The sequence below is a fragment of the Asterias amurensis genome, chromosome 15 (genome assembly GCF_032118995.1).
Source record: "Asterias amurensis chromosome 15, ASM3211899v1".
Classification (NCBI taxonomy): Eukaryota; Metazoa; Echinodermata; class Asteroidea; order Forcipulatida; family Asteriidae; genus Asterias; species Asterias amurensis.
The window spans coordinates 14,264,909-14,383,533 of NC_092662.1; the positions used below are offsets into that span (position 1 = coordinate 14,264,909).

Below are 118,625 nucleotides of genomic sequence, written 5' to 3' on the forward strand. Positions count from 1 at the left end.
AATTGTCCGGCCTATTTTTTTCAATGACCCCCTTATTGTCGGTTGGAACCCTGACTGCGCCGTGTCTTTGTATACGCTGTATACACGCACAGTGTACGTCAATTTCTAGTGGGTGCCTGCTCGCGCCGTCGCATCTGGCCCCACCTTAAAAATCGTCAGAGCTTTAAGTTTGGTACGAGAGGAAAGCCCTTGAACATGGCAATCCTGTGGTGGTAAAATTTTGAAGATTGAGCAGGATACTGGGATCGAAATTACCCGTTGTACATTTTGTTTTTCTCTCCGACAGCTCTGTGCGCAAAACTCCCATAGTGGAGGCTGTTGAAATCGTTTCTGAGCAACCCCGCCTACTTGAGGTTTTTCCTATCAAGAAGTGTGCAAGTCGCCCTAAACCTTTAAGAAATGGACGCAGGAATATGCCAGCATGACTAAGGTACAAACTGCATCTCCCTAGCATTTTTGGTGGAAAGAGTTATTCCAGAGCGTAGCTGAAAGTTTTTAATTGTCCGGCCTATTTTTTTCAATGACCCCCTTATTGTCGGTTGGAACCCTGACTGCCTCGTGTCTTGTATACGCTGTATACACGCACAGTGTACGTCAATTTCTAGTGGGTGCCTGCTCGCGCCGTCGCATCTGGCCCCACCTTAAAAATCGTCAGAGCTTTAAGTTTGGTACGAGAGGAAAGCCCTTGAACATGGCAATCCTGTGGTGGTAAAATTTTGAAGATTGAGCAGGATACTGGGATCGAAATTACCCGTTGTACATTTTGTTTTTCTCTCCGACAGCTCTGTGCGCAAAACTCCCATAGTGGAGGCTGTTGAAATCGTTTCTGAGCAACCCCGCCTACTTGAGGTTTTTCCTATCAAGAAGTGTGCAAGTCGCCCTAAACCTTTAAGAAATGGACGCAGGAATATGCCAGCATGACTAAGGTACAAACTGCATCTCCCTAGCATTTTTGGTTGCAGAGTTATTCCAGAGCGTAGCTGAAAGTTTTTAATTGTCCGGCCTATTTTTTTCAATGACCCCCTTATTGTCGGTTGGAACCCTGACTGCGCCGTGTCTTTGTATACGCTGTATACACGCACAGTGTACGTCAATTTCTAGTGGGTGCCTGCTCGCGCCGTCGCATCTGGCCCCACCTTAAAAATCGTCAGAGCTTTAAGTTTGGTACGAGAGGAAAGCCCTTGAACATGGCAATCCTGTGGTGGTAAAATTTTGAAGATTGAGCAGGATACTGGGATCGAAATTACCCGTTGTACATTTTGTTTTTCTCTCCGACAGCTCTGTGCGCAAAACTCCCATAGTGGAGGCTGTTGAAATCGTTTCTGAGCAACCCCGCCTACTTGAGGTTTTTCCTATCAAGAAGTGTGCAAGTCGCCCTCAACCTTTAAGAAATGGACGCAGGAATATGCCAGCATGACTAAGGTACAAACTGCATCTCCCTAGCATTTTTGGTTGCAGAGTTATTCCAGAGCGTAGCTGAAAGTTTTTAATTGTCCGGCCTATTATTTTCAATGACCCCCTTATTGTCGGTTAGAACCCTGACTGCGCCGTGTCATTGTAAACCCTGTATACACGCACAGTGTACGTCAATTTCTAGTGGGTGCCTGCTCGCGCCGTCGCATCTGGCCCCACCTTAAAAATCGTTAGAGCTTTAAGTTTGGTACGAGAGGAAAGCCCTTGAACATGGAAATCCTGTGGTGGTAAAATTTTGAAGATTGAGCAGGATACTGGGATCGAAATTACCCGTTGTACATTTTGTTTTTCTCTCCGACAGCTCTGTGCGCAAAACTCCCATAGTGGAGGCTGTTGAAATCGTTTCTGAGCAACCCCGCCTACTTGAGGTTTTTCCTATCAAGAAGTGTGCAAGTCGCCCTAAACCTTTAAGAAATGGACGCAGGAATATGCCAGCATGACTAAGGTACAAACTGCATCTCCCTAGCATTTTTGGTGGAAAGAGTTATTCCAGAGCGTAGCTGAAAGTTTTTAATTGTCCGGCCTATTTTTTTCAATGACCCCCTTATTGTCGGTTGGAACCCTGACTGCCTCGTGTCTTGTATACGCTGTATACACGCACAGTGTACGTCAATTTCTAGTGGGTGCCTGCTCGCGCCGTCGCATCTGGCCCCACCTTAAAAATCGTCAGAGCTTTAAGTTTGGTACGAGAGGAAAGCCCTTGAACATGGCAATCCTGTGGTGGTAAAATTTTGAAGATTGAGCAGGATACTGGGATCGAAATTACCCGTTGTACATTTTGTTTTTCTCTCCGACAGCTCTGTGCGCAAAACTCCCATAGTGGAGGCTGTTGAAATCGTTTCTGAGCAACCCCGCCTACTTGAGGTTTTTCCTATCAAGAAGTGTGCAAGTCGCCCTAAACCTTTAAGAAATGGACGCAGGAATATGCCAGCATGACTAAGGTACAAACTGCATCTCCCTAGCATTTTTGGTTGCAGAGTTATTCCAGAGCGTAGCTGAAAAGTTTTAATTGTCCGGCCTATTTTTTTCAATGACCCCCTTATTGTCGGTTGGAACCCTGACTGCGCCGTGTCTTTGTATACGCTGTATACACGCACAGTGTACGTCAATTTCTAGTGGGTGCCTGCTCGCGCCGTCGCATCTGGCCCCACCTTAAAAATCGTCAGAGCTTTAAGTTTGGTACGAGAGGAAATCCCTTGAACATGGCAATCCTGTGGTGGTAAAATTTTGAAGATTGAGCAGGATACTGGGATCGAAATTACCCGTTGTACATTTTGTTTTTCTCTCCGACAGCTCTGTGCGCAAAACTCCCATAGTGGAGGCTGTTGAAATCGTTTCTGAGCAACCCCGCCTACTTGAGGTTTTTCCTATCAAGAAGTGTGCAAGTCGCCCTAAACCTTTAAGAAATGGACGCAGGAATATGCCAGCATTACTAAGGTACAAACTGCATCTCCCTAGCATTTTTGGTTGCAGAGTTATTCCAGAGCGTAGCTGAAAGTTTTTAATTGTCCGGCCTATTTTTTTCAATGACCCCCTTATTGTCGGTTGGAACCCTGACTGCGCCGTGTCTTTGTATACGCTGTATACACGCACAGTGTACGTCAATTTCTAGTGGGTGCCTGCTCGCGCCGTCGCATCTGGCCCCACCTTAAAAATCGTCAGAGCTTTAAGTTTGGTACGAGAGGAAAGCCCTTGAACATGTCAATTCTGTGGTGGTAAAATTTTGAAGGTTGAGCAGGATACTGGGATCGAAATTACCCGTTGTACATTTTGTTTTTCTCTCCGACAGCTCTGTGCGCAAAACTCCCATAGTGGAGGCTGTTGAAATCGTTTCTGAGCAACCCCGCCTACTTGAGGTTTTTCCTATCAAGAAGTGTGCAAGTCGCCCTAAACCTTTAAGAAATGGACGCAGGAATATGCCAGCATGACTAAGGTACAAACTGCATCTCCCTAGCATTTTTGGTTGCAGAGTTATTCCAGAGCGTAGCTGAAAGTTTTTAATTGTCCGGCCTATTTTTTTCAATGACCCCCTTATTGTCGGTTGGAACCCTGACTGCGCCGTGTCTTTGTATACGCTGTATACACGCACAGTGTACGTCAATTTCTAGTGGGTGCCTGCTCGCGCCGTCGCATCTGGCCCCACCTTAAAAATCGTCAGAGCTGTAAGTTTGGTACGAGAGGAAAGCCCTTGAACATGGCAATCCTGTGGTGGTAAAATTATGAAGATTGAGCAAGATTCTGGGATCGAAATTACCCGTTGTACATTTTGTTTTTCTCTCCGACAGCTCTGTGCGGAAAACTCCCATAGTGGAGGCTGTTGAAATCGTTTCTGAGCAACCCCGCCTACTTGAGGTTTTTCCTATCAAGAAGTGTGCAAGTCGCCCTAAACCTTTAAGAAATGGACGCAGGAATATGCCAGCATGACTAAGGTACAAACTGCATCTCCCTAGCATTTTTGGTTGCAGAGTTATTCCAGAGCGTAGCTGAAAGTTTTTAATTGTCCGGCCTATTTTTTTCAATGACCCCCTTATTGTCGGTTGGAACCCTGACTGCGCCGTGTCTTTGTATACGCTGTATACACGCACAGTGTACGTCAATTTCTAGTGGGTGCCTGCTCGCGCCGTCGCATCTGGCCCCACCTTAAAAATCGTCAGAGCTTTAAGTTTGGTACGAGAGGAAAGCCCTTGAACATGGCAATTCTGTGGTGGTAAAATTTTGAAGGTTGAGCAGGATACTGGGATCGAAATTACCCGTTGTACATTTTGTTTTTCTCTCCGACAGCTCTGTGCGCAAAACTCCCATAGTGGAGGCTGTTGAAATCGTTTCTGAGCAACCCCGCCTACTTGAAGTTTTTCCTATCAAGAAGTGTGCAAGTCGCCCTAAACCTTTAAGAAATGGAAGCAGGAATATGCCAGCATGACTAAGGTACAAACTGCATCTCCCTAGCATTTTTGGTTGCAGAGTTATTCCAGAGCGTAGCTGAAATTTTTTAATTGTCCGGCCTATTTTTTTCAATGACCCCCTTATTGTCGGTTGGAACCCTGACTGCGCCGTGTCTTTGTATACGCTGTATACACGCACAGTGTACGTCAATTTCTAGTGGGTGCCTGCTCGCGCCGTCGCATCTGGCCCCACCTTAAAAATCGTTAGAGCTTTAAGTTTGGTACGAGAGGAAAGCCCTTGAACATGGCAATCCTGTGGTGGTAAAATTTTGAAGATTGAGCAGGATACTGGGATCGAAATTACCCGTTGTACATTTTGTTTTTCTCTCCGACAGCTCTGTGCGCAAAACTCCCATAGTGGAGGCTGTTGAAATCGTTTCTGAGCAACCCCGCCTACTTGAGGTTTTTCCTATCAAGAAGTGTGCAAGTCGCCCTAAACCTTTAAGAAATGGACGCAGGAATATGCCAGCATGACTAAGGTACAAACTGCATCTCCCTAGCATTTTTGGTTGCAGAGTTATTCCAGAGCGTAGCTGAAAGTTTTTAATTGTCCGGCCTATTTTTTTCAATGACCCCCTTATTGTCGGTTGGAACCCTGACTGCCTCGTGTCTTTGTATACGCTGTATACACGCACAGTGTACGTCAATTTCTAGTGGGTGCCTGCTCGCGCCGTCGCATCTGGCCCCACCTTAAAAATCGTCAGAGCTTTAAGCGTGGTACAAGAGGAAAGCCCTTGAACATGGCAATCCTGTGGTGGTAAAATTTTGAAGATTGAGCAGGATACTGGGATCGAAATTACCCGTTGTACATTTTGTTTTTCTCTCCGACAGCTCTGTGCGCAAAACTCCCATAGTGGAGGCTGTTGAAATCGTTTCTGAGCAACCCCGCCTACTTGAGGTTTTTCCTATCAAGAAGTGTGCAAGTCGCCCTAAACCTTTAAAAAAATGGACGCAGGAATATGCCAGCATGACTAAGGTACAAACTGCATCTCCCTAGCATTTTTGGTTGCAGAGTTATTCCAGAGCGTAGCTGAAAGTTTTTAATTGTCCGGCCTATTTTTTCAATGACCCCCTTATTGTCGTTTGGAACCCTGACTGCGCCGTGTCTTTGTATACGCTGTATACACGCACAGTGTACGTCAATTTCTAGTGGGTGCCTGCTCGCGCCGTCGCATCTGGCCCCACCTTAAAAATCGTCAGAGCTTTAAGTTTGGTACGAGAGGAAAGCCCTTGAACATGGCAATTCTGTGGTGGTAAAATTTTGAAGGTTGAGCAGGATACTGTGATCGAAATTACCCGTTGTACATTTTGTTTTTCTCTCCGACAGCTCTGTGCGCAAAACTCCCATAGTGGAGGCTGTTGAAATCGTTTCTGAGCAACCCCGCCTACTTGAAGTTTTTCCTATCAAGAAGTGTGCAAGTCGCCCTAAACCTTTAAGAAATGGAAGCAGGAATATGCCAGCATGACTAAGGTACAAACTGCATCTCCCTAGCATTTTTGGTTGCAGAGTTATTCCAGAGCGTAGCTGAAATTTTTTAATTGTCCGGCCTATTTTTTTCAATGACCCCCTTATTGTCGGTTGGAACCCTGACTGCGCCGTGTCTTTGTATACGCTGTATACACGCACAGTGTACGTCAATTTCTAGTGGGTGCCTGCTCGCGCCGTCGCATCTGGCCCCACCTTAAAAATCGTCAGAGCTTTAAGTTTGGTACGAGAGGAAAGCCCTTGAACATGGCAATCCTGTGGTGGTAAAATTGTGAAGATTGAGCAGGATACTGGGATCGAAATTACCCGTTGTCATTTTGTTTTTCTCTCCGACAGCTCTGTGCGCAAAACTCCCATAGTGGAGGCTGTTGAAATCGTTTCTGAGCAACCCCGCCTACTTGAGGTTTTTCCTATCAAGAAGTGTGCAAGTCGCCCTAAACCTTTAAGAAATGGACGCAGGAATATGCCAGCGTGACTAAGGTACAAAGTGCATCTCCCTAGCATTTTTGGTTGCAGAGTTATTCCAGAGCGTAGCTGAAAGTTTTTAATTGTAGGGCCTATTTTTTTCAATGACCCCCTTATTGTCGGTTGGAACCCTGACTGCGCCGTGTCTTTGTATACGCTGTATACACGCGCAGTGTACGTCAATTTCTAGTGGGTGCCTGCTCGCGCCGTCGCATCTGGCCCCACCTTAAAAATCGTCAGAGCTTTAAGTTTGGTACGAGAGGAAAGCCCTTGAACATGGCAATCCTGTGGTGGTAAAATTTTGAAGGTTGAGCAGCATACTGGGATCGAAATTACCCGTTGTACATTTTGTTTTTCTCTCCGACAGCTCTGTGCGCAAAACTCCCATAGTGGAGGCTGTTGAAATCGTTTCTGAGCAACCCCGCCTACTTGAAGTTTTTCCTATCAAGAAGTGTGCAAGTCGCCCTAAACCTTTAAGAAATGGACGCAGGAATATGCCAGCATGACTAAGGTACAAACTGCATCTCCCTAGCATTTTTGGTTGCAGAGTTATTCCAGAGCGTAGCTGAAATTTTTTAATTGTCCGGCCTATTTTTTTCAATGACCCCCTTATTGTCGGTTGGAACCCTGACTGCGCCGTGTCTTTGTATACGCTGTATACACGCACAGTGTACGTCAATTTCTAGTGGGTGCCTGCTCGCGCCGTCGCATCTGGCCCCACTTTAAAAATCGTCAGAGCTGTAAGTTTGGTACGAGAGGAAAGCCCTTGAACATGGCAATCCTGTGGTGGTAAAATTATGAAGATTGAGCAAGATTCTGGGATCGAAATTACCCGTTGTACATTTTGTTTTTCTCTCCGACAGCTCTGTGCGCAAAACTCCCATAGTGGAGGCTGTTGAAATCGTTTCTGAGCAACCCCGCCTACTTGAGGTTTTTCCTATCAAGAAGTGTGCAAGTCGCCCTAAACCTTTAAGAAATGGACGCAGGAATATGCCAGCATGACTAAGGTACAAACTGCATCTCCCTAGCATTTTTGGTTGCAGAGTTATTCCAGAGCGTAGCTGAAAGTTTTTAATTGTCCGGCCTATTTTTTTCAATGACCCCCTTATTGTCGGTTGGAACCCTGACTGCCTCGTGTCTTTGTACACGCTGTATACACGCACAGTGTACGTCAATTTCTAGTGGGTGCCTGCTCGCGCCGTCGCATCTGGCCCCACCTTAAAAATCGTCAGAGCTTTAAGCGTGGTACAAGAGGAAAGCCCTTGAACATGGCAATCCTGTGGTGGTAAAATTTTGAAGATTGAGCAGGATACTGGGATCGAAATTACCCGTTGTACATTTTGTTTTTCTCTCCGACAGCTCTGTGCGCAAAACTCCCATAGTGGAGGCTGTTGAAATCGTTTCTGAGCAACCCCGCCTACTTGAGGTTTTTCCTATCAAGAAGTGTGCAAGTCGCCCTAAACCTTTAAAAAAATGGACGCAGGAATATGCCAGCATGACTAAGGTACAAACTGCATCTCCCTAGCATTTTTGGTTGCAGAGTTATTCCAGAGCGTAGCTGAAAGTTTTTAATTGTCCGGCCTATTTTTTCAATGACCCCCTTATTGTCGGTTGGAACCCTGACTGCGCCGTGTCTTTGTATACGCTGTATACACGCACAGTGTACGTCAATTTCTAGTGGGTGCCTGCTCGCGCCGTCGCATCTGGCCCCACCTTAAAAATCGTCAGAGCTTTAAGTTTGGTACGAGAGGAAAGCCCTTGAACATGGCAATTCTGTGGTGGTAAAATTTTGAAGGTTGAGCAGGATACTGTGATCGAAATTACCCGTTGTACATTTTGTTTTTCTCTCCGACAGCTCTGTGCGCAAAACTCCCATAGTGGAGGCTGTTGAAATCGTTTCTGAGCAACCCCGCCTACTTGAAGTTTTTCCTATCAAGAAGTGTGCAAGTCGCCCTAAACCTTTAAGAAATGGAAGCAGGAATATGCCAGCATGACTAAGGTACAAACTGCATCTCCCTAGCATTTTTGGTTGCAGAGTTATTCCAGAGCGTAGCTGAAATTTTTTAATTGTCCGGCCTATTTTTTTCAATGACCCCCTTATTGTCGGTTGGAACCCTGACTGCGCCGTGTCTTTGTATACGCTGTATACACGCACAGTGTACGTCAATTTCTAGTGGGTGCCTGCTCGCGCCGTCGCATCTGGCCCCACCTTAAAAATCGTCAGAGCTTTAAGTTTGGTACGAGAGGAAAGCCCTTGAACATGGCAATCCTGTGGTGGTAAAATTGTGAAGATTGAGCAGGATACTGGGATCGAAATTACCCGTTGTCATTTTGTTTTTCTCTCCGACAGCTCTGTGCGGAAAACTCCCATAGTGGAGGCTGTTGAAATCGTTTCTGAGCAACCCCGCCTACTTGAGGTTTTTCCTATCAAGAAGTGTGCAAGTCGCCCTAAACCTTTAAGAAATGGACGCAGGAATATGCCAGCGTGACTAAGGTACAAACTGCATCTCCCTAGCATTTTTGGTTGCAGAGTTATTCCAGAGCGTAGCTGAAAGTTTTTAATTGTAGGGCCTATTTTTTTCAATGACCCCCTTATTGTCGGTTGGAACCCTGACTGCGCCGTGTCTTTGTATACGCTGTATACACGCGCAGTGTACGTCAATTTCTAGTGGGTGCCTGCTCGCGCCGTCGCATCTGGCCCCACCTTAAAAATCGTCAGAGCTTTAAGTTTGGTACGAGAGGAAAGCCCTTGAACATGGCAATCCTGTGGTGGTAAAATTTTGAAGGTTGAGCAGCATACTGGGATCGAAATTACCCGTTGTACATTTTGTTTTTCTCTCCGACAGCTCTGTGCGCAAAACTCCCATAGTGGAGGCTGTTGAAATCGTTTCTGAGCAACCCCGCCTACTTGAAGTTTTTCCTATCAAGAAGTGTGCAAGTCGCCCTAAACCTTTAAGAAATGGACGCAGGAATATGCCAGCATGACTAAGGTACAAACTGCATCTCCCTAGCATTTTTGGTTTCAGAGTTATTCCAGAGCGTAGCTGAAAGTTTTTAATTGTCCGGCCTATTTTTTTCAATGACCCCCTTATTGTCGGTTGGAACCCTGACTGCGCCGTGTCTTTGTATACGCTGTATACACGCACAGTGTACGTCAATTTCTAGTGGGTGCCTGCTCGCGCCGTCGCATCTGGCCCCACCTTAAAAATCGTCAGAGCTTTAAGTTTGGTACGAGAGGAAAGCCCTTGAACATGGCAATCCTGTGGTGGTAAAATTTTGAAGATTGAGCAGGATACTGGGATCGAAATTACCCGCTGTACATTTTGTTTTTCTCTCCGACAGCTCTGTGCGCAAAACTCCCATAGTGGAGGCTGTTGAAATCGTTTCTGAGCAACCCCGCCTACTTGAGGTTTTTCCTATCAAGAAGTGTGCAAGTCGCCCTAAACCTTTAAGAAATGGACGGAGGAATATGCCAGCATGACTAAGGTACAAACTGCATCTCCCTAGCATTTTTGGTTGCAGAGTTATTCCAGAGCGTAGCTGAAAGTTTTTAATTGTCCGGCCTATTTTTTTCAATGACCCCCTTATTGTCGGTTGGAACCCTGACTGCGCCGTGTCTTTGTATACGCTGTATACACGCGCAGTGTACGTCAATTTCTAGTGGGTGCCTGCTCGCGCCGTCGCATCTGGCCCCACCTTAAAAATCGTCAGAGCTTTAAGTTTGGTACGAGAGGAAAGCCCTTGAACATGGCAATCCTGTGGTGGTAAAATTTTGAAGGTTGAGCAGCATACTGGGATCGAAATTACCCGTTGTACATTTTGTTTTTCTCTCCGACAGCTCTGTGCGCAAAACTCCCATAGTGGAGGCTGTTGAAATCGTTTCTGAGCAACCCCGCCTACTTGAAGTTTTTCCTATCAAGAAGTGTGCAAGTCGCCCTAAACCTTTAAGAAATGGACGCAGGAATATGCCAGCATGACTAAGGTACAAACTGCATCTCCCTAGCATTTTTGGTTTCAGAGTTATTCCAGAGCGTAGCTGAAAGTTTTTAATTGTCCGGCCTATTTTTTTCAATGACCCCCTTATTGTGGGTTGGAACCCTGACTGCGCCGTGTCTTTGTATACGCTGTATACACGCACAGTGTACGTCAATTTCTAGTGGGTGCCTGCTCGCGCCGTCGCATCTGGCCCCACCTTAAAAATCGTCAGAGCTTTAAGTTTGGTACGAGAGGAAAGCCCTTGAACATGGCAATCCTGTGGTGGTAAAATTTTGAAGATTGAGCAGGATACTGGGATCGAAATTACCCGCTGTACATTTTGTTTTTCTCTCCGACAGCTCTGTGCGCAAAACTCCCATAGTGGAGGCTGTTGAAATCGTTTCTGAGCAACCCCGCCTACTTGAGGTTTTTCCTATCAAGAAGTGTGCAAGTCGCCCTAAACCTTTAAGAAATGGACGGAGGAATATGCCAGCATGACTAAGGTACAAACTGCATCTCCCTAGCATTTTTGGTTGCAGAGTTATTCCAGAGCGTAGCTGAAAGTTTTTAATTGTCCGGCCTATTTTTTTCAATGACCCCCTTATTGTCGGTTGGAACCCTGACTGCCTCGTGTCTTTGTATACGCTGTATACACGCACAGTGTACGTCAATTTCTAGTGGGTGCCTGCTCGCGCCGTCGCATCTGGCCCCACCTTAAAAATCGTCAGAGCTTTAAGCTTGGTACAAGAGGAAAGCCCTTGAACATGGCAATCCTGTGGTGGTAAAATTTTGAAGATTGGGCAGGATACTGGGATCGAAATTACCCGTTGTACATTTTGTTTTTCTCTCCGACAGCTCTGTGCGCAAAACTACCATAGTGGAGGCTGTTGAAATCGTTTCTGAGCAACCCCGCCTACTTGAGGTTTTTCCTATCAAGAAGTGTGCAAGTCGCCCTAAACCTTTAAGAAATGGACGCAGGAATATGCCAGCATGACTAAGGTACAAACTGCATCTCCCTAGCATTTTTGGTTGCAGAGTTATTCCAGAGCGTAGCTGAAAGTTTTTAATTGTCCGGCCTATTTTTTTCAATGACCCCCTTATTGTCGGTTGGAACCCTGACTGCGCCGTGTCATTGTATACGCTGTATACACGCACAGTGTACGTCAATTTCTAGTGGGTGCCTGCTCGCGCCGTCGCATCTGGCCCCACCTTAAAAATCATCAGAGCTTTAAGTTTGGTACGAGAGGAAAGCCCTTGAACATGGCAATCCTGTGGTGGTAAAATTTTGAAGATTGAGCAGGATACTGGGATCGAAATTACCCGTTGTACATTTTGTTTTTCTCTCCGACAGCTCTGTGCGCAAAACTCACATAGTGGAGGCTGTTGAAATCGTTTCTGAGCAACCCCGCCTACTTGAGGTTTTTCCTATCAAGAAGTGTGCAAGTCGCCCTAAACCTTTAAGAAATGGACGCAGGAATATGCCAGCATGACTAAGGTACAAACTGCATCTCCCTAGCATTTTTGGTTGCAGAGTTATTCCAGAGCGTAGCTGAAAGTTTTTAATTGTCCGGCCTATTTTTTTCAATGACCCCCTTATTGTCGGTTGGAACCCTGACTGCGCCGTGTCTTTGTATACGCTGTATACACGCGCAGTGTACGTCAATTTCTAGTGGGTGCCTGCTCGCGCCGTCGCATCTGGCCCCACCTTAAAAATCGTTAGAGCTTTAAGTTTGGTACGAGAGGAAAGCCCTTGAACATGGCAATCCTGTGGTGGTAAAATTTTGAAGATTGAGCAGGATACTGGGATCGAAATTACCCGTTGTACATTTTGTTTTTCTCTCCGACAGCTCTGTGCGCAAAACTCCCATAGTGGAGGCTGTTGAAATCGTTTCTGAGCAACCCCGCCTACTTGAGGTTTTTCCTATCAAGAAGTGTGCAAGTCGCCCTAAACCTTTAAGAAATGGACGCAGGAATATGCCAGCATGACTAAGGTACAAACTGCATCTCCCTAGCATTTTTGGTTGCAGAGTTATTCAAGAGCGTAGCTGAAAGTTTTTAATTGTCCGGCCTATTTTTTTCAATGACCCCCTTAATGTCGGTTGGAACCCTGACTGCGCCGTGTCTTTGTATACGCTGTATACACGCACAGTGTACGTCAATTTCTAGTGGGTGCCTGCTCGCGCCGTCGCATCTGGCCCCACCTTAAAAATCGTCCGAGCTTTAAGTTTGGTACGAGAGGAAAGCCCTTGAACATGGCAATCCTGTGGTGGTAAAATTTTGAAGGTTGAGCAGGATACTGGGATCGAAATTACCCGTTGTACATTTTGTTTTTCTCTCCGACAGCTCTGTGCGCAAAACTCCCATAGTGGAGGCTGTTGAAATCGTTTCTGAGCAACCCCGCCTACTTGAGGTTTTTCCTATCAAGAAGTGTGCAAGTCGCCCTAAACCTTTAAGAAATGGACGCAGGAATATGCCAGCGTGACTAAGGTACAAAGTGCATCTCCCTAGCATTTTTGGTTGCAGAGTTATTCCAGAGCGTAGCTGAAAGTTTTTAATTGTAGGGCCTATTTTTTTCAATGACCCCCTTACTGTCGGTTGGAACCCTGACTGCGCCGTGTCTTTGTATACGCTGTATACACGCGCAGTGTACGTCAATTTCTAGTGGGTGCCTGCTCGCGCCGTCGCATCTGGCCCCACCTTAAAAATCGTCAGAGCTTTAAGTTTGGTACGAGAGGAAAGCCCTTGAACATGGCAATCCTGTGGTGGTAAAATTTTGAAGGTTGAGCAGCATACTGGGATCGAAATTACCCGTTGTACATTTTGTTTTTCTCTCCGACAGCTCTGTGCGCAAAACTCCCATAGTGGAGGCTGTTGAAATCGTTTCTGAGCAACCCCGCCTACTTGAAGTTTTTCCTATCAAGAAGTTAGCAAGTCGCCCTAAACCTTTAAGAAATGGACGCAGGAATATGCCAGCATGACTAAGGTACAAACTGCATCTCCCTAGCATTTTTGGTTGCAGAGTTATTCCAGAGCGTAGCTGAAATTTTTTAATTGTCCGGCCTATTTTTTTCAATGACCCCCTTATTGTCGGTTGGAACCCTGACTGCGCCGTGTCTTTGTATACGCTGTATACACGCACAGTGTACGTCAATTTCTAGTGTGTGCCTGCTCGCGCCGTCGCATCTGGCGCCAACTTAAAAATCGTCCGAGCTTTAAGTTTGGTACGAGAGAAAAGCCCTTGAACATGGCAATCCTGTGGTGGTAAAATTCTGAAGATTGAGCAGGATACTGGGATCGAAATTACCCGTTGTACATTTTGTTTTTCTCTCCGACAGCTCTGTGCGGAAAACTCCCATAGTGGAGGCTGTTGAAATCGTTTCTGAGCAACCCCGCCTACTTGAGGTTTTTCCTATCAAGAAGTGTGCAAGTCGCCCTGAACCCTTAAGAAATGGACGCACGAATATGCCAGCATGACTAAGGTACAAACTGCATCTCCCTAGCATTTTTGGTTTCAGAGTTATTCCAGAGCGTAGCTGAAAGTTTTTAATTGTCCGGCCTATTTTTTTCAATGACCCCCTTATTGTGGGTTGGAACCCTGACTGCGCCGTGTCTTTGTATACGCTGTATACACGCACAGTGTACGTCAATTTCTAGTGGGTGCCTGCTCGCGCCGTCGCATCTGGCCCCACCTTAAAAATCGTCAGAGCTTTAAGTTTGGTACGAGAGGAAAGCCCTTGAACATAGCAATCCTGTGGTGGTAAAATTTTGAAGATTGAGCAGGATACTGGGATCGAAATTACCCGCTGTACATTTTGTTTTTCTCTCCGACAGCTCTGTGCGCAAAACTCCCATAGTGGAGGCTGTTGAAATCGTTTCTGAGCAACCCCGCCTACTTGAGGTTTTTCCTATCAAGAAATGTGCAAATCGCCCTAAACCTTTAAGAAATGGACGGAGGAATATGCCAGCATGACTAAGGTACAAACTGCATCTCCCTAGCATTTTTGGTTGCAGAGTTATTCCAGAGCGTAGCTGAAAGTTTTTAATTGTCCGGCCTATTTTTTTCAATGACCCCCTTATTGTCGGTTGGAACCCTGACTGCGCCGTGTCTTTGTATACGCTGTATACACGCACAGTGTACGTCAATTTCTAGTGGGTGCCTGCTCGCGCCGTCTCATCTGGCCCCACCTTAAAAATCGTCAGAGCTTTAAGTTTGGTACGAGAGGAAAGCCCTTGAACATGGCAATCCTGTGGTGGTAAAATTGTGAAGATTGAGCATGATACTGGGATCAAAATTACCCGTTGTACATTTTGTTTTTCTCTCCGACAGCTCTGTGCGCAAAACTCCCATAGTGGACCTCTATGCTCGCTTTGAAAATCACCATAGCACTAAGTTTTGTACGAGAGGAAAGCCCTTGAAATTTTCATTCCAGTGGTGCTAAACTTGTTAAGAGTGAGTAATGATTTGGGGTCAAATTTATCCGTCGAACATTTGATTTTCTTTGTGCAGAAAAATCCCGTAGTGAAGCTTTTTGACTTCGCTTCGGAGCACAGCTGCCTACTTGTCATTTTCGGTATCAAGAACTGTGGGAACCGCCCTGAAACTTTGAACTTCGTATGCAGGGATATTCCAGGATGATTTAGGTACAAATTCTGTTTCTCTAGCATTTTTAGTTCCAGAACGAATCAAAAGTATAGCTGAAAGTTTTTATATGTCCGGGCTTTTTTACAGTGAATATATTTTTTTCTCCAATGTTCACCACGTGCCGTGTGTATCATGCATTAAATGCCTTACATATCGGGGGTGTGTCGGTTCCACTCCCTGACCTCTAGCCTCGCTTTGAAAATAACCATGGCACTAAGTTTAGTACGAGAGGAACGCCCTTGAAATTGTCATTCCAGTGGTGCATTAAATGCCTTACCTCACGGGGTGTGTCGGTTCCACTCCCTGACCTCTAGTCTCGCTTTGAAAATCACCATAGCACTATGTTTAGTACGAGAGAAAAGCCCTTGAAATTGTCATTCCAGTGGTGCTAAACTTGTTAAGATTGAGTAATGATTTGGGGTCAAAATTATCCGTCGAACTTTTGATTTTCTTTGTGCATAAAAATCCCGTAGTAAGGCTGGTTGAGTTCGTTTCGGAGCACAGCTGCCTACTTGTCATTTTCGGTATCAAGAACTCTGGAAGCCGCCCTAAAACTTTGAAATTCGTATGGAGGGACATGCCAGGATGATTTCGGTACAAATTCTGTTTCTCTAGCATTCTTAGTTCCAGGATGAATCAAAAGTATAGCTGAAGGTTTTTATAAGTCCGGGCTTTTTTTCAATGAATCTATTTTTTTCTCCAATGTTCACCACGTGCCGTGTGTATCATGCATTAAATGCCTTACATCTCGGGGGTGCGTCGGTTCCACTTCCTGACATCTAGTCTCGTTTTGAAAATCACCATAGCACCATGTTTAGTACGAGAGAAAAGCCCTTGAAATTGTCATTCCAGTGGTGCTAAACTTGTTAAGATTGAGTAATGATTTGGGGTCAAATTCATCCGTCGAACTTTTGAAAAAATTTTGTGCACAAAAATCCCGTAGTGAGGCTTTTTGAGTTCGTTTCGGAGCATAGCTGCCTACTTGACATTTTCGGTATCAAGAACTCTGGAAGCCGCCCTAAGACTTTGAAATTCGTATGCTGAGATATGCCAGGATGATTTAGGTACAAATTCTGTTTCTCGAGCATTTTTAGTTCTAGAATGAAACAAAAGAATAGCTGAAGGTTTTTATAAGTCCGCGCTTTTTTTCAATGAATATATCTTTTTTCTCCAATGTTCACCACGTGCCGTGTGTATCACGCATTAAATGCCTTACATCTCGGGGGTGTCTCGGTTCCACTCCCTGACCTCTAGCCTCGCTGTGAACATCACCATAGCGCTAAGCTTAGTACGAGAGGAAAGCCTTTAAAATTGTCATTCCAGTAGTGCTAAACTTGTTAAGATTGAGTAATGATTTGGGGTCAAATTTATCCGTCGAACTTTTGATTTTCTTTGTGCACAAAAATCCCATAGTGAGGCTTTTTAAGTTCGCTTCGAAGCACCGTTGCCTACTTGTCATTTTCGGTATCAAGAACTCTGGAAGCCGCCCTAAAACTTTGAAATTCGTATGCAGGGATATGCCAGGATGATTCAGGTACAAATTCTGTTTCTCTAGCATTTTTAGTTCCAGAATGAATCAAAAGTATAGCTGAAGGTTTTTATAAGTCCGGGCTTTTTTTCAATGAATAATGTTTTTGTTTTTTTCCAATGTTCCCCAAGTGCCGTGTGTATCATGCATTAAGTGCCTTACATTTATTGCTGAAAATTGTTAATTGCGCCGTGTGTTTGTATACATTGTATACACGCACAGTGAATGTCAATTTCTAATGGGTGCCTGCTCACGCCGTCGCATCTAGCCCCGCCTTAATAAATCGTCAGAGCATTAAGTTTTGTACGAGAGGAAAGCCATTGAACGTGGCTATTCTGTGGTGGTAAAATTTTGAAGATTGACCATGATACTGGATTCGAAATTACCCGTTGTACATTTTGTTTTTCTTCCCGACAGCTCTGTGCACTAAACTCCCATAGTGGAGGATGTTGAAATCGTTTCTGAGAAACCCCGCTTACTTGAGCTTTTTCCTATCAAGAAGTGTGCAAGTCGCCCTAAACCTTTAAAAAATGGATGCAGGGACATGCCAGGATAACTAAGGTACAAACTTCAACTTTCTAGCATTTTTAGTTCCAGAGTTATTCCAGAGCATTGCTAATAGTTTGTAATTGTCCGGGGCTATTTTTTAAATGACCATTATTTTTTGGTTGGGTTCCTGACTGCGCCGTGTGTTTGTATACATTGTATACACGCACAGTGTACGTCAATTTCTAATGGGTGCCTGCTCACGCCGTCGCATCTAGCCCCGTCTTAAAAAATCGTCAGAGCATTAAGTGTTGTACGAGAGGAAAGCCCTTGAACATGGCAATCCTGTGGTGGTAAAATTTTGAAAATTGAGCATGATACGAGTGGACACTCGGATCGAAATTACCCGTTGTACATTTTGTTTTTCTCTCCGACAGCTCTGTGCACAAAACTCCCATAGTGGAGGTTGTTGAAATCGTTTCTGAGCAACCCCGCCTACTTGAGCTTTTTTTCTATTCTTGACTGCGCCGTGTGTTTGTATACACCGTATGCACGCAGTGTACGCCAATTTTTAAGGGGATGGGTGTCCACTCCCTTTGCTTCTGGTCCCGCCTTAAAAAACCCCCATGAAAGAGTCAAACATAATACTGTCAATACTCGGATGAAATCGTTTTATTAATACTATCGAACTGTCAGGCCCATTTGAGAAGATCTCAAGCAAAAACGCCCTGCCTAAAGCAAGCTGAAATGGGTGGATATCTTCACATTCGCTCGGACCCAGCGGCAAGTCTATCCAGGACCGCTGGGATGGGCTAATCGCTTGCACAGATTCGTGTTCAGGAAGTACGTCACGTACGCAGTGTATAGAATTATGGTGCAGTGTGAGTGTGATGCATGATGGGACTGCGCATTATTAAACCAATGAGCGTTGCATGATGCGTTTGCCCATCCCAGCGCCTTTAGTTCAAGCAAGGTACTGAGGACGAGCGAAATCTTCACAGAGTATAAAGGCCGTGTCCGAAACGACGACTTCGGCTACAGCTACGTCTAGATCAGCGCGTCTACCAGTGTTGAAGAATAGCAGACGCGCGCGATCTAGCCGTAGCTGTAGCCGAAGTCTTCGTTTCGGACACGGCCTATCTGCCACACGCACGTTGATTCATCAGAGGGTGCGTTCGATAAGCTTCCCCGGGTCGACCCCTGTGTGTGGCGTTTTCTTTTTCCAGGGCGAACGTGTGCAGATAATTACCCACGTTCGTCCTGGGAAAAAAAAAGCCACACACCGGGGTCGACCCAGGGAAGCTAAACGAACGCACCCAGAGTAACTCATCGCTTGGTAACAAGTTTTGTGGGAATAGCCCCAGCCCTATAGTGATGATATATTAAAACTTGTTTTTGAAAAACACCAGAAATATTAGCAAAATAAAAGTTGGTTTGTATTAAAAAATAATCTGTTTGTAAAACCAGAGATCTTTGTAAAACCAGAGCTTGACATACATGTGCATGGAGTCATAACAACAAATGTTTCCGTAACAAGAAAAAAAACATACAGTTTTATTTATTTTGAGAAAAAAAGCCATAAGAGATAAATTTAATAATTAAGAATCAGCAAAAAACAAAAACGATCACTAGTCTCACTGGATTTGTAGATTAGTAAAATATCGGTGCACCAGGAGTAAAAAAAACCAGAAAGGCAATGGACACTGTTGGTAATTACTCAAAATAGTTATTAGCATAAAACCTTACTTGGGAACGAGTAATGGGGAGAGGTTGATAGTATAAAACATTGTGAGAAACAGCTCCCTCTGAAGTAGGCCTAATGTAGTTTTCGACAAATTCGAGACCTCAGAATTAGATTTTGAGGTCTCGAAGTCAAGCATCTGAAAGCACACAACTTCGTGTTTTTTTTTCCATTATTATCTCGCAACTTGAGCTTAACTTTTCACAGGTTTGTTATTTTATGCGTCTGTTGAGATACACCAAGTGAGAACACTAGTCTTCGACAACTTTAAATAGCCAGCGTCTTTAAGAATTACAGACTAATGGAATATTAAAACAAAATGATATCGTATATGGGTATTTTGATTGCAACATAATGCCATGTTCTATTTCTGGCAGACCAATATTAGACGAACACATGGAGTTATATACTTAGCTCTAGGAGTAAAAAAAAAACTTGTTTGAACAAAAGGTCATACCATAAACTAGCTATTTAAACTACAATTAACCCAAAAGGGGCAGCATTACAAAGATATACACCATATGCAACCCCAATACAATTGATAGCTAAGATTGTGTTATGGTTTTCATAGACACAAAGAAATGCACTAAGTTCCTCTTTTTATTAAAGGCAGTGGACACTATTGGTAACTACTCAAAATAATTATTAGCATAAAACCTTTCTTGGTTGTGAGTAATGGGGATAGGTTGATAGTATAAAACATTGTGAGAAACGGCTCCCTCTGAAGTGACGTAGTTTTCGAGAAAGACGTAATTTTCCACGAATTTGATTTCAAGACCTCAGATTTAGAGTTTGAGGTCTCGAAATCAAGCATCTGATAGCACACAACTTCGTGTGGCAAATTGTTTTTTCTTCCATTATTATCTCGCAACTTCGACGACCAATAAATTGAGCTCAAATTTTCACAGGTTTGTTATTTTGTGCATATGTTGAGATACACCAAGTGAGAAGACTGGTTTTTGCCAATTACCAAGCGTGTCAGTGCCTTTAAAGGCACAATAAATTGAAATTTTAACTCAACAAAAGTTTATCTGTAACGTCCAAGTACAGTCAAATTTCAAATAATCAAAGCATTGAACACTGCTTAATGCTTTATACAATTTATATGGAATTGGCATAAGTACAGCAACTTGCCAAGCAAATGGACATGTGGCTAAGCAGAATTACTCATTACCTACTAGAGTTCTACATCTTTGTTAAATTAATAGCTGTGTAAATAGTGTCAGTTTAAAACATCTTTTGCAATGATTCAAAGAAGGTGAAGAGTTTGTTCGTTTATTCGTTCTGATTGTTTACAGTTGTCTGTTTGTTGTTTGTGATTACTTCTACTCAACCCCACCATGTGTCGTCGTCTTCGGAAGCCTGGCTGTCATCCTTGTCGTCTTCTGAAGAAGACTGAATGTCAACCAGGTTGTTATCAAGGCCTTGCAGACTGTTGATAAAAGACAAAACACTGATTGAGACTGAACATAATAGGGGGCCTATAATAATAACAGTGGCTTCTTATACATTTATATATTCATAAATACCCCAGACATTTTCTCCATTTTGATTGGTTGAGAGGACATCACGTGGGGTGTTTAAAAGGATGATGTAACCACAGCAAGAAGTGTTTAAACCTGGGCGTGACACGCGAGCTTGCACCTGTGCTCATAAAGCCCACGTCACACGTGGCAATTTTCTGGCCATCTCGAATCAACGAAAGTTGCTAGCCACAAGGGGTTGCTCACAGATTGCCGTGTGTGACATGTCGTGCTCGAAAGCAGTTAATTGGCAACCCAGAGGCAACGTGTATTTCGAGTAGAATGTGTTTCTAACTTTGTGGCAACTTTTGCGGGCAACCGCCAATCAGATTGCGCATACATGATGACGTAATTTTGTTCACTCCTGAAAAGTTTTCACCGGTAGCCATCTTTTCTGTTGCCAAGTGGTAATTTTTTGCAACAAAATGACCGGTTTTAACCAAAATAGTATTGTCATTCGACAAAGACATACTTCTTTACAAAGCAGCATGTATTTGGTTTACAAAGTGCTGTGGCGTAATATGCAGCCAATCCAACCAGGAACACGTATGTTTTGGCCTATACAATAACAATGGTTAGGGTCCCTTTATAAAAATACTTGTCAACAGCCTTTTTTTTTTTTCTTTTTTTTTTTTGAGGGGCGTAAATTAGAGTTAATTAGTTGTAAATTAGAGATGCAGTCTATACACCTGCAGCCCATTAATTTCCAAGAGGGAGCCTAAAATTACTTCCTACCTTGGTGCGGCGGTACACATTGCTTGTGAGATCCAAATTTCATAGCGATGGGGTTGTGGTCTCCATGGTGCATCGTAAGCTGGAAAAAAAATAATAACATATTTTTTTATGGCACAACTTTTTCCTGTACCCTCCTATCCTCTGTATAGAAAAAAACGAATCGTAAAATGCAATCCTGGATGATGGTGTGTAACTATCTCATGTTATCTATCTGCTATCTGTTGATGTTTAGATAATCTGATGAAAAGTTTTCTACACAAAGTTTTAAAGGCAGTGGACACTATTGGTAATTGTCAAAGACTAGCCTTCACAGTTGGTAAATCTCAACATATGCATAAAATAACTAACCTGTGAAAATTTGAGCTCAATCGGTCATCAAAGTTATGAGATAATAATGAAAGAAGAAAACACCCTTGTCACACGAATGTTGTTTGCGTTTAGATGGTTGATTTCGAGACCTCAAGTTCTAAATCTGATGTCTCGAAATCAAATTCGTGGAAAATTACTTCTTTCTCGAAAACTATGGCACTTCAGAGGGAGCGGTTTCTCACAATGTTTTATACCATCAACCTCTCCCTATTACTCATCCCCAAGAAAGGTTTTATGCTAATAATTATTTTGAGTAAATACCAAGTGTCCACTGCCTTTTAAAAAAAACTCGGCCAACAAAACAACACATAACCTACTTGCAATGAAGAATTCATCAGTGCTGTAACAGAGTCCCTGTTTATCCAGTTCAGTGCGAAGCTCCTCCTCCTTAGCATCAGTATTTGTCGAGTTGGTAAATGTGATGACATAGGTTTCCTTGGATTCATGTCTTTGAAATTCAATACCATCCTACAGTAAAGCATTGTAAAAAATAAGATTAAAAAAAAGCATTCTTAAAAAAATCAGCTGGCAGGTCCATATTTTTATTTTATTTTTAATCGTTATCATTTGTCTTTTTGTAGTGTGTTTTTGGTATTTTTTGCTTGTTTTTTTTTCTGAGTTGCCTGGCTTGGCTGGATGCTGGTGGATAATACGTATCCCTCTTGTGAAGGGTGTGTTTGATCTTGTTATTCAATATTGTCGCTATTGACTTTCAATACAATATACAATACAATACAATACAATAATCTTTATAAGATCCCAAAAAGTGTAATTCAAATGCTGGCATACAGTAAAAACATTGACACATTAAAAATATTACAAAACAGAGAATGGCTATAATATACAATTACAAGAAAAAACACTAAAAGGCGATAAGAAAAATACTGGAGACTGGGCCATAATTAATCGCTGCCAGGGTTCTTGTCTTTTGTTTTGTTTCAAGTGTTGTTTGATACCATCCCAACCGGTATGGAGGTTGTTTCCTACAGTACCTGTATCTGCCCGCGGCCAGGGCAGGTTATGCTTTATGTCTTTGCATATTTTTTATTTTTCGTAAAATTATTGTATTGCTTGTAAATCTTTGATGTGCAATTTGTTAATGTGATTTTCATGCTTGCTGAAATGAATGAATGTTTTTGCATATTTTGTATTTTTCGTAAAATTGTTGTATTGCTTGTAAATCTTTGATGTGCAATTTGTTAATGTGATTTTTCATGTTTGCTGAATTGAATTGAGTGGTTATTTTTTGTGGTTTTTTTTTTACCTGGATAGGTTCTGGGGGGTCATCATGTTGGTCAGGTGGCAGGTAGAACATGAGATTGTAGGTGAAGTCACACCCAGTTGGAGGGTTCTCTGTTGATTTGTGGACCAAGATAACCGGTGTGGTTCGGGTCATATGTTCTTGCTTGCTGTTCTGTCCTAAAGTGGCAAGAAGGTTTTTACGGTTCAAAAAAAGGTATTATTATGTCATGCCTTTAAAGACAGTGGACACTATTGGTAGTAACTCAAATTAATTATCAAAAAACCTCACTTGGTAACGAGTAATGGGGAGAGGTTGATACTATAAAACATTGTGAGAAACGGCTCCCTCTGAAGTGACGTAGTTTTCGAGAAAGAAGTAATTTTCCACGAATTTGATTTCGAGACCTCAAGTTTAGAATTTGAGGTCTCGAAATCAAGCATCTGAAAGCACACAATTTCGTTTGACAGGGTTTTTTCTTCTTTCATTATTATCTCGCAACTTCGACGACCGATTGAGCTCAAATTTTCACAGGTTTGTTATTGTATGCATTTGTTGAGATACACTAAGTGAGAACACTGGGCTTTGACAATTACCAATAGTGTCCAGTGTTTTTAACACAGTTTGTTTTCTCAATCAATAATTTAAGTTGGTGCAACATTTTTTTTTTTATCGTTCGTTATTCTCTTGCAACTTCGACGACCAATTGAGTCCAAATTTCCACAGGTTTGTTATTTTATGCATATTGTTGGGGTACACCAAGTGAGAAGAATGGTCTTTGAAAATTCGATGTCCAGCAGCAGTCGATTTCACGAAACGCTCTGTGATTAATCATTTCTCGAGTTAGGACGAGTAACTTTCCTAACTTAGGATGGGTTCAATGCGTCGTCACGCCTATTGTACGAAACTTAACTCGTCCTAAGTCCTAAGCTTAAACCTAAACGTTTTGTGAAATCGACGGCAGTGCCTATAACATTTATTTTTACCGTAGAAGTAACGATGAAGCGGCAGATACGCATCACCGTATGCATCGTCCATGATGCAGGTGTGTGTCCTCTTCATCACATAAAGACTTCCAGCCAAGTGGCGGTGCTCAATGTTGCCATTGAATGTCTCCATGATTCGATAACTAGGACAGTGTTTTCCTAAAAAAGTAAACAAGCAAGGACAATTTATATTTTTGATTTATTCAGTAATACAAATATTAGGTTCTTATAGCATAACATACGAAGCGTTCAGTATTTTGTCCTTTAAGCTAGGTAGGAGGTGCTATACGTTTTGAAGTACGAGACCTATTCATTTAAACCACCATGTAATGGTGCCGTAGCGCAATATGCTCCTAATCAAGCCAGGAACACCTCACTTGATAACGAGTAATGGGGAGAGGTTGGTAGTATAAAACATTGTGAGAAACGGCTCCCTCTGAAGTGCCGTAGTTTTCGAGAAAGAAGTCATTTTCCACGAATTTGATTTTGAGACCTCAAGTTTAGAATTTGAGGTCTCGAAATCAAGCATCTGAAAGCACACAATTGCGTGTGACAGGTTTGTTTTCTTCTTTCATTATTATCTCGCAACTTCGACGACCAATTGAGCTCAAATTTTCACAGGTTTGTTATTGTATGCATTTGTTGAGATACACTAAGTGAAAACACTGGGCTTTGACAATTACCAATAGTGTCCAGTGTCTTTAACACAGTTTGTTTTCTCAATCAATAATTTAAGTTTGTGCAACAGTGTTGTTTTGTCGTTCGTTATTCTCTTGGGGCGAACCCCTTCTTATTGCGATAATTAAAGGGACACGTTGCATGCCTTGGATCGGACGCGAGTTGGTCTATATAAATAGCGTCTGTAAAACCGTTAGTTAAAAATGCATATGGGTAGATATGATGTAAAAGTAGAATACAATGATCCACACAAACATGCCACGAAATTGCACGGTTTGCCATTTACATCTTCGACTAACTCGGTCGGCCATTTATGGGAGTCAAATTTTTAACCCCAATAAATGGCCGCGGAGCAACAGTAGAGAACGGAACAAACGTAGGGAAAGTTTACCTCTGTGGAAGCATGGTGGAATGGAATCTTTGATGCATTTGGGCTGCTTATCTCTTGTGCCCATGCGCACCAGTACTTCGCTGGAGTGATACAGTCTAAAGTAGGATTTCCTTGAGAGAAAAAAATAAATTCAAACATAATTTAAACCTTTGGGAATTTGTTAATGGGATAAGCAATCTGTTTTTATTTGAACGTTACATATGAAGTGTAAATTTGAGGGGGAAAAGTCTACATAATGTAGAGACTTCGACCACAAAGTGTTATTTACAGTGTTGGAGTATTTTATTTCCCTTTAGTGAACAGATCAAATCATTGCTGTTGTTCGTTGGGGTGTTGGGGTATGTGTAACTTTAATCAAATTCTCGATTGGTGTGAATTGAATAAATAATAAATTTGCAGTGACTTTATCACAAGAAAGATTATGCAATAGTAATTAAAAACGAATCAAGATTTCCAGATGCCATCTCAACTTGTAAAATCTGTATCATGTAATGAGTATTTAGGATCATCACAAACTAGCACAACAATATACAAAAAATAATATGCCAGGGCATACCAAATAAAAGCAGTTTGATAGTTTTAGGCTATCCTGATGAGCAAAGTATAGAAACATACAAATAAACCAAACAAACAAATAAACAAACAAACAAATATACCTAACAAACAATCAAAAGGCGAAAAGATTAGATCAATAAGCTATCCAAATTCCTTCAGTCAACTTACGAATTGTAAAACCCAAAAGCGACAGGATCTGAGATTGCGTAATCTTCCCCTTCTTCATCCAAATAACTCCTGAGCTTCTGAACTCGTTCAATGTTGTAGGGGTCAAAGCTGAAACTCCTGAAACTCATAGCAAAGATAGTGGAGTCTGGCTCATCAACAAGAACCACCTGTAATTAGATATGAGATTTATTTGAGGCGAGACAAATAACTCTAACAAAAAAGATCAACATTAAAAATTGTGGTTTATAAAAAATATGTGTGCTTTTGGTGTCTATAACCTCAATCCATTTCAAAAACATATATTTTGCGTCAAGATAACCAAGTACTTTAGTTATCTGTGTTTTAACCAAATGGAAAAACGAGCAACACATTAATTCACAAATTAATGTAGTTTTGTGACAGTCCTTTTTGTTTTCAAAATGCCAGTTTCTCAAAATTGCTTTCAGAACACCCATTGTTTCGAAAAATGTGCGCTCGATCGATCGATAAGGTGTAATAATGATCGAGGATCTCATTTGGGACCTTGTGTTATTTGGGTTTTGAAATTTTCTCCCTGCCTTCTGGTTTTTATTGCGTTTTATGAATGTGATTTTTGCAAGGTTTTAATTGGATTCGCTTTTGTTTTAATGTTTACTGTTGTGTGATTTTAATAGCGTTTGGGTGCAATCTTATTTTTACAATTTTGTGTTTTCATTGGCATGGGTTTTGTTTGAACATATCTTAAGATGATAGTTGTTATACTTTTATATAACATTGACAGCCCCATTCCAGCTTGTAACCATTGCGTATATTAAACCAATACAAGACACTGTCCAGTGGTTAGACTGCAGGACTTGCAATCACAAGGTGGTAGCTCCGAATCCTTCCAAGTTAACCTCTGATTTCACAATGACGATAGAATAAGTATTGTCGTCTATATAGTTACTGAATCACAATTTATCTATTATTTTCAATAGCTGGCAAACCAACAGATTGCATCACAGCGTTGTAGGCACTGTTAGAGTGCATTGATGCATTGAGAATAAAGGAAGTATTCAACGAGCACGCCATTGATCGAGTTCAACACGCAACTGACTGACGTCTTGCCTTCCGCTTCTTCAATGATTATAACGGACGTTTGTAGTGCACCATATCTGTCAGAAAAGAACTCTGCTGAAACGTCTACAGGTAACGTACATTTTCATTCACAGTGATTATGGATTCATGGGATGGCCCAAAACTTAATTTACAAAAGATATCAAAACCCTTTAAAGACACTGGACACTGTCTTCACAGTTGGTGTATCTCAACATATGCATAAAATAACAAACCTGTGAAAGCTTGAGCTCAATTGGTCATCGAAGTTGCGAGAAATTAATGAAAGAAACAAACACCCTTGTCGCACGAAGTTGTGTGCTTCCAGATGCTTGATTTCGAGACCTCAAACTTTAAATCTGAGGTCTCGAAATCAAATTCGTGGAAAATTCTCTCTTTCTCGAAAACTACGTCACTTCAGAGGGAGTTGTTTCTCACAATGTTTTATACTATCAATCTCTCCCCATTACTCGCAATCAAGAACGGTTTTATGCTAATCATTATTTTGAGTAATTACCAATAGTGTTCACTGGCTTTAACTTACTTCGAGGAAAGAGCCTCAAAGAAATTTACATTACCCCGTGATGATAAACTTACATTATTGTCCAAAGGCTGAGGGATGGGGTGGGCTGGATCGAAGGGTACAAAGTACGAGAAGGTGTAGTCCTGGGAGCTTCCAGGGACGGGGGCTGAGGTCGGCCATGCCATGGTCAAACGGACCGGCTCGGTCTTGGGAATCAAAGCACCTGCAAAAGTCACAAATTTATTCACCAGTTAGGTTCATTTGTTGCCATTTTAGAATGACTTAATTTTTTAACAGGAATTTTAAAAAATACAGAGACTTCATCATAGTTCAAGTTTTTACGGGGAACCGGCATGTAAATTTGGAGGCCACAGGTCTACATGTATTTCTAAAGGATTACAAAATCTTTGTAGATCCTTAAAAAGCTGAAGAGTTTGTAAGACTTTTAAGAAAAATTTGAACAAGATTGAACAAGAAAATCACTCTTGATGCAGGTATAAAGTAATCCTCACAAAATGGACAAATTAATTACTTTTTTTTTTTTTTTTTTTTTTTTTTTTTTCATTTTATGATAGTTGTTTTTAAGTGTATAAGAACTCAATAACTGATAATTTACAATTAACAGTTGGACCTTTATGGATAACAAGAAATTATATACCATAACTGTTGTATCTGTCGAAGTAATTATCCAGCAAAGGCAGAGCCGTTAATTCTGCCAGTTGAGGTGACAGTGCGTTGACGGTTGTTGAGACCCACACTGCCCTGAAATACATCCTCGCCTCATAGTCATCGTCGTCCTCGCATAGTTGTACATACTGGGGCTCCTCCTCGTCCAGTAGCTTGAGGTCAGAGAGTGTCACCTTGCAAGTTGGTTCCACAACAGAAGGTTTCATCTGCAGCATGACCTCAGTGGGACGGTTGGAACTCCTTTATTTTTTTAAGTGAAAAAAATGAATAATTTTGAGCCCTTAAAATATTAATGATCACCAGAAATGGAAATAAAAAATTATCACCAGTACGTAGCACCAGTATCATTAAATCCACACTTGTTGTATCTCAAAATGCATCAAACAACAAAATGTTAAAATTTTGACTCAATTGGTCATTGAAGTTGCAAGAGACTATATAGTGAAAGAAAAACACCCCTGCAAGTTGGTTCAACAACAGAAGGTTTTCTAAGAAGCATAACCTCATTGGAGAGAAGCTTCAGCCCTATAATTACTTATTTAAAGGCATGTTTTGTATTATTGCCAAAGACCAGTAGGCCTATCCCCACTTTATCCCAACACAAGCACAAAATAACAAATCTGTGAAACATTTGGGCTCATTTGGTCATTGATGCTGCAAGAAAATAATGAAAGAAGAAACACCCTTGCTGCACAAATTTGTGTGCTTTCAGATGTCTAAAAACAACTTCAGGTCTAAAGTCTGAAGTCTATATATGACCATAAGTTACAGTATAATTACTGTAATTATTTGATCACATAAAGAATTACGCTTACTATGGCAATTAAAGTAAACAGCAAAATTACTTGATCACAGCTATTCATAGTGACAACTATTAAAGTCACCTGGAAATAGAATTTTTTTCTTTCAAACATAAGAGTATATGCTTACGAACAATAAAACAGTTTTTTTAGTAATTTTTTGTCACGATTTATATGTTTAAAATATATATAAAGTTGTATGGGGGATGACTCCGCCTACCCCTTTTGTGAAGCCAACGAGGCAGACTTTGCCTGCAATGCGTATAGTAAACACGTGCCAAGTACATGTACGTCCAAGTCGTGAGTTGGTACATTTCAAAAAGTGTTTTTCTGCATTCAGCAGCAATACACCTGGTCGGCATTGCCGGGAAAAAAAAACATTTTTTTTTTTTTTTTTAAACGTACAAACACACGACTTGGTCCGTACATGTACTTCGCAATTGTGTTTACTCTACGCATTACAGGCAAAGTCTGCCTTGATTGACGTCACGAACAGCGCCCTCTCGGGTCGGGGTCTACTTTGTAAATAACATAAGAACTGATTGTTTAAAACCTTAGTTAACTGTTTATTCACATGCCACTCATCAAAACACATATATTAGTGACAAAAGCTTTATTTTGAAAAAATACCACTTCCAGGTGACTTTAACGTTGGCGAAATCAGGAAATTAGGTTTTCTTAAATCAGAGATAACAAAATTGCTCTTGTAAACACGCCTTAATTGTTCGCACTATACTTTGTTTGCCTTTGCAAAATTCCAACTTACGGATCATAGACATTGATGAAGAACTGATCGCCAACAAACTGCTCCCTGCGTTGGTTCAGCAGGGTCTCCAGCATAGACAACTCTTGCGAATTAGAGGAGGAAATGTGGCTCGAAAACGTCTTTACGAAGTATCTTGTGGCTGGCTCTCTCTGTAAAACCACCTGTGAAACAACAAAACATAAGACAAAACAGTTGAATACAAAAACACGATTGTCCCAGGCTACCATGCTAAACATGGTACACTGGAAAAAACTGGGGTGTGTAAGATTAACACCCGGAGGCACATGGTGTTAACATACCAACAATGTAATTGCAGCGTAGTGTTTTGCACCCAAAACATTTTGTCTTTGGTAATATTTTAGACGGGGCGGGGGGGGGGCTAAACAAACAACTTCGTAGTGTAATTAGGAATTAAATCGTTGATCTTGGCCAGTTGGGTGTTGTTGTTTTTCGTTTATTATACACAATCATTGGGACATTTAGAATAGTAAATGTTTAAACATGGCAACAATAAAGAACAAGGTAATGCCTCAAACCACGAGGGGGTTTATCTCCATGCTAAAACGAACCAGATATTAATGTTTGTCTCAAATATCACTTGTTTTCAATTGTTGTAGTTTCAACAGGAGTTAAAATATTGATCATGGCTGCGTATTTTCTCCTCTTCTTTTGTGATTAATATAATACATGTTACTTTTTTTTTACTGGGTTCTTTTTATCGGTTATCTCTTTTGACCCAGTTATCTCTTTTGAAAGGAACCCCCAAGAAACCCCCAAGTTATACGGTTATACTCACCTCTCCGTCAACGGGCTGGGGAGGGTTGTCATGCCATTCACGGGGCAAATATAGAGAATAATTAGAGACTGTACTCTCATCATCAGACCGAGGGCGTGTCATTCGGAGGGGTGTGGTCATGCTGATGTTCAAATCTTCAATGAAAAAACAATAACAGTAATAACGAACTGCAGTAGATTTTGCTATGATTTTTTCTTTAACCCCGATGCAAATTTAACATCTATTATTTAGTTGCGGTACCCGCTGCCAAAACATAGGATTCGAACTGCCTCTAGCTACCGGGCAACCTCGGTAGCCTAGTTGGTAAGACACTGCTCTAGAGTTGCAAGGGCCGTGGGTTCGAATCCCACCCGAGTAAACAGGCCTGTGATATTTTTGTCACAGGACTCGGGAAAGTACTGAGTATACAGTGTTTACACACATCGGTGTATGGGTAAACAAAAATATTAGTTTTTTTTTTCAGGGCTGTGATTATATTAAGTTTACCAGGTAAACTCGTAAGAAGAAAAAAATAACTGGGCTGTCAAAAGTTGTTAATAAAGTTATTCCAAAACACTTTAAAAAATTGAAGTTACTTTCTGATACTTTTAAAAGTGTTTTGCTTCAGTTTTGTAGAACGAAGTAAAATACGGCCAATGAAATGAAGCCAATCATCCCTTTTTTTTCACAGAGTGTAGAACAAATACAACCATGGGTGAGGGAAAGAATTAAACTTTGAGAAAGAAAAAAACAACGCATACTTTGGTCATTTCTCCCATTGAAGTATTCTTGCAGTTTAGTCGTGGCATACGAGACTGCATCTTCACCATGCAACACATTTTTTACAGTCACCCATATAGAGTCATTATAACTCCTGGCTTCATACCCAAAGGGTATTTCAGCAGTGCATAGATCCTTGTAGAGTGGGGTGGGTACTTCTGCATCTCTGTGTGAATTCAAAAAAAAAAATTAATATTAAAGAAGATTAAGACCTCACTGTGTTTCTTCAACTAAAACAAGTATTAGCACAAATAGTTACCTGTAAAAAACAAATGCATGTTAAAATGTGTGTCAGGAAGTTGTTTGCTATGCTGACTCTGGTCTCTTAAAAAGAGTTCTGGTCCAGTTACCGTTTTGAGCTACAAGTCCTCTTACAATCATGTATTTCAAAAACAAAGCTGGCAACAGTCAATATTTCTTATAAAAACATTGGTTTAACGTATTTGGTTAATGAAATGCACAAATCAACAAACTTGTGATTCAGTAACGTTGGACGGCAATGTTCTGTTCATTGTGAAATCAGCGGTTACCATGGATGGATTTGAACCCACAACCTTGTGATTGCAAGTCCTTCATTCTAACCACTTTATTACTACTCAGCAGATTAAAGGATGTCTAAAAGTCAACACGAACAATTTCTTGTTGGGGACTGAAAGCATTTTTCACTCGAGTAGGTTTCTTGAAACCAACAAACAAAATTGGAGTCACTTATAATTTGCACAAATCTATAAACAGAAAGTCATACTCCTACACTGTTCCACAACTGGCTTTGGAAGCGAAAACAAAAAGCTTTAACTTACCCATGTATTAACCCATTGACTCTATCTCGGATGCTGGCATAAGCTTCCCCAAACCATTCTTTCACCTTACTCAAAGCCTCCTGCAGAATTTGTGTGTAAATAAAAAGAATATTCGGTAATGTTTTCCTGGTTTCGAGGTGCTCTCTAACAGTGGCACTCTGTGGGTTGTTTATTCCTTTATTTATTTTGTTCATTTATTTTATTTTTATTTTAGTTTTTACAATAAAACAAAAATGCATTTTACTGACCAATGCTTCGGTGTAAGATGACCAGCCACCATCAACTGTCTCAGTGGATTGAACTGTAGTTGTTACATATCTATCCGTTGTAGTAGTCCCTGAACTTGTCTCACTTGGAATGGCGGTTGCATGAGCAAGATGGCCGCATAGGGCAAGAACAATCAGGAAACGAAACTACAAGAAAACAAACACTTTGGGTTGGCGCTATATACACACTTTGCCCTGGAATTGCCAAGATTCGTCAAAATAAGTAAGTGTACATTTCCTCATTTCCCACTTCAAACCACTTTATTTTACTTTCAAAAAGTACATGAAAATATCATAACACCAGAAACAGGTAAAGAGGTACAGGATCACATTTAACTGCATTTTTGAACATTTGTTTATTTTTCAAATTTACCACTTTAAATTTATCGCACGACGGTCGTGTTTGAGTTTCAAGGGATAAACAAACCTATCCCCTCCTCCTTTTCAGTTGGTTTCGAGCAGCAAAGGATACAAAAATTATTAGTCTATACCCTTCCACTTTTCAGCTTGATTTGAGCATCAACGGATAAACAAATCCATCCCTCTTTTTGGCTAAGTGTGTGCACCCGATATTTACTTTGTTCTCTCAAAAATATTTAATGGAGAAAAAAAACCAGCATAATTTCAATATTTTGAAAGCATCTTTAAGAAAAGTTGCTAGGCCTGTATTACCAAAAACAGGGGGAAGAACTTGTTTTGTGTACTTGTTATTGCTTTAACAAGTAGTAGGTGTTCATCATAATGTTCACATAAAGGCTGTGAAGCACAATAGGTTGCTAAGCACAGTTGCTAAGCAGAAACCCAACCAATAGTCAGGTCTAATACTTCACGGAGGTAATGAAGGCAATTGCCTCCATGCCCCCGGTCATTGCCTTGCTGCCCTTGAAATGCTCTAGTAAAAAATTACATTTCCTCATAGGGTGCCCTTTAGCAAGGAGAAAATGCCTTTGTGCCCTTGCCCTTTAAAAACGATGCTACAGGCCTGTGAAGTTGGCAACTGTACAAGTTGACCAAAGTTGGCATCAACGACGCTACAGATTTACGAACGATAAAAAGAAGAAGACCCAACTAACCCCTTGTCCACAACTTTACTCGGTCGCAAAAAGACAAAACAAAGTGAGTTTTACATTTTTTTAACAACAAATGCTCCTGCCTCACATATGAAAGTGAAAGTGCTGGTTGGCATGTACGGCCGAATGTTGGCAAACATTCAATCGAGTTAAAGTTCACCACTTTCAGGAAACTTTCAATTAAAGACACTGAACACTATTGGTAATTGTGTAAGACCAGTCTGCACAGTTGGTGTACCTCAACATATGCATACAATAACAGACCTGTAGATATTAATGAAAGAAAAAACACCCTTGTCGCACCATGGTCACACAAAGTTGTGTGCTTTCAGATGCATGATTTCGAGACCCTCAAATTCTAAATCTGGGGTATCGAAATCAAATTCATGGGAAATTACTTCTTTCTCGAAAACTACGTCAGTTCAGAGGGAGCCGTTTCTCAGAATGTTTTACACCTTAACCTCTCCCCATTACTAGTTATCAAGAACGATTTTATGAAAATGTTTATTAAAATTTGAGTAATTACCAATAGTGTCCACTGCCTTTAAAAGAAAATACAAACCATGATTGTTTGTATCGTTTCCAACAAACTAGAAACTATTTTTGAATTTTAGTGTGTCATTGTTACAAGCTGTGGCTATCTATTTTTGCTTTACTTTTTGGCTCACAATCATGGTTTTTCAACCTTGGTTGGCAAAACCTCAGGCTAATATAGACATGTATACAAAGGATAACACTCACCATGTTGCACCTCTGTCGGGTAGCACTCTGTTAATGCACGACGCAATAACCACACTGTGCCAACCTTCTTCGATTTATATGCTGCGAGGGGCAGGGTACAAACTGTCAGCTGATTTCTGCACAGCCAATCAGGTTACACATTAATCGCCGACTCCGTTAAAGTTGGCAAAGTTCGGTTTAGACCACGCCCCCAATCCGGATCTATGAAACCACGTGGTAAGCATTAACATACAATGTGCGACGGCTCACGGGAATAAGTGCATAGAACAACATTAAAGCATTAAAATAACACAGTTCGTTGTTGCCAACAAAACAGTTTCTGGCAGTTTAAGCACTATATGAAAACCACCATACATAAACTGAAAAACATGTAGAAGTTTGAGATCGATCGGCCATCTGGGTCACATAAAAAATATGTTGTGAACTGCATGACATCAATTTAAAAAAAAAAATGAATAAAGCGTTCACTGATTGATTAAAGGAACACATTGCCTTAGATCGGTCGAGTTGGTCTTTGAAAAGCGTGTGTTATCAAATGCATATGGGTAGACAGATTAAAGGAACACGTTGCCTTGGATCGGTCGAGTTGTCTTTGAAAAGCGTTTGTAACCGTTTTTTATAAAATGCATATGGGTAGAAAGATGTTGTAAAAGTAGAATACAATGATCCACACAAACTTGCCTCGAAATTGCGTGGTTTTCCTTTTACCTCGTCGACTAACACGTCGGCCATTTATGGGGGTCAAAATTTTGACTCCCATAAATGGCCGACCATGTTAGTTCGCACAGTAGAAGGAAAACCACGCAATTTCGAGGCAAACTTGTGTGGATCATTGTATTCTACTTTTAAAACATCTTTCCAACTCGTCCGATCCAAGGCAACGTGTTCCTTTAAGTAGAATACAATGATCCACACAAACATGCCTCGAAATTGCACGGTTTTCCTTTTACCTCGTCGACTAACACGGGAGTCAAATGTTTGACTCCCATAAATGGCCGACCGTGTTAGTTTGCAGAGTAAAAGGAAAATCACGCAATTTCGAGGCAAACTTGTGTGGATCGTTGTATTCTACTTTTTAAACATCTTTCCAACCATATGCAGTTTATAAAAAACGGTTGCAAACGCTTTTTTATAGACCGAGTCGTCCAATCCAAGGCAGCGTGTTCCTTTATAACTCCAAACAAGTTTATTTATTTCTCATCAAATATGACATTTCAGAGAGAAATTTGTCGAGGGATGTTTGTTTTTCTTACCAATTCTGAAATGTTCCTTTAAACACTGACACCATGACACTACCCCCCGTACGGGTTGTTTTCGCAGGAGTCTGGGATCAAGTGTCACCAGATTTTAAGGGGAAACCTGGGTCACACACCTTGGGGATCATTTGGGAAAAGTCCCTTGGGGCATGGAGGCAGGAACCTTGGTCGGTGTTTAAAAAACAAAACCTGAAATTCAATTTTAAAGGCAAACTGTACCTTTGTTTTTTCGGAACTGTTCGATTGTTTTAAAGGCAGTGGACACTATTAGTAATTACTCAAAAATAACTATTAGCATAAAACTTTTCTTGGTGACGAGTAATGTGGACAGGTTGATGGTATAAAACATTGTGAGAAACGGCTCCCTCTGAAGTGCCATAGTTTCCGAGAAAGAAGTAATTTTCCACGAATTTGATTTCGAGACTTCATCGAGAAATCAACCATCTAAACGCACACAACTTCGTGTGTATGTGAAAAGTTTTTTGTTTTTTTTGTTTCATTATTATCTCGCAAGTTCGATGACCGATTGAGCTCAAATTTTCACATGTTTGTTATTTTATGCATTATGTTGAGATACACCAACTGTGAAGACTAGTCTTTGACAATTACCAATAGTGTCCAGTGTCTTTAATCGTTTATAAATGTAGATGTATACAAACAAAACTAGCATGTTAAAATTTCGTTTCAAAGGTCGTAGCGCTTTTTAGATATCGCCGAAAATCCAAAGCGAATAATGTCCACACAGGGAGAATAAGCAGATAATAGGAACACATCATCTGAGAAACGAAACTGTCATTGACAGTAACGCTTCTCATTTTCAAATTGTGGGGCGTAATAAGTTCAGTATACGATGTGACATGTGACATCACAAGTTTACAAAAGAGCCACAGAGCCTGGACTTCCTACAGGCACGATTTGTAGGCACGATTTGTACACAGCTTAATGGAAGAAATCATCAAATCTTACATTTTATGGAGACTGCACTGTCTAATTCCTATCAACTTTTGATATGATGAAAGGGGGCACATCTCAAAACTTGTCTAGCTTGTACTTTCATAATTCTTGGGTTTATGTGGACATTATGACACAAAATGTCGACTTTCCCCATAAATGACCTGTGCAGTATTGTGCCTGCCAGAATACTCAAAGAAAGTACACGGTCACACTTATTGTAAAGACCCATTCAACTTTGACTCGTGTTCTTTCCTTCGGGTGCGCCACGTAAACGGTGCTTTACTTTTTTTTATTCAAGTGTTTCGAAATTGAGTTGTGTTTGAAAAATAAAACAGTTGTATGTGGCTACTTTCAGGAAGAAACTTGAAAGTCAAAATGTGTTATATTGTTTTGAGTTTCGATCCCTTGAGCGGGAAGGCTGAAACGGCCAGCCTGTGCCCAATTTCATAGCGCTGCTTAACGGTAAGCAAATTTGTGTGCTTACTGTAGCAGAAAAATCTGCTTAAAAAGCCTTCGCGTATTTCACAGGTTAGCAGAAGAATTGGGCGGCCATATTGCGTGTTTACCGTGGATTTGCATTGTGACGTCATTTATTTTCGTGCGCTATCCAGAGCTGCTGCTATAGACTTCCAACTACAATTGTATTATTGTCATTAACTCTTTGAGGAATGGTTTTCGCAGGAATCCGGGATCAAGTGTCACAAGGATCTAAGGAGAATACAAGGTCAAAAACCTTTGAAACAGCTGTGGTCCGGATTTGGAAGATTTGGGGTAAGTCCCTTTCATTTAAAGGCACTGTAAACTATTTGCAATTACTAAAAAACAATTGCTAGCATAAAAACTTACTTGGTAACGAGCAATGGAGAGCTGTTAATAGTAAAAAATATTGGGAGAAATGGCTCCCTCTGAAGTAACAGTTTACAAAAACAAAAAAACACATTAAAAGACTTCAGGCCTGAAGCCCTTTATTAAACATCTGAAAGCACACAACTTTGTTCAACAAGGCAGATTTTCTCTTTCATTATTCTCTTGCAACTTCGATGACCAATTGAGTAAATGTTCACAGATTTGTTTATTCTATGCTTACACTGTATGTTCGGATACACTAAGAACATTTGTCTTTGACATTTACCTAGGTCCATGCCTTTATCTTTAAAGGCTTAAGTGTCAAAACAATTATTGTTGTATGATATATGATCGAGATCATACAATTTAAAAATAGTGCACTGCACTTATCTCAAACAAATGCCTCTATTTTATGAAAATAGATAACTTTTATTGCAAATATGAATGGGTTAGACTACAAAAACACTGACAACAGTACACCTGATACTTTGTGAGAAACTTAAAGGCAGTGGACACTATTGGTTATTACTCAAAATAATTATTGGCATAAAACCTTTCTTGGTAAGAGTAATGGGGAGAGTTGATGGTATAAAACATTGTAAGAAACAGCTCCCTCTGAAGTGACGAAGTTTTCGAGAAAGAAGTAATTTTACACGAATTTGATTTCGAGACCTCAGATTTAGAATTTGAGGTCGCGAAATCAACCATCTAAACGCACACAACTTCGTGTGACAAGGTTTTGGGTTTTTTTTGTTCATTATTATCTCGCAATTTCGACGACCAAATTTTCACAGGTTTGTTATTGTATGCATATGTTTAGATACACCAAGTGAGAACATTGGTCTTTGACAATTACCAATAGTGTCCAGTGTCTTTAAAGAGCTAAATTGTCAAAACAATTGTTGTGTGATATATGATCGAGATCATACAATTTCAAAAATAGTGCATTGCACTTATCTCAAACAAACTTTTATTGCAAATATGAATGGGTTAGACGACAAAAACACTGACAACAGTACACCTGAAACTTTGTGAGAAACTTAAATACACTTTTATTTAATTACGGCCGTTTTTAAACATTTGAAGTAGGCACAATGTTCGAACACATACAAAAAGGTCTGGCATGTGTTGTAAATTCTGAACCAACATTTGACAGCTGGCTGCTTCTGCAAAAGACATTTATACTCATTAACTTCAAAAATATGATAGTATACTGAAGTACTATTAAAGGCAGTGGACACTATTGGTAATTGTCAAAGACTAGCCTTTACAGTTGGTGTATCTCAACATATGCATAAAATAACAAACCTGTGAAAATTTGAGCTCAATCGGTTGTCAAAGCTGCGAGATACTAATGAAAGAAAAAACACCCTTGTCACACGAAGTTGTGTGCGTTTAGATGGTTGATTTCGAGACATCAAGTTCTAAACCTGAGGTCTCGAAATCAAATTCGTGGGAAATTACTTCTTTCTCGAAAACTATGTCACTTCAGAGGGAGCCGTTTCTCACAATGTTTTATACTATCAACCTCTCCCAATTACTCGTCACCAAGAAAGGTTTTATGCTAATAAATATTTTGAGTAATTACCAAGAGTGTCCACTGCCTTAAACAATAGGTTGCTCTTTTAAAACAACACAACAAATTCGCTGACATAACCTCAAACTCAAAGTGAAATTTCCACCAACTCTAACACCCTCCAGTAAATTTTTCAAAAGTACAAAACATCATAGCTGTAGATGCAATAGCACCTTGTAAAGCATTACATGGTGCTATCAGAATTAGTTCTCATAATTCAAACGTAGTCCCACATCTGGCAGAAAATACTGTATGTTACAGCACCAGGATCGCACTGGGTGACAGACATGTACATGTACGCTATATAAGAAGCCACAATTATTAATACTATTATTATTAATTCAACATCCAAAATGTTACACTTGGTCTTGTTTCTTAGACGCTTGTGTCCTACTAGGGGAGAAAAATGTAGATAGAGGGCGCTATCATCTCGTTAACTACTACCACACCATGATCTGACGCAGATTTTGTTTTTGTTTTTCGAGATTAACAAGACTATGTTGGAATCTGATTATGGCAGTATGTCTGCACCCATGAGAACATGATCAGTTTACTTGTGTAGAACTTAGTCCAACAGAGCCAAACAAAACATGCTGCTGGATTTCAAAGAGCTGGGGTCGGTTAGGGTTAATGCATGGGTTTACTATGGTAAACAGGCAGGGTACCACCAAATGGGTACAAAAACACAGTACACAAACATCATAGAGTTATATATAAGAACTAGAGGGCGACTGGCCTTTATACGCGACCCGGCATGCGCGCAGCAGCCATTTTCTAAGTTGACAAAACAAGCATCGCACAGCGTGTGTTTGTGCGGCCATTTTGTTAGTTGACAAAAGAGCATCGCATAGCGTTCAATAAACACAAACTCAAATGTGTACTTCAACTTCAATGCGCGTACAGAATGGCGCGCGCGCGTCTCCCTGCGGTTCCTTTGTGCGAGAAGCATCACCAGTGCGCCCTCTAGTTCTTATATATAACTCTATGACAGACATGCAGCTAATGTTATAATTGCAAAAAAGGAAACGGCTGAACACATAGGTACCGTTTTGTACCGTGTCTATGGCACTGTTTTGAAAAGGAACAGGAAAAGGAAGAATCAGCTCATCAGCTGAAAAGTTGCATGCCAAGTACAGCTTTATTCATGTTTGCAAACTGCATGGTGAAGTATTTATCAAAGATCCTGCATTGATGTAGCATCATCACCATGCACTTAGACACTACTTGTGCCTGTTTTTTTTTAACACAATTGTTCCCACCCAGGAAAAACAGAATAAAACAGAGATTTTATTTTATTTATGTGTACTACATTGACATGGAAAACGTTAAGCATTGACGCTTTTACGACCTTCACACTTTCTTTGTTGAGTGGAACATAGGTCAAATCTTGCAGCCATTTGTGGCTGCTGTAGGCATATTGGTATAAGCTAGCTGTTTGCGGCCGCAGTTGTCGGTTGGGAATACATGGCGGCTGAAAGAAGAGAGTAGGTTTAAGTTCCTCACTTTGCAGCCTCCACTTTTTTCTTTTCGTCTTTCTCCTTGGATAGGGCTATTGCCTTCTCCTTTGCCTGAAAGAAATCACAAGATATCACATAAGTGGTTAAATGGACAAGTTGCCTTGGATCCAGTGAGTTGGTCTGAAAAGCGTTTGTAACCGTTTGTTATAAAATGCACATGGTTGGAAAGATGATTTGAGCGCTACATAAGAAGCCATCATTATTATAACTTTTATTATAAACCCCTGCAGATATGATTTGAACACAGCCAGATGAAACCAGACTCTAATAACTCATCCAGCACGACTTCTTGTTGATATTCTAGACCAATTGGCCATGGTAAGTCTTCTTTTTGTACGCAAGTCACCAGATACACAAGGCCAGAAGGCCACTTCAAGGTGTGGGCTAAAATTGATTTTTTTTTTCGGGGGCCATTGCCACCTACTCCTTTTCTGAAACAGGGTTGCCCCTTTTACAGTCCATACGGATGTATGCTTGGTTATCATCCATCAGATTATGTCTAAGAGCTATTAGAGCTTTTCTTCGGTTGAAGCCCTGTTCATACTTCCTGAGAATGCGAATGCACGTGAATTTGAGGTCACACCCTCCTTTCGCAGCGATATTCGCAAGTGAGTTGCCCAGAGTTGAACTGCTGCAAATTATTTGTTGCGAATTTGTGACGTTAACGTTCGCATTCGCAGGAACTATGAACCGGGCTTAAGTCATACCTGTTGTACAAGGGGTAGTAGTTCTCCTTTACTGGCTAGAACCTTCAATAACTCCATAATCATCGGCAGGTAGTTGTGCTTCCTTCTGATGTTTTCAACCTTTAACAAATTGATAGATTAAAAACACTCATGGTCATTGAATAAGTTGTTTTACATAACACTCGAGCAGATCCTCGCCATTTGACTGGAGGATTGTCCGTCACCTGATAGCAGATAAACGTTACGTCATTCACCGTGTATTTTTCTTTCCGATCAAAACAGGAATTTTTGTTACATTGGGAGCTAGCTGCATTATTTCACAAAAATGACGGATTTGTGAGGAATATATGACGACCAAAACCCACCGAAGAAAAATGTATGCTGCCATGGAATGTGAATCCGTTGAATTTAGTGGTAGCTTCTTGCAGGTAAGATTTCAGTTATGAAGCTATGAACATTTTCCACCCTAGAAACAGGCCCTAATATTTAGGACTCTGTATCTGTGTACGGCTATGCCTCCCCGTGCCTGTGATAATGCAGCAGTTACAGTGATATGAAAGTCTGAGATTCAGACCAAGCAACAAAGTAGAAACCACTAAGCCTTCATAAGTGACTTAAAGACACTGGACACTATTGGTAATTGTCAAAGACCAGTCTCCTCACTTGGTGTATCTCAACATATGCATAAAATAACAAACCTGTGGAAATTTGAGCTCAATTGGTCGACGAAGTTGTGAGATATTAATGAAAGAAAAAATGCCATTGTCACACGAAATGGTGTACTTTCAGATGGTTGATATCGAAACCTCAAATTATAAATCTGAGGTCTCGAAATAAAATTCAAGGAAAATTACTTCTTTCTCGAAAACTACATTACTTCAGAGGGAGCCGTTTCTCACATTGTTTTATACTATCAACGTCTCCCCATTACTCGTTACTAAAGTAAGATTTTATGCTAATAATTATTTTGAGTAATTACCAATAGTGTCCACTGCCTTTAATATGAACGATAAAATTAAGGGTTACAGATTTGAGGAAATTGTACCTTGAATTTGTTGACTTTCTGGTTCTCCTCCTCAAGAAGCATGGTCAATCTACTCAGCTCCGATTGGATGCTGGTGGCTGACAGACCGGCTGATTGGTCAGTCTCCATCAACTCACCCTGATAACCAACCAAAACAAAATGTAGCACTCACTGTCAGGTTTAGTACGACATATTTATTCTCTTTTTTAAACTTACACCGATGTGTAAATAAACTTCCAAATCACATCAGGAACATAACATCGTTCAATATGTTCAAGTCACTTCTGAAAGCCCACTTGTTTCAGGAGGCCTACCATCAATGACTTATTTATTTCTCCTGTGCCTCAGCGCCTTTGAGCGAACATTTTATTTAGGCGCTTTATAAATTGATCATGATTGATTGATTGATTGTGTTAAAGCATTGTATACTCAGTACTTTCCTGGGTTTGTAATAACAAAAAGCCAGGCAGATCACTATGGTGGGATTCAAACCACAATGGACAACAATGAAAGGTCAGACAGAAGGAGGGTTACAGACATTAAAGAAAATACTAGAATGACAAAAATGTAGCTCATATGGTAATTTTTTATGCAAAAAGAACATATCAAACCAAACAAAAGCCTGAACAGTTATACCTGTGATTCTAATGTCTCTAACTGTGCCTTTAACTTGTCGTACTTTTTCTGATATATCATTCTTCGATCGGTGATTATTGCCATCAGATTGAAATGGATCTCACCGGCACTGTACCTGTAAATAATAAAAATGTAAAACTTGACAATGAACCCTCTTACAATCTTAAATCCTGATATGTTCAAATGCAAAGGTGATAAAATTTTGGCTAGTACATTGTACACACAAACAATTTGGTGTTACAGTTGGTAAGACACTGCTCTAGAATTGCAAGGGTCTTGGGTTCGAATCCCACCCGAGTAACATGCCTTTGATATTTTTTCACAGGACTCGGGGAAAATACTGAGTATACAGTGCTAACACACATCGGTGTATGGGTAAAAAAAACCAAAATTAATATTCTTTATCCCCGATGCAAATTTAACATCTATTAAATTTGGTGTTACTTGGGCCTTCAGTCCTCAATCCTCTGGTTTTGGAAGAATAAAAGCTGGTATCTTTTTCCATACGATCTTACTTAGAAGTGAAATGATTCTCAAAAAGTTTTTATACTATCAAAAGCTGCTCTACTACTAACAAAGAAAGGTTTTATTGCGAATAATTTAATAGTGATTACCAAATGTATACCTTCCCTTTAAAGGCAGTGGACACCTTTGGTAATTACTCAAAACTAATGAGAACTAATTCTGATAGCACCATGTAATGCTTTACAAGGTGCTGTTGCATGTACAGCTATGATGTTTTGTACTTTTTAAAAATTTACTGGAGGGTGTTAGAGTTGGTGGAAATTTCACTTTGAGTTTGAGGTTATGTCAGCGAATGCGTTGTGTTGTTTTAAAGGCAGTGGACACTATTGGTAATTACTCAAAATAGTTATTAGCATAAAACCTCACTTGGTAACAGGTAATGGGGAGAGGTTGATAGTATAAAACATTGTGAGAAACGGCTCCCTCTGATGTAACATAGTTGTTGAGAAAGAAGTAATTTTCCACGAATTTGATTTTGAGACCTCAGAATTGGAATTTGACGTCTCGAAATCAAGCATCTGAAAGGACACAACTTTGTGTGACAAGGGTGTTTTTTCTTTCATTATCATCTTGCAACTTCGATGAATAATTGAGCTCAAATTTTCACAGGATTGTTATTTTATGCATATGTTGAGATACACCAAGTACGAAGACTGGTCTTTGACAATAATTACCAATGGTGTCCAGTGTCTTTGACCACTTTCAAACTTCAATTTACTTACTTCTTAATTCTTTGTTCAATAGCTGGTTTGACCGTCTTCAGCCAATCACCTGGATCGCATTTACCTGAAGAAAGAACCAGATAATTCTATCCAATATTACACTTTGAAGAGAAAAAAAGGTAAAAACAAAAGCTTTTCGGTTTTTAACTAAACTTGACGCAATCACTGGGTCTGATTGAATTTTTAATTGAATTTATAAATCACATCGGGCAACTAATTCTTCTAACTCACTTGAGACGAAAGCATTCTTCCAGTTCTATTGAAAATCTTTATTCTTCCATCCAAAAACTAATTTGCATGCAACTGACTATTTCCAAGAAGGCATGAAAACGTGTTATTGCTAGAACGAGAGGATCTGACAAAATTTCCTCACGGTCTCTTCCAACAATCCATTTGCTGACATATTTGTCAACCGGTTTTTCTGGTCCTCTTTATGTTTGTCAACTTCCCCTGTCGACCTGACAAAACAACAAACGTAATACCAAAATGTAGACCCTACCCATAAAACTTGTAAACATCACTTTAAATCACTGTAAATCTCAAGTCAACAGTGTTGGAGTGTGACTGAATTGGACAGCACCATCATTTTTCAAACAACATTTTGTTGAAATTTTGTTACTATAAAACTATTTATTCACCTACCTAGATCTACTGGTCCTTCTTTCAATCCATCCAGTTCGTACAATCTGCCGTTGATCGGGATGTAGCCCACAAAATGGTACGCATCTTCGTCTTTATTGGCCAAGGACGAGTCAAATTCAAACATCTGTTGCCTTGAAAATACATACATTTATGATAAGGGAGATTTATATCAAGTACTTTACACTTTGGAACAAGCTCGGACAGGTGAGTCAAATAGACTTAAAGCCATTGGACCCTTTCGGTAAACAGTGTTGTCCAAGGCCCACACTTTGTGTACCACAACTTCTATATCAAATAAGAAAACCTGTGAAAATTTAGGCTCGAACGGTCATCGGAGTCGGGAGAAAACAACAGAAAAGCCCACCCTTGTTTCCGCGCGTTTCGCCGTGTCATGACATGTGCTAAAAATAAATCCGTAATTCTCGTTAACGAGAATTTATATTGTTTTGCTGTTTTCTCAAAAAGTAAAGCATTTCATGGACTAATATTTCAAGAGAAGTCTTTCACCATTGCCTTCTGTAAACCCTGTAAGTTATTTGTAAATCTGTGAACTTTTATTTTTTTTTCTGAACCGAAAGGGTCCAATGGCTTTAACCATAGTCAATCTTGATGTTAGCCAAACATCAAGAATGAGAGCCCAACTTGGGCATTTGACTACATTTCAATTTTGACAGAGTCCACTCTTGATAGAGTTGCAAACTGCCACCGAGCTGAGTGGTGAAGATTGTTAGTCACTAACTTGACTGGTGCTGAATGCTGAAAATGCTCCACAAGGGGACACTCTCATAAGTGGCCATGTCTTGCATGGTCCTTCAACTGCCATACAAACAAAACTTTCAATAATTTCTTAGCCACAAAAAGATGTTCAGCAAAATTTGTTTAACTTCGGCCCATGATTAATCTGTTGACAACATTTCACCAGCCTTAACTTTTTTTTAGGTATCCTGTGAACAGATAGACAACAAGACAGACAAACACACAAACTAACTAGGACATTACATAATGTCCATGGTGGATGTACATGTACCTATTCGCCCCTTGCATAGTCAGCCATTAATATATTAAACATAAAAGTTAGATTTAATTTAATCGTTTATTGCTTACCTTGCAAAACTGTTGTGAACTTGTCTGATTACTTCAGAATTACTGATGCTTAGTCCCTTCATCTTCAAACACAAAAACAAATCAGAAAAACAACAAGTAACAGATGCTCAAATCAATGACACCCCGTTTGAAGTTTAATAATAAAAAGTGTGGTAAGACAGTAGGAAGAAGAAATAATCTCACCGTTGGATCAAAGCTGCTTGTGAAATCCTTAAACTCGCTGAGTTTCTTGCCGAGGTCAATGTCCTCATGTTGACAATTTAGTAGAACGCTTAGAATAGCCTGTGTAGCACAGGCATTCGTAATGACCTGTAATTTAACAATACCACAACTGATAAGCACAAAACTGACAGCATAAGCACAAAGCACAAATAGATTTTGCAACCCACCCTCTCCAGGAGAGTATAACAACTCAAGACTCAAGACTCAAGACTCAAACAACGCATGAGGATTATACATAAGAATAACAATACTGGGTTCTTATTATAGTGCTTTATCACACTATGGGCATATCAAAGTGATCAGTATTGTTTTCCTACAGGATATGTTGAGCTACATTTTGAAGTATGAGACATATTCATTTATAGCACCATGTAACGGTTTACAAGGTGCAGTGGTGCAATATGCTGCTGATCAGACCAATAACAGTGGGATGAACCCCTTCTTTTTATGATCAGTGCATTGGGTTCTTTAACACAACCCACTGGACCAATCGCTTTACACCCCATTCAAAGGACACACCAATAAGGGTTACTTATGCTGCAGTGTCCAAAAGAATAACAAATAAAGTTTTCTGACATCAAACAGCAAATCATGATCATGACTCACTCATCAACGAATTCAGATCATGATTTGCTATTTTAAAACTATTTTTTAACTATCACAATTTATTACAATGTATCAAGTCAAACTACAACCGCTAGCATGATGCCTGTTACCTGTTTTGCAAAGAATATTTTATCCATACGGCTGTCTTGGACCACAGCCCCTGAAGGTTCTTCACCGGCTTGCCATTTGAACAGGAAGATCAACCCATGAACAGGTCTGAAGAAGGAAGAAGAAACAATCTGATACATTTAAAGCTTTAACCCATTCTTATAAATTATTTGTACTTTTGTATTTATATGTTAAATTGCCAAATAAATAACAATAGTTAAAGATATATTTTGTAACACGTAAGTTGTGGAAATGCTGAATTGACATTAACAAATTTCAAGCAAATTTGTTGTTTTGGTGTATAATAATAATCATAATGCAGAGCTTCTATGCCCCAAAATAAACAATGAAAATGAAAAAATTTGTTAGAAAACTGTAGGGCAAACAAGCGAGTCTTTACAAGTCCCTTTTGAAAATCAAAACTTTTAGCTTGGCAAATAAGAACTGGTCAGTCATTCATTCCATAATGAAGGTGCAATGAATTTGTAGGCTCTTCAACCATAAATATATTTTTCTTTCTGGGGATAGTAAGTAAGTCTATGAAGAGCTCAACAGTTACAGGCTGTTGGAACTTATGGTAGCCCACCGACTTACTTTTAGTGGTGACGCCTTTAAATGCTTTGGCCATTTTACTGCTGAAATGCAATGAGGGAAAAATTAAAGCCAACATAAATTCTAAATGTTTGCAATTATATTAGCTTATTTGCCCTTCTCAGGAAGGTTTGCTAATCGCTTACTTCAATCTGCCAAGACCTGTTTCATCATCTAGGGTCCATATTTCTTCTACTTGAACACCTGTCACACCTACAAAGAACATAAAGAAAGAAACCGATGTGTCAAACCCATTGTGTACCACTTATTATAGGGTGTCGAAGGCCGAGCGGATAAGAAGAGAAGAGCACCGAACTCAAGGCTTCAAGCTCTGGTATTTCTGTTCAGCAGAGTGTGGGTTCGAATCCCAGTCGTGACACTTGTGTCCTTGAGCATTTGAGCAAGACACTTAACCATAAGCTTCTCTAGAAGACTAGCGCACAACTTCCAAGTCACTGACTCAACAAACATGACAAAATAACAAAGTGAGTAACGACTGAGCAGAACAACAGTTCAGCATGTTCAGTCCCAGTGAGTAACAAAGTAAAAAGGTAAATGTTGTCAATGTCAGCAGTACAGCGGTAACACTGAACAGTAAAGCCACATTCCGAAATTGGCTCAGATAATGGGGCTAATGGAATTAAACGAAATAATGTAGAATATTTACCAAAGCCTCTGATAAGTTCTGTAAAAACTGCAGGATCACTTTCGATCAGACACCAATTTCCAGCTGAACCACCCGCCATGATTTTTAGACTGGTACTAGAGACCACACTGTGCACGTGGTCCGAACAAAAAGAGAGGGTACCATGCGTCAGTTCTTCGTAGTCTCTTTTTCAAGTGGTGGGAAATGATATTGGGTCGGCTGGACGAGGTTGATTCAAAAGAGGGCGCTATCAGAAGAAGTTAGTGTTGAAAGAGGTCCATTATTTTATTTCTATAGCCTCCCAGCTGGTGCGCCGCGACCCCAGTACCAGTATTAAAACCCAAAATATATTAGATCATTGGTTTTAAATGAAATGAGGGGGGGGGGGGGGGGGGGGTGGTAATGTTGTGACCAAAGCGAAATCGTTTGCAGTGTGCAAAATTATTGGTTGGGGTTGGACTTTCGAATGGTGGACCATATTTTGGCCATTTGGCACAGGTGCAAATATGTTTTAGTTTCATGTATTTTCTTTCTAACAGGCAGAATACTTTCACTTTCAAGAAAGAAACAGTGTCCCTGCTGCAAGTTTAATTTCATGATATAAAAAGTTGATAGAAACTCAGTAGCAACTCAATAATATTATTGTTCTGTGTGCAAATTGTGCCTGGGTCCAGCTAGTCTTGGCCCAAGACGTAAGTGCTCGACATTGGGCGAAGATTAGGGTCAAGCAGGCTCTCTTTTTTTGTCAACATACATGTACATGTATGTCACGTTACATTGTCTATAAATAAAATAAACGGATTAAATGTTGCCTCGATCCAAGCTCTTTATCAAAAAAAAAAAAAAAAAAATACAGCAGTACAATGAGTACGTGCCTTTTGTCGCGTAAAATCGACCTCGTTCCCTTAATAAACTACCCAATGAAATTCTATGACTGTAACGTGGGGTCGAGAGCTACGCAGCTCTATTAACAACACCCAAACAAGGTTGTTACATGAATATTCATATCGAACGTACGTCGTGCGCAGCGTGCATCGTATTATGTCATTATTGAGCAAGGGCTTGGTTTGGTAGCGAAGTGGAAATATTCTGTTGCTGTTGTTTACAGTTTCACGTCTACAAAAAAACCTCCAAAATGGTGTTTTTCGAAGTATGCGGCCCCAACGAGGCTATGGTTGTGTCGGGTAAGAGTATACATTACATATGTTGAGTTTTAAACTGAAAATTGTGTGCGTAAGTAGCAGTTTGGATTGAAAATTTACTGTGGAAAATACCAGTACAGCGTTCTTGTGTGACTCATCGTCACAAAAGTGCCTTAACCAGTTACGATATGGACACACACAATACAAAAAAGCAAGATATAGGCAGCATACATAAACACTCAATTGTAAATTGTAAAAAGCATATCATTGAATCCCCAGCCAGGCTTTTTGAGTTTTGTCAAAAAGAACATTGTAAAGGCCTTTTGGAATATATTTGCTAAAATATCTTTTGGGGGAGTTTTACATTCACTTCAGAATCAGAGTCAGACTCAAGAGTTTTTCAGTCAGATTTATTTGTTTACTTTTTTTGCTAGCTAGGTTAGGTAGGCCTATTTATGGATAACTTTCCAGATGGCGCCACCACTTTTTCACTCATTTTTACAAAAAGGAATTTATCAATCAGGTAAATAAGTTCCTATATTATTTTATATCGAATGAAAAAGTGATGGCGCCATACGGAAACTTTTCCCTATTTATTATTATTATTAATTAAGTAATTAATTTGAATTTAATTTTGATAATGGGGATTAATGGATCTTTCCGTATGGCGCCACCACTTTTTCACTCATTTTTACAAAAAGGGATATCTCACTGAGGTAAACTGGATGCTTTAATAATAATATTTCGTATCAAATTAAAAAGTGGTGGCGCCATACGGAAACTTTTCAGAGGAATCAAAAAATTTTTGGGGGAATGAAAACAAAATTTACCAAGCCAAGGTAAAAACCAAAAAACCACACCACCACAGCCACAGGTTTCGTCTATCGCCAGAACTACATGTAGGAAGGTAGTTGTGATAATAAGATGTGGTGAGATATTGTTGTGCAATTACACAAGACCGTAGAACTTAGCCAGTAATCTTGACTGGCCCGATGCTACAAACACTGGCCTTGGCGAGGATGAGATTGTTCAGACTTTTGGCTGAATTCAGACTTTTTATGTCGGCCTGGTGAAGAAATTCAGACAATATTTTTTTTCTCAAATAAAGAAATCCTGTTCATTGGTCTACTTCTTTAGTGCTTTGGATACTGTTTCCACACACTCCTTGGAATCTATAAACCCAGGTAGAAATGGCATCATTTCAATAAATTTGTATCCAAGTTTCAGTTCCAAGACTCTCACCCCTGCCTTGGGCCTCAGCTGGGCCCAATAACATTTGCTTAGCATGACCTTTTTGCCTTGATAAAAACAGGATTACCAACCAAATTTCCCTGTGATTTTTAGGATATAAGCAAACAACAGCTGAATACCACCAGCAACAAGCAATATGCAACAAACATGACAAATGGAAACTTGGTTGGTACCTGGTTGGTATAAATCCTGTTTGTATCAATGAAGAAATTTCATGCTAAGCAAATTGTTGTTCTTAGCAGCTTTGTGAAATTGAGCCCTGATGCAGTGTTAATTTCTGAAATTTCCCAACATAACATGAATCCATGGCAGGCTCGATTTCATGGAGGCAATGAAGCCAATCGCTTCCATGCTATCTGGTCATTGCCTTGATGCCCTTCTTAGGGTCGCATTTACCAAGGAGAAAATGCCTTGGTGCCCCTTGTCCATTCAAAAAATGAATCATACAGGCCTGCCATGTAATCAGAAGTGAAATTAAATTCAAAGATTCTGGGAGAAATTGTACATTAATTAAAATTTGTTCTTGTGTTTTTGTGTTTTTTTGAACAGGATGCTGTCATTCCAAACCCCTGCTCGTCTCCGGTGGCCGTACATTTGTCTGGCCAGTCATCCAGCAGATTCAAACCCTTTCCCTTAACACCATGACATTACAGATCAACACCGATAATGTCTACACCCGCCTTGGTGTTCCGATATCCGTCACTGGGATTGCACAGGTAATTTTGGAGAGAGAGTCAAGTAAAAAACTGGCCTTGGTAAAGGGCATCCTACATGAGGAAATTGTACATTTCTACTGGAGAATTTCAAGGGCATTTAAGGCAATGACCAGGGGGCACAGAGGCAATCGCCTTTGTTGCCTCTATGAGGTATTCAGCCTGCAATATGTAACACAAAATGAGTGCCCATAGGCATTTCCTGAAGTTGCAAGAAGTTTTAAAGGAAAGTTGTAAGCTTGGTAGTAAACTCTTCAAATCTCTTCAAATTAATGGAAATAAAACCTATTGGGTAGAAGCCTTTAACAGCAGCTTTCGATACTATAGCATTTTGAGATACTTTTATTTTTGTGGAAGTAATGTTTTTTAAAATGTAAAAAAAAATACAATTTTTCATGCATCAAAATTAGAATTTGAGATCAGATTGTGTATTCCTTTTATTTTTAGGGATTATTATTCTTGCATGAACATTATTCTCTCTGGATTTTCGCGACCACTTTTGGAAATGAATAAACATCTACATTTAAAGAAGATTAAAACAGTTCCAAAAACCAATTGTTTAATGCAAAATTGTGTCCCAATATGAAGAGACGGTTCAGGGATTGTTTTGTTTGCCAGAGTACATTATTTCCAAATCTCTTTGACACTCGTCTTAAAACTGAACTCCACTTTTCTTCCAGGTCAAGATCCAAGGTCAGAACAAAGACATGCTCCTGGAGGCCTGCCAACAGTTTCTTGGCAAAACGGAACGCGAGGTTGAAATGGTTGCCATGGAGACACTTGAGGGTCACCAGAGAGCCATCATGGGAACAATGACTGTTGAGGTACTGTCACATGACTTATATTTGAATTCATTTCATAAATAAATTGAAAGCATCGACTAGACCTTAAATGCACGTGATGTCATATAAGTGTGGCGCCCTCGCCTAGAGGTAAAAAAGCGACCAGTCATTTGCCAAAACTTTTTCGCTGCGCGCACATTACGGGTCATTGATTCAAGTCCCGCTCCTGTCAATTTTTGCTTTGTTCAAACTTAGATTATTTAAAATTTACCCAGTCAGTTTCCCTTGTGGATTATAGCTTGATATAAAAACCATTGAGATATGTACAGTGAAAATTCAGCTTTTTTGTTTCAATGACAACCCAACACATATGAACAGGTTTATGATTTATAAGTGTTTGTAAGTGTTTGATAAATACATGAAAAGAGAAGCAGAAAGCACACAGAATAGGCAAGGGCGTAAACAATGTATAGGGAGCCAAATGGGTGGGGGGGAGGGGGGTGGGTTGACTGAAGGAGCTGGTTTGACCACAAAAAAATGGAAACGATAAGATGGGAAGAGAGAGAATGAGTAAATCAAATGATAAAATTGTCGACCAGCTTGTTTTACTTTTGACTACCAAAGCACATTACAATCTGACAGTCGCCATGTTTTAATCTTCTTTCAACTCATTGCGTTTATGTTTACAGGAGATTTACAAGGACCGCAAGAAGTTTGCCAAGAACGTTTTTGAGGTTGCCTCCTCTGATCTGGTCAATATGGGCATCAGCGTGGTCAGTTACACCCTCAAGGATGTCAGAGATGAACATGTATGTATCTTAAGGTGTCCATCTTAATAATAATGGCTTCTTATATAGCGCTCATTTCTGTCACTTAGCAACGCTCACCGTGCTTCATAATTCAGTATTTCCTGCAAGATGTGGGACTACGTTTTGAGTTATAAGACGATCCGTCGATTCCACAAAACTCTTCCTAACTTAAGATTAATCTCAGGACTTAGGACGAGTCCCAGCCCTGCACTGTAGCATGCAGACCTGAAGATTAATCCTAAGTTAGGAAGAGTTACTCGTCCTAACTCGAGATAAGACGAGTCCTAACTCTTTGTCAAATCGACGGCATCCTCCTTTTAAGGTGCTGTTGCACAATATCAAACCTGGAATACCGGGTTGAACCCCGTCTCATCTAGGTGCGTTACACAACATACAGGACCAACGGCTTTACGTCCCATGCAAAGGACGAATGGTTATTGTGTCTTGCTTAAGGACACAGGTTCACGACTGGGACTCTAACCCACACTCTGCTGATCAGAAACACTACAGCTCTAGTCCGGTGCCCTTATATGATAGGCCACAACACGCAACAAATCTTCTGCCTTCAATCAAGTAATCCAATCTTTAAGTTACCCGATTTCATCAAGCTGTTTAGCTGCAGACTCTTGCTTAGCAAATGAGCAAGAAATGGTTACCACTTTTGTTAAAGCCATTGGACCCTTTTGGTTCAGAAAAAAAAAAAAGTTCACAGATTTACAAATAACTTACAGGGTTTACAGAAGGCAATGGTGAAAGACTTCTCTTGAAATATTATTCCATAAAATGCTTGACTTTTTTAGAAAACAGCAAAACAATATAAATTCTCGTTAACGAGAATTACGGATTTATTTTAAACACATGTCATGACACGGCGAAACGCGCGGAAACAAGGGTGGGTTTTTCCATTGTTTTCTCCCGACTCCTATGACCGATTGAGCCTAAATTTTCACAGGTTTGTTATTTGATATACAGGTTGTGGTACACAAAGTGTGGGCCTTTGACAACACTGTTTACCGAAAGAGTCCAATGGCTTTAAGTAATAGTGGTTGTGCTCAGCAAGTTTTGTGTCCTTGAACAGAATGTTTGCTGCCACCAAGTGCCAAAAAGTCTTCTTACTCCTTCATGCTTTAACACTATGTTTCTTTTGTTTTCTTCTTCTTATTTATACAGGGTTACTTGAAAGCCTTGGGTATGGCTCGTACTGCTGAGGTCAAGCGAGATGCAAGGATCGGTGAAGCTGAGGCCAAGAGGGACTCTGGCATTAGAGTAAGTCAACGCTTATTAATAATATTTATAACACCCCTTACAAACATTCTGCCTTTTCATTGGTTTGAGCGCCTCACATGATATTTCTTAGTTTTATTGGACACGGCGGCCCTGTGATAGTGCATCGTTTGTCATGTGATAGTCCGGCGACTATCACACAGCGTGCAGTACCCAGACGTCTTTTTACCCACATCAAACCCAATCAGTTGTGCATCTGTGTATCTGAAACGCGCGTACGAACAGTACGTGTATGAGGATGATGAATGGTCTGTTAGGGTGTTACCAGAGCACGTGCTTTGGTTAAAACTCCAACTCCCTCGGTGATCCCCGGACCGTTCCATTTTCCCTCGACTGCGCCTCAGTAAAATAGAACGCTCAGGGGATCACCTCTGGAGTCGTAGCACTCGAAGCAGTCAATGTTTGTATACTAGCAATCTCTCTGGTCTACTGCTCTAGAATAGCAAAGGTCGTGGGTTCTAACCCAACCCCAGTAATATGCCTGTGGTTTTTTTCACAGAGCTCAGGTAAATACTGAGTATACAGTGCTAACACATCGGTGCATGTATGGGTAAACCAAAATTAACCCTTTGGTGCACAAGGCGGTTACTAGGGACCACCAACAACACGTCAAATTGGACTTTGAGAAACGATTATAAAATAAAAACTACATCACCCGTATATACCGCCCTCCGTCGGTTGTTTAGAGCGATTGTTACACTTTTGTTTGATGTGATGTTCAACAGGGGGGCGCAATTGAAAAAAATTTAGAAAAACATGGTTATTTATTTTATTTTTTCATTTAATCTGTGCACCAAAGGGTTAATAATAATAATGATTCACAATGAAAATAATCATTATCATGACCATTCCACACGTACATTTCTAGATTTATTTATTTGTACAATTGTTTCCATTTACAGGAAGCGCGTGCTGAAGAGGAGAGGATGGCTTCGCGATTCGCTAACGATACCGAAATCGCCAAAGCCAAGAGGGACTTTGAGCTGAAGAAAGCTGCATATGATATGGAAGTACAGACCAAGAAGGCTGACTCTGAGCTGGCTTATGAGCTCCAGGTAAGTGGAAACTTTTCAATGTAGACCACTAAAGGCAGTGTACACTATTGGTAATTACTCAACAAAATTATTAGCATAAAACCTTACTTGGTAGCGAATAATGGGGAGAAGTTGATAGTATAAAACTTTGTGAGAAACGGTTCCCTCTGAAGTAACATAGTTTTTGAGAAAGAGGTAATCGCTCACTCAAATAACCGTAACAATGATTTGATGTTTGATCAGGCTGCCAAGACCAAGCAGCGCATCAAGGAAGAGCAGATGCAAATCAAGGTGGTGGAACGGTCTCAACAAATCCAGGTTCAGGAACAAGAAATCTCCCGTCGGGAGAAGGAACTGAAGGCTCAGGTCAAACAGCCTGCGGAGGCTGAGAAATTCAGACTGGAGACCATTGCCGATGCCAACATGTGAGTTTGCAATTTAATAAATAATAATAATAATAAATAATAATAAACCATTCTTATATAGTGCATATCACCGGGAATCGTATGACTTTGTTTTGATAAGTGGGGGAGTCGAAACAGATTTTTTTGAAGATTGCAGATTTCTAGTTGTTTTGTACTCTTGAACTAAGCTTTGAGAATATACAGTTCTTATTTGAAGATAAACAGTTCTTACTTACAGTTTATTATATCTAATGTGTGTCTTGACAGGGCTCAAATTTGAGAAAAAAATCCACAAGACCGCAGGGCTTGTTCCTCAGAATTTTTACTAGAGCAGAATACTTTTTACAAGACCAAAAATAAAGGAAGAAAAAAAAATTCACAAAAAGCTAAAACGGTAGAACAAAGGGCTTTTTTATGCTTAGGAGGCCTTTTTGGGTGTAAAACCAATAAAGACATTTCCACATATGTACTTCACACAATTTTCTCTGCCACCAAAAAAAAAAATTCAGATTTGACAGGTCGAATTTCAAGGTCTGTAGATGTCATGATCAAAAATTGTATCAGTGTGCTTTGAATCAACCATTCACTTCTGTTGAGGAACAGAGACCTATTTTGACTTTTGTTTTGCTGGAAAGGTCTGAATGATGAAAATTTAAATGTTCTTTTTTTTCTACAACAGGAAGCGTGTTGTGATGGAGGCTGAAGCCTCAGCAGAGGCAATCCAGGTAAGGTTTCTTGCAGTATCAGCCATCTTTGTTTGGTACCCTTTAACACCTAATAGTAGCAGTGGTGACATGCCATAAAGCACCAGTTTTTTAAGGTATTTTACAGTATTTTTAAACGAAATTTAAAGAAATTTGTGTAAAATTTTAGGTGTAGTAACTTTTTTTTAGTTGTCGTCAAAGATGCCAAGTTTTTTGTGGTTTTTTTTACAGTATTTTTAAACGAAATTTAAAGAAACTTGTGTAAAATTTTAGGTGTAGTAACTTTTTTTTAGTTGTCGTCAAAGATGACAAGTTTTTTGTGTTTTTTTTACAGTATTTTTAAACGAAATTTAAAGAAGTTTGTGTAAAATTTTAGATGTAGTAACCTTTTTTTTAGTTGTCGTCTAAGATGAGTATGTCATGACTAGGTCATTTGGGAGTTTTCTCTTCTTTGTTAATTTAAAAGGTGGTTGGATTGGCGTTGTGGTATCTTACCTCGCCTTCTACCTCTAGAATTCAGGTCAGAATCACGCCGGGAGCACTACATGGATTGGTTTTCCAGTCTTTACCTTACTGTGTGGGTTTTTTTTTCTTCTGGAATAACTCTCAGGGATTTTACTTTCACATCTTAAACTTCCTTCCCTGTCTCTTCATTTGGGTTCTTGGCTAGTACAGTGATTAAGTTCACTTTTCTGAGAGTCCTCGGCTTCACAACTAGACTAAATAAAATGAAATTAAATAAAAAGGTAAAAATGTAATTTGCACTGTCTCTTTGTTGTTTGTTGTAGTTGAGAGGTGAGGCGGAAGCGTTTGCCATTGAGGAGAAAGCCAAGGCAGAGGCAGAGCAGATGGCCAAGAAAGCTGATGCCTGGAAGGATTATCAAGATGCTGCTATGGTAGACATGGTCCTGGAGACACTCCCGAAGGTAAAACAAACATCAAACCTTATTAAAGTAATAGGTGCCTGTTTTTGTTTTGTTTTTTTTAGTAGTATAAAACATTGTGAGAAACGGCTCCCTATGAAGTAATGTATTTTTTGAGAAACCGGCAATTTCTCGCCTTCACAGTTCGTAGGATGTAGGCATTGGTATATCATCCACTAGGAGCCTGGCTGGTAGAGCAGAATACTCTACCTTCCCGACTTTTAACTAAGCATTTAAGTAAAGTGCCATTACATACCGGGTATTGAACCCTCACTGTGCTGCTGACAACACCAGAGCTGGGGTCAGATGAAATAGATCCCTCGGCCATGGTGTGCGTGGGGGCAAACTGGGGGTGACAAGGGAGGCTAAGAATCGTTTTGTGGTGTTAAAATGTCCATGTTTCTTTCAACCCTCCCCCCCCCCCCATGTAGTGCCATCACTGCGAAATCTTGTTATGCTGCAATTCACAATCCCTTTTAAAGGAAGAGTATAAATGGTATTGTATTGATTATTGATTGGTTATATAGATCGCTGCGGAGATTGCTGCCCCATTGGCTCAAGCCAACAAGGTCACCATGGTGTCCAGCGGTAAGGGAGGCGTGGGAGCCGATAAGCTGACCGGAGAGGTGATGGACATCATGAACCGAGTGCCTGAGCTCGTGGAGAAGATGACCGGTGTCAACATTTCCCAGGTAAGATTTTGAATAAATAATAGCGGCTTCTCATAGAGTGTGTGTATCCGTCACTCAGTGACGCTCAAGGCGCTTTAACATACAGTGTTTTCCTGCAAGGTATGTGGGACTGCGGTTGAATTATGAGATCTACTCCTTTAACATGGGACCATGTAATGGTTTACAAGGTGCTATGGCGCAATATGCTGTCAATTAAATCAGGAACATCTGGGTGGACCACTTCTCTTTTCGATAAGTGCACTGGGTTTTTTTAAGTACGTGACACAACACTCGCGGGACCAACAGCTTTACGTCATACGGCCAATAACATCCCTTTAATGTTTCTCAGCTTCCTGGGGAGTATACAGCCCTGAGCTGCCGTGGCGCTCAGATGGCTTTTTCATACACAATATCAACCTCCAACCTCGCAGGTACTTATTTATACCCCTGGGTGAAGAGAAGCAATTATAGTAAAGGATCTTGCCCAAGGACACAAGTGTCACGACCGGGATTCGAACCCACGCTCCGGTGAATTCGCAGCAGAACTTGAATTCGATGCTGTTCTTTAACCACTCGGCCATGACACTCTACATTTTCAAAGTAATTTGGTTAAATGTAAAAGAAATCAGTTTGTATGAGAAAAAATGTTAATCTGAGAAGTGTAACTGTCAGTACCCTTTCTCAGATAGAGTAAATCTATTTGGGATTATTTTCTTCCTGCGTTGACATATTCATTCCGGATCTTCCGGCAATATCTCAATAAATCATATTTTGGATATTTCAAATTTAAAGGAACATTACAGATCCATGTAATCTGGGTCACGCGAGAATAGTGAAAAACGGTTACAAATTTTTCATTGTGCACAAAAATTAATAAAACGCTCACTGAGCGATAAACTCTAAACGCAAAAATAGATTATTTAGACATCGAGTATGACATTTCAGACAGAAATATTTCAAGGGATGCTTTCTACTATCATCATCATTAGACTGTGTAAATTGTATGTAAATCTGTGATCTTCACGATTTTTGTTTCTTACCAATTCTGTAACGTTCCTTTAAATTTGATTTTTTTTTTTCTTCTCCCTACAGGCAATCGGTGCCACAAGAGTTTAAACTGTGTTCAGTTATGATGTAAACACACCTGCGGGTAAATGGAAGATTCCATTATCGTCATATTATATGCTCCCCTATAATGGAAAGTGGACCAGTCCTTCCATGTAAGTAAGTCAAATGTGTATCATAGATTGGAGTTGATTATTATTAATATCATTGTTGTCTTGTAAATTCTGTTTTTTTGTTTGAGATTTTTTTTGTGTGGGTAAAACCACTGAAAAATCCTTCGGTGCAAACACAAACAAAACAGTATTTCTTGTGTCAAATTTAACAAATACTTAAAGATTCCAAGTTCTTTTGATCCTATTGTTATAACAGTCTTTAACTTCAAGCAAATATGAATACCAAATTGTGATTGGTCAACCCATGTGATTGGTCGAACCATGGCAACAAGAGTCTGATATTATACCATATGCTCTGTCCATGTCGTACTCTGCGTATTGTGCTACTCAAACTCCTTAAGTTGTGCTATTTTAAGCTGCGCATGAAGTTTGCTTGAAGATACATTCTTTTTCACTTGTGCCTTCGGCCTTGTTGGATATGGGGACGCAGAAACTGTATATTTTTCTGTATTCCACTCAAGTTTGTGTGATAACTAATAAGAAATAGCCTTAAAGAACAAATAGATAAATGCAGTCACAGATAAAACATCCATAGAACTGGGCATTGTTTTACACTGTAAGGCCGAGTTGTACTGGCATCGTGTTTATCGTGGCCATAACATCTCTCAGCCTTTGTCAAAAAACAAATAGAGATGTGGATAAGCGTCTGCAAATTGCTATTTTTTCAAGATAATGGCTTCAACCAACAGTTAAAGCAAAATAGCTGGAAAAAACTGTGAGTTTGTTCTCCATTTTTCATCCATATATTGGAATGGGTAAAATTTAAATCTGTACTAAAGTTATAGCCAAAGCTGAATTACAACTATGTGACACAATTTGTACTTCTTCATTCAATCAAACAAACATCAAAATCATATGCCAGAAGAATTCTTAACCAGAAGAATAAGCAATAGCTGGGAGGGGTGCCACTTCAATAAGTGAACTTAATTTTAGGAGTCAAAAGCGAAAACTTTGGAAATGCATTGTGAGTTGGGAGACCATGGCTGATTAACTATGAAGCGCAGTTGCAAACGCTGCCTGTGTACGTTGTTTGGTAGTTGTGGCAACAGTTGTCATGGCAATGATTAATGTCTGTAGCCAGGAGCAACAGCTGTCACCCAGCTTTTTTAAACTGATCAGCTTTCAACCCTCAAACCTTTTTTTTTTAAATTGTGTAAGGACAATCGCAGGATGGTTTAAAACATTAAAATCAAACCGCCTTAAACAAATTCTGTGCTCAAAATTCTTTCAGTTAAAGGCAGTGGACACTATTGATAATTACTCAAAATAATTATCATAAAACCTTACTTGGTAACGAGTAATGGGGAGAGGTTGATGAAATAAAACATTGTGAGAAACGGCTCCCTCTGAAGTGCCATAGTTTGAGAAAGAAGTGATTTTCCACTAATTTGATTTAAAGACCTCAGATTTAGAACTTGAGGTCTCGAAATCAAGCATCTAAACGCACACAGCTCCGTGTGACAAGGGTGATTTCTTCTTTCATTATTATCTCGCAACTTTGAAGACCGATTGAGCTCAAATTTTCACAGGTTTGTTATTTTATGCATATGTGGAGATACACCAACTGTGAAGGCTAGTCTTTGACAATTACCAATAGTGTCCACTGCCGTTAATAGCAAGCAAAAACTTCAACTTTTTGACAAGGATTTTGAAGTTGAAACTGAAGTGGTTCACACTGTTAGTTTTAACAATAAATGATGAGCACATTTAGTACTAAATAGCAACAGGCAGAACATGAAAGTAATTATCACAATGCTCGAGTTTAACAATTCCCTTGCTACCCAGCATTTCTTCAAAATTTCAATGTTTTTAATTTCAGATTCTTATAACCATAAATGAATGTCCTACATACAAATTATATTATACGCTTTCATATAATAATTATTCCGTCTTTTGTTTTTAGAGTAGTGTTTATATACAAACATAAACCTTTGTAAATAGATTTCAGTATTTTTACGTCTGTATTCGATATATTATTAAGTCATACTATACTCAATACTACATTAAACTGTTTAAATCTTCAAAGAGTGATATTATAAGTTATCACACAAGCGCGAGTGGAATACGGAAAAATATAGCGCTTCTGCGTCCCATATCCAACGAGGCCTTCGGCCTCGTTGGATATGGGACGCAGACGCGCTTTATTTTCCGTATTTTCACGAGCGAGCGTGTGATAACGTATTTATCTTCAAGCAAACTTGGCGCGTGACATAGAACACACAAGACGCATGGTAGTGATATTAGCCGTGCAATATAGGTTTTATCACCACTCCATTCTGCCAATCTGATTGGAGGATTAGCGCGTACTTGAAGATAATATACATTGCTGCATTTTTTATTTATTTTTTATTTTTTTGTGTTTTGGGGTTGTTTTTATTTTTTTTTTTTTGGGGGGGGTAAAATTTGATTTCCTTTCTGGTTCTGTGAGTTTTCTTTGGTTTTCAACATTTTCCAGGTAGTCCTGTTTCCACTACTACTCTCTCTGAGTTTGTTAGAACTTACTTGCCTATTTGAGTTCAGTTGTGCATAGTGAGGGTCAATTATGCTTAATGAAAATGAGGTATGCTTCTGGAAAATATTGAAAATCAAGTATGCTTCTGTAAATTAAGTATGCACATTGAAAATCAAGTATGCTTAATGAAAGTCAAGTAAGCACATTGAAAATCAAGTATGCTTAATGAAAATCAAGTAAGCACATTGAAAATCAAGTATGCTTAATGAAAATCAAGTAGGGGGCCTATGCATATTTAACATTTTTAAAATCAAGTGTGCATATTGACAAAAAGTATGCATTCAATTTTGTTTTAATCAACAATTTTCAAAGATTTATTATTCATTTATAATCTCTCTGTAGTGCTAACTGGTTTTTATTAAGATAATAACGGACAACCATTGTCTTATGAATATTAATAAGTTTATTAATTTGCTGATTGATTGATTGAACACAGATTATTTAAGCTCCTCCCCTACAGTGTCTTGACCAATCATTGAACAGCTAAAAACCTGACCCCAAAAACTTTAGCTTTACCATTATGAATTCCTATCCTGCATTACTCACACGATGAAGGGGGAGTCAGGTCTTTCTTGTGTGTGCTAACACTGGGCAGGTAACTTTTGTGGGTGGGGCTCAATGATCAAAGTATATTTAAATTTATACAAGTTGTAATTTACATGAAATTATTAGAGCGCCTGTAATTTGCATCTTAGCTTCTCAAAGTAGTGCCCTCAAATGGGAAACAAAAAAAGCATTACCAAGTTCGTTTCACAAGATACAGTACAGGGTTTATTCTATTATGATATGAAACATATTCTCATTCATATCCATGATGTATATTTTTAATTTTGTTTACTCCAAATTTATTTTGAGGACTTTAATTAAAATTGTTCACTTTCTTCTTTACAACAATTTAACTACTCCCTGTTAATGTTTATGATATATAACTTTACTTTTAGTTTGTAAACTAGATTATTTCCATTGCAATTTTAGAAATAGGTTTTCATTGTTTTGTATTTTAATCTGTGAATTAATAGTAATCAAATGTGAATCCAAATCATACAGTATGAAATAGTGAATAAATTGTTCGGAATGTACTAGAATTACAGATTTGTCACATTTTTGTCTTTCTGTGTGCTTAATTTTGTCCAATTGGAGTTTCTTAAACAAATATAGGCAGGGGTAAAGATTAGCCCTATAAAGGACTCTTCCTCTGTGCTGTACACAAAAGACGAAAGTGTAAGACCGCCATGGCTAGGAGGGTAAAGACTGGGATGAACAATTTGGAAATGGCCAGCAAGGAATAAGTTTTGATAATATTTTAAGCAAAGTTTCAAGCGAGAGAAGTGTGCAGACATTTTCCAAAATCAGATGATGATGACAGTAATGAGGCACTTGAATAATCAAGTAACTGGTTTCAAAATTAACAATAAATAACACTTATTTTTAAATAACGGATGGCGAGGGGCGGGGCGATAAGTATTATTGTGGGCGATTCTTCAGATATGTAGATTGGGTGACTTGACAAGCGCCCTCATACGACAATGTAGAGAGAAGAAAAACAAGATGGCCGCGCCCATGGGGAAACAACTTTCTGTGTGCAGTTCGCAATGTTTGCTTCAAATTCGGCTTCTATTTCGAGTAAAGAGATGTTTTAGCCAGCATCTTGTCTTGGTGAGTACCTTTGAATTAAGTTATACAATTTACGCAGTGCTTAAGTTTGGCCGTGTGACTGTGATAAAATCTTTTAATGAAAAACTAGCAAGCAGACGACCATCATTTTCAATCAATCAATCATTCTGCTTTTTTTTTCTGGCATGTTTTTTTTCTGCTGCCTGCTGATCTTTTGATATAACGATTCGGCATTTGGATGTCGGACAACTCGTCCGTCGGACAATTCGACCGTTGGGACAACTCGACCGTTGGGACAACTCGACGGTTATTCAGACATCTCGACTTGACATGTTTACACGAATTTCCTGTAAATAATATTATTTATTATTAATAAGGGGCCTACTATAATAATAAATCCTGCATTTCTATATGTCATTATGACTTATCATGTATTATGTTTTGAATCACCAGGTCATCCCCCTCCGTCTCAAGCATGTCCGATTGGTAAATTAAAAGGCGCGGTAGCTTTCTTTTCTTTGTAAAAGAATTATAAAATTATTGCTTGACTTGGCAGCTAGCTTTGAGTTTAGAACTTTAGTTAGAAGATTTATTTAATTTTACTGAATACACATGCAAAAAGCATAAATTATTCAAATCTTGCAAACGACTGCTCAAAAGAAACTCCTTCATTTTTTTGCTTTATATAACTTTTTTCAAGCAGCAAGCAGGCAAGGATGGAGGAAACTCTACCTCTAGCCAAGCTGCTGCGAAAGCACTTCCTAAGAAGTGGCCGATTGCAGGAGTCAAGCAGGTTATCCTGGTTGCTTCTGGCAAGGGAGGGGTCGGTAAATCTACCACAGCCGTCAATCTTGCCCTTGGAATTGGAGCTGTTAAGAGGGTGAGTGATAAAGTTTCTTGCATTTCCACCAAAAAGAATGAACAATTACAGTATATTAAATGCCTGTATTGCATGGATGACTTACAAATGCTGTCAGACTGATCCATATGGCACCAAAGCACACACCAACTTCACCCCTTGTTATTATTATTATTGGTTTATTTTTTAAAATTAAAACATCGCAGCTCAAGGGCTGAATTGAAATTAAAAGATATTCAACAAGAATATACATTATAAAAATATTAAAAAGGGAAGTGTTTACAGGGGTTTTTTTTTGGTCATAGAAGTTGCGAGAGAATAATGGAAGAAAAAACACCCAGATGCTTGATTTCGAGACCTCAGCTGAGGTCCCGAAATCAATTAAAATATTTGCGTGAGAAATTACTTCTTTCTCAAAAACTACATTACTTCAGAGTCGGGGATCCGTTTCTCATAATGTTTTATTCTATCAACAGCTCTCCATTGCTCACTACAAGTAAGTTTGTATGCTAACAATGAGTAATAACCAATACCTCACTGAGGCACTCCATATCCAGTATCCACCATTTGCTTACAATCTGGTCTAAAATGTTTTAAAATCAATAGCTGCAGTGCTTTTTTCCAAGTAATCTTTTATGGTAATTAAACTTTGGAGTAATTACCAAAGGTACCTCTCTTTTTAAAGCCATTGGACTTTTTCGGTAAACAGTATTGTCCAAGTCCCACACTTCGTGTATCACAACTTATATATAAAATAACAATCCTGTGGAAATTTAGGCTCAATCGGACATCGGAGTCGGGAGAAAATAACGGGAAAACCCACTCCTGTTTTCGCGCGTTTCGCCGTGTCATGACATGTGTTTATAACAAATCCGTAATTCTCGTTAACGAGAATTTAAATTGTTTTACCGTTTTCTCAAAAAGTAAAGCATTTCATGGACTAATATTTCAAGAGAAGTCTTTCACCATTACCTTCTGTAAACCCTGTAAATTATTTGTAAATCTGTGAATTTTTTTTTTTTCCTGTACCGAAAGGGTCCAATGGCTTTAAGACACTTTTGTGTTATAGTATTCAAGTAATTTATTTTTTTATTTTTTTATTTTTTTATTACAGTCGTCATCAGTTGGTCTGTTAGATGCAGATGTATATGGGCCTTCCATACCTCGGATGATGAACCTCAGTGGACAGCAGCCAGAACTTACAAAAAGTAAATCCAAACTCTCTCTCTGATTATCACTTTGTTATGAAGGCACTAGACACTATTAGTATTTACTCAAACTAATTGTCAGCATAATAACTTACTTGGTAACGAGCTACAAAGAGCAGTTGATGGTAAAAAAATGTTGAGAGAAACGGCTTCCTCTGAAGTAACATAGTTTTTGAGAAAGAGATAATTTCTCACTCAAGTATTCAAAGACTTCAAGCCTGAAGCTTTTTTTTAGGCATCTGGAAGCACACAAATTTGTTTAATAAGGATATTTTTTCTTTCACTGTTCCCTTGCATTTTCGATGACCACTTTGAGTCAAAATATTCACAGGTTTGTTATTTTGTGCATATAATGTTGAGATACACCAAGTGAGAATACTGGTCTTTGAGACAATTACCACAGGTGGCCAGTGCCTTAAAAAAAAAAAAACCATCCATAATATTTCTTTATATTGTTTCAAGGGAAACTGTGGGTAAATTTTAAACAAACTTTGAGTTGAACAAAGAAAATTTGACTAGAGTGGGACTTGAACCACCGACCTCCATTTTAACGTGCGCAATCTACAAATTGAGCTGTCTAGCCCTATAATGGCAATATTTTTGTGTTAACTTTCAAATGGTTTAGTGCTACTGTTTTTGATAATCTGTGATTTTTCTCCTCATTGCAGACAACTTGATAAAGCCATTACAGAATTTTGGAATTTCATGGTAAGTTGTGTGCGATATTTGATCATAGTGCATTACATAAAACGTTCAAATGTCCAGTGTATGAGCGAAGTAGTTATTAATACTTCAAAATTCAGTCAACAATAAGTGCATTAGTTGGCAAGCCAAGCAAAGCCCACCGAGCTCTCATTTCAAAAAGGGCTTTGTGGTGACAGGTTTGAAAAAATTAATTGCAGCATACTGGCAGGTCGTTAAACCGCATTACCACAATACAATTGTTGCACGCTGTGACTGGGGTCCATGGCGTTTTAAACACCTGAGGGGGCAAATGGCACCCTCGGCTTCGCCGAGGGTGCCATTTCCCCCTGAGGGTGTACAAAACCCATGGAACCCAGTCACAGCGTGCAACAATTGTTTTGTTATACCTTTGTATATTTGTTATTCCTCTTCTCGAAGTTCTGTTGTCATCTTCAAACATTATTACGACGGACTATTCATTGTTTAATAAGCAGACGAACGAGAAACAATTCCCTCAAACCCCGCGGTTGTTTCGTACACAACGCTGGAAATCTACCAACGCTGGGAACGATCAAGGTGATGTACACCGGTGTACATCACTTTTCATGTTACCCGGCCCATCGAACCATGTAACATGCGTTTTTGTTGCGTGTCACATGATTTGTTCTCGACCAATCAAACTTCACAGTTTGTTACCGAGGTATAACAATACGTGTTGGCTTCCAGTTGATTTGGACTTCTCTTGATTGATTTAATTGTTTTATAATGATGCAGCATGTCCATGGGATTTCTTGTTGATGAGAAGGCACCCATCGTATGGAGGGGTTTGATGGTCATGTCTGCTATACAGAGACTTGTTCGACAGGTAAGGAACCATGGGTCAATAGAGGGGGCAAGGGGAGAATACCCACGCATTAGGCATGAAATGAGGTGCATGCTGGTCTAGCTTGAGATCATGGTTAATTCCTAACAGTTAGCAGTTGCAAAATGGGTACTTGCGAAAAGGTCTATGGGTGGAGAGAGACGGGAGTCAGGTCAGGGGGGGGGGGGCTAGTCACAATGGATGGTTGGAGGGGAAGGGGCTAGCCACTATGGGTCAATAAAGGGGGAAGGGGAGCTAGAAACTGGTACATCGTCAGATTTTGTCTAACTCACACAGCGGGGAGAATCATAAAACTACTTTCAATGGGTGACTGCTCTATATTCCGACATCCTATGTTCCAACACCCCTATATTCCGACACCCCTATGTTCCGACACCCCCTATATTCCGACAACCCAAACACCCCTATGTTCCGACACCCCTAGTAAAAAATCTCAGGTGTTTTAACTAGCATCTTGTGGCGTTTCATGGCCGAGCGGTTAAGAGCACCGGATTCAAGCTCTGGTGTTTGATCAGCAGAGTGTGGGTTCAAATCCCGGTCGTGACACTTGCTACGTAAAATTGGGGAGGTAGTGCTTTCTGCTCTACTGGCCAGGCTGCTTCAGACTGACGATACCCAAGCCTACATCCATATGGACTGTAAAAGGGGTAATCCTCTTCCAGCCCTAGGAGTAGGTGGCAACGGCCTCTTGGATAAAATAATTGTAGCCTACACCTTGAAGTGGCCTTCAGGCCTTGTGTGTCTGGCGACCTGCATACAAAAAATATTTAAAAAAATAAAAAAATATTGCCAGTGGACCACTGCTAAAGGAGAATGCTGACTTTCTATACTTCTTTTCCCCTCCAGGTTGCTTGGGGTCCCCTTGATTACCTCATAGTGGACATGCCCCCTGGGACAGGAGATGCCCAACTTTCAATGTCACAGCTCATACCAATATCAGGTAGGGGGGAAAAAATATATTTTAGGGCGTGCTGAATTAAGGGGCTTTGATAAATTTTGTTGATCAAGTTTTTGCCCATGACATGAATCCTTACTCACTCTCACTGTGAATGAATATGTCAGAATATAATTGACCTGTTGAAGTTCCAGCCTCATCAGTTGTCAAGTTTCTGAGAAAAAGAGGTGTAAATCACAGAGCAATGTTTTCAGGAGAGTGGCGTAAATTCGTTGTACATGCTTAAGTGCCTCATGCAACAGTACTTCAGGAAGTTATATTTTAAGGGAAGCTTTCTACCATCATTATATTTAAACCTTGTAATTTGAATGTTAATCTGTGAACGTTTGTGTTTTTTTTACAAAAGTACCCAAACCCTTTAAGCTACAAATTTTGTAAAATTAATGTACAAGAAAGAGGAATTAATCTTTGATAATTTTTCTTCAGGAGCGGTAATTGTATCAACCCCACAAGATATTGCTTTACTGGATGCCAGAAAGGGAGCCGAGATGTTTCAAAAAGTTGACGTACCGGTGAGTTAACTCGTCAACATTTAGAAATTGGATTATGGTACGAAGAATATCATGTCTGACTTAATATGCTGGGTCACAAGAGGGTGCAATTTAGGGTAAACTACTCGTAATCTGTATTTTTGATCTATTATAGCATTTTGCTTCATCCTTTGGTCGGGACGCAAAGTTCCTGTGTGTTGTGTAATGCACGTAAAAGAACCCTGTGCATTTATCGTAAAGAGAAGAGGTTTACCCATAGAGTTATATACAGTATAAAAACTAGAGGGCACACAACCCTAGATACGCGGCCCGGTATGCGGCCATTTTCTAAGTTGACAAAGCAACATTGCATAGCGTTATCATAACACACACCAACTTGAACTTTGTATTCAACGCGCGTACATCTTACAAAATGGCGCGCTTGTCTCCTTGCGGTCCCGTCGCGTTTGTGCACACAGCATCACCAGTCTTTCTGGCATGGTCTGGCTGGGAGCAATATGCCCCACCTCTCCTTGTATCCCTTCTAAGATGTTGTATTGTGGTTGCCAGCTACAGCAGATTTTATATTTCGGCGCCAGAAGTTTCATTTATGACAGACATGGCGCATTATAAATATGCCTACCATTTAAAATGAAACAAGTTGGAAGTGTTACCTATGAACGTTTCTTGTACTGTTTTACTTGTTGAAAGTGAGGTCAGTTATGAGATTTAAGTTGTGGAAAGTCAAACTGAAACTTTATATTGGCATTCTAGTTTCAAATTGAAAATATTTATATCTTATTGATATTTTGTTGTTGTTATAAGGTACTTGGAATTGTGCAGAACATGAGTGTGTTTCATTGTCCGAACTGTGGTCATCAGAGTCATATATTTGGTCATGATGGAGCCACAGCGACTGCCAAAGACATGGGATTGGATATATTAGGTAAGTGTATTAAAAATATTTGTCTTTATGTTCCATCACTGTAATGTAGTGTTGTAATACTTGTGCTAAAATAGTCGCAGACAGTGCTCATGTTTTTGTGATCAACCATATACGTGGAATAACATACTGTACCTGTGAAAACATGGGCTTAATCTGCCGTACAAATCAGGAAAAAGTTGTGAAAAACCATGACAAATTTTCAGCATGTAAACACATTGTCCTTAACTTTAATTTCAACAACCGAAATCTGGTTGTTTTTTAGCCTTTCTGACAGCCTTCTCGAATATGACTTTCAGAGGGAAATATTTCACAGAAAAAAACAGGCTCTTACATAAACTCATAACCAGTAAGCGTTCAGATGGAAATTAAACAGTGTTGGCTTTTATCCTTACCAATCCCATAAGTACCAAAGCCAGGATATTTTTATTAACTTCTTGAAAGATAGGGTCTATCTTATAAAACACAGGCATATTTGCAGCATTTTGCGCCACAGCACCTTATAAACCATTCATGGTGCTTTGTAAGTGATGGGTCTTCAACTTGAAACAGGTAGCTCCACATACATGTAGGAAAATACTGACTGCGCATAGGGACCTCTCACGGTGATATGTGATTAAAGGAACACGTTGCCTTGGATCGGACGAGTTGGTCTATAAAAAGCGTTTGTAACCGTTTGTTATAAAATGCATGTGGTTGGAAAGATGTTTTAAAAGTAGAATACAATGATCCACACAAATTTGCCTCAAAATTGCGTGGTTTTCCTTTTTACTTTGCGAACTAACAGGGTCGGCCATTTATGGGACTCAAAAACTTGACTCCCATAAATGGCGGACCGTGTTAGTCGACGAGGTAAAAGGAAACCACGCATTTTCGAGGCATGTTTGTGTGGATCATTGTATTCTACTTTTACATCTTTCCAACCATATGCATTTTATAACAAACGGTTACAAACGCTTTCCAAAGACGAACTCGACCGATACAAGGCAACGTGTTCCTTTAAGAATGGTCTCATCTTTTTAAACTGGGCTGTTCAACATTTGAATTTTTTGTCATTTTCCTGTATTATCTAGATTCTATAATTATTTTACTGTGTAATACTTTGCTTTGTTTAAATTTGTCTGGTCCAGACTTTTATTGTTGTTCTTTTCCCGTGCCTTGCAGCGGAATCTTTCTGCTATTGTTTTTGCACGATATAATTTTTTTATTTTTTTATTATTATTATTTTTATTATTATTATTATAGGGGACATTCCTCTTCACATCAGCATCAGAGAGTCATCCGATAATGGGCGGCCCATTACAGTCTCCGACCCTAGCAGACCACAGGCGGTGGCTTACAGACAACTAGCTCAAAAGGTTCTTGAAAAGTTGCCCGAATATAAAGACCCTATACCTCCTAGTTGATGATGATTTAAGTGTAAGTTTACCAATTATTTCTGATCAATGCAGCACAATCATGTCTCAATGCAGCACTTTGACAGTCTTTTCAAAGTCTTTGACAGTGTGCACGCTCTATTGTATATACTGTTCTATTGCTTCAGTGTTAGACTTGGGAAGCAACTCCCAAAATGGCAAAAAGTTCAGACCCAAATTTTGTGGCTCTGCTTTCTGTAAGCAAAGAATCTTCGCTTACTGAAGCAGTGAATTCTGTACTTACAGTTTTTGACAGTCTTTGACAGTGTGTGTATGTAATACTGGCCCACTGCGCCACTGTCATACCTGGGTAAATCAACTTTCAAAATGGCGAAGATTGTAATGGCCCAAATTTCATGTCTTTGCTTTCTTTAAGCAAAGAATTTGCGCTTACAGAAGCAGTGAATTCTGTGCTAACATCAAGTGTATTTCACAGGTAAGCCTGGAATTTCTGCTTGTGCACGGTCCACTTTAATAGGCAATCTTTGCTTACACAGCTACAGCTCAGCAGTAAAAGTAGAGCCACAAAATTTGGCCCAGATGTATTGGGTCATCACTCACCGTCCCCCCCCCCAAAAAAAAAAGCCTTGTGCAGAACTTATTTTCCTTACTCTTGACATATTTATGATCATTTCAAAGTGTATGCTCTCTGCACAGATTCAAAACAAGTTTCATTTATAGTTTTCAAGTGCACTGTTAACCATTTGAATCTCGACCCAATGAAACACGTTATTGATTCATGGAGCCAATTGCCTCAATGCCTCTGGTCATGTCTTGGTGCTCTTGGAAATGCCCCACTACAAATTTGAATCCCCTCCCCCAGGAAAATGTGCACGCCCCTTCCCCTAAATCTTCCAGGTCCCGTTTCTGCAAACATGCATGCTCTAATTTAATCATTCACATGAATCAATCATTCCGATGAGAGAAATCCTTTAAATAATTCTTTAAACAAATTTGTTGACAATTCTGCCCCCACCATCCATATTTTGAGGTAATCAAACAAAATAAATAAAGGACTCTTTTCAAAAAAAGGTTTCTGTTTACATACAATGGTTTTTATTATGTGCCTCAGATATTTAACTTCATGAAATTAACTTCCATAATCCAGTGGGTTTTTTAATAAGGTTTACATTTTGTAGTTTGGTGTTGTCACGGTGTCCATGTGGTTTGGATTTATGATCAGAACCCAGTGAATGGGAGATCTGGTTGGGGCGCCCTCTCTCTAGTGACGCTTGTTGCGTGGGGCACGCTTCTTCCTCATTGGAATCACTGGCTTCTGGCTGCGGAGGATGGCGCTAGCTCTTCGCAGTGCAGACTGAAAGGAACAAAATAAGCAATAGTTTGTGTTAACTTTATCAGGGGTGAGAATCCTTGCGGACAAAAACGTCTGAAACAATTAGCATCTCATTTAAAGCAAGGCTTGTTGAAATCATAGAATTTCAAACTTTTGGTAACCCCTGGAGTTTTATATATTAAGGAGTTCATGGGAATAGTATGCCAAGCACTTAAGAAGTAGACAAAAGAGCACGATTTCTTTTTCTGATAAAAAATAACAGTTTTTTTTCACAAGGCAGACATCCACAAATCCGATACAGCCTGAAATTTTCCATATCTACTTTACACATTGTAAAGCTGTTCAGTTTCTGCTATTTCATCCACTTTAAATTGCCATATTTTTTTATCGTACACTTCTTGTTTCAGCGCTTAAGAAACCTGGTATTAAGCGCTTTATAAATGCATGTTTTATTATTATTTTAGAAAAATGTGCAGTCAAAAGGATGTATGGTAAATTATCTTGCTCAAGGACACAAGTACCACCACTGGGACCCAAAACCCACACTCTACTGATCAGAGACACCAGAGCACGGGTACGGCTCTCCTAAACAACTCGGCCACGACAGGTCTTCTTGGCATTTAACTTACATTCTTGATGTCCCTGCGGTACTTGTTCTTCTTGAGGATGTGACGGATTGAGGTGAGGGTACGGCGTGCGTCCTTCTTCAACTCTACGCGGGTGAACTGCTTGATGGGCTTGTTGCGTGCTAAAACGAAAAATGCAACAAAACGTTGTTAAGACTAACGTGTAAACAAGCATGTTGAAACCTCGTCTCACAATCTTAGGTTCGAGTCCTATAGATCCAAGTTTTCCAGTCCAGGCGTGGAAATTCTTGGGGGACATGGCCTCCGTTGCCCTGGAGCTGCTTAGCAATAAATTGCAGAACTTAGCAGTCAAAAATTGTTCATGTGGTATGGTAGTTTTGCTGGTAACCTTATTCTGTTTTTAAGCATCGTTTTGTTGTGCTTAGCTACTTTTTGTTCATGAAATTGGTTCCCCTCGAAAAGTTTCCCAACGCCTCTGCAATTTTCCAATGGCAGTGCCCTTTGCAAAATGAAAATGGCCCTCGCTCTCTCAAAGATAAAATTCAGGGCCGGCAATTGTCATGCATGTAAAGTAAGCAGCACAGAGTAACCAAGGTATGTTCACAATGAGAACCACCTAATTCTGTCCTAGCCACTACTGTCCTTGAGCCAAACTCACTGCAGTCGACTCACTTGATTGAAACTGCTGCATACATCAAGTTATACTCTTGGGATTGAAAAGGGACTGAAATTCACATTTTCGAGGTCGTTAAAGACACTCCTTGTACTTACCACCTTTGATTTTCTTGGTGACGAGAACGACACCCTTGCCATCCTTGGTTGCCTCGATTCCAACAGTCTATAGAGGAAAAAAAAAAAACAACAAGAAATGTAATTCACAGTCTAATTTTTATCATTTTTGTTCTTCTTAACTGTTGTTATTGATTTTCCTCAGAGTTATTATTACATTTTTAAATGGTGTGTAATGGCCGAGTGATTCAAGTTCTGGTGGTTGATTAATTGGTGTGTGGGTACGAATCCCGGCCATGACACTTGAGCACGACACTCAACTACAATTGCTTTTCTTCACCCAGGGGGTAAATGGGTACCTGCGAGGGCAGAGATGGTTCTTGTGATTGATTTACATTTATTGTGCTACATATTCTGCAGCACAGGCCATATTCTCTCAAGGGAGATGAGATGATTCAAGGAATAAAATAAATGACCCACTATCCGGGGGGTAATAATTCTTGAGTGTTATGAATGACAGATTTGAGCGCTATATTTACAGCCATAGATATTGTTATTGAGTACAAACCTTGTCGTGGATGAGTCCATTGAACTTGAAGGTGTTTTTGCACTTCAGGTTGTTAGGCTCCTGCAGATCAAACGAAGAATTCAAAACATCAATAATGTACAGATTGATCAATCGGATAAACAAAAACACTGCAACTAGTGCACCTTTTTCCAGAAGGGGTGGGGGGGGGAGGGAATCAATTATTTACATCCTGACTGTGAAGGACTAATGTCAAGTACCAAAACATTAATTTTTATAATTGTAGTGGTAATTTATTGAATTTGTATTGCGCTCTCTCCAGGACGTACAGAATGTTAAGGACGTTGCATGTTTAGGACATTACTTACACAGCTGAAGGTGTGACCCTGTCCCTTCCTCAAGAAGCAAGAGTTGTTGCGGATAATACTCCACTGGACATGGGGCGACGCGTTATTCATGGTTGCTCAATTCTAAAATAAACAATATTTGAAGATCATTTAAAGAAACATTACAGAATTGGCAAGAAAATAATTGTGAAGATTGCAGATTTACACAAAACTTACGCGGGGTCTAATGCAGTGATGATAATAGAAAAAATCCCTTGGCTTGACTAAGTATTTCCGTCTGAAATGTCATATTTGATGAGAAAAAAAATCAAACTTATTTCACGTTTGGAAATGGAGTTATTATTGCTCGGTGATTGTTTTATTCGGGTTCTTATGCAAAATGCGTAAAAATCTGTGAACCGTTTTTCACATTTTCAATCATCTGATGCACAATTACGTTGGGGATGGGGTAAATTTACTTTATCCAGACATGTACACATCTAGACGGTACTTTTTATTGTTTATGCAAAGAGCCCTCTCAATCAATCGTCTTTCCTTTTTTTTTTTTTTTTTACAATTCTGTAAAATTTTACTTGATTTATAATTTTTTGTAGGTAAAATTTCGTATCCTGCCAAATTATTAAATAAACTAGAGACATTAAAATCTAATTTACTCTAATGTGGTATTCCTTTAAATAAAGACATGCATGACAAAATAGGTGGCAGGATACGGACAACTTTCCAAAGTATGGTTTATCGTACGTCCGAAAACTGGGCAAGATTTACCGATTTTACACGAGTTAAAAAAAAAATTGCCGATGTGCAAACTTTGTCTCGTCAGAAATGTTCACAAATAACCTACTTTTAAATACTTCAGACAGTAATCTGTAATAAAGAAGATTCTTTGGTATTTATTGTTAGATTATAATTGTTATATTAAATAGAAAATTTCTTCAAAAAGGTATTAAATAATGATTATTTTAATGGATTTAGTCCGCACATGTACTCGCCTTTTCACGGTCCGCAACGAAAAGGATCAGTCTGGAGTCCGGAATGACGAAATCCGTATCCACTTAACGTGGCTCTGTGCACTTTGCGATAGGACGTGGTATATTGGCGGGGACCATACAACCACATGTTTCACTCTAACCACGAGAGGGCGGTATTTCACATCTCGGCTATCAAAACTGGAAAACAATATCCCTGGGACAGCTGTAATTCAGGTAAAAAGTCCACATGTTATTACTTTTAAACATAGCATTTCAAAGTTTGTCACCCTTAGTTTGATGTTTTGCGTTAGTATGTGGGGAAATTGGGATTAATGTGTAGGTAACTTAGGCATGATTCCCATGAACATGATGAACTGCAAGTGCAAGAAAGTGCCAGTCGGCGGGTGGGGGGGGGGGGGGGGCATCGAGGAAGAAATTTCTTCCGGGAGGGAGGGGAGCAGTCAGGTGGGCCCATCAATCATCATGATCATGGTGGACCCCGGTTCGACACCAGACTGAAGCCTTAAGGATTAGGTTTTTGGTCCCGGCCTGACCCCCTTAATAAAACTACAAATACTTGCCAATATTATTATATTTATTTTTTTATATATTACTTTTTGAAGAAAAGGGATCACTTTCCGCATGGCGCCACCACTTTTTCACTCATTTTTACAAAAAGGGATATATCAATCAGGTAAATTAGATACTATTATTATTTTATTTCGAATGAAAAAGTGGTGGCGCCATACGGAAACTTTTCCAAGAAAAGTAAGCTCAAAGCTGTGCTCCATCCAATGCCAGCCCCAACTGACTATTGAAAATAAAAAATAAATTCTGTTAAATTTATGGAGGAAGTTGTAACCTCCTCCCGACCCACAGCAGTCCCAAACTGAAGGTACAATTCTTTATTAATATTAATCTTTAATATTTTTGACATTATTATAAGCCTACTTGTATTCGCAATTGCAGCTGAGCATGTCTGTTACTGCTGACAACGCAATTTGTTTCCGTCCTGTGACCTTTTGTCTTTGACAATACCAGCGGGTACTATTGTCAAAAGGTCATGGGAGATAAACAAATTACGTTGTCAGTAGTAACGGACATTAGGCCGATATCTGCAAAAATTAAAATAACTTCGGAAATATTTTCATGGTTTATGTTCTTCTCGGACCTTCTTCTCCATCATCATAGAACAAAATGCTTCCCACAGACTCGGACAGTGTTCAAAATACTACAGATCTGCTGGGAGAGCATCTGTACGCCAAGGTTGAGGAGTTATGCCCACAGAACGCCGGACATGTCACTGGTATCCTGCTTGAAGCTGGTCACCAAGAGGTGACGCGGATGTTACAAGAAGACGCTCTGCTGAGGAGGCGAGTTAAGGGAGCTGAGAGGGTCATTCACGAGTGAGTGCTTTGTACTGTTTACCCACTTTATGCCTGGGCAACTAGTCGCTTATCAAATATTCCCGACGACACTAGTCACAACTTATTTTTATTCTCATGATGCATTGTGGCAACCGCAAGCGCATGTTTACCGCAAGCGCAATATAGTAAAATTCAAGCTGAAAGGAGTGAAGGATTGTGTCACCGATGTCTGATTGTGTTCTGTAAGTAAATTATGTTATTGTGAATAGTCTTGAGCTACACAATTGGTTCACCAAATAGGTAGTCGCCACTATTTTTGTTGTAATCGTGGCAGCATGACTAACCGAGTGGTTGAAAAACTAATATGATACTAGCCGCCCAGACCTGTTAACCACGCCACTTTGTTTATGTGGAGAACATCTTCCTCGACATCGAGGGATTGCTTATTATTATTACAAACCTAAAATTGTTTAATTAATTTTACAAACTCTTTTTGCAGAAGCTCTGCTTCCCCGCCAGAGGGTTACTTTCCTGTTCTAGATGAGAACGAGAAAGATAACTTGGGAGAGAAACTTTTCTTCAAGGTACAGGAACTTGATGCTCAACACTGCGCCAAAGTCACAGGTAAGGATTAGTCAGTATGAATTCAAATGTTCAAGAGGCCCCTAAAACTTTAACGTCTTGTCGTGGCCGCTCAGTTAGACTCAAGATCTCAAGTTCCTGTTGTGGCACTTGGGTCATTGAGCAAAATTCTTTACCATTCGGTTGAATTACCCTGTAGGCTATTTGTCGAGGGTCATGGCCAAGCGGTTTAAAGTATAAAGTTCAAGTTCTAGTTGTTACAATGTAAAGTCTTCCGATTACAGGTTCTAATCTTGGTTGTGACTCATGGTCCTTGAGCAAGATACTTTACTATAACTGCTTCTCTTCACCCACGGGTATAAATGGGTACCTGCGAGGGTATAGGTTGATATTGTGAATGAAAAAGCCGCTAGCGCCATATGGCAGCTCAGGGCTGTATTCCCTTTAGGGGCTCATGCAGCTGACACAGATTACATTGAGACGTTATTGTGAAATGCGCCATATAAGAACTAGTTATTATTATTATTATGTTTAGGATCGGTAGGGCACATAAAGAACACAGAACACTTGGAAGAGTAGGGTTTAAAGACATTGGCCACTATTGGTAATTGTCAAAGACCAGTCGTCTCACTTGCTGTATCTCAACATAAAAAAATAACAAACCTGTGAAAATTTGAGCTCAATTGGTCATTGAAGTTGCGAGATAATAATGAGAGAAAAAACAACCTTGTCACACGAAGTTGTGTGCTTTCAGATCCTTGATTTCGAGACCTCAAATTCTAATTCTGAGGTCTCGAAATCAAATTCGGAGTGGAAATACTTTGTTCTCGAGAACTACGTTACTTCAGAGGTAGTCATTTCTCAAAATGTTGTATACTATCAACAACTCCCCATACTCGTTACCAAGTAAGGTTGTATGCTAATAATTATTTTGAGTAGTGTCCGCTGCCTTTAACCCCCGTGTTTCTGATTCGATTAGTTAGTGTTTTACTTATGTTTTGATCTTAATCTTAAAGGGATGCTGCTGGAACTGGACCCAGACTCGATTAGGAATCTTCTCTCCTCACCTCAAGAGTTGAACCAAGCTGTGCAGAAAGCAACAGCAACGCTGCTCAACGAACATGATGGGTATGTAGAGTGTCATGGCCGAGTGGTTAAGAGCATCGAATTCAAGTTCTGGTGCTAATTCACCCGAGTGTGGGTTCGAATCCCGGTCGTGACACTTGTGTCCTTGAGCAAGATACTTTACTATAATTGCTTCTCTTCACCCAGGGGTATAAATGGGTACCTGCGAGGGTAGAGGTTGATATTGTGAATGAAAAGCTTTCGGAGCGCCATGGCAGCTCGGGGCTGTATACTCCCTAATGGGAGCTGAGAAAGATTAAAGGGATGTTTATTGGCCCAATGACCAGGGGACTAATGTAAAGCGCATTGATACAGTTTATTGTGAAATGCGCTATATAAGAACTTGTTATTATTATTATTATTATTATGAACCACTTACGTTATCTCATAGTTCCAGGCCTGATACTTCACGGAGGCAACACAGACAATTGCCTCCATGCCCACGGTCATTGCCTTGGTGCCCTTGAAATGCTATGTAGCAGTTAGAAATTTACAATCTCGTCAAAGGGTGCACTTTACCGAGGAGAAAGTTCATTGGTGCCCTTGCCCTATTAAAAACGAAGCATACAGGCATGTAGCTCACTACATCCAAAACTTTGCAACAGACCCGGGGTGGATTTCACAAAGAGTTAGGACTAGTCTTATCTCGAGTTAGGACCAGTTACTCGTCCTAACTTGGGACTATCCATGCAATTTGTATATCTCCTAGGACTAGTCCTAAGTTAGGTCTAGTCCGAAATCTTTGTGAAATCGACCCCTGATATTATACAATGACCCAGAGGCAACTGCCCTGGGTCTTGGCCTTAGTGTGCCTTCAAGTTTTCCATGGAGAAACACTTGTGCATGAAGCGTTTCTCAGATTGTGTGTTTCAATCGTTGCGTTGGGCTATGGCTAGCCGTGTCGTGGGCTTTGTGTGTGTGACTGAGCCTCCAGTAATGCAATGTTATTTATCACATGCAAAGAATTTTAGGCGATGTTCCCGTGAATGTTGTATCCAGTTCGTTTCTACACTGCTGCCACCATAAAGTATGAGTATGTATGGACTCACATAAACCTGACCACCTTTTGAAATGAAATGGGGTCTCAAACCAAAAGTTTACTCTACCTTTATAATTAATTTGCAATTTATTTTGCAGCTACCAGGTTCAGATTGATGAAGAGAAGCAAGAGTTGGGGGAGGAGTTATACTCAAAGATCGAAGACACGCATCCAGAACTTGCATCAAAGATCACAGGTTAGTCAAAAACAGTTGTTTCCGGGTCCTGTAAGAGCAATAAAGCATCTTCAAGTACGCGCTAATCCTCCAATCAGATTTGCAGAATGGAGTGGTGATAAAAACCTATATTGCACGGCTAATATCACTACCTGCGTCTTGTGTGTTCTATGTCACCCGCCAAGTTTCCTTGAAGATAAATACGTTATCACACGTGCGCTCGTGGAAATACGGGAAATATAGCGCGTCTGCGTCCCATATCCAACTTGGCCTTCGACCTCGTTGGATATTGGCTGCAGAAGCGCTTTATTTTTTTCGTATTCCACTCGCGCTTGTGTGATAACTTATATTACTAGCATATGATATCAGGGCCCAATTTCATGGCTCTGCTTACCGCTTATTTCTGTGCTAGATGTGTAAAGCAAAGAATGCCAAGTAACGTGGTGTAGGCACGCGCACATGCAAAACTTCATTGCTAAACCATGAAATATGCTTGATGTAAGCGCGGAAACCCTGCTTCCATAACGGCGATTCTTTGCTTTTGGTAAGCATTGCCATGAAATGTGGCTCTGGTGACCTACTCAAGGCTATGGTTAAAGGGAAGGTACACTATTGGTAATTGTCAAAGACCAGTCTACTCACTTGGTGTATCTCAACATATGCACAAAATAACAAGCCTGTGAAAATTTGAGCTCAATTGGTCATCATCGAACTTGCGAGATAATAATGGAAGAAAAAAACACCCTTGTCATGAAGTTGTGTGCTTTCAGATGCTTGATTTCGGGACCTCAAAATCTAATTCTGATGTCTCGAAATCAAATTCGTGGAAAACCACTTCTTTCTTGAAAACTACGTTACTTCAGAGGGAGCCGTTTCTCACAATGTTTTATAATGTCAACAGCTCTCCATTGCTTGTTACCAAGTAAGATTTTATGCTAACAATTATTTTGAGTAATTACCAATAGTGTCCACTGCCTTTAAAAGGAAGGTGTATGTTTCGTAATCGCAATTAAAATGAGTGGCAATAAAAACTTAATTGGTTGGAAGTATAGCAGCTTTTGGGAGTGTAACTCATTTTGAGAATCATTTTACTCGAAGTAACAAGCTTAGGGAAAAAGAATCCCCCTAAAATTTGAATCAGAGCTCCGTAGTTTTTTAGCCAACAGATTGTACTCGTAGGTATTTGGGTTTAGGTTTATTTTTGAATAATTGTTACTTTAAGGTAACTGATAGCATTGCAGTTGCTCACAACAGGGACATTCTATTTTTCCCAAAAGGTATGCTTTTAGAAATGGAAGTTACCCACCTACAGCATCTTTTGGATCACCCCTTTAAGCTAAATGAGAAGGTCCAACAGGCTGTGGAAGCATTACGGAAGGCAGCAATTCCTATTCAGTGAGTTTTTTATTTACATTTATAATTTATTTCTGTGAAGGGGATGGGTGGCTAACAAAAATCGATTTGAACAATCAGTTTAAAAATCAGCTTGTAATATTTCAGGATTAAAGATTTGTGTTATGCAAGTCGCCAGACACACAAGGCCTGAAGGCCACTTCAAGGTGTAAGCTACAACTTTATTTTTTTTAGGGGCTGTTGCCACCTACTCCTAGGGCTGAAACAGGGTTACCCCCTTTGCAGTCCATACGGGTGTAGGCTTGGGTATCATTCATCAGAAGCCTGGCTGGTAGAGCAGAAAGCACTACCTCCCAAACTATAGAACTGTCGAGTGTTCAATAATAATTATATAAAGAAGAACACTTATAATGACCAGGTACCCGTCAAGTTTTGACGCACATGTTGCGAACTAAAATACAAACTAGAAATAATAACATGACTCTGTCATATAAATGGTTAGACTGCAGGACTTGCAATCACAAGGTTGTGGGTTTGAATACCCCAGCTAACAATGACTAGAATAAATATTGTCGTCTAGTTACTGAATTACAATTTCTTGATTTGTGTAGTTCATAATCATAGACGTTAAACCAATGTTTGTATGAGAGAGATTGGCTGTTGCCAGCTTGGCATTTATACCCCCCTGTGGGAGTTTTCCAAATTTCCTTGACAGAAGAATATCTGAACAAACAAACAAACAAACAAACAAACAAACAAACAAACAAACAAACAAACAAACACAAATAAGTAAAACTCATAATTTATTATAACTATTTTAATAAAAATTGAACATAATAATACAAGGACTTAACAGTAATTTTGAGATGTATATGAGTATTTTTGGTAACTATATCTTGTGTACAGTATTTTTTGTAAATTAACAGAACAACTTATTTAGCCAACAAAAAACAAGTGTTTGAAATGTTACGGTTTATCAGTTCTGACCAATTGGTAGATTGTCACTTGTAGGTTATTTTTCCTGCTTTATTAAAAGCTCAGAACATGGCTTTGTTTTATAAAAAGAGAGTGGCAAAATTTGAGTGGGTAAGATATTTCGTAGATTATCTGTTGTATGCTCCTCTGACATGGTTGGTTGTTGTTAAAGGTAATGTCAAAATTTGGTGTTTGGTAGTCACTCTTAAAGGCAGTGCACACTATTCGTAATTGTCAAAGCCCAGTCTTCTCATTAAGTGTATCTCAGCATATGCATAAAATAACAAACCTGTGAAAATTTGAGCTCAATTGGTTTTCAACGTTGCGAGATAACTAGGAAAGAAGAAACACCCTTGTCACACAAAGTTGTGTGCTTTCAGATGCTTGATTTCGAGACCTCAAAATCGAATACTGAGGTCTCAAAATCAAATTCGTGGAAAATTACTTCAGAGGGAGTCGTTTCTCACAATGTTTTATACAATTAACCTCTCCCCATTACTCATTACCAAGTTTTTAAGATATTGAGTAAATAGTAATAGTGTCCACTGCCTTTAAAATGAAAGGCAATCAAATTGTATTTATTCGTTAGGCATTCTATTGTTGTTCGAAATTCTTCAATGAAATGTATCTCTAGGCTTCACACATACATGTAGATCCTTGTCGTTTGATTGGTTGAACTCAATCACACTTTTAAAGGGTCTATATAACTTTTGTAGGACAAAAAACACAATGTCCACAGATTTTTACTAAACTTACGCAGTTTGAAGATAATGATAGTAGAAAGCTCCCCTGAAAATATTACTTGCTGAGGTGCTGTAATTTTTGTGGGAAATGAGTAAAACAATGTCATGAAAATAATCTTCGTCTCATGAGACGAAAATTATTTTAATCATTTACAAACGTATATTCTTGACATTGTTTTACTCATTTATCAAAAACTACAGCACTTCAGTAAGTAATGTTTGAAGGGAAGCTTTCCACTATCATTATCTTCAAACCCTGTAAGTTTAATGTAAATCTATGGACACTTTGAAAAGGTACCCAAATCCTTTAAAACAGAAGAGGGAAACAAAGATTCTCCATAGGGGAATTCAAATGACTCCGGTGCTTCACAAGGAAGTTTGTGTACGACGTCTATGGGAGGTTCTTAACTACAGGGACAAAGAAAAGAACAAAAGATTTCTCTACAGGGATGCAAACAAATGGAATGTTTGTTAATAACTGGTTTAGGAGTTCATAATTTCATGTACAGCCACAGGCTGCTTGGGTTATCGTTCCTCGCAGACCTTTCAAGCCTATTTGGAACTTGATATTTTGAGTAAAGATTATTAATTGCAAAGGTTTTAAACACTTTTTCAAAGGAGAGAACCAAACTGCATGTTTTGGGGTGTAAATTTGTGTAGGATAGGAGATAGGCCTATAAAACAAATACAGGTTTTCATAGTATGTCTAATTCCGAAGACTTCCAGTACATGTAAGAACCAAATTGAAAGCCAGAGGTAAATTTTAATGGTGTATTGAAGAAATATTTAACCCTTTTATAAAAAAAAATATCAACAGCTTACTTGCCGCAATCTTCATTTTAAAATTAATTTGTTCACCATTTGTGTACATATCATTGCTGTTAGATAACATTTTAATTGAATAAAAGTGGACATGTGATATTGATTTACGGATTTATTGTTGTAATCAGATTTGGTAATATTGGACGTTTGAGATGGGTGGGCGGGGTTGAATAGTGTTCAAGGCTTGTGTCCTGGGGAGTTTTATCGAATTTGTACCAAATGTTATGCCCTTTCCACTGTTTCGCCCGCTGGTGTGGCAGGAGATTCTGTCTCCTGGAGATTTGGTCCCCCCCATATGGCAAACTGTGTACAAAACATCTTCTGATAGCGCCCTCTTTTGAATCATCCTCATACAGCCCATGTTTCCCATTATGGGGGGCCGAAACTCTGGCGGACAGGCTCTCGGACGCGCCATCATAGAAGTCACTCAAGAGGGGTAAGTCCAGCATTTTTTGTTTGTATTAATTTAATAGGGAAAGTCAAACATTTTTGGCCAATAATCACAAAAGGGAAGAGCAGCAGTTTAATCTGTTAATCAAATTTGTGTCCAAAAAAAATTAAAATTACGCAAGGATAAGGACAGGTGTTAGCGATGTATGTGTACAAGCATGCAAGTCGAATTTAACTGTGAATCTCCAGAACCATGAAAGGCATGTGAAATGATGTGAGGTCAAAGGTGACCTCAACGGCAGATCTCCGGCGTAACTCGGGCGAAGGAGCTCATGTTCAGGCTTCAACACGAAAGTGGTCTGTAGTGCTAGCGCGCCCTCTTGTGGCGGTGATGATTCAGGTGGAGATAGTAATAACAAGAGAGTCTTGAACCAAGACTATAATCGAAAAAGACTGAACGATACGGGGGGCAGCTATCCTCGCATCTACCAATGGTGCGACTGGACAGTAGGATTTGTAACTTCGGCCAAAGTATTATGTAATAGTACTACTCAAATACAGCTGTGAGACACTATTGTAATGTAAGTTAGCGTGTGGAGTAGGCCCCCTAGACTAGCTTGGAGTAGGCCCCCTAGACTAGCTAGCCAACCTTCATGCTCTTTCTGAGCACAAAATAACTATTTAATTGGGGAAGCTTTTACAGTCCATGTTGCGTCACGGGGTATAGCTCGAGATATTCAGCAAGTATAAAAGCGAGCTTGTACTTTCGAAAACCTGGCACTGCACTCATACAGGAAAATCCCCCAGTAATCCCATCAAATAGACCTTTATCACGCTCTCACCATCTTGGTCATGTTCCCTGTTTCCATAATGATGAATGCTTTATTCATCGCGCAAACATGGTACATGTACTATTATTTCGTCCAGCCTCAGTTTGGTTACATTGAGTTGGAATGAGGGTAAAGTAAAGATGGCCACACCGTGATGTATCGCGCTTGGTACCCTTCCATCCGACCATATCCCGCGGGCCCGTCTTTCCCCTATATTGCTGCTGCTTTGCAATTGCTCGAGTTCGGTGGTGTCACGTCCTGCATTCGCAGATGTTGTCTTTACAGCGTCGACCCTAGATCTATCCAAACTGTTGTTTGGTTTGCGCATGGTAATACTTTTGAGTCTATTTGCCATGTAGATTATTTGTTCTTTAGAGAACTCTCTTGCTATGTATTCTACTCCCGCGGAGTTGATTTTCGGGAGACATTTATAGTTCTAAAAAGAACTGTCCTGCTTTTGTTTTCAACATTGTTACGAAGGTACAGAGCCCCCAGTTGTACAGGCCTAGTCAGCCCTCTGCTTGTTTTTTACTACAGTTTCGTTTGAGTATAATGACAAACAAAATAAGGCGCAAGAGCTCTTTTGTTGGAGTGAACGAAGAGTTGAGATGAACAGAATATATTATTTGAAGGCTTCTGATGAGCCCACATAAACAAATTGGTGTGTAGGTAGACTGGTCCATGTATTTATCCGTAAGGATAAATACGGTACTGGTTTTACAGAATCGTTGATTTCAATCGATACAAATATTTCATTGGATAAATGTGTAGTGACGTAAAGCTTACTGTGTGTTTTGGTTGGTCCGAGGTGACGTTTGGTAGCGGCACTTTCGGTGAAATAGATAAAATAGACGTCGAATCAATACGGTGCGTGCCTGTACCAGCTACCAAATGATACAGCGAGTCTGACACAAAGACTACTAGACAATGCATACATGTGGTGACGTCACGAGATGCAGTGGCGTGTTCCTCGTTGAAATCGACACTAAACAAGCATGGTTAAATAAAGGGATGCTTCCCAGGGACGTGGATTTCACAAAGAGTTAGGACGAGTTCAGACCTACTCGTCCTCATTTGGGACTATCCTTAAGGGGTGTAGTGAAATTCCTTTGTTTATAATTCCTATATATATCTCCTTTGTTAATTATTTCTAACCGCCATGGTAGTTGAGCCTTTTTGAAAAATACTCTCAGGTGTTTTGTAACATCTACCTCCACGATTGTTAAGAATTACTTTTTGAGAATAACAACACTAATTAGGATTTGAGGAACGTAAGTTGCATTCTGGTGAGGTATCAATTATTTGGTGTGCGGTAACACCATGCGTGTGTCTACATGTACTTGCCACTGGTAGTTTTTTTTTCTTTCTGTAGAAAACTGTCTTTGATTTCAAGTCCCAGGTAGTAAATAGTTAAAAGACAGGACAAGTCTTTTCAGAACTGAGAAGTCTCATTGTCTTCTGGATGGTGAATTGAGCATACTGATCGAAACATCGAGATGAGTGAAACCTCCATGTTGAAACCAACGTTTTTTTTTCAAAACCACCTAGATTATCATTAAACTGTACATGGTGTTTAAAAGGTCGATCGGTTGTTGACCTTTTAAGCAATCCCTTCCTTCTCTCCACCCCCCCCCCCCCCGCCCCACCCCCTTTGTCTCCGTATTTTATGGCGTATATCTTTGTTTGCCCCCCTTGCTTTGTATGTGTGCTTTCTGATTATAGTTTTACTTCTGCTTGCTACGGTCAACACGTACATTGTTGTCTTTATGGGTTAGCAGAGAAATATAAGTCAGACCATTAACTGTTTTTTTGCCTTTTCATAAATCACAAGAATAGCTTCATGCTTTTTTTTTTTTTTTTTTTTATAATGATGAAAAAATTCACCAGGGTTGCGCAGCCAACTATAAATTAATACGCCAGGCCATTAACAAGTCTGTGCTTTTATATAAAAAAAAATTAAAAAATACGAAATGGCTTCAGGCGAAAAGCTGTTTATTATGATTGAATTGGAAAGTATGGGTATAATAGTGTTTTGAAACTACACTAGGAACAACTACTTTCTTGTGCTGATGGAATGTGGCTTTAAAGGCAGTGGACACTATTGGTAATTACTCAAAATAACTATTATCATAGAACCTTTTTGGGTGACGAGTAATGGGGAGAAATTGATGGTATAAAACATTGTGCGAAACGGCTCCCTCTGATGTGCCATAGTTTTCGTGGCAGAAGTAATTTCTCCACGAATTTGATTTCGAGATCTCAGATTTAGAACTTGAGGTCTCGAAATCAACCATCTAAACGCACACAACTACGTGTGACAAGGCTGTTTTTTCTTTCATTATTATCTCGCAAGTTCGATGATGACTGATTGAGCTCAAACTTTCATGGGTTTTGTGTTTTTATGCATATGGTGAGATACACCAACTGTGAAGGCTAGTCTTTGACAATTACCAAGAGTGTCCACTGCCTTTTACACTATCGGTAATTGTCAAATACGAGTCTTCTCACTTGGTGTATCTCGACACAAAATGACAAACTTGTGGAAATTTGAGCTCAATTAGTTGTCGAAGTTGCGAGTTAATAATTGAAGAAAAAACAGTCCCTTGTCACACGAGGTTGTGCGCTTTCAGATGCTTGATTTCAAGCCCTCAAAATCTAATTCTGAGGTCTCGAAATCAAATCCGTGGAAAATTACTTCTTTCTCGAAAACTACGTTACTTCGAAGGGAGCCGTTTCTCATATTATACTATCAACAGCTCTCTAATGATCATTAACCAAGTAAGTTTTTATGCTAACAATTATTTTGAGTATATATCAATAGTGTCCACTGCCTTTAATATTAGCCTAAATCAAAATACGACAATTCATGTTTTTTTTTTGTATTAATCTAAACTTTTTGGTTGAAAGTTTACATTATTGGTGAGGTAAATTTTGTAAAATAAGACAATAATATAGTAAGCACATCCAAACACCAAAACGTTCACAGATATCATCTCTTTATTTACTTAACACCTATAAAATGCATAATTTGTTTTAAAAAAAAATGAAAAAATAACAAATATACAAACGTTTCTCTCGGTTAAAAGATAGGTCCCCTACATAACAGAATATTATGAACGATGTTAAAGATAAGGGAAGCGATATATAAAAATGTTTCTTAAAGTCATAAAGACGTTGTTCTTTATAATATAGTACACATGTACGTGAACTAACGACAAAGATGAGCTAGGGAAAGTCATTTTAAATAGACTGATACCCTGTCTTCAGTCACATTATTATTGCTTTTACAGAACCAGTGATTTCATTGGATATACATGTAGTGATTTCATTGGGTAACCGTGCAGTGACGTCAGCTTGTCATTTCTGTGTTTTGATTGGTCTGAGCAGCTGCACTGTCGGTCATCTGCATGCTGCAGCATGCAGTTGTGTGTGTGTGTGTGTTAAATGAATGTAGGTGAAAGGTGATTATGGTCGAGGATAAACATTGGCTAAATGCAGATCTCTGACGTAATTCAAGAGACTCGAAGTTTGACGTCAGATGTTCAGGTTACGATGGTTTGGTTAACCCTCAAAATCTGAAACAAATAGAAAGGATATAAAAAGAAGTTAAGGAACAAGTTCCCAATGCTATTTCCTGTACAGGAAAATGCGAGTTTGATATTTCGGGACATATCCTGTCGCTGTACGCTTACAGAGTGTTGTTCATACCATGTACATTTATGGAAATATTTTGGGTATGAAGATGTCTTTGTGACTTTGTTTGCTTTTCCAGTGTTTCTATGACTTCATTACAACAGTTTTTGAGTCCGAGTCTTGAGTTGTTGTACTCTCCTAAAAGCATTGCTGCTGTCCTGGAGAGGGTGGGTTGTAAAATCCATTCGTGCTTGATGCTGTAAATATTGTGCATATCAGTCGTGGTATTTTCAGTTTGTCCTGAGAGAGATTGGAAGCTCCATCCCTCGTATAGCCGGCAGTGCTTTTCTATGGAGCACTTGCAGATTTGTTGCAGTGACTGCAGCCAGTGGTAGCCTGTTCCAAACCCGAACACCTCTTGGGAAAGGGCTATCTGATGTAGCAGTTTATACGATGGTAACGAAATCATGTCTTGTACGGGCAAACACAAGCGGGGGCGGCTGCAAAGAAGAATATTATTCCTTTGTTTTCTATTCGGACTGTTCTTATCATGTAAACAATATTTCGGCATCATAAGGGAGTTGTGCATAAATACATTTGAAGCCCCTTACCGGTATTTATTGCCTATGGAATGCCACCATGCTCCAGCGTTGGTAACCCGTTGGTGATAACTGAAAATAAATGGAAATACCCAAAGAACATTATTTAAATAAATCGCTCGTCTGTCTGTGGGCACCCGCTCTAGAATATTAGTCTGTTTGAATACAACCAGAGCCTGTGAGTTTTCCAGAGGTCTCGCAAATGCTTTGTGTAGGCCTATTAAGTCGGGGTATGCTTTTGGTAAACGTCAAAGAAACTATCATCACTTGGTGTATTCCAACAAAGAAACCTTAATTTCTCAGATTCAGATTTCGTTGGTGCAATATATACCGACTTTTTTATAGACGATGTGACCTATGTTTACATTCAAACCTCTGTTGACAAAACACTACATACGTCATGTTTCGCCGGGCACTGAGTTTCGTCGTCTAAAGTAGGATTGCGGACACTTTCTAGCTGGCTGCCAAAACACAAAGGTTTTGCCCGGCGGTATGCGCGCGAATCATGTTATGGTTTTCGTCTGACGTCAGAGGTCACATCGTCTATAAAACTACACTACTTCAAAGGGTGTCGTTTCTAACAATGTTTGATTGTCAAAATCTCCCCAGTGTTCTTTACGTCATATTATGTTAACTAGTTTGTTGCGCAGCCCCCCCCCCCCTTAACTGCTCCATAATACGTATCTGTATCATAAGGAACACGTTGCCTTGGATCGGTCGAGTTGGTCTTTGAAAAGCGTTTGTTATAAAATGCATATATGTAAAAAAAATGCTGTAAAAGTATAATACAATGATCCATACAAACATGCCTCGAAATTGCAAGGTTTTCCTTTTACCTCGCCGACAAACACAGTCGGCCATTTATGGAGTCAAATTTTTGACTCCCATAAATGGCCGATCGTGTTAGTTCGCACAGTAAAAGGAAAACCACGCAATTTCGAGGCGAACTTGTGTGGATCATTGTATTTTACTTTTGACACATCTTTCCCACCATATACATTTAATAACAAACGGTTACAAACGCTTTTTTATTGACCAACTCGTCCGATCCAAGGCAACGTGTTCCTTTAAGTTAGTGGAATTTGAGGCTTTGCATGGTTTAGGGTGAAGTATTATTTGGTTGCGGTAACACCATGTTGGCTACTTGTATGGTTTATAAATTATGTTCCCTTGAGAACTTGTCTTGCTTCTACTACCGCGTTGTAGTAAGTTTTCGGAATATTTCAAGAGGCTTCTCAGTTTGACTATTAACATTATTACGACGGCTTTTTGAACATAGTGGCACCGAAATGGAAGAAAGACGGCTTTTTATATGTGACTTTTAAATACTTACTCCATCCAGGACGACGAGCGGGTTCACAGCAAAGTTTCTTGTGTTTCAACTTCAACCATGCCCCAGCTCCAGCTCCCGTGGAACAGCTCGACACGGACGAGCAGCACCCGGTCCCCGTTCCGGGCACTCCTTGGAAACTCAGTCCAAGCCAGTTATTGGAGCCGTCTGTGTTGTATTTGACGTAGTAATTGCAGGCCGTACTGGGCCCGCCTTGAGCGATCCTGCACTTGCGGCCATTCTCGCCAATGAGGGAGCCACCAGAAGCCATGTTATAGAACTGTTGTGGTGTGTAGGAGTCCCAGTTTGAGCAGCGGAAATTTGGATCATATCCGTCTTGGCTTGCTGCATACACGAGAGAAATAGTGCATTGTTGAAATAATATGCCGAGACGGACGAGGTGACAGCTAATTCTTTGAAATCAATTAATCAATCAATCAATCAATCAATCAATCAGTCAATTAATCAATCAATCAATCAATCAATCAATCGCTAAAGGTACAGGACACTATTGGCGATTGCTCAAGGTAGCGTAACAACTTACTTGGTAAGCAGCAACTTGGGGAGCTGTTGATGGATACAAAACATTGTGAGAAACAGCTCCTTCTGAAGTAACATATTTTGGGGGAAAGAAGTAATTCCTCACTAAATTATTTGAATTGAATTCGAGACCTCAGCTGAGGTCTCGAAAATTGAAGCAAAGCAATTTATTAGGCGCGCCAGTCCAACAGTCGTTGCTCGTAACGCCGTACAGTAGGCTTTCAAAAAAAAGGTGAGATTTAAGCGAAGTTTTCGAAATTGGCTAATGAAGTAGATTGGATGATGTTCTGAGGAAGATGATGCGATCATCATTGGTGATGCGCTAGAAAAGGCACGGGTGGGGAGGTTCTGAAAAGAACCATCGGTTTCAACTCGAATTTTCGATCAGTATAAGCTTGGTACGTACCTTGTGGTCCACAGCAAATCTCCTTGTGTTGAGACTTCAACCATGCCCCAGCTCCGACTGCCGTGGAACAGCTCGACACGGACGAACAGCACCCACTCCCCGCTCCGGGCACTCCTTGGAAACTCATTCCCAGCCAGGTATTGGAGCCGTCTGTGTTGTATTTGACGTAGTAATTGCAGGCCGCAGTGGGTCCGCCTTGAGAAATCCTGCACCTGCGACCATTCTGGCCAATGCGAGAGGTACCATAGGCCATGTCATAGAACTGTTGTGGGGTGTAGGAATCCCAGTTTGCGCAGCAGAAGCTTGGATGATATCCTGAAATCAGAACCAGAGAGAAATAAGGCACATTATGATATACATGAAAAATAAATAATATAGCAAAGTCTTATAAAGCGGACATATCTACCAAACGTATCATACCAAACTTGGTTTGTTTCTTAATAATTATATGGGTGATATTTTCGTTTATCTACGAGTGTTCAGTTTTGGTCTATTGTCATTATCTTGCCATAATGTTTGTGCCAGCTCGGTGGTGTTTCATAATTTTAATTAAATGTAGCGTTTTGTACTTTTATATGTATATGTACATTTTTAAAATTCATGCTTTTATTTTTTGTATTTTTATAAACATGTATGTTTTTTGTTGGAGGGGTTCTTAAACTTATATAAAGGTAGTCATACGTTTCTTTAAAGCCATGATTGTACACTTTCGGAACAGAAAAAAAAAGAAAGCTCACAGATTTACAAATAACTTACAGGGTTTACAGAAGGTAATGGTAAAAGACCTCTCTTGAAATTGTATTCCATGAAATGCTTTACTTTTTGAGAAAAAAAATAAAACAATTATCAATTCTCGACAACGAGAGTTACGGATTTACAGTAAACATGACACGGCGAAACGCGCGAAAACAAGGGTAGGTTTTCCCGTTATTTTCTCCCGACTCCGATGACCGATTGAGCCTAAATTTTCACAGGTTTGTTATTTTATATATAAGTTGTGATACACGAAATGTGGGCCTAGGACAATACTGTTTACCGAAAGTGTCCACTGGCTTTAACACAGCTATGCCAAACCCGAATATCCAAATATAAATTGCTTAAAACCTAAGTTCGATTCTAGTTTTTCATGCGCAACAGTCACCACTTTCATAAACATACACACATAATTTTAAAATCTAGGTTAGTACGTGAGTAGCTGTGGACGGTTTTGTAACCATGATTTCAGTCTCTAGCTACGAGACCTATAGATACAAAACATTCCAGGATAGTCGATCGGTAGCTAGGCCATGCCTAAAGCCGTTGAATAGCGTTGTGAGTATGTAAGACACTGGGGTCGATTTCACATTATAAGGAATTCTTCATATAACTCGAGATAAGACTATTATTTACTCTTTGTTGAATCATGGGGGTAGAATTAGATCCACCACTTCACACGTTTGGTGATTGTCAAATACCAGTCTTCTCACTTGGTGTACCCAAAAATAACATGCATAAAATAACAAACCTCTGAAAATTTGGGTTCAATTGGTGGTCATCAAATTTGCATAAGAAACATGAAAGACAAAACGCCCTTGTTGCATTACTTTGTGGCTTTTAGATGCAATCATTATGATACAAAGCTTCAGCCGAAGTATTCGATTATTTTTGTGAGAAATTACCCCTTTCTCAAAAACTAAGTTACTTCAGAGGGAGCCGTTACTCACAATGTTTTATACTATCAACATCTCTCCATTGCTCGTAATACCAAGGAACTTTTTATGCTAACAATTATTACCAATGTAGTAATCAGTGCCCTTTAAGTTATGTGTGCTTTAACATTTTAATCCGTCTCTATGCAACTCAAAAAACTGCTTCTTCACCACATACCTTGAGCGTGAGACTGCATGACTCCATGCCTAAAGCCGTTGAATAGCGTTGTGAGTATGTAAGACACTGGGGTCGATTTCACATTATAAGGAATTCTTCATATAACTCGAGATAAGACTATTATTTACTCTTTGTTAAATCATGGGGCACACGTTTGGTGATTGTCAAATACCAGTCTTCTCACTTGGTGTACCCAAAAATAACATGCATAAAATAACAAACCTCTGATAATTTGGGTTCAATTGGTGGTCATCAAATTTGCATAAGAAACATGAAGGACAAAACGCCCTTGTTGCATTACTATGTGGCTTTTAGATGCACTCATTATGATACAAAGCTTCAGCCGAAGTTTTCGATTATTTTTGTGAGAAATTACCCCTTGCTCAAAAACTAAGTTACTTCAGCGGGAGCCGTTACTCACAATGTTTTATACTATCCACAGCTCTCCATTGTTCGTAATACCAAGGAACCTTTTATGCTAACAATTATTACCAATAATGTAGTAACCAGTGCCCTTTAAGTTATGTGTGCTTTAATATTTTAATCCGTCTCTATGCAACTCAAAAAATAAACTGCTTCTTCACCACATACCTTGAGCGTGAGACTGCATGACTCCATGCCTAAAGCCGTTGAATAGCGTTGTGAGTATGTAAGACACTGGGGTCGATTTCACATTATAAGGAATTCTTCATATAACTCGAGATAAGACTATTATTTACTCTTTGTTAAATCATGGGGGTAGAATTAGATCCACCACTTCACACGTTTGGTGATTGTCAAATACCAGTCTTCTCACTTGGTGTACCCAAAAATAACATGCATAAAATAACAAACCTCTGAAAATTTGGATTCAATTGGTGGTCATCAAATTTGCATAAGAAACATGAAGGACAAAACGCCCTTGTTGCATTACTTTGTGGCTTTTAGATGCACTCATTATGATACAAAGCTTCAGCCGAAGTATTCGATTATTTTTGTGAGAAATTACCCCTTGCTCAAAAACTAAGTTACTTCAGCGGGAGCCGTTACTCACAATGTTTTATACTATCCACAGCTCTCCATTGTTCGTAATACCAAGGAACCTTTTATGCTAACAATTATTACCAATAATGTAGTAACCAGTGCCCTTTAAGTTATGTGTGCTTTAATATTTTAATCCGTCTCTATGCAACTCAAAAAATAAACTGCTTCTTCGCCACATACCTTGAGCGTCAGACTGCATGACGGCTGCGCAAAAAGTTGCAATCACAAAAACAACTTGCAAAGTTCGGCTCGGAGACATCTTGGAAGCAGTTGTCCGTCGTAAACGTCGGCGTTGAATCTGCTGGAAAAGTTTGGCTAAATTTCTGGCGTGCGGCCGTTTTATATGGAGTTTTATTAGCATGGTCATGCTGATTGGTTGCTCTTCCTTTTAGCCCCGCCCAGGAAAATACACGTGATGCACATCCTCATATCTTTCCATGGTCAATATAATGGCAAAATGGGAGTAGGCCAAATCACCAGATCAAAACATCTTTATTGATCTATTGTATTACGGGGGAGAATGCAACCTTAACATAGCATAGAACTTTTGAGGAAGGAAATAGCTCCTAGCCTCTCAAACCTTACAAGTACAGTTGATTGGTGATGACATACGACAGCTAGCGTTTTGATTGGTTGATCAACGACAGGTGTTTTTGTTGTTGTTTGGCCTTCGGTTTGTAAACATCCGGGTTTATAGAAAGTTTTGTAATAAGGGAAAATTATCTTTAAGGGGAATTCCCTAATAAAATTGTATACATCTCAGTATAGGTGGCCAATTATTTTCTTTCTTCCCCAAGGCTCCATCCCATTATAAAGCACACCTCACGCGCTATGGACTTATAAGATCTCACATGCTTAATCAAACAAAATGACAGCATCTAGGTCCGGGTTGTAATCCTTCCTCAATGGTTTAAACAACACCTTTTGTTCCCCCGGCATATGGACGGACCATAGAGCAAGGGAACAGCAGACAACTGACAGTCATGCATAATGACAAGGCAGGACAAACCAAGGCCGTTTCGCAAGCCTATGGATACACGGACACGTTGTGTGTTCACGTGACGCGTATCTGCGACTGTCGTACTTTGCACACACGTTGCCAACGGATACACGTCGTAGGAAAAACGGATAGGTGCAATCGGACTGTTAGTTGTCCGTTTGTCCCAGATCAAAAAAAATTCCAACGAAGTTGCTTTCATTGGTATCGTGCTTGATGTATAGATAGAAAAAAGTTAGTCGTTTGTTATCAAACAAACAAATCGATGAGAAAATGCAGTGTATAAAACACGGGTCTCAATCGGCCATGCTTGTCGGAAAAGCACTCATGATGAATGAATGCGAGCGCTCTCAAGCATGTCAAGTGACATATATACCTATATTTTGCAAAACAAAATCCGAGACGCGGCTGACAACTTGAACGGATACGGTTTTCATAATTATCCGTATCCGTATATGCCCCCGCACCCTTGCGAAGTCAGTCTCTAAAATCATACCAAACACTGACCATCACCATCCGCAGGCCTGTGTATGCTTCGTTTTGAAAGGGCAAGGGCACCAAGGCATTTTCTCTTTGGCAAAGGGCACCCTATGAGCAAATTTTAAATTTCTACCGGAGCATTTCAATGGCACCAAGGCAATGACAAGGGGCAACGGAGGCAATCGCCTCCGTTGCCCCCGTGAAGTATCAGGCATGCATCCGTTACAGAAACTGTTCACAATTGGTAATAATTGTCAAAGACCAGTCGTCCTACTTAGTGTGTGTCACGGCCGTCCCAATTCCATTGACGCAGTGTCAATAAAGTGCACCAAAATATTTGTTAGAGATTCGTTACTCCAATAATGTGTATTAATGTGAACGACAAAGATGGCGTCGTATTGTCCGTAACTAGGGAATCAAAACATTGAATTAAACATGTGTTTTATAATAAAAGACAAATCCCCTTACGAATTTAAGTTGTGAGTTGTTAAATATGTTTTAAAAGGTCATACATTTCATGTATTAGAAACACTATTTCAGTGAGAAATATATTAAAAAACGATGTTTCTTAACACGATCGTGTGGAAAATTAAAACATTCGTGGCGAAAACCGACGGACAAAAGTTCGCGTAAAATAAAAGAAAATAACTTTTTATTTGTAAACCGACCTACAATTTGGATTATTTACTCAAATGTCTACATAAATCTTGATTTTTAAACTAAGGGCAGCTCAATTTATCGAGTTGTGGCCGTCAGATTCAGCAAGGTTTTAGCTGTTCGGTGTTTTCCCACGCGGCTTCACACAACTAACCCACGCGTCGTCAACATACCCCCAGGTATGTCCAGTTTCCGGACACCACTTTTTGGGAATTCAAAGTCCTTTAATTGTGCATAACGTGGGTTTTGATCTTATTAGAGTTAAACTGACTGGACATTTAGTTAATACTAGAGAAATAAGTTCATACTATAGTTTACAGAGACGTTAAGCAATACTTCAAGGAGAAAATAGGGACAAAAGTTTACGTCTGTTCACGTGGTTTGCGCAAAGTAAAAAATTTGCGCAAATAATGAATGTGTGCGCACCGACCTGTTTTGCGCAGTAGGTTTCTGCGTTCTAACGTAGTGCGCAAATACAAAATGTGTGCATTTGATTAATTTGCGTAGATAGCCACATTAGCAATGGCGCCAAGTTCAATTGTGTTAAAACTTTAAAATTTAAGAAAACAATCTCTAACGTAAGCGGCGCACCATCGTTAGGTATTCTCATCATCATTAGCATTGAATACAATTCAGTCGAGACACTGTAAGGAATAAAAGTTACATTTGGCACAGTTTTGGTTCAGCAAATTTTATTTTGTTTTATTTTAATTACTTCTTACAATACAATGGAACTTTTCAAGAAATTATGGAGCACCACCAGGCAGTTTTGGCAAAATTGTGCCGTATATGTGCAAGAAGGCTAGAAACTGCAAAACAAAAACAAGCTGGTAAGAGTAATACAAAACCCGTTGACTGTTCGAAGTACAGAAAAGAAGCGTATGCTGTTTTTAATTTAAGTACATGGGAAGATAACCCGGAGGTTCACCCTGGATCAGTCTGCTATAAATGTTCACGATCTCTACGCTATGCATCACAGGGCGACAGATTAGATAGTAGTCCTGACCATGAAAATGCATTACGTTTACCAAGACTAAAGTGGACAAAGCATCCTAGGACTGGTGAATGTGATATCTGTGAGCAGTTTTCTAGGCAAACTGTTGGGGGTCATCAACCGAACAGAGAGCGACCCGGTCAATCTGTAATTGTTAATTCCAACAAGTGTACTTTACCAACACATGATCTGTTTGGAATAGAAAAGGACAACTGCACTTCTGTAAGCCCTTTGCTTGAAATTTGTGGCAAATCTTCCGAGGAGCAAAACATTTTCATATGCCCCATTTGTCAATGCATATTGAGCAGTCCAGCCATCCAAACACTCTGTGAGCATAATTTTTGTGCCATTTGCCTATCCTCCTGGTTTAAGTACAACAACAGCCCTGAGGTACCATGTCCAGTGTGTAGGCAGCCAGTACACTTCACAAATGTATCACCATGCCCAAGAGTTCTACGCTTTCAATTGAGCACATTGACAACAGCTTGCTCAAAATGTGGCTCTTTAGGGAAATTAGAGAAAATGCTATCGCATGAATGCCCCTCAAAAAAAGCCGACTGCCATTGCAAGTTGTGTTATGCACCCAGTGAACCTCCACCCTCATCTGAGGAGTCAGAAATCATAAAGGCAGCCAAACTTCTGGAAAAAGTTGCTTCACAGCATGTAAGAGGGACTCCAATTCCACCCCAAATTGAAGCTGCAGCAGACAGGTGGACATGGCACAAGCTGAAGGTTCATGGAACTGCAAAGCTGAAAACCCCTGGTAGGGTAAGTACATTCAAAAAGTATGTTCATACTGTGTTCAAGTTTGATTTTAAATGTCAGTAACTAAAAGTAAATCATTAATAAATCATTGTTATCCTTTTTCCAGTCCGCTTGTGTTCAACTTAAACGTAAAAGTGCAGAGACCACTACCAACAATCACGTGTCCACAAATCAGCCATCTGACAACAAAAGCTTTACACCTGATCGTGCTTTAGCAGTGATGAGAGATTGCCAGCTTGCCTGGGAGCAGATCCGCAAAATGCGAAGGTAGATGACATATCCTTTTCAATAATTGAATTTTTTTCCTAATTGTATGCATCAAATAAAGCAATTCAGAAATTACCATTGCTTGTAAATAGTTCAACAGTTCTAAAAAGATAATCTTTCAAGATTTGTACTGATGCCTTTGCAGATATCTTGGTACACTTGGAGTGACAGTGACATCAGAGCGACAGATGCGGAAACGACAGAGCAGTCTCTTGAAAGACAACTTACACGGTTGTCTTCAGCCCATGCTCCTTCCATCCAACAAGGCTACTGGGGTAAATGGAAAAGTCACTGTAGATGTCCCCTTTGTGTTTGTGAAGGATCTCCCTGCGATGATCCTTGATTATCTTGAACGACATCAATCGTAAGTGCATTCTAATAAAATAAAACAAAAACATCATCAAGTTTTAACCAATCGCATGAAAATTTAAAATCTTTGTGGTTATAACAAAATTAATTTGTTTGTGTCTGCTTGTGTAGGAAAGGATCCCTGACTTGGCATAACGGCGTTATTCCCGAGAACGAGATATGGATTAAGGTAGGTGGGGATAAAGGAGGAACCTCCTTTAAACTCGCCTTCCAAATCGCCAACACCCACCGCCCCAATTCTCTTCAAAACACTGTGGTATTCGCTTGTTTTGAAGCTCCAGATTCGACTGCTAACTTACAGTGTCTCATTCCGATCCTTGAGCAGCTGTCATCACTTCAACGTCAGACTTGGAGGTAATGTAAACCATAACAGTAGTACGCATCTCAAATTCACCATCTAAAATTACGGGGGGGGGGATTTGAAAAGGTATATTAAAAATAAAACTGAATTGGGTTTTCAATGTTTTCTTAATGATTAATATATTTGGATAACTAACACACAAATCTGTCTTTTCAACATGTTGAATTTAGAGAGAAGATAATCCGCACATTCGTCTTTGGAGACTACGAACTTCTCACCAAGATTTATGGCATCTGCAGCTGCAATGGTAAATAAACCTTTCAATTTTGTTTTCTTACATTCCTTCTGTAATACTACGATGCAAATTACAATCTGCTTGCTTATTTTAATATATTGTTTGTTTGACAGCCCGTTATTGCTGCTTATATTGTCACACCTCAAAGGCTGACATGCAGGCTCCATTGGAAGAACAAGATCAAAGTGTTCAGTACAGAAGCCTTGCATCACTTGCAGAAAGTTACAAAGCATACCAGGAAGATGGCTGTCGCAAGGTTCGGGCAAAAGACGTATCAAACAGTGTCATAGCAAAGGCAATGATTCCTGTTGAGATTGATCAAGTAAGTTATTGATACATGTGGGTTTACATTTGGTGTAACTTTTTGTGTTTCAACATTAATTACAAATGTTTTTGTAATTTCTTGTACAGGTGGTGATTCCTAGTCTCCACATATCCCTCGGCATCTACAAAAAGTTGTTTGATATGTTCGAAAGCAGCTGTCACAACATTGACCTTAAATTGTATAAGTGGTCTGTGGAGTTTGCTGATGAGGACGACGACAACAGTGCAACCAACTTTGAACAGCAGATCTCCAATGAGTTTGAAAGGCAACAGAAGATCGACAGTGTCATGACCCAAAAACAAAAAGAGCTAGAACAACTTGAAGAGGAGCTACCATTGCAATTTTTTCAAGACCAAAAAAATGCGGGGAAAGCATTCGAAGGAATTGCTAACAAGGCCTTTAAGATCCGATGTGAACTAGAGGAAATGGTAATTCAAACATTTTTCCTTTAAGACTATTTGAAATTTAATTTCAGCTGCAGGTTTTTTTTTCAACATCAAATTACCCAACTACTTACCTATATTGTACGTCATATTGTTGTTTGACAGGAACACACGCAGAATGTTGCAGATCTGCCATTTGGCACCGGACCCATCGCCAGTGGTCTTGATGACACCCTAAAGAGACACAGAGTAGAAAGACAGGCGTATCATGGGAAGGCCTTTGTGGGCAACCACGTACAGAAGTGTTGCAGGGTACATTCACATTCAATTTAGTTGTATTTTATTGTTCCAAATATGCCTATTTATAAACAAACTTACACATTTTGAGTGTTTTTATTCATTTTAATTTAGATAGAAGTCATCAAAGACCTTACAGCCACGCCAAAGAATGTGATGAAAGATATGATATGTGACACCATCCCAGTTGTCAGATACACCGACCTAATACGCGAGGCTTCATCAATTGGTGAAACCTTCATGGAAATATTCATGAAGTTCGCCGATGTACACTTTGCCATTAATCATGCCAAAGCTGTGTCAACAGAAGACTTAAATCAAATTGGTATGTAATAAAATCATGTGGGGAAATTACTTTTAATTTTTATTATTTTCTTAATTTTATAGATCCTCTGATGCCACAGCTTTATTTAATATGTCTTACGTAATTACATTTCAGACGCCTGTATCACTGACTTCATGTCTTCATACCGAAGGATGTTTCCAGGTCATTCAATTACCCCCAAGATGCACCTCCTGGAACGCCATGCAGTGGAGCAGCTTCGGAGATTTGGTGTAGGGTTTGGACTAATGAACGAGCAGGGTGGCGAGCTCGTCCACACTGAGTTCAATAGAACAGGTCGTGTTGTTCATGGTATGAAAGATAATCTGCAGCGTCTTCTCACCATCATGAGGCGTCATCATGTTAGCACCACACCAGAAATCCAGGCTCAGGTGATCACTGCTGTAAAAAGACCAAAGGAGGAATAAATGTTTCTGATAACAATATTGATTTAATCTACGTATACATGCAAATAGAAAATTTTGAATGTAACCAGTCACAAAATGTGTTTTTTGAAATATTGACTTTAACATGTTTATAGAAGGGGGGTAACATGATTAACATAAATAGCGTAAGAAATTAAGTCGGATAAACAAAACAAAAGTGTATCTGACGACAATACGTAGATCTACTGTTCTTGCAAATGTAGCTTTACAGTCTTTCCAACTTTGAATCTCCAACTCAAAGTTTGTCAACAAAAGTTAGCATAGTTAAATTAGGCCTGACTGATAAGTGACTGTATATATTGAGTGCTTGTTATAATTATTTGTAAAATTTACCAGGAGTAGAGTGCCAAAAATAACTAGAGACAGTAATTGGGGTGCTGTGTTATAACTCCCTTCAGTTCAGGATAAAACAAAACAAAAATAGGAATACAGCACCCTGGTTTCTGGATTGAAATACATGTACATAAAATAAACTTGTTCCGTTCTAAACTTCTATTTCTAAGTGCTTAATTCTTAATGTTCTGCTCTTCGTCAAAGTGTTGATTGTTAATTTGTTATTGCAATGTATATGTACACCCAAGTTGACTAGTTTACTTCCTATTTCGAATCACAGAGCAGCCATGCTTTCATTATGATTAGGCCACACACGACCATGTACACTTTACACGTGTGTACATGACCGACCGTCTCCATATAGTTCCACGCGTGGCCTATACACAAAACACGTTTATGAAAAACGTAATGTATGTACATGTGTTGTACGTGTGTACACGTCCGTATAACGAACGAAAAACTGAAAAACATTGTCAAACTTTGTCTTAAAATTAGGATAAAAACCGAGCTGCCCTTACCTTTTTAGACCCACGATCTTCTGCAAAATACACACTCCTTCTGTGAATGGCTCACGTTTCTAAAATGTTAAGTTATATTTTGGTCTGATTTGCCGTTTTTTTGTGACATTGTGGCGAGTACGTTCGAAACGTTTGGAGAAAACAGCATGTCTAAACTTGGCCCAAGATTAAAAAATAGTTGACTTTTGACCCAAGTAAATAAAGAAAACAAACCACTGCGTCATAGATACGCCCACTTAAAAAAATTGTTTGAATAATTAACCTAAACTAATCAGGGGTGCCGCTTGTTTATCTTGTATGCAAATTAGGCCGTTACTTCCGTGATGGGCACATTGCGCCACGCAAAAGAGGCGGGGTTTAAATGACAAAAGTCATCCGCAAGAGGGCGCTATCTTATTTTATGTATGATACGGCCGTGGTGTCTCAACATATGCATAAAATAACAAACCTGTGAAAATTTTAGCTCAATCGGTCGTCGAAGTTGCGATCTATAATAGTAATGAAAGAAAAAAACCTTTTCACACGAAGTTGAGTGCTTTCAGATGCTTGATTTCGAGACCTCAAATTCTAAATCTGAGGTCTCGAAATCAAATTCGTGGAAAATTACTTCTCTCTCCAAAACTACGTTACTTTCAGAGGGAGCTGTTTCTCACAATGTTTTATACTATCAACAGCTCCCCACTACTCGTTAGCAAATAAGGCTTATGCTAATAACTATTTTCTTTTGAGTAATTGCCACTAGTTACCACTGCCTTTAATAACATGAGACTGGGGCCAGTTTCACAAAGACCTAAGATTGATCTTAACTGCAAATCAATCGTAGTTGCTTAGTTAAGTGTGATGTCACAATGCAAATCACTATGGTAATACTGACAATTTGTCTTATGATGGATTTTAGTTCTTTGTGAAATCGAGCCCAGTTCCTTGCACTAGTTTAATCACCATGTGACTCCACAAACTTGAATGCAGTAATGGTTATGGTTAACAAGGAGCAACACACAATACCTAAACAAAACCTTCTCCCCATTGAACTCACATTTTACACAACACACTGCAAGCTTTCTACAGTCGTATTAATTTTATTTTAAATTCCAGACACTTCCATGAATTCTTGCTGTATCAAATTATGTTTTAAAATGCAATCTAAAGAGTACTCCCGGGTGATTCTTGTAGACTTGATTTCAAGTCTGAGATTGCGGTTCAGAACTCTCCTGTTATTAGCTATAATATCAAACGCCTATATGACGGATCCCCCCCAAAAAGGCCTAAATAATAAAATAAATAAAAGCAAATAAAGCGTAGAGAGAGGAAATCTGTGACGCAAAGCTGTAAAAACGTTATATATTTTTATGATATACACTTGTTCTTGAACTAAAAACACAGATGAGCTAGTCATTAACACAATGGGCTTCTGCCAAGAGTCTGAAACGAGGGACCAGTCTTATAAAGAGGGCGCTCCACAAACTGCTGACCCTCAAAATCTGAAAATAAATAAAAAATAAACAAAAATGAGTGAAGAACAAATTCACAATGCGAGTTTGATATTTTGGGACAGATTGTTGTCAAATTGTTGTTGGCACCATTGACATTATACACCTTTTCTCAAATACCAATTGCACAAGCGCTAACTGTTGAATGAGGTGCATGCTGGTCTATCTAAGGATCACTTGAGCGCTAGCTAGACCAGCATGCATCAAATTCAACGCCTACAGCGCACGTACCGAGTATTTGCCATATTGCCTATTGGAACAATATTATTTTGAGGTTGTGACTTGTTCACTGTATTGTGACTTTATCACCACAGTTATGATGGGTACGAAATTGTGTCATGTAATAAACGCGCAAACACAAACAATGTAGAAACAACAGTAACAAAGAAGAATACAGCAAATCTGCCAGATCTGACTGTTTTCACTGTAAAACAAACTTTCGGCATATAGTCGAAAGAGGGCGTTGTGCATATAAAAGTATATGAAGAGTCTTACCAGTAATATTATGTTATGTTATCATTGCATTGCATCGCCACGTATGCGATCCAATACTGGTGCCTCTCTCCTCATTGGCCTCCTTGGCCTAAAGGCTGGGAAAAAAAATTGAAACACCTCAATTAATAAGTAATTCGTCAGTCTGTGGGGATATCTGCTCTTGAATCTAGGTGTCGTATGTTCGAATCCCACCCGAGAAGATGCCTCTGTAGGACCCGGACAATTGTTGGTATTAAAGGTAGGGTGTAGGTCTACTTTTGGTAATAATACAAATTGGCTAAGACCAATACCTTCATACTTTGTGAATCCCAACATATGCATAAAATAAATAAACATTGAAAATTTGGGATCAATTTGGCCAGAAAATAATGAAGAGGAAACCCCACATCCTACCCAGCAGTTAGATACACACATGGTGTTACCGCAAACCAAAATATACATTGATACCTCACCATGCAATGCCTTAAATCTCATAACCCCATCCTTGTTGCATAGAAGTTTGTTTTCATCAGATGCCTGTGGGAAAAGAGCTTCATGTCTGAAGTCTTTCTCCGATTCAAATTTGTTGTTGGTGAAAAATTACATCTAATTTCTCCATAAATCTATTATCAAAGGGTGTTTTTTCTAACAATACCAAGAGCTCTCCAGTGTTCTTCAAAAGGACATTGTGTGTTAATTTATTTTCAGAGTAATTACCCTTCCATTAATGGTCATTAAATCCCGTGTATGACTAAACAAAACCATTACACAGCTTGTTGAACCTACTAGTGGCACCTCCTTTTATAAAATAGTGCTATTGACGTACCAGGGGTAAGAGTAGGTTCACAGCAAATGTTCTTGTGTTGAGACTTCAACCATGCCCGTATAGTGGCACCGAAATGGAAGAAAGACGGCTTTTTATATGTGACTTTTAAATACTTACGCCATCCATCATGACGAATAGGACGACGAGCGGGTTCACAGCAAATGTTCTTGTGTTGAGACTTCAACCATGCCCCAGCTCCAGCTGCCGTGGAACAGCTCGACACAGATGAGCAGCACCCGGACCCCGCTCCGAGCACTCCTTGGAAACTCAGTCCCAGCCAGTTATTGGAGCCGTCTGTGTTGTATTTGACATAGTAATTGCAGGCCGTAGTGGGCCCGCCTTGACCAATCCTACACTTGCGGCCATTCTCGCCAATGCGGGAGCCACCAGAAGCCATGCTATAGAACTGTTGTGGTGTGTAGGAGTCCCAGTTGGCGCAGCTAAAGATGGGATTGTACGGGCCTACTGCAAACAACAGAAATAATACTTGGTGAAATCGAAACAGACAGAGAATAAAAACTTATCAGTTACCTTCTTTGATGTAGGTTTGATGGATGGTGGTTGTTTTTCAGATCAGCCTTTCGATTTTGTTCACTATAATGTCTACAGGATTTCTGCACTCAATGGGGAGGGCGCTGCACGCTTTTTATTTACCAGATTACCAAATTGAATATTCTATGTTCAATCAATTTTCAGTATCCACGTCCAGCCGTGTAAACGTTGCCCGCCTGATGATGGAAATACGGGGTTTTATTTCGGTACTAACCTTGTGGTTCACAGCAAATGTTCTTGTGTTGAGACTTCAACCATGCCCCAGCTCCAACTGCCGTGGAACAGCTCGACACAGATGAGCAGCACCCGGATCCCGCTCCGAGCACTCCTTGGAAACTCAGTCCCAGCCAGTTATTGGAGCCGTCTGTGTTGTATTTGACATAGTAATTGCAGGCCGTAGTGGGCCCGCCTTGACCAATCCTACACTTGCGGCCATTCTCGCCAATGCGGGAGCCACCAGAAGCCATGCTATAGAACTGTTGTGGTGTGTAGGAGTCCCAGTTGGCGCAGCTAAAGATGGGATTGTACGGGCCTACTGCAAACAACAGAAATAATACATTGTTGAAATCGAAACAGACAGAGAATAAAAACTTATCAGTTACCTTCTTTGATGTAGGTTTGATGGATGGTGGTTGTTTTTCAGATCAGCCTTTCGATTTTGTTCACTATAATGTCTACAGGATTTCTGCACTCAATGGGGAGGGCGCTGCACGCTTTTTATTTACCAGATTACCAAATTGAATATTCTATGTTCAATCAATTTTCAGTATCCACGTCCAGCCGTGTAAACATTGCCCGCCTGATGATGGAAATACGGGGTTTTATTTCGGTACTAACCTTGTGGTTCACAGCAAATGTTCTTGTGTTGTGACTTCAACCATGCGCCAGCTCCAACTGCCGTTGAACAGCTCCACACAGACGAACAGCACCCACTCCCCGCTCCGGGCACTCCTTGGAAACTCAGTCCCAGCCAGTTATTGGAGCCGTCTGTGTTGTATTTGACATAGTAATTGCAGGCCGTCGTGGGCCCGCCTTGACCAATCCTACACTTGCGGCCATTCTCGCCAATGCGGGAGCCACCAGAAGCCATGCTATAGAACTGTTGTGGTGTGTAGGAGTCCCAGTTTGCGCAGCTGAAGTTAGGCGCATACCCTGCGTACAGAACCAGAGGGGAAAAGGCACATAATGATGTACACAGATTGTCTATGTTTGAAGGCACTGGAAACCTTTGGTATTGTCAAAGACCAGTACATTTTACACTTTATTGCCTCTTTACATGTGACTTTGTTGCTATTTTAAAGATAATTTTTACCCTTTCAGCTTATGCTGCTGGTCATTTTGTTGTACATATACCGATAAATAAATAAACAAAAATAAATAAATACTGTCACTTGGTGTATCCCACCCAACAACTGCATACAATAACAACCCTGTGAACATTTAGACCCAAAAGGTCATCGAAGTTGAACCATGCACAAATTAATTTGTGTGCTTTCAAATTTTGTGAGAAACTACATCTTTCTCAAAAACTACGTTACTTCAGAGGGAGCCGTTTCTAACAACGGTTTATACCTTATCAAAAGCTCTCCAATACTCTTTGCCAAGCAAGTTTTAATGCTAAAACAATCATTATAGTCGTTGGTTTAAATCCCGCTACGCAGTCAAATGTTCTTTGTTCAACCCCAAACTATTTATTATCAATAAACGTTTTACAGTCTCGGCAAGTGAATACCGATTATGCCAGTCTCTATATAGTCTTGGCCCAAGACGATGGTGCTTGATTCTTGATAGTATACTACGCGCGGTTGAATCGCCAAAGCGCGCCCGCCACGGTATGATTTAGTTACGTGGACGGCTCGAAATCTAGACTACACTCAGAGTGTAGTCTGGATTTCGAGCCGTCCACGTAACTAAATCATACCGTATACTACGCGCGCTTTGGCGATTCAACCGCGCGTAGTACACTATCCAGAATCAAGCACCATCGTCTTGGGCCAAGACTAGTCTCTATATAGTTCAGCTCTATACATTCAGGACATTTCAGGCTGATCGATCACTAGCTACGCCACTATATAGCCGTTGAATAAAGGCCGAGTTTATCGGTCGCGCGATGGTCGGGCGTCGGAAATCTTGACGCGCGATCATAAAAAGACTAGGTTTTTAGGCCTCGGTCTTAGTATTGCGCGCAAGATTTCCATCGCGCGACCATCGCGCGACCGACTATAAACCGGCCTTAACGGTTTTCAAGTTACTGTGCCTAATATAATAACTCCATCTACTTGACATTAATTGTAAATAAATAAACTGCTTCTTCGTCACATACCTTGAGCGTGAGACTGCATGACGGCTGCGCAAAAAGTTGCAATCACCAGAACAACTTGCAAAGTTCGGCTCGGAGACATCTTGAAAGCAGAGTTGTCAGTCGCGTAAGCGTTGAATCTGCTGAAAACGTTTGGCAAAACTTCTGGCGAGCGGCCGTTTATATAGAGTTTGCCTGATCAGAACGTAAGGTCCACACGGTCTGTGATTGGCTGCCTTCCCTTTTAGCTCCGCCCACCAGGAAATAGCACTTGATGTACATCCTTGTTCTATACCTTTCCACGCCCACTATTCGCATGTTAGACGTATATAGGGATTGCTGCCTGCTCTTCAGCTCTGGCTAAGAGTGGTCACACATCACCGCCCATTTCTGACATTGTATCCCTCATGCAACATGTTCTAACAAAAAACAACTTTTCTTTCATGGGTAAGAATTTCCTACAATGGGCACACATATGGCACCATCAATGGCGTGCCTTTTCATGAGCCATCTTGAACAGCGCATGTTGGCATCAGCCCCTTGCCGTCCCTGGGTCTGGTGGCGCTTTATCGATGACATCTTTTTCATCTGGACAAGCGATGAAGCAAGCCTCAAAGCTTTCATAAATCACATAAATTCCTTCCACAGGACCATCAAATTCACGAGCGAATACTCAACCAAGGTAAGGATACACACTTTCTGGATGCCAAGGTTCTCAAGACGGATGAAGGTTTAATCACAGATCTCTTCGTTAAATCCACAGATAAACACCAATACTTACATTCCACATTTCCAACCATATGCAGTTTATAACAAACGATTGCAAACGCTTTTTTATAGACCAAGTCGTCCAATCCAAGGCAGCGTGTTCCTTTAACTCCAAACAAGTTTATTTATTTCTCATCAAATATGACATTTCAGAGAGAAATTTGTCGAGGGATGTTTTTTCTTCTTCTTACCAATTCTGAAATGTTCCTTTATAAAACCCTGACACCATGACACCATCCACCGCATGGGTTGTTTTCGCAGGAGTCTGGGATCAAGTGTCACCAGATTTTAAGGGGAAACCTGGGTCACAAACCTTGGGGATCATTTGGGGAAAGTCCTTGGTCGGTGTTTTGAAAACAAAACCTGAAATTCAATTTTAAAGGCAAACTGTACCTTTGTTTTTTCGGAACTGTTCGATTGTTTTAAAGGCAGTGGACACTATTAGTCATTACTCAAAAATAATTGTTAGCATAAAACTTTTCTTGGTGACGAGTAATGTGGAGAGGTTGATGGTATAAAACATTGTGAGAAACGGCTCCCTCTGAAGTTTCCGAGAAAGAAGTAATTTCCCACGAATTTGATTTCGAGACTTCATCGGATTTAGAACTTGAGGTCTCGAAATCAACCATCTAAACGCACACAACTTCGTGTGACATGGTTGTTTTTTTCTTCTTTCATTATTATCTCGCAAGTTCGATGACCGATTGAGCTCAAATTTTCACATGTTTGTTATTTTATGCATTATGTTGAGACACACCAACTGTGAAGACTAGTCTTTGACAATTACCAATAGTGTCCAGTGTCTTTAATCGTTTATAAATGTAGATGTATACAAACAAAACTAGCATGTTAACATTTCGTTTCAAAGGTCGTAGCGCTTTTTAGATATCGCCGAAAATCCAAAGCGAATAATGTCCACACAGGGAGAATAAGCAAATAATAGGAACACATCATCTGAGAAACGAAACTGTCATTGACAGTAACGCTTCTCATTTTCAAATTGTGGGGCGTAATAAGTTCAGTATAGACGATGTGACATGTGACATCACAAGTTTACAAAAGAGCCACAGAGCCTGGACAGCCACAGAGCCACAGAGCCTACAGGCACGATTTGTAGGCACGATTTGTACACAGCTCAATGGAAGAAATCATCAAATCTGACATTTTATGGAGACTGCACTGTCTAATTCCTATCAACTTTTGATATGATGAAAGGGGGCACATCTCAAAACTTGTCCAGCTTGTACTTTCATAATTCTTGGATTTATGTGGAGATTATGACACAAAATGTCGACTTTCCCCATAAATGACCTGTGCAGTATTGTGCCTGCCAGAATACTCAAAGAATGTACACGGTCACACTTATTGTAAAGACCCATTCAACTTTGACTCGTGTTCTTTCCTTCGGGTGCGCCACGTAAACGGTGCTTTACTATCTTTTTTTTTTCAAGTGTTTCGAAATTGAGTTGTGTTTGAAAAATAAAACAGTTGTATGTGGCTACTTTCAGGAAGAAACTTGATAGTCAAAATGTGTTGTATTGTTTTGAGTTTCGATCCCTTGAGCGGGAAGGCTGAAACGGCCAGCCTGTGTGCCCAATTTCATAGCGCTACTTAATGGTAAGCAAATTTGCGTGCTTACTGTAGCAGAAAAATTTGCTTAAAAAGCCTTAGCGTATTTGACAGATTAGCAGAAAAATTGGGCGGCCATATTGCGTGTTTACCGCGGATTTGCATTGTGACGTCATTTATTTTCGTGCGGTAAGCACCGGAAGGTTAGCATGCCTTTTCGTGTATTTACGGTTAGCAGCGCTATGAAATAGCAATTGCAAAGTAAGCACAAAATCGGCCGCTAAGCAGCGCTATGAAATTGGGCCCTGTCCTTAACCAATCTGATTGGCCTATCTGCCAACAATAACCACTTTACTTCCAAGTTGTCAAAATGCTTTATACTATCCAGAGCTGCTGCTATAGACTTCCAACTACAATTTTATTATTGTCATTAACTCTTTGAGGAATTGTTTTCGCAGGAATCCGGGATCAAGTGTCACAAGAATCTAAAGAGAATACAAGGTCAAAAACCTTTGAAACAGCTGTGGTCCGGATTTGGAAGATTTGGGGTAAGTCCCTTTCATTTAAAGGCACTGTAAACTATTTGCAATTACTAAAAAATTATTGCTAGCATAAAAACTTACTTGGTAACGAGCAATGGATAGCTGTTGGATAACCATTTTGTGACCGGTTTAAATGAAAGATTTTAATGTGGAAACATATCTTAGTTATCTGGCCTCTGGGCTTTATTCGCAATCTGTCGGAGAAGAACAAGAAGTTGACAGTTGTTATTCTCCCGACATCAAAGTATAGAATCCAATAATATTAAATGAGAAACAATAACATGGCAATAAAATAAACGTTAATATATACAGTGCTTATGCCTACGAGTTATTCAAAGAATAAGGCAACTAATAAATCCACAAACGGGGCGGGTTTCTCTCAGCCCCGGAATTAAACAATTAGAAAAAGACACATCGCTAGAAAATATACATTAATGTCTAAGCGATTACTAACTGAGGCCATCAAGGCGAAGTCGAGGGAAAATAGAACGCTCCGGGGATCACCGAGGGAGTCATAGTTTTTAACCATTGCACGAGTAAAAGCGTGCAATGGTTCGCATGGTTCAAATCATTCGCGTTTCTGGCGTACCCGCAGCTGGACGTGAACTGGTTCGTCTCCGGTTGGAGGATCAGAAACACATAGAGGCCTTATTGAGCGCAATATTCTGAAGGGATTTCGGGTGATGTATACAATTAATCATGAAGTAAAGTGACTAAGGGTATAACCCCGAAAAGGTACATGTTTTATTCGGGGTATTTCCGCCGTGTTACAGCCTTAAGTTTGCTGGCACAAGCGAGGGGTTGGTTTACGAAGAAGGATCGTCGGTGCCGCCTTGGTGTGTCTCCTTGCGCTATTGTAGAACATGCCCTATGGCACAGCAGTGCGGTTTTAGAGCAGAATGGTGCATACTGGTACACATCAGGGAGTATTAACATAGGGGGCACACGGGGAAAGTTTTCCTTCAGAGCTGGTAGTAGATACCATCATTTCTTCGTATTTCATTGCCTTTTCATCCATTTAAAATTATTCCATGTCAGCCGGGTCAAATAATTTGCGGCCTTTTGTATACATCGGGTCCTCCCTTCAGGAGTCTGCCGAGTAACCAACGTAAACGAAAACGTATTAAAGGGAACTATAGTCAAATGCAGAAAGGAACCCCCTTAAAGTAATAATAAATTCAACGTGCCAGTTTCATCGGCTCATCGTATAAAATAATGCACACAATTTGCGAATTGTATTTTCGTTTACCATTTTCGGTACCATGTTTACTTTGGGGCAATTTTAATTTAAATGGGTTTAGATGGCGTACAAAGGGACCTTTTGTGTACACTGGTTGTGCCTTCTTGAACCTCAGACCATGAATAGATCACCGGTATTTAAATCCTGAATGCACTGAACCGTTTTCAGTATGCTCTGCGAACGCGGCTTTTCAGCTCGCCTACACCGGTCATCAGTGTTTGTCGAATCTGTGGTCACTGAGCCATGGACTTAACTCGCAAGAAATGTGTCAGAGATTGTCCAGGTGAGCAAAGTCACTAGCTTCTTTGTTCGAGTCCCACACATTCGCTGTGGGGTTAAACAATGGTAGGCCTAAGTAGGATTTGAAACTTTGCATGGTGCAAATACGATATGGAAAAGTTTGCGGCAACACCATGTAGTGACTTACTCTAATGAGTTGGGGTGGTTCTGAATAGAACTGTTGGTTTAATGGTAAGACTAATGGTTTGGAAAGCAGTAAAAGATAGCCACCGAATTTAGGCTGGATCAATACGATTAGTCTTGGTTTGAGCAGATAGTTCAGGGTTCGGCATTTTGTACGCTCCTAAAAGACCAACAACAGGCAGTGCCGGTCCTTTTGTTTATTTTTATTATAAGCCTGCTTATCCAAACGACTTATTTCATTAATAACATGTACGTTTACTGTTACAAACTTACTGACATTTGGCCTGATTCCGTTGCACATGTTACTGTCGATATTTCTCATGGAAGAATGGAAATACAGGTGTATTTTATTTGAATTGAATTGATTTCTTCCAGGAATTTCGAAAATGCGGAGGCATAAATGGGGCCGCTGTGAGCCATGCAGCATAAGCTTCCGAGGAGTGCTTTGAAAGTTTAGAGTCGTCCCCCGGTGTTTCAAAGGTCTGGTAGATGGTACTCGCGACGAAGCCGATCAACATTTGGAAGCGAGCCATGTAAAGACACTGTAACAAAATTGGAAACCTTGGCACAAAGATTGTGTCATTTGCCGCTCAAAGAAACACTTCATGGTCATGTAAATGTTACGTCCTTAAATGTAGCCATCACTTGGCTCGATGGTGACCATATGGGGCGGCCAAATAAGGGGGCCGTCTTCACATGTACATATGTAATATCATTTACCAAGCAAAGTTGGATGGACAAAGCGGAACGGGCCCAGTCAGCTAGGAATCACTTGTGGATGTAGCTTTTAAAATCGCCAAATTCCATAAGTCTCTCAGAGCATAAAGATATAAATTATTTGTGCAATGAGAGAAAGGTGCAATTACAATTAAGCAGATTACAAATCAGCAGTTTCAAACAATGAGTTCAACCGTGATTTAAAACAGTGAAAAGAATTGGCCTGGCGAATATGCTCAGAAAGACTATTTGAAAGAAACTGTGCGGCATATCAAAAGATTTGTGGCCATTTAAAATGATAGAAGCTTTTATTGATAGCATTGACTGCATTAGTGCTGGTATAATATTAATTAAGAAACAGTCATGAGTGTGTAAAAATCGCTGTAGTGTCATGAGACAAGCCTGAGTAAGCAATATTTATTAATTATCCATTACCTGAAGAGTCACGGGATATAAACATCAGTTTGAGTTGTAGAGATCAGGCTGGGATGACAACAATGGGTATGCAACATGCCTACGTAAGTATTACTGGCGCCTTAAAACCAGATTGCTCCGGGCAGATGGGGCTCGTAGGCCTAGGAAGGCAGCCCATCTAGGAGAAGGAAAACTCTGATTTCAAACCTGGGCAGGTGAGGCTCGTTAGCCATGGGAGGCAGCCCACCTAGGAGAAGGAAAACTCTGATTTCAAACCCGGGCAGGTGAGGCTCGTCAGCCATGGTAACCCATCGAAGCTATTTGGCAGCGGGAATAGTGGATATGTATAGCACCGTCTTACATTATGGCTATAGGCGCCAGTCGACATACCGACTGTACGGCGACAGTCACCGCGAGGGCTGGGCCCCTTCAGGCGGTTGAGGACGCCGTACCGCGGTTCCCCTCCGGCAACCCCTGCAGCAGCACCAGTGCCGGGTCGTATCGACACTAGTCTTGGTGCAAGACGTTTCTCGTTTCCTTTTCACACACACCGCGGCCAATTCACCGAAAGCGCGCGCAACGACTCACCTGACTTATAGTCCACTCACCGAGTCAGGTGAGTCGTTGCGCGCGGTGTCGGTGAATTGGCCGCGGTGTGCGTGATATAAGAAAACGAGAAACGTCTTGCACCAAGACTATATCGACACCTGTCTTTCCACCCGGGTTACACTGGGAAAGCCGAGAGGACCCCACGGCGACTGCTATCCGCCCTGAGGTCTAATTTGTGTGCCAAGTCAGCAGAGGAAGTCCCACGGCGATGGTGAGGAAGGCGACGACAGCAGGCTTGAGCAGCTGGGAGCTGTTAGCTTGACTCCCACATGTGGGCGGCCCAGATTACTATACGCCATGAGTTGGCCTCACAGATAAAAGTACTATGGGGATGGGCCCCGAGGTGGTGAGATGATTTGGCCTCACAGATGAAGTACTATGGGGATGAGCCCCGAGGTGGTGAGATGATTTGGCCTCACAGATGAAGTACTATGGGGATGGGCCCCGAGGTGGTGAGATAATTTGGCCTCACAAATGAAGTACTATGGGGATGGGCCCCGAGGTGGTGAGAATATTTGGCCTCACAGATGAAGTACTATGGGGATGGGCCCCGAGGTGGTGAGATAATTTGGCCTCACAAATGAAGTACTATGGGGATGGGCCCCGAGGTGGTGAGATGATTTGGCCTCACAGATGAAGTACTATGGGGATGGGCCCCGAGGCGGTGAGATGATTTGGCCTCAAAGAAAGTTCAAATAATACTTGCAAAGGAATTTATATTATTATCAATAGTCATTTGCTATATAATTGGCCTCGCGAATGAAATAATATTATGGGGATGGGCACGAGATGATAAGATGGTTCTGCCTCGCAGATAACGTATAATGGTGATGTGCCCCGAGTTTGTAAGATGAACTTGCCCCGACAAGATGGAGTACGTATAATGTCACTTTGTAAATTTGAATATCAGTGTATGCCTTGTGCACTAAAGCAAATTTTTGGTCCCTGTTCCTCTTGTTTTATTTAGAGGGGTCAAGAAATATTCTAGAAACCTATGGGGGTGGGCCCCCGAGACTGTGAGATGAACTTGCCGCACAGGGTGGATTATTTACTAAATGTGAACAAAACAAAGAACAAAAATAAAACAAAATAAAACATGAATTTAAACATGATTCTAGGGCCTCTAAGCCATGTGCCTTAAAACGAGTTTCGGTCCTTGGGCCACCAGTGTCTTATTGTAGTGTGTTATTATCAGCGCAGGACGTAAATGCGTCGCGCAGTGGGCGAATCTATCGGCATTAATTCGTGCCACGTCAGCAACATGATGCTATGGATGGCTTGAATTCTCAAAGCCGTTTCATAGAGACAGGGTAGGGGGGCGTACGTTATTCATCTCTGCTTGCGGCGACGTGTCAGAATTATGCAATTATTATCAGCGCAGGACGTAAATGCGTCGCGCAGTGGGCGAATCTATCGGCATTTACAAAACACGCCGAACGAAACACCAAGGGTTTAGCAGTGTACATGTACAAATCACTTGAAAAGAAAAAAAGAAGAAAAAATCCAGTTGGCCGCCGTTACTAATTTATATCATTTATTAAAAAAAAACAAAAAAAAAAAACGATCAGTATGAGAACTGTTAACCCTCCTACTTGGTGTACCCCTCCCTAAAAGTCCGTCTGGTTGTTTAGTGAGGGGCACAACTTCCACATTATTTGGTCCAAAACATTTGGATATGGTCCGTGGTCCCCCTATTTCAAAGTAAATAGCAAAATCAGTACAATGTATTTAATTCAAATTTAGAAGTTTGTAATGGCTAAATATGCGTACGGTGAGGTTTGGCCACTGGGCCGGTTTGACAGTACGTCTGAGCATGGAGGAAGAAAACCTCCATGGTCTGAGTAGGGTACAACACCTTTTAAACCTGTGTAACATTTTCCCTTTTTTTTTTTTTTGCATCCCACTTATCCATTCCACAGGGACAGTTGTAAGAGAGGGAAAACTCCGGACTCGGGATTCTACACCCCAAATCGTTTACACCCATATCTAAACCTAAATGTAGAGTCTTGAGCCCGCGAGTGAGCAGTGGTGCAAATAGCTTACTATTATTATCAAGTTACAGACCTGAATGCTACAATCCACGGACGACGCGAACACAGATTGCAAACACTTTTACTTACTGTGTTGCATGTAGTGTCGTGCAATCCGAAATGGTTACAGACTATTAATTTATCATCCTCGTACACGCAACGGACGTCTGGGTACTGCACGCCGTGTGCTAGTCTGTCGGACTAGCGCACGGCGCCGTGTGCTAGTCTTCGGACTAGCGCATGGCAAACCGACGCACTATCACACGGCCGTCGTCTAGCAAAACTAAGACATGTCATGTGACGCGCTTTAAACCAATGAGCAGGCAGAATACTTGCAAGGGGTGTTATAATATAAAATATTGGGAGAAATGGCTCCCTCTGAAGTAACAGTTTACAAAAACAAAAAAACACATTAAAAGACTTCAGGCCTGAAGCCCTTTATTAAACATCTGAAAGCACACAACTTTGTTCAACAAGGGAGATTTTCTCTTTCATTATTCTCTTGCAACTTCGATGACCAATTGAGTAAATGTTCACAGATTTGTTTATTCTATGCTTACACTGTATGTTCGGATACACTAAGAACATTTGTCTTTGACATTTACCTAGGTCCATGCCTTTATCTTTAAAGGCTTAATTGTCAAAACAATTATTGTTGTATGATATATAATCGAGATCATACAATTTAAAAATAGTGCATTGCACTTATCTCAAACAAATGCCTCTATTTTATGAAAATAGATAACTTTTATTGCAAATATGAATGGGTTAGACTACAAAAACACTGACAACAGTACACCTGATACTTTGTGAGAAACTTAAAGGCAGTGGACACTATTGGTAATTACTCAAAATAATTATTAGCATAAAACCTTTTTTGGTAAGAGTAATGGGGAGAGGTTGATGGTATAGAACATTGTGAGAAACAGCTCCCTCTGAAGTGACGTAGTTTTCGAGAAAGAAGTAATTTTACACGAATTTGATTTCGAGACCTCAGATTTAGAATTTGAGGTCGCGAAATCAACCATCTAAACGCACACAACTTCGTGTGACAAGGTTTTTTTTTCATTATTATCTCGCAATTTCGACGACCATTGTTATTGTATGCATGTGTAGATACACCAAGTGAGAACACTGGTCTTTGACAATTACCAATAGTGTCCATTGTCTTTAAAGAGTTAAATTGTCAAAACAATTGTTGTGTGATATATGATCGAGATCATACAATTTAAAAAATAGTGCATAGCACTTATCTCAAACAAACTTTTATTGCAAATATAAATGGGTTAGACGACAAAAACACTGACAACAGTACACCTGAAATTTTGTGAGAAACTTAAATACACCTTTATTTAATTACGGCCGTTTTTAAACATTTGAAATAGGCACAATGTTCGAACACATACAAAAGGGTCTGGCATGTGTTGTAAATTCTGAACCAACATTTGACAGCTGGCTGCTTCTGCAAAAGACATTTATACTCATTAACTTCAAAAATATGATAGTATACTGAAGTACTATTAAAGGCAGTGGACACTATTGGTAATTGTCAAAGACTAGCCTTTACAGTTGGTGTATCTCAACATATGCATAAAATAACAAACCTGTGAAAATTTGAGCTCAATCGGTTGTCAAAGCTGCGAGATACTAATGAAAGAAAAAACACCCTTGCCACACGAAGTTGTGTGCGTTTAGATGGTTGATTTCGAGACCTCGTGGGAAATTACTTCTTTCTCGAAAACTATGTCACTTCAGAGTGAGCTGTTTCTCACAATGTTTTATACTATCAACCTCTCCCAATTACTCGTCACCAAGAAAGGTTTTATGCTAATAAATATTTTGAGTAATTACCAAGAGTGTCCACTGCCTTAACCAAATTTGTACAGATGTGTATGAGTTAACACAGTCTACTTTGCAATTTATCTCGGGAAGTCGACATCCCAAAAGTAGGATTTTGTTGTTGAAATGATTTTACTTTAATTTATAGATTTAGATAGATAGATAGATAGATAAAAGGTTTATTGACAATAGCCATCACAGCATAAAAACTGAATTGCAACTAAGATACAATATTTTAAAAAGATTAAAAGGACATCATTAAGAGAACAACAATTTTGTTAATTGTAGCCAACAAGACGTTTAGTCTAGACCAGATTCCAGATTTCCGAAAGGGAAATATAAACTAGACTTAATTCTAAGCAATTTATAGCTTTTTTTTGGTTTTTTTTAATAAAAAAAAAAATAATCAAATGGTCTCCCATCCAAGTACTTACCGGGCCCGATGTTGCTCAACTTCAGTGACCATATTTATGATTTGAACCATAAGAATAGGTCAAAATGGGGTATTGTCTGCGGGGCGTTTACTAAGTTTTTAACAACCTTTCCGAGTGTGTATGGATTGTAGTAATCCATTACGTGGATCCAAAGTTACGATTTTTGGAAATAATTAACTTTAAATATCCATAACTCTCCTAGTGAATATCTAACTATTTGCGAAACTTCAAGTTTATACGAGTTTGGCAAGTAAGCTTTTGTTCGAGGACAAGGGACGGAGAGAAGAAGAAGATAAAGAAGTAAACAACTAAAACAATAAACGAACAATAACAAGGAGCTGTTTGGGCCGTTGCCCGAACACATAATCAAAACAAACAAAAATCTTGACGATTTCAACAGCTGTTCCGACCACACCACGTCGGAACAGCTAATAATAAAAAAATCTCGACGAAAACTATACCTGTAGTCGGAACAGCTGAAAGTAATATTATAAAATTACACTCTTACTTAAGGTACAACTTTGCGTCTGTATATTATATTCCGGGCGACGCTTAGGTACAATTTTCGGGCGACATTTAGGTACATGTTTGGGGCTACATTTAGGTTTGGGCTACATTTAGGTACATGTTTGGGCTACATTTAGGTACATGTTTGGGGCTACATTTAGGTACATGTTTGGGGCTACATTTAGGTTCGGGTTACATTTAGGTACATGTTTGGGCTACATTTAGGTACATGTTTGGGGCAAAATTTGGGTCCGGGCTACATTTAGGTACGTGTTTGGGGCTACATTTAGGTCAGGCTATATTTAGGGCTCGGCACCATTTAGGTGCCGCATATGTGCAAGCCACCCGAATCGTTATGCCATTGTTTAGTTGTTAAAAATCTTGGAACAATATTGTGGAGGGTTTTCGGGACAATTAATATAAGGACAATATCATGACAAGAATAAATATTATCAACAAAGGATTGTTTTTGTGAAAAGGCCTCGTTTCTACGGATAGTGTTCCTGGTAAATGTTGGCGCCAGTGTGTATGACCTATATACTTCCTCCTGTCAGCCAGAATGTTTGAGCGTAAAACCAGACTTTCTCCTCCTTCTCCTCACCCATCATTCTTGATTTGCTGAGAATGTAGACAAGGAGCAATTCCAAGCTCCACATCTGCACTGATCTCTTTGACTCATTGACTGTCTCCTATACAATCTGAACCGTTTTAGAGGAATGTAATTTCGTACCTTCAGCTCACCTGAGTCATTTGTCACGTTAAGTAGTTTGTCTTCTTGTAGCACCCCCCCCCCCCCCCCCTTACCGAAAGTGGCCTTTAGCTTTATTTTGAGGCGAACTTCCAAAACATTATTTTCTTATAAAAAAAAGTCAATACAGAGTTCTTGACGTTTGTTGACCGGTTGACTCCGTCAAGTATTGTGCAGAAAAAAACTTTGGTCAACTCAATGGTTCTATTGTAGTTGCCTTTCCTCCAAAATATGCGAGAGTTTTGACTGGAGGTGGCGGAGGGTGCATGGATCTTGGGGCCAATTTCACAAAGCAATAAAATTCATCGCAAGACAAATTTTC

General features: G+C 39.9%; 9 protein-coding genes and 1 long non-coding RNA gene across 17 annotated transcripts; 6 read left to right on the forward strand and 4 right to left on the reverse strand.

Annotated features, from left to right (window-relative positions):
- Positions 1–17,645: 17,645 nt before the first annotated feature.
- On the reverse strand, positions 17,646–33,810 carry LOC139948230 (uncharacterized). The gene is made up of 15 exons (XM_071946318.1): positions 33,666–33,810; positions 31,837–32,001; positions 31,589–31,668; positions 30,770–30,954; positions 30,030–30,163; positions 29,234–29,394; positions 27,639–27,907; positions 27,055–27,203; positions 25,384–25,550; positions 24,661–24,770; positions 23,592–23,750; positions 22,630–22,784; positions 21,683–21,833; positions 20,997–21,075; positions 17,646–20,170 (listed from the first exon to the last, which is right to left on the reverse strand). The coding sequence occupies exons 1-15, from the start codon at positions 33,666–33,668 to the stop codon at positions 20,068–20,070; spliced, it is 2,070 nt and encodes a 689-aa protein (XP_071802419.1). The 5' UTR covers positions 33,669–33,810; the 3' UTR covers positions 17,646–20,067.
- LOC139948233 (uncharacterized) lies at positions 25,563–43,526 on the forward strand. 2 transcript variants are annotated; one of them, XR_011787425.1, is made up of 5 exons: positions 25,563–26,550; positions 36,557–36,646; positions 40,045–40,132; positions 40,783–40,928; positions 43,430–43,526. It is a non-coding gene; the product is annotated as an uncharacterized lncRNA (long non-coding RNA). The 2 variants fall into 2 exon arrangements; XR_011787424.1 differs by lacking the exon at positions 25,563–26,550 and adding an exon at positions 31,960–32,077.
- On the reverse strand, positions 37,528–47,474 carry LOC139948232 (ubiquitin carboxyl-terminal hydrolase isozyme L5-like). Its single transcript, XM_071946322.1, has 11 exons — positions 47,348–47,474; positions 46,827–46,893; positions 46,092–46,197; positions 45,337–45,462; positions 45,154–45,215; positions 44,050–44,180; positions 43,408–43,471; positions 42,161–42,275; positions 41,546–41,662; positions 40,522–40,620; positions 37,528–39,865 (listed from the first exon to the last, which is right to left on the reverse strand). Exons 1-11 carry the CDS (start codon positions 47,424–47,426, stop codon positions 39,797–39,799), a joined length of 1,035 nt encoding a protein of 344 aa, XP_071802423.1. The 5' UTR covers positions 47,427–47,474; the 3' UTR covers positions 37,528–39,796.
- LOC139948231 (flotillin-1-like) lies at positions 47,010–61,878 on the forward strand. 2 transcript variants are annotated; one of them, XM_071946320.1, is made up of 11 exons: positions 47,010–47,165; positions 50,269–50,435; positions 51,113–51,256; positions 51,904–52,023; positions 53,194–53,289; positions 54,210–54,362; positions 54,585–54,766; positions 55,425–55,470; positions 56,238–56,375; positions 56,900–57,064; positions 58,136–61,878. In XM_071946320.1, exons 2-11 carry the CDS (start codon positions 50,361–50,363, stop codon positions 58,157–58,159), a joined length of 1,143 nt encoding a protein of 380 aa, XP_071802421.1. In that variant the 5' UTR covers positions 47,010–47,165; positions 50,269–50,360; the 3' UTR covers positions 58,160–61,878. The 2 variants fall into 2 exon arrangements, with proteins under 2 accessions (XP_071802421.1, XP_071802420.1); XM_071946319.1 differs by lacking the exon at positions 47,010–47,165 and adding an exon at positions 48,389–48,510.
- Positions 61,879–62,336: 458 nt separating this feature from the next.
- Positions 62,337–71,739, forward strand: LOC139947971 (iron-sulfur cluster transfer protein NUBPL-like). Of its 4 annotated transcripts, none has more exons than XM_071945879.1 (10): positions 62,337–62,449; positions 63,111–63,287; positions 64,381–64,474; positions 65,143–65,182; positions 65,933–66,023; positions 66,888–66,981; positions 67,423–67,508; positions 68,292–68,412; positions 69,655–69,828; positions 71,583–71,739. In XM_071945879.1, exons 1-9 carry the CDS (start codon positions 62,342–62,344, stop codon positions 69,813–69,815), a joined length of 972 nt encoding a protein of 323 aa, XP_071801980.1. In that variant the 5' UTR covers positions 62,337–62,341; the 3' UTR covers positions 69,816–69,828; positions 71,583–71,739. The 4 variants fall into 4 exon arrangements, with proteins under 4 accessions (XP_071801980.1, XP_071801979.1, XP_071801978.1 ...); XM_071945878.1 differs by having other exon boundaries at positions 71,629–71,739; XM_071945877.1 differs by lacking the exon at positions 71,583–71,739 and having other exon boundaries at positions 69,655–70,718.
- Positions 70,858–74,322, reverse strand: LOC139947973 (large ribosomal subunit protein eL28-like). 2 transcript variants are annotated; one of them, XM_071945883.1, is made up of 6 exons: positions 74,297–74,322; positions 73,329–73,430; positions 73,003–73,062; positions 72,477–72,543; positions 71,748–71,866; positions 70,858–71,139 (listed from the first exon to the last, which is right to left on the reverse strand). In XM_071945883.1, the coding sequence occupies exons 2-6, from the start codon at positions 73,416–73,418 to the stop codon at positions 71,047–71,049; spliced, it is 429 nt and encodes a 142-aa protein (XP_071801984.1). In that variant the 5' UTR covers positions 73,419–73,430; positions 74,297–74,322; the 3' UTR covers positions 70,858–71,046. The 2 variants fall into 2 exon arrangements, with proteins under 2 accessions (XP_071801984.1, XP_071801985.1); XM_071945884.1 differs by having other exon boundaries at positions 74,287–74,309.
- Positions 74,323–74,430: 108 nt separating this feature from the next.
- Positions 74,431–111,423, forward strand: LOC139947972 (uncharacterized). 2 transcript variants are annotated; one of them, XM_071945882.1, is made up of 8 exons: positions 74,431–74,509; positions 75,467–75,681; positions 76,142–76,266; positions 77,241–77,352; positions 78,487–78,584; positions 79,841–79,958; positions 82,813–82,892; positions 111,381–111,423. In XM_071945882.1, the coding sequence occupies exons 2-7, from the start codon at positions 75,473–75,475 to the stop codon at positions 82,874–82,876; spliced, it is 726 nt and encodes a 241-aa protein (XP_071801983.1). In that variant the 5' UTR covers positions 74,431–74,509; positions 75,467–75,472; the 3' UTR covers positions 82,877–82,892; positions 111,381–111,423. The 2 variants fall into 2 exon arrangements, with proteins under 2 accessions (XP_071801983.1, XP_071801982.1); XM_071945881.1 differs by lacking the exon at positions 111,381–111,423 and adding an exon at positions 109,259–109,348.
- LOC139948411 (uncharacterized) lies at positions 86,949–106,633 on the reverse strand. The gene is made up of 10 exons (XM_071946557.1): positions 106,488–106,633; positions 105,002–105,316; positions 104,379–104,699; positions 103,730–104,077; positions 102,865–102,902; positions 93,254–93,458; positions 90,185–90,499; positions 89,242–89,583; positions 87,921–87,980; positions 86,949–87,251 (listed from the first exon to the last, which is right to left on the reverse strand). Exons 1-9 carry the CDS (start codon positions 106,564–106,566, stop codon positions 87,934–87,936), a joined length of 2,010 nt encoding a protein of 669 aa, XP_071802658.1. The 5' UTR covers positions 106,567–106,633; the 3' UTR covers positions 86,949–87,251; positions 87,921–87,933.
- Positions 95,941–97,373, forward strand: LOC139948034 (V(D)J recombination-activating protein 1-like). Its single transcript, XM_071946025.1, has one exon. It carries the CDS (start codon positions 95,956–95,958, stop codon positions 97,027–97,029), a length of 1,074 nt encoding a protein of 357 aa, XP_071802126.1. The 5' UTR covers positions 95,941–95,955; the 3' UTR covers positions 97,030–97,373.
- LOC139948035 (uncharacterized) lies at positions 97,397–100,505 on the forward strand. The gene is made up of 8 exons (XM_071946027.1): positions 97,397–97,597; positions 97,714–97,956; positions 98,134–98,210; positions 98,312–98,520; positions 98,610–98,951; positions 99,072–99,218; positions 99,318–99,528; positions 99,643–100,505. The coding sequence occupies exons 1-8, from the start codon at positions 97,422–97,424 to the stop codon at positions 99,951–99,953; spliced, it is 1,716 nt and encodes a 571-aa protein (XP_071802128.1). The 5' UTR covers positions 97,397–97,421; the 3' UTR covers positions 99,954–100,505.
- Positions 111,424–118,625: the final 7,202 nt, after the last annotated feature.

Bases quoted from the DNA above. Each gene is read 5' to 3' on its own strand.
- LOC139948230 (XM_071946318.1), bottom strand. The intron at 31,669-31,836 runs GTCAGTAAAATG...CAAATTCTGCAG, and splicing joins CATCTTACACCGAAGCATTG to GAGGCTTTGAGTAAGGTGAA. The intron at 30,955-31,588 runs GTAAGTTAAAGC...GAATTCACACAG, and splicing joins GTCAATGGGTTAATACATGG to AGATGCAGAAGTACCCACCC.
- LOC139948232 (XM_071946322.1), bottom strand. From the start codon at position 47,426: ATGGCGGGTGGTTCAGCTGGAAATTGGTGTCTGATCGAAAGTGATCCT. The intron at 45,463-46,091 runs GTAACAGGCATC...GTTAAATTACAG, and splicing joins AAATATTCTTTGCAAAACAG to GTCATTACGAATGCCTGTGC. The intron at 41,663-42,160 runs GTATAACTGTTC...GTTGGTTATCAG, and splicing joins TAGAGACATTAGAATCACAG to GGTGAGTTGATGGAGACTGA.
- LOC139948231 (XM_071946319.1), top strand. From the start codon at position 48,462: ATGGTGTTTTTCGAAGTATGCGGCCCCAACGAGGCTATGGTTGTGTCG. The intron at 50,436-51,112 runs GTAATTTTGGAG...CTTTTCTTCCAG, and splicing joins CCGTCACTGGGATTGCACAG to GTCAAGATCCAAGGTCAGAA. The intron at 52,024-53,193 runs GTATGTATCTTA...TTATTTATACAG, and splicing joins AGGATGTCAGAGATGAACAT to GGTTACTTGAAAGCCTTGGG.
- LOC139947971 (XM_071945879.1), top strand. From the start codon at position 62,342: ATGGCCGCGCCCATGGGGAAACAACTTTCTGTGTGCAGTTCGCAATGT. The intron at 64,475-65,142 runs GTAAATCCAAAC...TCCTCATTGCAG, and splicing joins GCAGCCAGAACTTACAAAAA to ACAACTTGATAAAGCCATTA. The intron at 66,024-66,887 runs GTAAGGAACCAT...TTTCCCCTCCAG, and splicing joins TACAGAGACTTGTTCGACAG to GTTGCTTGGGGTCCCCTTGA.
- LOC139947973 (XM_071945883.1), bottom strand. From the start codon at position 73,418: ATGAATAACGCGTCGCCCCATGTCCAGTGGAGTATTATCCGCAACAAC. The intron at 73,063-73,328 runs GTAAGTAATGTC...TTTGATCTGCAG, and splicing joins AGGGTCACACCTTCAGCTGT to GAGCCTAACAACCTGAAGTG. The intron at 72,544-73,002 runs GTTTGTACTCAA...TTTCCTCTATAG, and splicing joins ATGGACTCATCCACGACAAG to ACTGTTGGAATCGAGGCAAC.
- LOC139947972 (XM_071945882.1), top strand. From the start codon at position 75,473: ATGCTTCCCACAGACTCGGACAGTGTTCAAAATACTACAGATCTGCTG. The intron at 78,585-79,840 runs GTTAGTCAAAAA...TTTTCCCAAAAG, and splicing joins ACTTGCATCAAAGATCACAG to GTATGCTTTTAGAAATGGAA. The intron at 79,959-82,812 runs GTGAGTTTTTTA...ATCCTCATACAG, and splicing joins AAGGCAGCAATTCCTATTCA to CCCATGTTTCCCATTATGGG.
- LOC139948034 (XM_071946025.1), top strand. From the start codon at position 95,956: ATGGAGCACCACCAGGCAGTTTTGGCAAAATTGTGCCGTATATGTGCA.
- LOC139948035 (XM_071946027.1), top strand. From the start codon at position 97,422: ATGCGGAAACGACAGAGCAGTCTCTTGAAAGACAACTTACACGGTTGT. The intron at 98,952-99,071 runs GTAATTCAAACA...GTTGTTTGACAG, and splicing joins GATGTGAACTAGAGGAAATG to GAACACACGCAGAATGTTGC. The intron at 99,529-99,642 runs GTATGTAATAAA...ATTACATTTCAG, and splicing joins AGAAGACTTAAATCAAATTG to ACGCCTGTATCACTGACTTC.
- LOC139948411 (XM_071946557.1), bottom strand. From the start codon at position 106,566: ATGTCTCCGAGCCGAACTTTGCAAGTTGTTCTGGTGATTGCAACTTTT. The intron at 102,903-103,729 runs GTAAGTATTTAA...TTTTTTTCCCAG, and splicing joins TATTCGTCATGATGGATGGC to CCTTTAGGCCAAGGAGGCCA. The intron at 90,500-93,253 runs GTATGTGGCGAA...TTCTGATTTCAG, and splicing joins CATGCAGTCTGACGCTCAAG to GATATCATCCAAGCTTCTGC.